This window comes from Hemicordylus capensis, chromosome 2 (assembly GCF_027244095.1).
Source record: "Hemicordylus capensis ecotype Gifberg chromosome 2, rHemCap1.1.pri, whole genome shotgun sequence".
In the NCBI taxonomy this organism is placed as follows: domain Eukaryota; kingdom Metazoa; phylum Chordata; class Lepidosauria; order Squamata; family Cordylidae; genus Hemicordylus; species Hemicordylus capensis.
In genome coordinates this window covers 213,587,471-213,700,906 of record NC_069658.1, presented here as the reverse complement: position 1 = coordinate 213,700,906, position 113,436 = coordinate 213,587,471, and the positions used below count along the sequence as shown (strand labels likewise).

At 49.8% G+C, this 113,436-nt stretch overlaps 4 protein-coding genes across 12 annotated transcripts; 1 reads left to right on the top strand and 3 right to left on the bottom strand.

The window, feature by feature from the left end:
• Nucleotides 1-5,711: 5,711 nt before the first annotated feature.
• Nucleotides 5,712-48,894, bottom strand: ANO8 (anoctamin 8). Of its 5 annotated transcripts, none has more exons than XM_053294037.1 (20): nucleotides 48,592-48,737; nucleotides 47,143-47,264; nucleotides 44,564-45,150; nucleotides 35,717-35,827; nucleotides 32,071-32,203; nucleotides 30,927-31,065; nucleotides 29,545-29,641; nucleotides 29,148-29,264; nucleotides 27,258-27,385; nucleotides 22,526-22,687; nucleotides 19,679-19,831; nucleotides 18,801-18,927; nucleotides 17,505-17,560; nucleotides 16,360-16,434; nucleotides 14,947-15,090; nucleotides 12,446-13,207; nucleotides 12,087-12,278; nucleotides 10,059-10,190; nucleotides 9,304-9,414; nucleotides 5,712-8,199 (listed from the first exon to the last, which is right to left on the bottom strand). In XM_053294037.1, the coding sequence occupies exons 3-20, from the start codon at nucleotides 44,670-44,672 to the stop codon at nucleotides 7,528-7,530; spliced, it is 3,420 nt and encodes a 1,139-aa protein (XP_053150012.1). In that variant the 5' UTR covers nucleotides 44,673-45,150; nucleotides 47,143-47,264; nucleotides 48,592-48,737; the 3' UTR covers nucleotides 5,712-7,527. The 5 variants fall into 5 exon arrangements, with proteins under 5 accessions (XP_053150012.1, XP_053150011.1, XP_053150013.1 ...); XM_053294036.1 differs by lacking the exon at nucleotides 48,592-48,737 and adding an exon at nucleotides 48,070-48,141; XM_053294038.1 differs by lacking the exon at nucleotides 48,592-48,737 and adding an exon at nucleotides 48,079-48,096.
• On the top strand, nucleotides 48,299-66,033 carry GTPBP3 (GTP binding protein 3, mitochondrial). 4 transcript variants are annotated; one of them, XM_053294042.1, is made up of 10 exons: nucleotides 48,299-48,516; nucleotides 54,327-54,553; nucleotides 54,869-54,955; nucleotides 59,967-60,169; nucleotides 60,521-60,593; nucleotides 61,676-61,819; nucleotides 62,482-62,562; nucleotides 62,733-62,898; nucleotides 63,471-63,761; nucleotides 64,035-66,033. In XM_053294042.1, the coding sequence occupies exons 1-10, from the start codon at nucleotides 48,485-48,487 to the stop codon at nucleotides 64,264-64,266; spliced, it is 1,536 nt and encodes a 511-aa protein (XP_053150017.1). In that variant the 5' UTR covers nucleotides 48,299-48,484; the 3' UTR covers nucleotides 64,267-66,033. The 4 variants fall into 4 exon arrangements, with proteins under 4 accessions (XP_053150017.1, XP_053150016.1, XP_053150019.1 ...); XM_053294041.1 differs by lacking the exon at nucleotides 48,299-48,516 and adding an exon at nucleotides 49,215-49,378; XM_053294044.1 differs by lacking the exons at nucleotides 48,299-48,516; nucleotides 54,327-54,553 and adding an exon at nucleotides 49,215-49,378.
• Nucleotides 66,034-72,818: 6,785 nt separating this feature from the next.
• On the bottom strand, nucleotides 72,819-83,313 carry PLVAP (plasmalemma vesicle associated protein). Its single transcript, XM_053302856.1, has 6 exons — nucleotides 82,822-83,313; nucleotides 80,353-80,449; nucleotides 78,054-78,673; nucleotides 76,511-76,817; nucleotides 75,721-75,814; nucleotides 72,819-73,955 (listed from the first exon to the last, which is right to left on the bottom strand). The coding sequence occupies exons 1-6, from the start codon at nucleotides 83,179-83,181 to the stop codon at nucleotides 73,949-73,951; spliced, it is 1,485 nt and encodes a 494-aa protein (XP_053158831.1). The 5' UTR covers nucleotides 83,182-83,313; the 3' UTR covers nucleotides 72,819-73,948.
• An 18,370-nt stretch (nucleotides 83,314-101,683) lies between these two features.
• On the bottom strand, nucleotides 101,684-111,037 carry CCDC194 (coiled-coil domain containing 194). Of its 2 annotated transcripts, none has more exons than XM_053289003.1 (5): nucleotides 110,975-111,037; nucleotides 110,414-110,510; nucleotides 109,047-109,179; nucleotides 105,009-105,138; nucleotides 101,684-101,893 (listed from the first exon to the last, which is right to left on the bottom strand). In XM_053289003.1, exons 2-5 carry the CDS (start codon nucleotides 110,469-110,471, stop codon nucleotides 101,870-101,872), a joined length of 345 nt encoding a protein of 114 aa, XP_053144978.1. In that variant the 5' UTR covers nucleotides 110,472-110,510; nucleotides 110,975-111,037; the 3' UTR covers nucleotides 101,684-101,869. The 2 variants fall into 2 exon arrangements, with proteins under 2 accessions (XP_053144978.1, XP_053144979.1); XM_053289004.1 differs by having other exon boundaries at nucleotides 105,055-105,138.
• Between the last annotated feature and the right edge of the window lie 2,399 nt (nucleotides 111,038-113,436).

The following is a 113,436-nucleotide window of genomic DNA, read 5'->3' as shown; positions in this document are numbered from 1 at the left end:
GGAATCGGAGGCGGGGAGTGCTACAAATCCCACAGGACTGGTTACAGCAGGGTTTCTTAACCTTGGGCCCCCAGATGTTGGCCCCCGGCTGTTGGACTACAGCTCCCAGAATCCCCAGCCACAAAGGCCATGTCTGGGGATTCTGGGAGTTGTAGTCCCACAACACCTGGGGGTCCCAAGGTTAAGAAACCCTGGGTTACAGCAAAGAATCCGGCAGCACCTTAAGGACCAGGAGACTTACTGCAGTTTCAGCATTCGAGAACTGGATGCAGGGTTAGGCAACCTTTGGCATGCCAGCTGTTGCTGAACTACCACTCCCACCATCCATTGTGGCTGGGAATGATGGGAGTTGTAGTTCAGCAACAGCTGGCGTGCCGGAGATTGCTTAACCCTGGACTAGAGCAGCCTCAGATGGGTGCAAAGTTAGGCAGGTCTGAGCCGCAGTTCTGTGCTTCAGGGGTGGGCTGCACAAGGCCGGCTGGGTCCCAGGAGGGCTGCTGCCGTGAGAACTGGACTGGGAGGTTTCCCGAGGGTGGCTTGTGCCCCCCGATCCTTCCTGCTGCGGGCTTGGGGAAACGGCTGGTCCTGGCTTTTGTGTTTCCCGTAGGCTGTACCTCATGGGGCTCACGCCCATTGGACCTCACTGTTGGGCACGTTTCTCCATAGGGGTGTGTCTGACGGATGAAGATATATGCACATACCTGTATGCTGGTCTGTGACCGTAATAAAGATTGATTGATTGCACATACCTGCCAGCTCAGATGAAGGGGCACAAGAGCGTCTGCTGCCGTCAACCCAGGCATCTTTAAAAGGGGCCACAACTGACCCCAAAAGGTGCTAGTTTGCTAGAAACATATTTATCAATTAATTAATTAATTAATTCGATTTCTCTACCGCCCTTCCAAAAATGGCTCAGGGCAGTTTACACAGAGAAACAATAGATAAGATGGATCCCTGTCCCCAAAGGGCTCAAAATCTAAAAAGAAACACAAGATAGACACCAGCAACCGTCACTGGAGGTACTGTGCTGGGGGTGGATAGGGCCAGCTGCTCTCCCCCTGCTAAATAAAAGAGAATCACCACGTTAAAAGGTGCCCCTTTTGCCAAGTTAGCAGGGGTTAAACTTGTGAATCAAGGGGAGATGAGCAGAAGCGGTCTCTGGGGCAGCAGCTCCTTAGACCACGGAGCCTAGCAACATCTGCTCTGACTGGCAGCATCGCAGGCAGAGCTGTGGTCCCTGAGACCTTCTGCATGCTAAGCCCAGGCTGTACCCCTCTGCGAAGTTGGTGGTGTAAGGAGGGAAGCCTTGGGCCGGCAGGTCCTAGTGCTAATCCTTGAATGCAATGGAACGGGCTGTCGCCCCCCAGGTGGGGCCATGGTCAGTAGTGTAAAGGCCTTTAAAAGAATTAGACAAAGGCCTTCAAGAGGAGAAGTCTACCCCTTTCTGTTTGCCATGACAGCTGAGTGGAGACTCCATCTTCAGAGGACATCTGTCCCTGAATAAGAACATAAGCAGCTGCCATATACTGAGTCAGACCATTGGTCCATCTAGCTCAGTATTGTCGGCCCAGACTGGCAGCGGCTTCTCCAAGGTTGCAGGCAGGAGTCTCTCTCAGCCCTATCTGGAGATGCTGCCTGGGAGGGAACTTGGAACCTGATTCACCCAAGCAGGCAGGTGCTCTTCCCAGAGTGGCCCCTATCCCCCCAAGGGGAATATCTTACAGTGCCTGCACAAAACAAACAAATAAATATGCATGCGTGCAACCAGGGTGGACCCTGCTTAGCAAAGGGGACAAGTCATGCTGGCTACCACAAGACCAGCTGCTAGTAGGGATGTGCAAACAGGCTCGCCGTCGAGCTGAACCCCCCTGGTGGTCTGAGGGGTGGCGTTCACGAGCCTTTTGTTAAAAAACAACAACACCTTACTCATGAACATGCCCCCCCCCGGACCAATCCAAACTGGGAGTGGGGGTTCAAGGGTATGCCGGACCGAATTGGCCCAGTTGGATTCGAGGCCAGTCTGGCTTCAAACCGACGTCCGGCTACTGTTGGGAGCTGAGATCCTGGATTCGGAGGACATGGGAAGGGGCCTCCTACCGAGTGAGACCCTTGGTCCATCTATCTCAGTATTGACTATACCAGGGGTTTCCTACCAGTGGAACTCCAGATGTTGCTGAACCACAACTCCACCACCACCCCTGGCCTATACCAACCAGCAGTCACTCTCCAGGGTCTTCCCCAGCCCTACCTGGTGTTGCTGCCGGGGACTGAACCCAGGACCTTCAGCGTGCAAAACACTGGTGCTCTTCCTGAGCGACGTCCCTGTATGGCCCACTGATCTGTCACAGCAGAGCTCTCCTGCTACCTAGCAGGCATCATTAACTTGGGAGTGCCTCAAAGGCTTGCCTTGTCTTGCTACCCTTGACAACATATCCCTCTAAAGACAAACCAACGTGTCATTTGGGGAGGAGGGGGTGTAGCACAGGCCCTCCAGCTAGTTTGTAGGAGAGGCAAGAATTGAATCAGGGCCCGTCTGCTTCACTGCACGGCAGCGGAGGAAGCTGGTGAGGAATCCTTAAACAGCTTGGGCCCCGGGTACCTTAGGGCCTGCCTGCTCCCAGCTGAATCTCCCCACCTGGCTAGATTGGCTGGGAGGGCTGTGTTCTGCGTGCAGACACCTGCCGAGGCCCGTTTGCCAAGCAGATGGGACAGGGCCTTCTTGGTGGTTGCCCCAAGCTGTGGAATTCACTCTTAGCTGAGACCCACATGGCTTCCTCTCTCCCAGTCTTCGGGGGTTGGGGGGTAAAGACTGCCCATTTCATCCTGGCTTCTGGCCAGTGTGCCCTCTCTTGCTCTTTTTAAACTTTTATGGTTTAATTTATTTTATATATAGCCTGATTCTAAAGGCTCTAGGTGGTTCACAGTGTAGCTGTATTTGTTCTGTTTTTGTGTTTTTATTGAATTTTTAAAATCTCATTGTTAACTACCCTGGGGTCTTAAGACGAACGGTGGTGTATAGGTATAAAAATAACTAAATAAATCTGGGCATATGAGCAAAAGCTACCAGATGAGAGCTAGACAGACACAGCAGCAGTGAGCCTCAGATCTCTTGGGTACAAGACACATTTATCAAATGCACAGAGGGGTTTGAGAACACAGGCAGATCTTTTGGTTGGAGAGGCAGGATCGGTTGTGACGCCCTGGCAAGTGTCCATGCCATGGTAAACTCACATCAGGCAGTTTGCTGCTGCCTGATGTGTGAAACGGCAGTTAAAAAGCCATCAAGCACAAACAGAGTGGTTCTCTTCTAAAATGCTTCCCTACGTCAGTCAGTTGTCTTGAGGATCAGAGTCCTAGGGTGAGAAAGGAAGATAACTCTTGCCTACGATGAAGGGGGATTTCATGAGTCATGTATCCCCACAGGCCTTACTGTGGAAGTGCAAGATATTGAGTCTGTTGCCTGAAACATCACTTCTTTCCCCCCCGTTTTGTTGAAATATAATTTTTATTGCATTTCTGCCGGTTTTACAAAAATATGACAAAAATAACTTAAAAAGAGAAATAAAGAGCTTCCCCTTCTCCTCCCCCCTTTATTTATTTATTTTTGTTTTGTTATTCAAGTTTAGGTCAAATAAATAAGTTTGAATGCAGCAAATTAATAAATTAAAAAATAACCAGATTCCCTCCCCCCCCCTTCCTCCCCCCCACCCCACAAACACACCTCTTTTGCACAGAGCAATTGCTCTGAAGAGTAAGACATCAAACAGACCGGTGCTTGTACAAATACTCGTAAGAGAGAGAACCGTGTTTGAGTTCTGCTATGGGTGCTCTGGTGGGGATGGGGCAGAAGGAGATGCGTGTGGCTCTGGGCACAATGGGGCTTCCCCCTCTCCCGTAGCCTTTGTGAGTTCCTGTTGGATTGCGGCGTTTCCTTGAATTTCCTCTGCCGGGTCGCTTATGATTTGGTAGGTGGCGTGGTGAACGTTCAGCGGGTCAGTGTGGAAACGCTTCTTGTGGTAAGGCAATGAAGCAGCAGCAGCCTTGTGAATGAGTATTTAACTTGCATCAACAGTGGGAATGAGCCATGGCACCCAATCCTCTCCGAGGGGTTAAGGGCGGGGGGCCAGCGTTGTGGAGTCATTTCCTTGGGTATCCACACCTGCAAAAAGGACGAGGAGCAGCGTAGTCCACAGGCACGTGAGTCAACCGAGAACCATCCTTTGGCTATGGCGATGGCTCACCACTGGGCCCGTTTCACCAACTGGCAGGGAAGAGCAAGGCCACATCGAAGAGCAGCCCGCAAACCGCTGGGATAGGATCAGCGACCCCGCAGCCTCCTGGCCACACTTCTGTCAGCATATCAAAGAAAAGTCCGCGAGTCGCACACGAGTCGAGACCCTTTCCCGGTGGCCGACGCCACGTTATTGCTGTCGCGAAATGGCTCGGATATGATACAAAAATAAGCATCGGACATGGAAGAACGGTATAAGCAAAAGACATGTGCCACACCAGCCCAGGCCTGGGAGGGACGTCAGCTACAGCAGATCTTTGGAATCGTGTCGGCCCGGGGAGTGGTTCCCGCGGGATGCCGCAGGCACAGCTTTTCCCTTGGAAAATGCAAAGGCCAAAAAAAATGAAGGCTGCTGCAGAGAGGGCCGATGCCGTGTGCACAGCATCCCTCCTGTACACTTTCGTTGCAATGGCTTTTCTGGTGGGGCGGGGGAGAGATGCACCAGTGGTCAGCAGTGCGTCAAGTCCAGGACAACCATGGCTTCCGTGAGCTGGGGCGGGGGGGGGAGACTACAATTTGCAAATGGAGAATGGAGCCATCCTTCCTTGAGAGCAACTTCTTTCCTTCCAGCGGTCCCTGTGGAACGGACACTCCCATTGGACGAGTCAAACAATCCCAAGCCAGGTTTCCCCCCTCAGGATCCATCACAACCTGAGATGGTGCAGTGGCATTGTGCCATATACTTGATCCATGTGGGGGGTCCCACACAGCAGCCCTGGGGAGAAGGGAGAGGGCCCCAACCGCCCCTCCACCGTCTCCTTCCTGCTACAAAACAAAGCATGAGGATCTTGCAAGCCAGAAAGCCGTTTTCTTTTCCTTTTCTTCTTCTTCTTCTTTTTAAAAAAGGAGTCAAGCAGGCCTCATGGCAGAGATGCGAGTTCGAAAAGCTGCTGACGGACCACGGACGACCCTTTTTTGCTCAAGAACCGAAACTGTGAAAACAGGATTGAGGCGATGCGTGCGTGTGGGTTCACACAGACAGCCCCCTGACCCTTTATTAAAGCTCTCCCTATGACTACCCCTCTAGCTACAGTGGCCCAAACCAAATGTCAGGGTCCACCCCAGTCCCTCCCTTCCCACCCACCCACCCAGGATACTTTTGCCTCCAGTCCAAACACTTCCCCTAATCAAGCCAAAAGTCCTGAATTTTATCCCTGATGCACAGAGGCCCTTATTGCAGGGGAGAACCACCCCCACCAAAACATTTTAATGTCCTAGACACAGAGGCCCGTATCCTCCTCTTGGGATGTGTTCGTGTCCCTGCCAGTGGAAATTTAGACGACGACAACAACAGTAAAATCATGGAGTAAGTCTTTGTGTCCAGAACCTTCAGGTCTGCCCTTCCCCAACTGGGTGTGCTTTTGCTGCACCGAAGCAGCGACCGCCACATCCTCAAGCCATCAGGAAGGGCAACAGAAAATCTTGGTTTCAGGTTTAGTGCAAATGTTAACCATGCATGCACATTGGCTCAGAAGCATGTCTCTCTTCTCCACAACACCCGCTGGAAATCCCAACAGCATGCTGCCCCACGGGGCTGTTCTCCAAGCAGAAGGGGGGACCTCGGACAGTTTGCCAGAGCAATTTCACTGGCAGAACGACTCATGGGGCATTTTTATCTCTGGTTCCAGAGTCTGGACCCTCTAGGGAAGGCCCCATGACAGAAGAGTGCCACTCCCAAAGCAGAAGCATCACCACCCACATTTTGCTCAAAGCAAAACTGGGGATGGCTCACCAAGGAGAAATGCTTGAGGAAAAGCAAACAAATTCTCCATGAGGACAAGCGCCGTTCCTCAAGGAGAGGCCGGGTCTGCACATTCCAGACTCAGAGCAGAAAACTCTGAGGTTTGGAAGTTATGAATGTTTGGTTCATTTCAGTCTTAGCTGCCTGGTGCTCTCTGGGGGCTAGCTCAGAAGCACAAATGCAGACAAGAGCAGAAACCATGACATCCATAAATCTGAACCCCCCCAGAGCTGCCAGTTTCAGAATCTGAAGACAACTTTTAGACCACCAACCCTTTCTCATTCTTTTTGCAGTGTGACTTTTGAGGGAGATCCTTCCTCCCCACTTGAACAAGTCTCTTTGACGGTTTTAAGGCAATAGTTGAACAATTATTTTGTTAAATTTAATCATATCTCTATTTTTAATAAATGCCCCAAACTCAACAGTATCCATAATTGGCCACAAGGGTTGGCTGCAGTTGTCTGCCTTTTGATTAGAATATTAATTTAAATATGAGGAAGCAAATCTGAGCTACCATGCTTTTTGCCTCCCAATTCTGTTGGGGTGCTGGGGTCCAAGACAGAGAGAGAGAAGGTGCGGAGCCGGTCAAGCACAGATCTTTGTAACAGCTGCAGACACCTAGACCTTGTCACTCCACAGACTTCTCTTCCTCTTTCTTCCCACAGATGTACCTACAAACTCCTTTGACTTAGCTCATGCCCCATTGATTCCCCCTAACGAGCCCCGGTGGAGGCTTTGGTAGAGGCCTTGAGACACATTCCCCACAGAGATCACTTGGAAGAGCTTCTGCTTCCAAAGACACACGGAGAAAGAGCCCTTCGGACCAAGCCCAGAGGCCCAGCTCTGAGAAAAGACACCCGAGGGGCAGCATGTGCCAGGGACCCCCCCGGGAGAAAGCAGCATGCCACTTGACCCAGCACTAGTAGCCAATGCCAGCCTGCCCCACAACCAGACCTCTGCAAACGCCCCATGGGTGGAACGGCAGCCGGGAATCGACCTTGACTGGTTTCCAAGCTGAAGTTGCAACCTCCATGCCAACCCTCCTTCATTCTTGGAGTCTATTTTCTAGACCAGGGATTCTCAACGTTGGGTCCCCAGATGTTATTGGACTTCAACTCCCATAATCCCCAACCAAAGGCCACTGGGGCAGGGGATTATGGGAGTTGAAGTCCAATAACAGCGGGGGACCCCACGTTGAGAATCCCTGTTCTAGACCTCTCAATCTGGAATCTACCTTTTTGTTTGTTTGGTTGGTTGGTTGGTTGGCAGGCAGGCAGGCAATCTTGAACTTCTCTTTCCCGGTCAGAAGCCTGCAAGACTCTGCCACAAAACCACCCTGAGGGCCACGGATTCTGGAACCCACGGGTACCTCACTCGCACCAACCCCAAGACTCTGAAGTGGGCAGGTGCCCCGTTCTGCTTGAAGAACCAACCGACATCTCCTTTGCCCTCTTGCCACTCCAACCCCACCCCACCCCTCACCCACCACCAGGGGTTAGAGTTTGTGGCTTGCGCCCTCCTCCTCCACCACCGTTCGGATCTCGGCTTCCTCGCCCCCCTCCTCGTCCACCAGCCCGTTGAGGTGCGCTCTGCTAGTGGGAGGCTTCTCGGCGGCATCCGCCAAGGGGCCGGGCCGCAGGGGCTGCGGGGGCGGCGCTCCGTTGCCCCCCTCCGACTTGCTGAAGTTGAACAGTTTGCTCGGGTTGAAAGGCTTCGTGGGGGACTGCAGCTTCTCGGTGCTGGCCTCCCGCTTGGTCTCTGGCGACTTAAGGAACTTGAAGCTGAGGAAGCCGGGGAGTTTGTTATCCGTGCCTGTCGGGGACTGCGGGGAACGGGCCGTCCCGGTCCCGCCTGCCCCGGCTCCCCCGGACAAGAACTTGCCCTGCAGCGGGATGATCTGCTTGAGTTTCATGACGTTGTTGGTGGCCAGGAGGGAGCTGGGCCGCTTGGGCTTCTCAGAGCCGTGGCCCAGCCCCCCGGCCCCTTTCCCTTTGGGCTGGCTCTTCTCGTGGCCCAGGTCCTGCCCGCCGGTGTCGGCCTTGCCTTCCTCCCGGCCGCTCTCCCGCTCCTTCCGGGCGTGGTACTCGGCGTGGCGCTGGCGCTCCTCCTCCTCTCGCTTGCGGCGCTGCTGCTGCTGGAAGTGCTGCTGGGCCTGCCGCTCGTGTTTCTGGAGGGGGAAAATGGCAGGCAGGCGTCACGCAAGGGGGCCGTGGGTGGGGGGGCCGGCTGGTCCAGGGGCAGCGGCTCCCCACTCTCTTTATGACATGGGTGGGGGCAGGAGGTTTATCAGGGCCCTCTGAGGAACCCCTAGGTGGTTTTCAGCAGGGCAGCAAGGGGTCCCAGCATCTAAGGTTTGCGGGGGGGGGGAGAGGGAGAGAGAGAGAGAGAGAGAGAGAGACCCACCCGCCCCGAGATGAAAGCGGAAAGGAAGATAAGAACATGAGCATAGGCCTGCTGGATCAGGCCCAAAGCCTATTCCTAGGCTTTGGAATGCGCTCCCAATTGAAATAAGAGCCTCCCCCATCTCTGACAATTTTTAAAAAGTCTTTAAAGATGCATCTGTTCACCCAGGCTTTTAACTGATCCTGTTTTCATTGTTTTTAATGTTGTTTTATAATATTGTTTTAAATTTTGTAAATGGTTGTGTTTTAAATTTCCTGGTTTTTTTGTTTTTAACTAAGGTTTTAAATGTTGTTTTTATCTTGTCGTAAACTGCCCAGAGACCTAAGTTTTGGGCAGTATAAAAATATGTGAAATAAATAAAATAAATAAAACAAATAAATATCAGGTCCAGCATCCTGTTTCACACAGTGGCCCACCTCTGGGAAGCCCACAGGCAAGAGGTGAGGGCATTCTCTCTCTCTCTCTGCTGCTGCTGCTCCCCTGCATCTGGGATTCGGAGGCATCTTGCCTCTTGGGCAGGAGGCAGCCTATAGCTCTCAGACCACTAGCCATGGCTAGGCCTGTCCTCCATGAATTTATCTAAGCTCTTCTTTAAAGCCACCCAGGCTAGTGGCCATCGCCACCTCTTGTGGCAGAGAATTCCACAGGCTAACTATGCGCCATGTGGAAAAATATTCCCTTGCATCGGTCCAAAGTTTCTTGGCAATCAGGTGAAGGAAGCTTGTGAAAGGAAAAGCAGTTCCTGGGTTCAGGGAAGCTGCAGTGGGACGGTGTTCACCCAGGCAGCATGCTCGGCCTGCCGGTGTCGTTTGACCTGGAGGGCGGGAAGAGGGGCTCCCGAGGAAGACGACGGCGCTCACAGACCTACCTTGAAGGCTTCTCGCCGCTGGTACTCCAGTTTCGCCATCTCCTCGGCCACCCAAGCCGGGATGTCGGGGATTGCCACTTGGATGACGTATTTCAGCAGCAGTGCAAAATGCTGTCAGAGGCGGGAGGGGAGATGAGTGAGGTTGAGGAAGTTGATTGCTAGCAAGTGGGTGCAACTACAAGACACCCCCCCTCAACATCCCCCCCCCCCCCGCAGTCTCTTTTGGTCCGCCAGAGCTGCCGAAAGATCTTTCTGTGTCTGGAACCCTGGAGAGCGGCTGCCAGTCAGAGTTGACAATACCCAGCTAGATGGACCAAGAGCTGGACTCAGCAGGCAGCTACCACCTGCATGCAAAGCAGTGGGCAGAGCCTCTGCTTTGCAGTGCAGAAGATCCCAGGTTCAGTCTCTGACATCTTCAGGAACGGCTGGAGAAGACTCCCCTCCGGTTGCTGAAGAGATGCTGCCAGCCCGTGCAGACCATCCTGAGCTAGGAGGACCAAGGGTCTGACTCGGTCGTTCCTTCCTGAAACTCTGGTGACTCACTGACTGAACAGAGCAATCCTACAGAAGGAAGGCTCCTCTGTATTTTGGTGGACCTTAGGTACGTGCCCATCGGATTGCAGCCTTAGGAAACATGGATGGAACGACACAGCCCTAATGGTCACACACGCTCGGTCCAGAATGCCCAGGCTTAACGGCAGGGGCCCGGGGAAGAGGAGAGAGTTGAGGTGGGGTCTCTCTGATAAGGCCGTTACCTCCAGCACGACCACGGAGATGATGGCCCCCTCAGGGCTGAGCCAGGGGAAGAGGCGTTGCAGCTGCCCGCACTGTCCAATCAGGTAGCAGTTCACCACGATGGCCAGGACCCCCATGGCCTCCATGACCTTCTGCAGAGGGGGAAGGAGGGAGGGAAAGAAAGAATGAAGGAAGGAAACAGAAAACGGAGCCGCTCTCTCCAAAGCAATACACCTGGTGGGGACTGAAGAGGTTTCCTGGTGGCACCAGGGGGGGAAATGGGGGGCAAAAGCCAAGGGCCAAAGGACATTTATGGGTGGGCACGCTGTGCCCCACATTATATGTCATGTGGAATGAGTCCTGTGTGGGGTTGGGGTTATGACATTATGTAAGATGTATTTTATAGAATTTTGTGGCTGTGTATGTTATTGCTTGTAAGCCGCCCTGAGTCCGATGGGAGTAGGGCGACATGTCAATCTAACTAAATAATAATAAATAAATCTATTTTATTTATTTACTTGTTCAATTTCTATACTGCCCTTCCAAAAAGGCTCAGGGCAGTTTACATTAAAACCAAACCATTAAAATCAGTTAACGATTAAAACAGAAAGTATAACACAGTGTAAACAACAATAATTAACAATTAAAACATCACAAGACAGCAATTAAACCATCAGAACAATTAAAAAAAAAGAACACCCCAAAACCAGGTTGCAACATTAAAACGCATCAAAACAATATTAATGAAAAGCCTGGGTGAACGGGTGCGTCTTTAAAGACTTTTTAAAAGCTGTCAGAGATGGGGAGGCTCTTATTTCACTAGGGAGCGCATTCCAAAGCCTTGGGGCAGCCACGGAGAAGGCCCGTCCCTGTGTAGCCACCAGATGAGCTGGTGGCAACTGCAGATGGACCTCTCCTAATCATCTCAATGGGCGGTGGGGTTCGTAACGAAGAAGACGGTCTCTTAAGTATCCAGGGTATTTCTGAAACAGAAAAGGTTGGGGGGCTAACTACTGGTCTAGGGGGGGCGCTTGCCCCATTGCCCCTCCTCTGGAGCTACCCTCAACTGCAGGAGAGATTCCCCTCTGCATTTGTGTCTCAGGAAGAGCTTGCTTCTAGTCCTCATGATGCTGCAAGAGGGGTGGGGTGCCCCTGAGCCGCCCCCCTCCCCAATGATCAAAGGAGAGAGAAAAGGGAAAGGCCAGAGCCAATCTCAGCCTCCACTCCCGGTATTGAACAAAGAGCCGCCATGAGCTGCGATTCTCAGCAGACTGCCGGGATAACAACGCCGCCTTTATAGACAGTCGATGGTGCAGTCACATTGGGAATCCTGTGCACAGTAGCTTAAGTTTTGCCATCCCAAAAAAGGATATCTGGAAATGGTGCCATGAAATGTCGCCCAGATCATCTCAGGGCTGGAGCACCTTCCTTATGGGGAAAAGCTAAAGTGGCCAGAGCTTTCTAGTTTAGAAGGAGAGGACTAGAAACTGAGCATGCCGTCGAAACGCTGGAAGGAGAGACATTTCCCTCTCCCTCCCCACAGAACTAGAATTGGAGGTGATCACTCTGTAAAACCGAAAGGCAGGAGATTCAGGACACACAAAAGAAAAGAAAAAAACTTCTGCACCAAACACCTAATTAACTCACAGAACTCACTGCCACGAGATGTGGTGAGAGCTACTAGCTCAGGTAGCTTTAAAAGGGGATTCAACAAGTTTACTGGAGGAGGAGGAGGAGGACGGATCTATCACGGGCTCTTAGCTGCGATAACTAAATAGAACTTCCATGTTCCGAGGCAGCCTACCTCTGAATAGCTGATGCTGGGGACAGTGAACAGGGGAAGGTCACCATCTTTGTGACCTGTTTGGGGGCTTCCCAGAGCCAGCCAGCCAGTGTTGGAAACAAGAAGCTGGGGCAGACAGAACTTTCCTCTGATCCAGCAGAGTGCCTTTTAACTTCTTCTGTAATGCTAATCGCCCCACGCACACCCTTCTTTCTGCTAGCATCATAAGCTAAACCAACCCTGAAAGCTGGGCCCAGAGGCTGACCTGCCACTGCCCGATGCTTTCCACCCGCTGTCCGAAGGGGCGCTGCAACCCCGTACAGAGCTTGAAGGCATCACTCCGGATCTCAATGATGTTGTTGATCAGGGCACACACAGCAGCCAGCGGGAAGGCGGACGAGAAGAGGACCACGTAGCCAAACTGGATAAACATTTCTTGGTAATCCTGAAAAGTGTCCTGGATCGAGAGGGCAAAGGTCACTGCTCGGATCCGAGACTAACACGGCCAAAACTTACTCCGCCACAGCAAACAGGGAGAGAGCATTATGGGTTGCAATGAAGAGGAGGAAACTGGCACCCTCAACCTCCCTCATGGCGGCGTGCCATGCTCACCCTGCCCCTCACCTCGTATTTCTTCATGCAGCTTTCCACCTCGGCCTGGGCGAGCCGCGTGGTGTAGTTCTCCTCCGGCGGGTCAATCCAGGAGGTCCGCGTAGGCCTGCGATACTCCTCCTCGTCTTCCTCTTCCTGGCCCTCTGAGGGGTTCTTGGCCACCCGCGGTCGCCGCGCCCGCATGACGACCGCCGGCTCCTTGGCCTCGGGCGGACACTTGAGGGGGCTCCCCGAGGCCCCGTCGCTCTCGTCGTCGTCGTCCTCGCACAGCTCAAAAACAGAAGCTGGATCCATCCCCTTCTCCACCATGGTGGGGCTCCCCTCTTCCAAGAAGCTCACCTCCTCTAGGCCGCCCACGTCCCCCGCCTTGCGGTCGGCCTTCTCGATAAAACTCACCTTCTTCAGCTTCAGGCCGCAGTCGAGAATGCTCTCGTCTTCCGAGTCCGACTCCTTATTCTCGTCTTCTTCCTCGGGGACCCCGCACCCGCCGTTGAGACATTTCTTCTCCCCTTTGGGCGCACCCCCCTCCGCTGCGGCCTCCGGCGGCTCTGGTCCATGACCCGCCAGCGGGTTGCCTTGCCGGGGCCGAGGGTTGCCACCTGAAGGTTTGCCCAGCGTGTATTTCTGGGTCAGGAGCCGGAGGAGGGTGTGCGCGACCTCCCGGAAGTTCTGCATGCTGAGGTCGCCGCGCTTGAACTTGCTGTAGAGGTGGGGCTGCGAGACCTCCTTGACGTTTTGCAAGAACTGGCGCGTGATGAGGAGAGTGGCCAGCATCTGCGGGGGGGGGGGGGGGGAAGGTGCGGAACCAAATATCACCGTGAACGTCTGCCAAAGCCTAGCCTTTTTCCTGCTGGCAAGAGCAACACCCCACAAGCTGGAGGTGCCCCTAAACGTAGCCACACAGGGGCTGGGGTCAGGGTGGGCCTCTCCCGGATGGTGTCAGTTTCATTTAGAAAGGAAGCCTCTAGGCCAGGCCTGCTTAACTTTGGCCCTCCTGCAGATGTTGGCCTACAACTCCCATCATCCCTGGCTATTGGCCACTGTGGCTGGGGATTATGGGAGTTGTAGTCTGGAAACAGCTGGGGGGGGGCAAAGTTGAGCAGGCCTGCAAGGGTGAGTGAAAATAACTGCCAGGCTCTCCGTATTATTTATCTATTAATAATAATACGGAGAGCCTGACAGTTATTTTCACTCATTTTTCATAAATTAATAAATTTAATTTACTTAATAATAATTAATAAATTTAATTTAATAATTTAATTTATTAATAAATTAATAAATTTAATTTAATAATTTAATTTATTAATAAATTAATAAATTTAATTTAATAATTTAATTTAATTTATTAATAAATTAATAAATTTAATTTAACATTTTCATAAATTAATAAATTTTCATTAATTAATTAATTTAATTTTTATACCGCCCTTCCAAAGCGGTTCAGGGCTCCATTCACCAGCGACACCCTCGTGTTGCTACCTTCAAGGCTCAGTCAGAATCCAAGGGCCCCTTCCATGCTGAGCCCTCCTCCTGACAGATGGGGCAAGTTTTGCAAGCTCTCGCCCCGAGATCTCGCCAGAGCCACTCCTGTGAAGTGATGCTGTCTGATGGCCAGCGTGAACGCCTCCAGGTGGGCGTGCTGCCGTCTACTTCTTCCCCCACCCGATAGGGTCGTCCCCGCAAGACCCAGGCGGGGAGAAGCCCCGGCACGACGCTTTCCACGTTTACCTGCGGAGAACGGCTCCATTTTGGGGATTCCCTTACAACAACAAATAGGCTATTTTGCTGTTATTCTGGAACAAATCCTGGTTCTCCTAAAATACTAGCATTTGGCTTCGCCCTGACCAAGGCAGCCCCAACCCCTCTTGCCAAAGACGACCCTCCCACTTTTCGTCCCATCCTATCTGTGCCTCTCCATTGTCCCCATGGATTGCAAGCCCTTTGGGGCAGGGGCCTGTCCAGTTTTGCTCATGTTACAGTAAGGAGCAGAACTGGACCAGCCCCTGCCCCAAGGGGCTTGCAATTCATGGGGACAATGGAGAGGCCCAGACGGGAGCACCATGTGCACGCAAGAGACCAGTGCGATGTGCCGAGAGGGCATGGCGCCACCACAATGCCGAAGCTCACGTCCTGATCAGTGCCGGGATGGGAGGCTGGCTGGGAATCTCATGAGTTCCCAGGGACCCCCAATCAGTTCCCATGAGAACCGCCTCGAGTTCCGTAATGGAAGGAAAGTGGGATATGGAGATAAATAAACACACCAAATTAAACAGAACAATGAATTAAAATAAGTTATGGCAGCTACCAGAGTGGCGAAGAGCAACAATGAGAAAAGGCATGTAAGATGGAGAAGGGGGGGTGAATCTGCCCGATGTCTGAAGGCCAGCTTTGCTTTTGCCCCACTTGACTTGACTTTGGATACCCAACGGCCAATTTATCTCCCCCTCCCTGCCCCGCACTTCTGCAACGCCCCCCCGCCCCCCGAACCATTGGCTTGCCCCGTCAGCTCCTACTTTGGTGACTCCCAGCTGCCAGCAAAAGCTCATCAGGCCCTTAAAGAAGATGAGGCAGAGGTGGAGTTGGAGGATGACGGAGGGAAGGATGGCGTCTTTAAGCTGACGCACGAGGCTTTGGAAGAGAGAGAAGATGAGCAGGAGCTGTGGAAGGTGGGACGGACGGACAGACGGAGAGAGAGACACACACACAGACAGGAAAAAAAAACACACCAAAATTCAAACCAACTCAAATGAGAAAAAGGAAACCAGGGTGGCAGCAGAGTCCCAAAGGACTGTTCTCACGGCTGGAGGAGGCACCTTCTAGAGAGGCGGACTTTGGCTTCCGTGGCCTGCCCCTGTCACGGCTGCCTGCGTCCGCACAAGCCCCTTTCCAAGGAATTGCTCTCCTTCGCTGACTCCGCTTTTGCAGAGAATCCAGACGGCGCGGTAGCCAACCGCTGGTCTTGCGCGCTGGTGACTTGGGCATGATCCGCTTACAGTCCTTTGGGGACCCTATTCACTGTCTCCGCCCCCAATGGTAATTGCACTACCAGCCTATCCAGTGCGGGCAAAGCGTGGTAGTGGAGACTTTTCAGGCAACCGAAAAGCTGCCTGTTCTCAACTTTCTGTTTTGATTGCATCAAGTACAGCACAGCAGGAGTGTGTGTGTGTGGGGGGGGGGGTGGGGGCAGAGAAAGGCGCTCCCTGCCAGAGCTTCAATGCACCGCTGGCTGGGGAAACTACAGCGTAGGGTTGAGTGGACCCCGCCCCACTACTGGCCACATGCCCTGTGCCTGATGTTGATGCAGGGGTGTGTGGTTTGGGCATGCTCAAAGTGGGGCTGCTGGCAGGATCTTCTCCCCCAGCTGCTGGCAAGCTCCCTATGCCTGTGTGTGTGTGCATGCCTTCATTCGTCAGCCCCTTTCCCCTTAACAACAAGTTCCTTCGTATTGTTTTTTCCCTTTATAGCAAAAATAGCAACCGTTTGCAATAAGAGAAAGAAAAGGGGGAAATATTAGAGGAAGCCAGCAAATTAAAGCCGCTGCAGGGAACAGCAGGGGAAGTTCCTAACTCACATCGCTAGGGGTCTTTGCTGAACAAAGAGTTGCTGCTAAGAGAATGGAAGAATTCTGGCCACAAGGGCGGGCAGGGCTGGGTTAGCCAGCGCTATACTTTAATTCCGCTGCTAGCCAGTCGTGGAAAAGCAAGGATCCAACAGCGCTGAAGAGCCCCCTGTGGAAGCAAACGTTGCCTTGGGGCAAATTCAACATCTTGGGCCCCCTGGTGGACAGAGCTTGGGCCAATCAGAAGGATAAGGAGCTGGAGACTTTCGCACTCGGGACTCTCCCCCCCCGCCCGATTCAAACCGCACCCTGACATGCTCCCTTTATCTTGGACTACCGTTACCTCTTCCGCTTGCAAGCTTCATACCTCCTTGAGGCGCTCCATGTCCTTGAGGTAGAACCCGATGTAGAAAAGACTTAGGTACGAATTGACAAACTGAAACTGTTGGGAAGCAAGAAGGGAAAATGAGCTCCAATGAGGGGAAACCCACATGCGCCAGGTCCCCAGAATCAGCTGTTCAACGACAGACTGCCTCGGAAACTGGGAGGTTCCATTTAGCTAGGATACGGGCATAGGAGGACGCTTGTGGGACCTTACCAAAGGCGGGCCTATCAAGGATGCTGCAGCCAATTCCTGAACTGAGCTGGGGGTCAGACTAGAAGACCTTTGAGGTCCCCACCCAACTCCAGAATTCTGCGATTCAGATTTTGAATTAATCCCAATATGGTAGTCTAAAAGTGGCTAGCCAGTTCTTTGTCATTCAGAAACTGGTATTCAGAGGTAGACTGCCTCCACACACTGAGGTTCTATTTAGTAAACGTGGCTGAGAGCCTATCCTCCATGCATCTGTCAGGTCTTTTAAAAAGCCATCTTGTGGCCTTGAGTTCCGTAAGATAACAATGGGCTGTCGGGGTGAGAGGGGAGTGTAGGAGTTTGAGCTGGAGTCTTTGGATTTTGTCCCTAGACTGGCACAATGAAATCAACACGAGGCACAGAAAGGCTGTGGGCAAGGGTGCTTACAAGGGTTGGCTTGGGCAGCAGCCCTGCCTCCTAGCTTGGATCAAGGCATACAGAAGAAGTGGCCAGCATCCATGCCGTGACCCACCCTCATGCCATCTCCAATGCATTCTGGAATATTCCATTGCACAAAGGAACAGCTCCTGAAGCTTTTTGCCACTGCTCCATGGGATAGAGGCAGAAAGAGGCCCAACTGTCTCCTTTGCTAAGCAGGGTCCACCCTGGTTTGCAATTGAATGGGAGACTACATGTGTGAGCACAGTGAGATATTCCCCTTAGGTGATGGGGCCACTCTGGGAAGAGCACCTGCATGCTTGTATGCAGAAGGTCCCAGGTTCCCTCCCTGGCAGCATCTCCAAGACAGGACTGAGCATCTCCAAGACAGGACTCCTGCCTGCAACCTTGGAGAAGCTGCTGCCAATCTGAGTAGACAATCCTGAGCTAGATGGACCAAGGGTCTGACTCAGTAGAAGGCAGCTTCCTATGTAACTTACCAAGACTGTTTTAATGATGAGGTGTTTTTCATAGGCACTCTGCAAGCGGTAATTTTCTGCAAGGGGGAAGAGAGGGGGTCAAAGGAAGCACATGGGTAGAGCACTCCGTTCTGGTGGTGCAATATTTACCCTCCCCACCATTGTTTGGTCCCAGAAATTTGTATTCAGTGGTAGACTGCTCCTGTGCACGGAGGAGCCATTTAGCTATCACACTGGTAGACCCAGCCTCCATTGGAACATAGGGGGAGCTTTACTGGGTCAGACCAAGTGAATGGGGGGGTCCATCTGTTTCCAGGAGCAGACAGCCTCCAGGACGCTCACACCCAGGATATGAAGGCATCAGCCCTCCCTCAACGCTTTCCCCTCAAGAACTGGTATTCAGGGGTAGACTGTCTCTGTACATGGAAGTTCAGAATCAGAGCCAGATCTTTATTATGGTCATTGACCAGTACAGCACAATGAAACCCAACACCATCTGTACCAATCTGAAACTAGCAATCAAATAGGAAATAAACTTATATAACCCGTATAACGTAAGCAACTGTTTACTTAACTATCACTATCTGCTGGAAGAGGGGAAGCCTTTACAATGTCTTGACGAACTTTATGTGCAATGGCACAAAATTTAACAATACTTGAGGTTACATGTACATTTTCGCCGGAGAGAAGATGAGAAATGTAAAATTCCTCTGACGGACCTGCACGCGAGATTAAAAAGGGACGTACCCGGAGGTTTTTATTTAGCCAGCATGGCTGATAGAATGAGATAACTCATAAGTGATGCGTTCTCAGACTTGGGTCCCCAGATGTTAGACTACAATTCCCATCATCCCTAGCCACAATGGCCGGAAGCTGAGGATGTTGGGAGTTGTAGTCCAACAACATCTGGGGACTAAAGCTTGAGAAACCCTGCTAACTTGGCAAAGAGGCACCTTTTTAACATGCTGATTCTCTTTATTTAGCAGGGGGAGAGTAACTGGCCCTATCCACCCCCAGCACAGCACCCCTCCAGTGACTGTTGCTGGTGTCTATCTTATGTTTCTTTTTAGATTGTGAGCCCTTTGGGGACAGGGAGCCATCTTACTTATTTAATATTTCTCCGCGTGAACCGCCCTGAGCCATTTTTGGAAGGGCGGTATAGAAATTGAATAAATAATAATAATAATAAAATATTTCGCGCGGGCGAAAATCTGTTTTGCATTCAGAAACCGAGTCCTGTGTGCCGGGTTTTATGCTCGCGGTGACAAAAACCTGACCCAAACTCCCAAACCACATGGCGTATGTGCCAATATTCACCCATGTCGTTGAGCCAATTGGCGATCTTCTTGTAGACCTCATCGCAGGCAGTGACAATGACGGCCAAGAGAATCTTGGGGAGGAAACGCACGATGCGCGGCAACTCCTTGATGCTCAACACAAATTCCTGTGTTGCGGGGAGGAGACAGGGAGAGGCAGAGTAAGGTGTCGAGTGCCCTGCAACGCCCAGAGAGACATTCGGGCCTGCTGCCCCGCGAAACTGCTGCACAGAACGCCAGGGGGTTGCAGTTCCGCTGTGAACCGAACCCTTTTTAAAAAGTGCAATATGCATCAATCAGTAATAAACCGCCTTGGGATTGTTTTAATGAAAGGAGGGATATAAATTTCACAATAAAAAAATAAACAAACCTCTTTCTTGCTAGTGTTCACAAAGCATAAAGCCAGTGTGGTACAGTACGTAGAGTGTTGGACTAAGACTGTGGGAGACCCGAGTTCAAATCTCTATTCAGCCATCCAACTCACTGGGTGACTCTGGGCCAGTCACTCTCTCAGCCTAACCTACCTTGCAGGGTTGTTGTGAGGAGAAACATAACCATGTACACCGCTCTGGGCTCCTTGGAGGAAGAGCAGGATATAAGTGTAACAAACAAACAACTCTTTGCTAATGTTTGTCCCGCAACAGGTGGGGCTTCAAGGTATGCTATTTCTATACATGGAGGTTCTATGTAGCATTTAGCAGGGGTTGAGCACTCCTCCCTGAATCTAAAAAGCCATCTCAGTAGGCAGCTAGCACTGTATCTTGTAGCAGCAAGTTCCGCAAGCTAAGGAGGGGAAAATCTCCCCCGTTTTTGTCCCCAGCTACTTGAGACCGTTTCCCTCTCCCACGAGCCCAGGATGACGGGCAGCCTCCTCCTCACCTGTAGCTCGAAGCAGCCCAACATGGCGAGGAAGACGAAGGAGAGGCAGAAGAGGCAGATGGGGAGGCTGACCAGACCCTGGAAAAGCACCCGCTTCCATGGTGGGTAGTAGAGCTCTTCAGCGTTGGTCACCGGGCTAATGCGCTTCACACCCTGGAAGAGGAGGAAAACGGCAAGGTGTCACGCCGGAGACCTGCCAAGTTGTGCCAGTGGATGATGGGCTTTGTAGTTTGGGGACCACTGCCCTGGGCAAATCAAGGTTGCAGATCTCGCAGCAGCAGGCGAAGAGGTGCGTCTACACCGCAGGCTGAAAACCAAGGAGTGAAAGTACACCTGAACAGGGATGTGCATGAACAGAACGGCGTGGGGGGTGCCTTTAAAAAACAGGTAAGGTGCCCCATTACCTGTTTGGCAGCATTCGATTTTGAAAGGGATGGGCAGGGCTGCAGCCTGCCTTCCTGCAGGCCTGATCAGTGTCGGCATGCCATGATCGGGGCTGCAGAAAGGAACGTATTGCAGCCCCACGTGTCTCTTTCAAAATCGAGCGCCGGCAGGGGGAAAGCGGTGGGAAGGGAGCGAACAGGGGCACCCCTCTCGCCGCCTGTTGAGCTGGCTCCAACGCCGGCATTCGTGTTGGGAATTCTCTCTGGCAAGAGATACCCTTCTATTACAGCAGAGTGCACAGAGGCACAACACAGCGGAGTCTGCACAGGCATGTGTGTGTGCTGAGAGCAAAAGAAACTTGGAGCCAGTTCATTGTTTCAAATCAATATAAGGAGTCTTTATTGGAGAACTCCATTCTAGATAGGACAGTGGAGAGATAGGATCTCTAATCTATCTATCTAGCTGGATGCAGAGGGATGGTTTCTGCATCTCTGCACACATGGTGCAGGGAGAGAGGAGGGTGCGTGTGTGTGGCAAAGGAGAAGAAAAAGGGAAGAGGAAGAGGCAGGTAGGCAGGAGGTCCCTGAGAGTAGCAATCTACATATCAAAGGGATAGTGTCAGAGCAGTAGAGAAGGACTGACCAATGTCTTGACCCCTCTAGCCCCTGACTCACTAATCTGTCCCCCTCCGTCACTGAGGCATGAGCCAGTGCAGAGTCCTTCACTTCCAACAGTTCGAACAGGTTTGGCGCTCCAGAAAAGGAGCACCAAACCTGTTCATGCACATTCCTGACCTGAACCCAACGCCACATCCAAAAACCACTCCAGAAACTTCCTTTTTCCCCACTGAACCGGAACGGAACCTAAGTATTTTTGGAATGGACCTGGAACACCCAATGCGGCTTCTGGTTCCACAGCCAGACCCTCTCGTCAACTGCATGACCAGAGGGACCATTTAAGAGAACGTCTTCTTTGCTATGAACTGCACCGCCCACTGAAATCATCTGGAGAGGTCTGTCTGCAGTTGCCACCGGCTCGTCTGGTGGCTACTCGGAGACGGGCCTTCTCCGTTGCCACCCTGAGACTCTGGAATGCGCTCCCTGCTGAAATCAGAGCCTCCCCATCTCTGACAGCTTCTTAAAAGGGATGCATTTATTCACCCAAGCGTTTTTAACTAGAATTGTGGTAAAAACCGCCCAGAGATGCAAGTCTGGGGAGGTATACAAATACAACAAATACATAAATAAATAAAAAGTCTGGTGGGAACCTTTACAGAATCCAAACATAGTTTAAAGAAATAAGAAATACCCCCACCTCCCGCTGGAGCTAAACTGCTAGCCCTGTCTTCCTTGTTAAGAGAATAACGTGGGAGCCTAAGGGGGCCAACAGTCTGCATGAAATGGATGCAGCCGGCGTCTGAACTGGCTGCCGAACTGCCCTTTAAAATCTGGCATCTGAACCGGAGCTTAAAAATAGTGATGGACCTGGGTTTTTACCAATTGTGCAGCTCCCTGCTGAAAGCCAGTTTGAATCCAGTTAGCCACCTCTAGCAATCATAGTTCAACAAAGGGGACAAAATGGTCAGAAGCAAATCACACAACCCCCCCCCCCAATCTTTTCACCAAGCAACCGTTTCTGGGTAGGGAGCCGGGACAGTTAAACCGGTCTGAAACTGAACTCAGTTCACATGGTAGAGATGGACCCAAGAGCAGCCTGTCTTCCATGGTCTACTAAAAACCCCTGTAGTCTACAGGTATTTCTACCAAGCATGGATCCCTCCACAGCTAAGGCGGCTTTACAAGGTCCTGAATCTGCACTGTGGCTTAAAAGCATAAGGACCGTATGGCCCTGGCCGAATTGGTTCCACTTCCAAGTCAGTCAGGTGCCTCTGGGAAGCCTGCAATCAGGGCACGAAAGAGATGAGACAGTCCTCTGCTGCTTATCTTGCAGAGGTAGACTACTCCTGCACAGGGAGGTTCTATATAGCTCTCATGGCTACTAGGCAACCTCCCAACCCCATATTTCCATTTTTCATGCGTCTGTCTCTCCTGAAGAGGGGTATGGCTGTGTGTTTGTTTGTGTAGAGGGAAGACACAACACAGTGGCAGAGTCCCTGCTTTGCATGAAGAAGGCCCCTGGTTCAGTCTCCAGTTAACAAGATCTCAGGCAGCAGAGCCAGAAAAGATCTGTCTCTACCCAAGACCCCCGGAGAAATGCTGCTAGCCAGAGTAGACAGTCCTGATTTGGAGAGACCAAGGTCAGACTCAGTATGAAGCAGCTTCAAATGTTCATTTCTGGGACAGAAACTGACATGGGTGACTGTTGGGCCAAGAAGCAGCACTTCACAAAGCCGGATTCGGCATACAGGAGGCCAGTGGCTGACCTCCTAGTTTGACCATCAGGGTTTGAGCCCCAAATACACCCCACCACCAAACATGAAGAGCCAGATCCAATGCCACTAACCCGGAACTGAGGCCGTGGTTCCTCGATGGACTCTGCAGGGGTGTCCAAAGTCCCCCACTTGTAGGCAAACTCGGCACCCCGGCGTTTCCACTCTTCTAAGAACAGCGTGGCCCAGATCACGTTGAAGATGGCAAAGATCACACAGCACACATCCCGGCTCGTCTGGTGGGAGAGCAGAGGAGCAGTTAATGGAGAGTCAGCTACGGGAAGGATGCAGGGACCCCGCTTGTGAAGGACGCAAGAACAGCTCTGCTGGATCCGGCCCAAAGCCCATCTAGTCCAGCATCCTGTTTCACACAGTGGCCCACCAGATGCCTCTTGAGAAGCCCCCAGGCAGAGAGTGAGGGTCTGCCCCATCTCCTGCTGTTGCTCCCCTGCAACCAGTATTTAAAAGAATCCTGCCTCTGAGGCTGTTGGTGGCTTATAGCCACCAGACTAGTAGCCACTGATAGACCTGAACATTTGTCTAATGAATTTGTCTAATTCCCTTTCAAAGCCACACATGAACCTCTCCTCTAAGCCCATGACTGTCAAATTTACTCAAGGGCCTTTGGTGGGAAAGTTTGTCAAAAAGCTTTTTGGAAGTCCAAGTATGCTATGTCAACTGGATCACCTTTCTCCACGTGCCTGTTGACACTCAAAGAACTCCAAAAGGTTAAGGAGGCAAGATTTGCTCTTGCAGAAGCCATGCTGGTTCTCCTTCAGCAAGGTCCGTTCTTCTATATGTTTAACAATTTTGTCCTTAAGTATGCTTTCCATCAATTTACCCAACACAGAAGTTCAGATAACTGGTCTGTAGTTTCCCGGAACCCCCTGGATCACTTTTTGAAAATCTGAGTTACCTTAACTACCTTCTAGTCCCCTGGTACATATTTTTGCTAGGAGATCAGCAATTTCACATTTGAGTTCCTTCAGAACTCTTTGGTGGATGCCATCTGGCCTTGGTGATCTGTTAACTTTTATTTTTTTCCAGCCAGTTCAAAACAGTTTAGAACATCCTCTCTCATCAGCTCAAATTGGCCCAGTTCTTCAGCCTCCAAGCTTGAAAAGCTCAGTTCCGGAGCAGGTATATGCTCAGTATCCTCTGCCGTGAAGACAGATGCAATGAACTCATTCAGCTTCTCTGCAATCTCCTTATCCTCCTTAACAACCTCGTTCATGCTCTAATCATCTAAGGGTCCAACCACTTCCCTGACAGGTTTTCTGTTTCTGGTATATTTAAAGAATTTTTTATTATTCCCCTTGACACTTCTAGCTATCTGCTCCTCAAACTCTCTTTTTGCATCCCTTATTGTCTACTTGCATTTCTTTTGCCAGAATTTATCATCATCATCAATTCGATTTCTATACCGCCCTTCCAAAAATGACTCAGGGCCTTCCTTTGGGCCTTCCATTTTCTGAAAAAAGTCTTCTTCCCTTTTATAGCTTCCCTGACTCTACTTCTAGAGCTTCTATTCTTATGGTTTTAAACAAGTTCCATGCTTTCTGGAGTAACTGGACCCTCCTGACTTTCCATTGAGCTTCCTTTTTACCAATCCACTAATTTTTGAGAAGTTTCCTCTTCTGAAGTCCAACGCATCTGTGTTGAACTTCCTTGGCAATTCTCCACTCGCATAGAAGCTGAATTGGATCATACTATGGTCACCAATGGTTCTACAACTCTGACATCTCGCACCAGGTCCTGGGCACCACTCAGGATTAAGTCCAAGGTCACCTTCTCTCTGGTTGGTTCCATGACCATTTGTTCTAAGGCACAGTCATTTAGCACGTCTAGAAATTTGGCCTCTCTGTCAATAGCCACAAATGAATCTGCCCAGTCTATGTGTGGGTAAATGAAGTCACCCACTATTACAGCTCTGTCTCTCTTTGACGCCTCTCTGATTTGCTTCTCCAACTCCAGGTCACTCTCAGCATTTTGATCCAGAGAGGGATAGATAGCATGTCCCTTGTAACACATTTCCTTTCAGTCCTTGTATTGTCACCCATAATGATTCTGTAGAGGACTCTGGTCCTCCTCGATTTTCTAGCCTGTTGGATTCTATCCCTTCTTCAACATACAGTGCTGCTTCACCCCCAATCCGCCCCTCCCTGTCCTTTCTGTAGAGTTTGTATCCAGGAATAACCGTGTCCCACCTGTACTCACCTTTCCATCAGGTTTCCGTTCTGCCCATTATATCTATCTTTTCTTTAGCAACCATGCGCTCCAGCTCGCCCATCTTGGTTCGGGGGCTTCTGGAATTGGTATATAAACACCTATATGCTGAGTCTCTTACCTGGCGTTGGGGTGTGCGAACTCCCTTACTGTCATTTGACCTTTTTCACCAGCTGTCCTGGGTTTTCATCTGCTCTACTCCTGGCTCTATTCTATCCCCTTCTGGTTTATCCGAAACGTTTGCACCCTCACACCTTAGAGGATTTTGCTTGCCGAACCAAATACCGCCCAATTCTCATCAGCAGTCTCCTGGGTGTCCTTTTAAAAGCTGCTCTGCAACCTTTTTTGTTCTAAGCGCCAGCAGTCTGCTTCCATCTTGGTTCAAGTGCAGCTAGTCCCTTTCGTACAGGCTTCGCTCGCCCCAAAATGCATCCCAGTGCCTAACAAATCTAAACCCCTCCTCCCGGCACCACACGTTGAGACCCCTCAGCCCCGCCTGTCTTGCTGTCCCTGTGCATGGAACAGGTAGCACTTCAGAGAACGCAACCCCTGGGGGTCCTGGACTTCAATAGGTTACCTAGCAGCCTAAACTGGGCTTCCAGCAGGACCTCCCGACTGCATTTCCCAATATCATTGGTGCCCATGTGCACCACGACAGCCGATTCCTCCCTAGCACTGCCTAACAAACAGACTACCTAGATGATATGTGACATCTGTAACCTTCATACCAGGCAGGCAGGTCACCATGCGGTTTACACACAGATCACAAACCCATCTCTCTATACCCCTAACGATCGAATCACCCACTACTAGGAGGCCCCTAACCCCCGGAGCAGTATTCTCTGCATGAGAGGATATAGGCGCATCACCCAAGGATGGGGTCTCTTTTAAGGGAGCATTCCTCTCTTCTGATGTCCTCCTTCCCCGAGACCTTCATTCTCCATGACAGCAGAGGAGCTGTCAGCCTGGGAGTGTCATGCCTCTGACACATCCCTGAGGGCCTCATCCACACACCTCCCTGAGCTTCTCCAGGTCAACCACCTTGGCTTCGAGGGAACTAACATGTTCCCTGAGAGCCAGGAGCTCTTTGCACCGGGTGCACACCCAGGACCTCTACCCCTCAGGCAGACAGTCAGCTAATTAAAGGTTTTAAGCTCTGTCTTCCAAGAAAATTACAGAAGTTGGGGAGTACTCACCTTCTTCTCGTGCTGGGTGTCTTCTTTGTGATAAAGGGGGACTGCATATGTGCCTCCCCGCACACATCCCCGCAAAACTCCACGCAAAATTCCTTTGATATCTGTTAGCAAACTCCAGTTCACAAAACTCTGGGTAGCAAAGCTCCCCTGGTCAGAGCCTTGCCTCCTCAAGAGCTGCTTCCAAACTGAGCCACCTCAGAAATGTGGCCCCTCCCACAGGCTGTGTGAATCCCCTGGAACTAATCCCCACCCACCGTCTCTATAGGCACAACTGACACTGAAACTGCCCTGTCAAAAACAAACCTCTTGCCAGCCAGAAATCACAAACTTAGAAAAGACTAGCCCATGGGTGCTTGCTTGCTTTTTTCTTTAGGAAATAAAACAAAAGTTTGCTGCCTCCCCTGGACTGAACCTCTTCTCCTGAAGAGCTGCTTCCAAACTGCGCCACCTCAGAAATCAAGGACGCAGGGACCCCTGGCCCTATATCACTCTTGCTTGAGATATTTGCTCCCCCAGCTCTGCCACATAACATTCTTCTCAATTCCATGACCCCATCCATTCTCCCTTGCTGCCCGCTATTCCTGTAACCACTTCCCAGAGCACACTGCAGTGGAAGGAGGAGAGCTGGTCTTGTGATAGCAAGCATGACTTGTCCCCTTAGCTAAGCAGGGTCAGCCCTGGTTGCTTATGAATGGGAGACTAGAAGTGTGAGCACTGTCAGATATTCCCCTCAGGGGATGGGGACACTCTGGGAAGAGCAGAAGGTTCCAAGTCCCCTCCCTGGCAGCATCTCCAAGACAGGGCTGAGAGAGATTCCTGCCTGCAACCTTGGAGAAGCCGCTGCCAGTCTGTGAAGACAATACTGAGCTAGATAGACCAATGGTCTGACTCAGTATATGGCAGCTTCCTATGTTCCTAACCCATCCATCCCTTGTTATCCACCCCCTCTCTGTGGTTTGTTACCCCTTGAGTTCATTCCCCCTTGTCTCTCCCACTGTCCAACTGTAATCTCTCTGGGGCAGGGAACTTCCGTTTGATTTTTATGACGCGTCAAAAAGCATTACAGCAACACTCTTATGATAGGGCTCTGTCTCTCTTAAAGGGCACCCCCAGCACTGAGAAAAGCAGAGAACTGTGTGGAGATCAGTACAGTGGAAAATGGCTCTTGTATTGAAAGGGGTCCGCCCCCCCCCCTCCGCCGCCAAAGTTGACCCTCACTTTTAAAATAGTGCAGATCCATGCTCTGTGGAGTTACAGTCAGACACACGGCCAGCTTTTAAGGCTTCCCCTCGTGGCTCTGGATGTGCGATTCCACCCGTGCTCCCCCCAGTGGCCAAGGTTCAAGGCTTTCGCCTCCCCGCCACTCTGCACGCCGCGGCCTCACCTGGTCGCTCTCCGTAAAGGTGTAGAGAAGGGAGCCGACGACAGCGGGGTACACCATGGCCGACGTGTAGAAACCCAGCCACGCAAAATACATGGCAATTTTCACCCCAAAATAATCACAGATGTCATCTGCCGGGGAAGGGGGGGGGGGAGGAAAAAGAGGCAGCGTCAGAAGGACAAATGGGCAGAGCGGATAGTGGGGAGAAGGGCCACATGATGTCTTCTGCCTTGTGGGTAAACCTGTTTTGGGTCAGGGCCAGGCGATGGCCAGTCTCAGCCACATGAAAGTTTCATGCTCCCTCCGATGTCTCTGCCCTCCCTCCCTCCCTTATGCCTGGAACCCTTCCAAGAGCCCCACAGATCGTCTGCTCCCTTAAATGACTCTGGTCTCTTTCCCTTGCTGCCCTTTACGCCTGGAACCCATTCCCCGGGCCCCACAGATCTCCTGCTCCCTTAAATGACTCTGGTCTCTTTCCCTTGCTGCCCTTTACGCCTGGAACCCATTCCCCGGGCCCCACAGATCTCCTGCTCCCTTAAATGACTCGGCACCTTCTCCCTTGCTGCCCTTGATACTTGGAGCCCTTCCCAACGTCTCCAAGGTGCCACCTCCCTCCTTTTCTTTCATTTGCTCATCGGGAACGTGCACGTCTGGAGTGACATTCCGGACAATAACTGGGAGACATCTTTTTCGTCTTCTGGCAGGGAAGGCTCACACTGATCTAAGGAGCCATTATCTTGGGGTGCACAACTCAAACGTCCCAGTGGGCCAGAAACAACCATGACGACGTATATGGGGGTGGGGTGACGTCAATTTTCAGTGCATTGATTACCGCACTAAAATTATAAAGAGGAATATGAAAGCAATTACTAATTATTATTATTTCTTGTTTACACAGTCAGACAGGTGTTATTGGCTGGTTTGTTTTATCCAGACATCGAGTCCTTCCCAAGGACCTGGGATGGCTGAATTTTATTGTCAGTTGTTATAGATATCGTCGCAGAATATAGGCTGTTCCCAGTAAAGCTGCTTTTTGTAATTGGCTGATGGTGATTTCTGTGGCCCCGATGGTGTTGAGGTGCTCTTCAAGGTCTTTGGAAACTGCACCCAGGGCGCCAATGACCACTGGGATTATTTTGGTCTTTTTCTGCCATTATTAATTAATAATAATAATAATAATAATAATAATAAGAAGAAGAAGAAGTTGTGGGTCCCCTCCCCACAGGGGCCCACAATTTTAACCAAAGATAGTAGCCAGAAGACAAGCCCTGTCTTTGCGCAGTCAGTGGGCACCCGACTGTTCCAGCCCTACACAAATGCCAAACCTTGGGGCTCCTGCTGTTGCTGGCTACCTGGGCCATCAAAAATGTCCCCGTGGGCCAGATATGGCCCCCGGGCTTTATGCAGGGCTGCTTATGCAGGGTTGCTGATGGAAAGTTGTTTAGTATTCAGCAATGAGGAGATCTTGGTTATGTAAGTATTTTTCACAGAACCATTACCCAGAATCATCATCATCATCGGAGCCAGAAAAGATTTCATTTAAGTGTTCATAAAGGCTTGAAATAATCTCCCTCTCGGCCCGTTTCCCTGCTCCAAAAACCCCTTTCCTCTCTCAATTATCTGGAACAATTCACAGCAATTTCTCAGGCTTCCCCCCCGAGGGCAACATGAGCGCGCTAACTAGACCATTCTCTGCCCGCCCTGTGGCCACGTGCTACATGCGAACTGAGCAAATGCAGGCCAGGCCTGGAGCACATGAAGCAATGCAAAGACAACAGCGCCTCTGAGCATGGGCAGAGAGCCCACCCCCCGCACATCTGGGCCTGAGGGGGGCCGGTTTTTCAGGCTGGAGGGCCTTAGGAGAAGAAAGACGGCGAGGGAGAGGCAGCGTACCCAAGGGCTGTGGCTCGCAAATGGCTTGTACCCAAGATTTCATCAGCCGGTTGAGGATCCGCTGCTCGTGGATGGGGAAGACCTGCTGGAGGATGCCGCGGGCTGCTAACTCGGGGACTGCCAGAAGAAGAGAGAAGAAAGAAGCTGCTGAACAAGTGCCGAATTTCGGCAAAAATGCTGCTTCCCGCACGAGTGCAAGAATGGCCCCCTTCAACCAGTGTTTCCCTCTAACTTCCCAAACTACAACTCCCATCACCCCCAAGCAAAAGCCACTGCAGCTGGGGATTCTGGGAGTTGTAGTCAACAACATCTGGAAATCCCGGTTAGAGGGAACACACGGCATTCAACATGTGCCTTGCAAACCCATCGGAACCTCCCACCCCCTGGCTTCACTCACTGATTGGCTGCCCCTCCAGGAAGTTTATATTGTGCAGCATCTCCCCTTGCTGGGCACGCAGGTTCTCCAGCCAATACCTGATGACATTCTGACGTTCCTGAAAAAAACAGGAGAGGTGAGGAGTGCGCACAGCATGGGACTCCAGCCTCTGGCACTCGAGGTCGTCAGCCAGAATCAAGAGATCAGATCTTGGATCCATCTGGCCTCCTAAAAAACATCAGCCCCCTTAGCACAGAGCACAACGTCCCAACGAGCCGTAGGCAACAACAAACACCCTTAATCTGAGAGGAAGGCTGAGCAGATGAGAGGAATCGTCAGGTAGATTCGCTTCCTCGGTCCCGAAACACACTGCAGACCTTGGAACTCATCACCACAAGATGTGGTGAACAGGAAAATCCATGGGAGGAGGAGGAGGAAGAAGAGGTCCACTATTAGCTTTGAGAGCTAAACAAAAACCCCAGACAGAAGCAGTATTTCACTGAATATCAGCTGGTTCTGTTGAAGACGTGTCTCTGAAGATCAGTTGCGAGAGGGAAGGGGAGGGGACACAAAACATGCCGTGCTTGATGTTTAAACTCCACCCCTCCGGTGCACTGCTGCTCGAGGTGGCTTACAACATTAATGAAATGGGCACAATATAGAACAATTTTTGTATATATTAGAAGATTAAATGACCAGGCTAAAACCACAATTAAAATGACAATTTAAAAAAAAAATTAAAAATGTGAAATGAACAGTTATTAATAAAAGCTAAGCATTAAAAAAAAACCTGCCAGATATCAGCAGTGGATAAAATATTTTTAAGTCCCTCTAAAAAGATTTTAAAAACGTAATTGTTTTTTTTTAAAAAAACACTGAGGGAGGGAGCATGGCGAAGCTCCTTGAGGAGGGCATTCCAAAGCCGAGAGGCCACAACCGAAAAGGCCCTGTCTGTCTCTAGTCCCCGTCAACCACATCTCTGTTAGTGGCGGGGCCATGAGCAGGGCCCGAGATGATGATCAGAGGGCCCTAGCAGATTCATATGGGCGAAGGTGGGGTACCAACAGGTACCCCGGCCCCAAGCCGTGTAGGGCTTCAAAAGTCAAGACCAGCACCTCGAACCTACCCCAGAAGCGAGCCTCCATGTTCAGAGGCAGCCTAGCTCAGCATATTAAGTGCTGAGGGACAGAGAACTGCTTGCACGCTTCTTGGAAGCGTTCGGTTGGCCACCTTCCAGGATGCTGGAGCAGATGGGCCTGCCTCGGTTGGATCCGGCAAGCCTCTTTTTACGCCCTGCGTCAGAAGAGCCCATTAGGAAATTGATTTTTGCTGCAAAGCGTGCTTTGACTGGGGACCAGTCGGAAGGGAGGAGGCACGGCCTCACACCTTGCACAGAAGCTCACCTGAGAAGTGAAAAAATATAGCTCGTTCTCGATGTTCTCATAGATATAATCCTCCTCACAGGAGAAGCTCCGTGTGCCTCCCCCAAACTCAGCCTTCACGGGTTTCCTCAGCCCAATTTCATCGGCTCCTCGGAGCAAGCTGTCAAGAGAAGAAGGAAAGAGAGAAAGTCCCAAGGAGACCAGAAATAAAACCTCAGCTTATCTCACCGCCTTGCATGAATCTCTGGCTTGAGGGAACCCGGCGAAATAGGTTTGTGCTGACCTTCTAATATCCACCCCTACCTGAAATGCTGGAGAGCTGCTGCCAGTTAGTGCAGACAATACTGAGCCAGCTAGACCAAGGCTCTGACACAGCAGACGGCAGCTTCTTCTGAGGGGTCGTAGTTCACCTTGTTTTCCAGGCGGAAAACAAGCACTTTTCCAGCACTTGTTTTCCAGGTGGAAGGGCCCAGGCTCAACCCCTGGTATCTCCAAACAAGGTTCGGAAAGGCCTGCTCGGAGGGTTCCTGCCTTGAAGAGTTTCTGCCAGTCAGTGAAGAGAATACTGAACCTGGCAGACTAATGGTCTGACTCAGTAGAAAGAGTTTCCTATCAGTGTTCTCTCAAACAGGGAATCCCAGGGGTTGTTGACTACAACTCCCATAATTCCCAGCCAAAGGCCATCGCAGCTGGGGATGCTGGAAGATGTAGTCAACAACCTCTCTTTGAGGGAATGCTGCTTCCTATGGACATGGGGAGCATCAATAGCTCCATGGCACAGCCCCTGATTTGCACAACCCCTGATTTGCACTTGGAAGGTCCCAGCTTCAATCCAAGTAGAGATCTCCAGCAAACCCAAGAGAGATGCTGCCAGCCAGTGTAGGCAATACTGAGCTAGACAGACCAAGGGTCTGACTCAGTCTCCAGCAGGGATTCTCAACGTTGGGTCCCCAGAGGTTATTGGACTTCAACTCCCATAATCCCCAACCAAAAGCCACTGGGGCTAGGGATCATGGGAGTTGAAGTCCAATAATATCTGGGGACCCCACGTTGAGAATCCCTGGTCCACAGCATCTTTGCATTCCCCCTCTGAAGCGTATCCCACCGATCTGCAGTTAAAGGCTCATCCTCCCACACTCCCCACTGCCCTCCGGATGAGACCTGCCTCTCGTAGGTAGCCGTGACGAAGAGAGCGTAGACACGGGTGTGTTTGTGGTGCCGGATCTGGATGATGAGCTCCGGGATACCCAGCCGCATGTGGTTGAGCAGCCAGAGGAGCGTGTGGTCGTCGGTTGTGTCTGGCGGACAAGAATTTGGAAGGGGGGGGTCAGGTGGTGAGAGACAGGAGGCACGTTTTCCCATGCTGCCACGGTTAACTTTTACAAAAACACACAACCACCACCAAGTACTGGAAAAAGATTGGGAGGGCACCATCTTCGAGGAAGAGGTACTCCGCGTCTTCTTTCTCACTCAAGAGAGAAGGCCTCTTCCAGGACAGCAACCACAGTGACTCACACACGCAGAGTGCGGGAAGAGATTGCTGGTCTTGAGCGAGCAAGCTTGAATTGTCCCCTCTGCGAAGCAGGGTCTGCCCTGGCTTGCATTTGAATGGGAGACTACATGCGAGCGCTGTCAGGTATTTTATTTATTGTTAAATTTATATACCGCCTTTCATTAAAACAATCCCAAGGCGGGATTCCCTTAGGACAGTGATTCTCAAACTTGGGTCCTCAGGTGTTATTGGACTTCAACTCCCATAATCCCCAGCCTCAGTGGCCTTTGGTTGGGGATCATGGGAGTTGAAGTCCAATAACACCTGAGGACCCAAGTTTGAGAATCACTGCCTTAGGGGATAGGGCTGCTCTGGGGGAAACACCTGCTTTGCGTGCAGAAGGTTCTGCGTTCCCTTCCCGGGCAGCATCTCCAGGTAGGGCTGAGAGAGACTCCCGTCTGCCACCTTGGAGAAGCCGCTGCCAGTCTGTGTAGATAATACTGAGCTAGATGGACCGATGGCCTGACTCAGTATATGGCAGCTTCCTGTGTTCCACCACCAGTGGACAACAAATGCCAGTTTAGAAGGGTGCGTGCTTCTCACCCACAGCTTCAGAACCTTACTTTTTCACAACATGCAGATGGACACAAATTTCACCCACGAGTGAAACAGATTCAGGCCCATCCAGTGCATTGATTTCGGCTTTCTAGAACGGAACGGCTGTCCTCTTAACTCCGACGCACACTCCTTCACAATCACACAAGCGCTCCTGCAGACATTCCTGGCCAGCAGTGTAGCTGCAAATTCAGAAGGAAAGGTGCTCCCCCCCCCACGACAGCCCCCATGGCCACGCCCCCCCACAACAGTGCCCCACCCTAGGTCCACGACACTATAAATATGCAATTATAATTATTGCTTTTAAATTTTAAATTGTTTTAAGGGGTGTTTTGTTTTGTTTTTAAAGTGTGGTTTTATTGTAGACCGCCCAGAGTTGTGAGTTTGGGGTGGTAGATAAAATAGTTAAAGAAATAAAAAACAAATATTTATATACTACTTTTCAAACAGAAGGTTCTCAACGCAGTTTGCATAGAATAAGAATCGGCCACAGGGCTCACAGCCTAAAAAGAAATTCAAGGTAGACACCAGCAGCAGCAGCCACTGGAGGGAGGCTGTCCTGGGGCTGGAGAGTGCCAGTCGCTCTCCCCCTGCTAAAGACAAAAGAATTGCCACTTTAAAGAGATGCCTCTTTGCTCATTTATTTATTTATCATAGTAGTTAGATTTATTATATCAGTCATCAGTCATATGCAATGATTTGTGTGTGTGAGGGTGGGGTTATATTATGAGATGTGAAGGATCGTTTCCTAATCCTACATCCAGAAGAGCCGTCTGGATGGTCAGCTGCAAAGGGTGGAGGATACTCCATGTAGCAGAAGACCGCAAGAATGACCATAAAAATCAAGTTGCCATCCGATTTTCAAATATGTAACAAACTGTTGGAAGAGCAAGAGCAGCAAATGATTTCCATTTGGAAAGCCAAGTGCTTTGCGTCCCTGCTGAGACCCTGGCGGGGGCGGGGGGGGGGGAAATACCGGGAATGCATCCCTTCCCACCCCTGCAGCACTTATGCCTCTGCTCCTGGCCACATTATATGCCACATTTCCCGCAATACAACTTCATTCGGGGTGTGCTTTGCAGTGCCTTTTAAACTTCCAGGAATCCTCCCAGGTCCAAGGTATCTTTTAAAATTGTGCTAATTTCACCTCTGGTGGGGGTCAGGGGCGCCATGGAAGGTTCTTGCGCACACAGCAGGGGGTTGGGCTAGATGACCTTCCCAGGTCCCTTCTCACTCTGCGATTCTACATATGAACAGTTCAATCCTACAACCTCCTGTGTGAGGCGTTCTTTAAAGAAAGGGGAGCTCTCCTCTCGTTAATCGCACTTAGCAGACATTTCGATGGCACTGTGGACCGATAGAAGATCTTTCTGGAGGGCGTCCATATGTGCCTCCTCCCAACAAGGCACAAGGGCGGGGGGATCCAACAGAGGCAAGTTTGCCAGCCCCCTTCTTCATCTTGCATTACACTCTGGCTCTTGGCCCAGGCTGGTGTCTCCTTGCAAGCATCTAACCTCAACCCCCACTCGCCTCTCTCCTCCTCTGGCTGCCAGGAAGGAAAAAACCCAGCCATCCACACTGCAAGAACGGTGTCTTGGACACGCCAAATGGATCTGGAAGCCCTGCAGCTGGCAAGGGGCTCGCCTCTACGGGAGGAGGCCGAAAGTGCTGCAGTGCTGTACAGACAGGTCCAGGGCCGCAGGACTCTTGGGTTCCTCTCTCAGGCAGACAGCCCCTGAACATGGAGGCTCTCTTCTTAGCTATCACTGGGATACAGATGTTGCTCTGTCATCAGGAGTTCTCGAACATGGGTCCCCAGATGCTGTTGGACTACAACTCCCATCTTCCCCAGCCAGAGGCCATTATAGCTAGGGTTGATGGGAGTTATTATTATTATTATTATTACATATATATCCCGCTCTTCCTCCAAGGAGCCCAGAGCGGTGTACTACATACTTGAGTTTCTCTTCCACAACAACCCTGTGAAGTAGGTTAGGCTGAGAGAGAAGTGACTGGCCCAGAGTCACCCAGCTAGTTTCATGGCTGAATGGGGATTTGAACTCGGGTCTCCCCGCTCCTAGTCCAGCACTCTAACCACTACACCACGCTGGCTATTCCAACATCTGGGGACTCAGGTTCGAGAACCCCTGCTGTAGATTAATGCATCGACATTTGTTTTACATGTTTGTTCTGCAAGGCCTCTGAACTTTGGGGGGCTTATCAGTTAAATAGCTGCTTGTTTTCTGCCGAGTTTAGTATCACTTTCAAATAGTTTATTTTATTTTATTTTGGGATATGTTACTGCACATATGCAATTTGGTTCTTTATCTGTCATTACCTGCTTTGTGCTACATTTATGGCAAACATGGAATAAAAGAATCATATCCTCTTCGGCTGCTCTTTGCACCCAGACACACAATTTATTTTGCAAAATCGTTTTTAACCCCCCTCCCCTGCCCAGTAGGGCTTCCACACGGACCATTAACAGCAGCCTAACAAGCATAAGTTCAGCCAATGAAACTCTGGCCTGGCCTGTTGATGAAGGGACAGGGAAAACCTTGCCTGTTTGATTTATACCTGTCCAGCTGCTGCTAAAAGGCAAAGGACAATGTTTGTTTGTTTGTAAAATAAATTGGCAACCCTAATTTTTGTTTTGACAGAATGACAGCCCATACTCCACCCCAGAAGCAGCTGCAACACGCACCTGGCAGGGTCATCAGCACATCGCAGTTCTCTGTGGGCACCGTTTTCATCCACGATTTGTGGGACATGATGTAACGCCCAGCCTGCAGAAGCCGCTTCCCGAAGAGTTTATCTGTGAGGAGAGGAAAAGCAAGAGGGGGCCTTAGCAGTGTTGCAAGACACCTCTCCCATTCCCATGAGGTTGCCAACTTTTTTTGCTGGCCCTGCTCCTGGTTCTTTAACAAAACACTAGAACCAGAGGGTCATCCCATGAAACCAATAGCCAAGAGATTTAGGACTGACAAAAGGAAGTACTTTTTCACACTATGCGTAATTAATCTATGGAATTCTCTGCCACAAGATTTAGTGACAGCCAACAACCTGGACGATTTTAAGCGGGTCTTGGACAAATTAATGGAGGAGGGGTCTATCAATGGCTACTAGTGGGAGGGTTATAGGCCATCTCCAGCCTCAGAGGAAGTATGCCTCTAAATACCAGTTGCAGGGGAGCAACAGCAAGAGAGAAGGCATGCCTTCACCTCTTGCCTGTGGGCTTCCAGCGGCATCTGGTGGGCCACTGGGTGAAACAGCATGCTGGACTAGATAGGCCTTAGGCCTGATTCCACAGGGCTGTTCTTATGTAAAATCCAGCATGCAGAAATGTTGCAGGCAAAAGCTGTTCCCATGCTATCAGCATTTAGGCAACACTCTGTGTGCATGATTTCTCAGTGTGAGGCTGCTGTTAAAAGAGCACAGGAGCAGGGCTTGTGAAAAAAGTTGGAAACTCTGATACCAGAGGGGTACCTCCAGATATGCTAGTAGGATGGTCCTTCGATGCTAACAGGTCTGCTGCAAGATGCCATTCTCTGCCGCCTCATTCAGACCCATCTAGTCTAGCATCCAGTTTCCAACAGGGGACAGCCAACGGTTCCAGAAAGCACCCAGGCAGGGCATGAAGGGAAGTCTCCCTCCCTTGGTTTTGGCCTCAGAATCTTGAACTCCGAGGGAGATTGCCCCCGAACATGGAGGTTTCATTTTAGCTATGGGGCAAACATCTCTCAGTAGCCTGAAAGTCAGCACCCCATCTTGCGCAAGTGAGTTCCAGAGTCAGCGACACATCACATGAAGGAGGAGATCCAGAACCCGTTGCCTGACTAGCTGTGTGCACTTTCTCCATCACAAAATGGTCATATGGGCATGAGAAAAGCCCTGCTGGTTCAAGAACCCTTGTGTTGACCTGGCAGGGCTATCTGCCACGGAAGTGAAACAGAACCTCCATGTTCAGATGCAGCCTACCTTCAGCTACTCGACATCGGGGAACAGCCGTAGAGGATTTGTTACCTTCATGTCCTGCTCATGGGCTTCCCAAAAGCATCCAGCAGCCCCATATCAGACGCAGGACTAGATGCACCTTTCGTCCGACCTGTCTTTTTACGACATCGGGTTCTGAATGAATGATTCAAAGTCTTTGAATCGCCTTTGCAGAGCTACCCTCCCAACGACGCCCTGTGTGTGTGGACCCGACCAGGAAGAGACCAGCAAAAAAGCCTTCAATTCCCTCTCTTGCTTTTCACCTGCCCTTTAAAAAAGAAAAAAAAAAGAAAAAGGCGTTTGGGCAAGTGCTGGAGCAAACTCCAAATTTTGATCCGGTTGAAACCTGATCACCAGCCACGTTTTGAGAGGTCAGCTGGAGGAGCTGGGCTTTAAATGCCCAACGGGAGTTCTCGCTTTCTCGCATCGCTGGAAATGATCCTCCAAAGTTTTGGTTAGCAGTGGAGGAATGTCCCAACACGAGACCAGAGCCTGATGCAAGAGGTGCAATGATGACTCAGCAAAATCGAGCAGGAGCACCCTGGACCAAAGCAAAATTAAAATCATACCCTCCCCTCCGCAACATGCATCGCTACTGGCCCAGATCCTAGAACTCCTCAAGAGGGTTGCTACATCCTTCCCTAAGCCGTGCTCCTGTGCTTAAAACCCCCCAAATAAATTAAAATTTCAGAGTAACACAGAAGCAAACGCTATTACATCTGCAGAGGAAAAGGAGGAAAATGAATGCTTCAAACCATTACAAAGGACAAAGTCATACCAAACGGCTCATCAAATAATTCATATGCCCCATAATTACCAGGAACAAGAAACACCAATAATTCTCAGCAACGTGTCCCTTTCAATATTCCAAAGATGACAGTTTTGAGCAAAATGGCCTTTTCCTCTCTTGAAGCCTCACAAAACCCGCACGCTTCATGTAAGACAGGGTCTTCTGCGTGTTAATCAGAAATCCGGCAGAAAATCAGCTCCTTCAGAAGCAGGGAAGATGGAGAGAGAAACGGCAGTGCCGCGGGGGGGGGGGCGTTTAAAAGCGAGTCGTCTCCATGGCAACCTCTTCCAGGAAGGGACCGGTAATGAATTTCCCATTGGGTTCGGTTCGGTGGCATGCATTGCTGAGTCAGATTCACCGATTCGCCACTTGGGCAACTTCCTTTTGCTCACTTCATCTCCCCTTTCTTTCGTGAGGAAAAAGTCCAAACGGTCGAGGCAGAACTTCATGGCGAGCAGGACTCACAGAAATGCGTCCGCTGGCAGGCACTCCTGAAGCCCTTCAAGCCTACTACTACTACTACTACTACAACGGATATTTATCACTTTTCAACAGAAGTTCCCAAAGCTGTTTACAGAGAGAGAGAGAGAGAAGTAAAATGGCTCTCTGTCCCCAAGGGGCTCACAATCTTAAAAGAAACATAAAGATAGATTCCAGATGCAACAGCCACTGGACGAATGCTGTGCTGGGGATGGATAGGGCCAGTTGCTCCCCCCGCCGCCCAGCTCAATAAAAAAAATAATCGCCACTTTAACAAGGTACCTCTTTGCTCAGTTAGCATGGATAGCTACTCATGCGTGACTGTCATGCGGGTTTTGTGCTGGGTGTCCACATGGGCATGTTCTAGAGAGCACAAGATGATGTGCAGTTAGACATGATGAGTCTAACTGGCCAAAGTTAGACATGACATAGATCCACATGCAGATGGAACACACAGCCCTAGATGGCTAGGGATCATTAGGAAGGAGATTGAAAATAAAGCGGCTAATATTATAATGCCCTTTATACAAAACTATGGTGCGGCCACACCAGGAGTACTGCGTACAATACTGGTCACCACATCTAAAAAGGACATTGTTGAACTGGGAAAGGTGCAGAGAAGAGGGCAACCAAGATGATGAGGGGCCTAGAGCACCTTCCTCATGAGGCAAGGCTCCAACACCTGAGGCTATTTAGTTTAGAAAAAAGACGGCTGCGGGGAGACATGATTGAGGTCTATAAAATCATGCATGGAGTGGAGAAAGTGGATAGAGAGACATTCTTCTCCCTCTCACATAACACTAGAACTAGGGGTCATCCCATGAAATTGATTGCTGGTAAATCTAGGACCAACAAACGGAAGTACTTTTTCATGCAACACATAATCCACTTGTGGGATTCTCTGCCACAAGATGTGGTGACAGCCAACAACCTGGATGGCTTGAAGAGGGGTTTGGATCACTTCATGGAGGGCTAAAGGCCACCTCCAGCCTCCAAGGCAGGATTCCTTTGAGTACCAGTTGCAGGGGAGTAACAGCAGGAGAGAGGGCATGCCCCAACTCCAGCTTGTGGCTTCCAGCGGCATCTGGTGGGCCACTGTGTGAAACAGGATGCTGGACTAGATGGGCCTTGGGCCCGATCCAGCAGGGCTGTTCTTCTGTTCTTACACACTGCTCTATGTATGGGTTTCTAGTACCGCTATTCTTGAATATAAATGTTTCTAACCTGCCTCTTTTCCGATGGCACTCAAGGCAGCAAACAGAAGGGAAAACATCCACGTGAACCACACGCTTAAACAATGTTTAAGTATTCTTGTTGTTGAATTTATACAAGGCAAGAGAGCAAGTCACTCGAACCAGGGGTCATCCCATGAAATGGATTGCCAAGACATTTAGGACTGACAAAAGGAGGTCCTTTTTCACACAGTGCATAATTAATCTATGGGATTCTCTGCCATGGGACGTGGCGACGGCCACCAGCTTGGATGGTTTTAAGAGGGGCTTGGATCACTTCATGGAGGAGAGGTCTATCAACGGCTACTAGTTGGAGGACTACAGGCCACCTCCAGCCTCCAAGGCAGGATGCCTCTGAGTACCAGTTGCAGGGGAGTCACAGCAGGAGAGAGGGCATGCCCTCAACTCCTGCCTGTGGCTTCCAGCGGCATCTGGTGGGCCACTGAGCGAAACAGGATGCTGGACTAGATGGGCTTCCTTGGGCCTGATCCAGCAGGGCTGTTCTTAGGTTCAAGTCATGAAGCCCATGCGTGAATTGCATCGTTAAAGCGCCTCTTGTATGGATATGCAGAGCTCTGAAGTGGTCCCAGGCCCGTTCAGCAGTGAACCTGGATACAAGGGTACATTCACACCACGGACGTATCAGTTGTATCAGTTTTAGACCTACAGCTGTCATTGCTTCCCTCCCAGCAAAGCATCCTGGGAACTGTAGTTTGGTAAAGATAATGGGAATTCTCCATTAAACACCCATCACTCAGAGGACTAAAATCCCCAAAACTCCCTGGGAAGAAGGAACAAGATTAAAGCTGTTTAACACAGCTTCACCACTCAGTCTGGGCTCCTTCACTGCAGACTGTCGCTCACTTAGACTTCTAACTCAGGATGATCTGCTCTGACTGGCAGCAGCTCTTCAGGGTCTTGGGCAGAGAAGGAGAAAGGGCCACCTTTCTTGTCGCCTGGAGATGAGGACGACTGACCTTCTGCAAGCAAAGCAGATGTCCTGCCTCTGGGTTGTGGCTTCATTTCTACAAGCTGCCTCCTACTGAGTGACCTTTGGTCCAAATAGCCCAGTACCGCCTACTCTGACCGGCAGCAGCTCTCCAAGTTCCGTCTCAGCCCCGATACTGGAGTTCTTTTTGACTGGGAGGTGCTTGCACCTGGGAGGACCTTCTGCATGCCAAGTGTGCTCTGTTACCCCTGGACAGTCTGAAAGATCCCCTCCAGGTCTCCCAGGCATCGCCAGGGATGGAATCCCATCTTTGAACAGTCTGGGACAATCCAGGAATGAGGTCTAGCTTACATCACAAAAATCCAGTCAGACTGGAATGGAGAGCAAACAGGAAATGGGTGTGAACGCAGCAGAGGCTGATCCAAAGCCAAAGGGGTGCACACCGCTCGGAACTTGTCCCAAAATATAACCACCTTAAGCAGGTTCCTGGGAGAATGAAGGAGGATGGGAACTCTCCAAAGGTGGGGCTGTGCCATTCTGGGCAGCTCCTGGCCAATCCAATTTGTCAAACCCTCTTTCTGCTTCCTTTTTTGTCACTGCAGTGGTTCTGTCCTGCTCCTCTGCTAAGAGCCATGCTGGATCAGAGCGAAGTTCCGTCTAGCCTAGCATCCTGTTTCCAACAGGGGGCAGCCGGCCTGGATGCCTCCCCGAAGTCCACCAGCAGGGCTTGGAGGTAAAAGCTCTTCCCTGTTGCATGTCCGCCAGCATTTGACATTTAGAAGTAGACTGCTTCTGGATGTGGAGGCTCCATTGTTCGCTATTACAGAAGGCAACCGCTAGCATTTAGAACTGACCTCCTGGATCAGACTGAAGGATCCATACCACTGCCAACAGGGGACAGCTGGATCCCTCTGGGAAGGTCTACTGCCTTCATATCCGACTCATGAGCTTTGGTCCAATTCAAGAAAGCAACTGTTATTTTTGCTCGCTCAAAGGCTATCATCCATAATAGAACCTTCATATTCAGGAGAAGTCTACCTCTGAATAGAAGCTGCTGGGGGACAGACCACTGGCAAAGCTGTGTGTTCTTGGGAGGAGGAGGAGCGTGGTGCCATTTTTTCCTTTTCTTCTGGGTGCTTCCATCCTGCTTGGCCCAGAGTATATATTCCCCCTTGCAAGATTTCATGACTCCCAACGTTCTTCCGGGACATAGACCTGAATTCACCCCACATGCAGGATTTCAATGACGACTGCCCCTACTTGCCGGGGAGATTCCAGGTTTGGTGGGGGGAGGAGAGGAAACGCACAAGGCGAAGGAGCTGCCCCCTTCAGCGGGCATCGGGAATGGCGACAAAGGAGGCCTCTTTCGGCCTGTGGCTGGCAGCTGGCTTCTGCTGGGATGGGAATAAAGGCCGTTTCTCTCTGAGCAAGGAAGGAAACAGGCCCAGCATTGTGGGCGCCCAAGGGTTCCTTGGCACAGCCGCAGCATGGGAAGAGGCGGGCATCTCCGAAAGAGGCTGTGCATCTTGCAGGGCGGGCAGGCAGAAGCTTCCCTTGACGGAGAATGCTGGGCCCAGTGAGAATGGAAGCAGAGGATAGAACAAGAACTTGGCACGCTAGCTGTCCACCGGCAGAGAAATGGACACAACGGACCACTCAGATTCCCTCTGGCCATCTGCCTGAAGCTAGGAGGTCCAGTGGCATTGACACTGCATACAGAATACATCTTTATGCCCTAATTTTAAGAAATCTGGATTAAAAAACAAAAACAAAACATTCCTTCGCATGGAATCCTCAAAATATCTGCAGAGTATAATCTGCGTTAATCCACTTTGCTTAATTAACTCGCAAAGCAGACAAGCTCTTGGAAGGACTGCTGCTTCAGTCTAGCAGCTCCACTCTAGCAAAGCTAGTTAGTTGAGCAGCTCAGCTCTTGCAAAGCTTAATTTTGTTATCCAGATGACCAGTTATAACTGAGTTCACGTAATCCCCAACAGATTTGCAAAGCTGACCCTGCTATTTTGTAAAATTAACTTAACTAACATACTGCCTGATCCTAGGCAAGTTTACTCAGAAGCAATTGAAACACAGGGAATTTGCTCTCAAGTAAGCACGTGTAGGAATGAAATATTCATTAACCTTCGGAGTAGATCATATTGCAAGGAGGTCTGTGTTGGCCTAACAGCAGAGCTTTTGCAAAGCCTTTTGGTTTAGCAACTGAGCTCCTGCAAAGCTTAGCTTCCTCCTGCCAATGGCTAAACCAAACTGCTTAGGAACATCTATGTGAAGAAATAAAACAGTTTGAATTATTTTAAAGATGAAAATCAGGAAAACAACGCTGGTGCAGCTGGTGTCATATCTCCCTGTTGTTCCTACTCCGGAACATTTCCTGTTGACATCTCTGAATTTTCAACAGCAAAAGACAGCAAAATCCAACACGCCGTCCCCAAGATGACTCGGGTCCAAATCTACCCCATGCAAGGGTAATCCACAGAACCTGGGTCAGATTCAAGGAGCAATAAACAAGTATCAAATTCTCCCAAACTCACTTCTGGGTTCTCTTTCTTGTTTCCAAGAGAGGCCCTCTCTGGAGACCAGAAGCAGGTGGTGGGTTGGGGGTACTATTACAGGTGGCTGAGACGAGAGAGACAGAGACATCCAGAGCTGACTTATGGGTCTGACTGCACTGGGACGGTCTCCTTGCAACCCTCACGGAAATAAACACACACCATGTTACTTAGCAGAAGGGAGTGACCGGGATTTTCTGTCCGACATCTGTGTTGTCCTGCACTCTTCCGCCCAAATTTGCACCAATTCCACTCCAGATTTCCTAACCTTGGAGACGCCAAGATAAGGTCACTTTTGCTGCAGAAGTAGGGGGCTGCTGCTTGCCTGGGCTGCACCTCCAGATTCCAGGAGAAGAGAACCCCATTGAGCGTCACCATCCAAGCAAAAATCTACCCCCATGGCGCCCACAGCCCTTACACCTGTGCCAACTGACCCCAAAGACCACCGGTTAAACCTTGCCATCTCCCAAGGAAGCCAGATCAGGGCCTTCCAGAAGATCTCGGTCGGCTCATTTCAGCCCCTGCAGCCGCCTCTCCCCCCCAGATCCCACCCAAACCAGACGGGAACAATGACAGCACTGCAGAGCAAGAGAGACAATGAAACGGTACAAAGGAAAGACCCACCACTTGGATTCTAATCTGAATTACCAGAGGGAGGAGGGCAAGAAGAATGGTGGGGGGACGGGCGGCCCTCATTATGTGGTTCACAGGCCTTGGATTTCATGATCTCGGTCGCCCCCCGACAACAAAGCCAAGGGGTCCCCCTTTCCCCTTTCAAGCCACACGGGCTCTGGCGTCCCCTCTCGGACAAAAGCACGCCACCCTGCTGTGGTCCCCAGAGATGATGGCTGGGGTGGCATGCTCTGCAGTGGACTGCAGGACTGGCGCTCCTGGCCTCTTGCTGCTGCCCGCGTTGGCAGTGTTCTGGCGTCCTCCGCGCCAACATACAGTGTCGAAAATTCTCAATGGGCCAAACATGTTTGTTCCCCCTTACGCTCGCTTGTGTTGTAAAAGGATGACATCAGGGAGAGAGACGAGGAGGCGCTCTGGGGCCAGGAGCGTGTAAAATGCCACAATGCCCGCAGGAGAGAGACCCAGAATACATTAGGAGACACCCCACCCCCCCATCCAAGGGGGATGCAATTTGTCCAGAGCCACTCCAAAACCAGGGGCATTCGGCGTCTGGGCAACAATACCGGAAGGGGGATAACGGGTTCGAGACAATAGCCGAGCACTCGAAGAGATGCGCCGAGCGCCTTCTTGGGGTCGTCATGCCCCGCCGACCATTTGACACCCCTCCTCGCGACGGGGTCACCCCAATTTCCCGTCACCTGGCCCATCACCCTGCAGGGAACCCCGGCCACCCCAAACTCCCTCAAAGTCCAAAGAGCAAGCTTGACAGCTCGGAATTCAGTCTCGAGTGAGAGGCGGATGTGGCTGCAGCCCCCTCCCACCTGCACCAGCCTTCAACCGCCATACCGCCCCCCCCCCACTGCTCCACAAGGCAGTGGGCGACACGGGGCTGGGGCGCCCGACTTACCCAGGACCCCGGACGAAGCCGGCGCGGTCTCTCCATCGGCCGTGCCCCGCTTGTGCCGTTCACTGCTCTCCTGGGAGCCCGACGCCGGCGCGGCTCCGGGCTCTGACATCGCGGCGGGGCTCAAGGTTGAAGGCTGGACCACAAAGACAGCATTGCAGCAAGCCGAGAGGCAGGCGCGTCCTAGCCCGGAGAGCCAGGGCTGGTCTCACAAGCGCCCGCAGGACGGCGGAGCGGGAGGCACCGGGCGGCAGCAACGCTGGGACAGCTGTAGGGCCATCCGGGCTGGGCTGGGGGAGCCTCTGTGCCAGGTGCAGAAGGGGGTCTCCGTCCCGGAGCAGGTGAGCACCTGCCTATCGCATCCAGCGCCCGGAGCAGCCTCCACGCAAACAGACAGGCAGGAGGAGGAGGAGGGGACAAAGGGGAGGCTGGAAAAAAGGCCAAGTGAAGAGCAAGGCGCTTTTAATAGTCTGGTTGGCCTGCGTCTCCCCAGCGCCATCTGCCAGCTGTGTCTTGCCTGCCCGCAGCCCGGGCTTTCATTCTTCTTGCGGGGTGATGAACTGGATCATAAGGAAACTAGAGCAGGAACACTGTGTAGAAAGAAAGAAAGAAAATCTGAAGCAAGGTCTCCTCATATGGTTAAATAAACAGAAATACATGTTTTAAATTACACACACACACACACACACACACACACACTTATTCATTTATTTATTTGATACACACACATTTATTTAAAAACATAAAAATTCAAGCCAGACTTTTTGGGGCTTAGGAGTGGTGTGTGTGTGTGTATTATTATTATTATTATTACATTTATATCCCGCTCTTCCTCCAAGGAGCCCAGAGCGGTGTACTACATACTTAAGTTTCTCTTTCACAACAGCCCTGTGAGGTATGTTTGGCTGAGAGATGCATGATTGGCCCAGAGTCACCCAGCTAGTATCATGGCTGAATGGGGATTTGAACTCAGGTCTCCCCGGTCCTAGTCCAGCACTCTAGCCACTATACCACACTGGCTACACCGTGTGTGTGTGTGTGTAATCGATTATATATATATAATAAAAACACAACACTCCTAAGCCCCCAAAAGTCTGGCTTGAATTTTTGTTTTTAAATATATCTCATATAAATAAATAAATAAATGTGTGTGTATGTGTGTATATAGCAATAGCAATAGCAATAACATTTATATACCGCTCTATAGCTGGAAGCTCTCTAAGAGGTTTACAATGATTTAGCATATTGCCCCCAACATTCTGGGTACTCATATATATACAAATTCTGGGTATATCTCATATATATACAAATTCAAGCCAGACCTTTTGTTTTCCTGCCCCAATGATGTATGTATGTTGAATGTTCAGCATAAATACCTGCAGACATTCACAAGGAGGGCTTCAAAGGGGTGGAGGTGGTCTCCAATAGCTGGTACTCAAAGGCAGACTGCCTGAACACAGGCCCATCTTTGTGAATCTACCATTACTTAATATTACTTTTGTACCTTTTAAAAATAACAGCCACCCCAAGTCCTTTAAAAGGTGGAGAGGTCTGTCAGTGATGGCTAAATGGAACCTCCAGGCCCATAAGCAGTCTACCACTGCTGAAGAACAAGTGTGGGAGAAGACTGCCGCCCTCGTGCCTTGCTTGTGGGCCTTTGGGGGCTGCCCACTGTTTGAAACAGACTTTATGCTGGCCTCATTAGTTTGATCCAGGAGGACTCTTCGTAAATCCTTGGTGGCCACTCACATCTTGTTACAGAGAATTCTACATGCTAAATTTGTGGTGTTGTTTGCAAAGCGCTTTGCTTTCTGGCTCCTACACCTGCTGCTCCACCCTTTCCCCAAAGGTCATCCTGCCCCCTGTCCCGCCTTTGCATTTAACAGACGTTGCTTGTTTCATTTGCAAGAACACCAACTCTTTGGAAATAGGCTACTGACCAATTTGAAAACTTCCCCATACACCCAGTTCTTTCCCCGTACCCTGGTTTGCTCCCCTTCTCCAAATCTTCCTGAGCGGCGGTCTCCCCTGGCCTTGTTTTCCCATCTTGACCTGAAATTGCTTCTTGGCCCCAAAGGTCAAGCTGTTATTTCTAGAGACTACCCGGGGAACGGCAGCAAGAATAACAGTAAGGTAACCTGACCTGGAGCAGAGACCGTCTCTGTGCTTACACTTCTCGCAAGACGCTCAGGCATTGGGGTGGGGTTGGGATCCCCTACTGGGGTTCACTCCTTTTGCAAGCTACTAGTCCTCTTGGAAGCAGAGTGTATTTGTGGGGGTGGGGGAGAAGGCAAGCTGGAACGCCACTTCTGGCACGGATTTCAACCCCTGCTAACTGGGCAAAGAGGCACCTTTTAACGTGGTGATTCTCTTTATTTAGCAGGGGGAGAGTAACTGGCCCTCTCCACCCCCAGCACAGGACCTCCAGTGGCTGTTGCTGGTTTCGGTCTTATATTCCTTTTTAGATTGTGAGCCTTTTGGGGACAGGGAGCCATCTTACTTATTTATTATTTCTCTGTGTAAACCGCCCTGAGCCATTTTTGGAAGGGCGGTATAGAAATCGAATGAATGAATGAAAATACCAGACTGTCAATTTCTCAGCTCTGCATTATGTAGTCCTTTTCAAACTGGGGGTGCTGAGGGGTCAGGATACAACCCGGCTGGCATTCTGGTCCGGATCAATTTGCAACTTCAACTCTCTCCCCTGCGAAAAATACAAAGTGTTTAATGTTTTTAACAAATGATCCACTGATCATGCGCAGAGTGCTAAAGAGCCCCCATGAGTCTATCCAGAACTCAGATCAGTGGGAAAGGAAACAGTTAGGTATCACGACTTCTCCTCTGACCTGTCAGGAATCTGGGGAGGAAGGAAGGAAGGAGGGAGGGGAGAAATTGGATGAGTGGAGGGAGAATCTTCAGATCGTATATCTTCACTCTGCCCCAAACTTACTGTGTGGCCTATCTGACAGAGATGTTGCAAGGATGATCAAAAAGACACATAGAGCTTCAAAAGACTACTGAGAGCTATATTAATGTCTTGGAGTCAGGATATTGCTCATAAATGCATTGAAGAATCAATGAGAATATTCAAACACACATTCATTCATTCAGTAAAACAGGAAATGAATGTATAAGCTGCCTGCCGTTTACCCTCCCCTTCCCCTGTGCTGATATGTATGCAGATTGCAGGCCCCCTGGGGCAGAGACCTCTCCTCCACTCTGTTCAATCATATCCACTTTACTCAAGGCGTGCACTCGGTATCCCACCCTGCAACTGGTAAGCCCCTCAAGCCATGAAACCCTCAAGCCAACAGGAAGTGCGGGGAGAGGTGGTGCAACTCTAGCTGTTCTAGGTATTTTTCAGAGAAGACCTCTACAAAGACCTGAGAAGACCTCTACAAAGACCAATCTATTTGCCGTTTTTTTTTAAAAAAATGGAACCCCCAGGCTAGCCACCTCCCCGGACCTACGACTCCCCCACAAGATCCCACTACAGGAGATGCACCCACCCTACATACGGGAGGAGAACCCAGGCGCCCTGGGCTACCTCCGCCTCGACTCCCCCCTACCCGGCAACAGCCGCCGTTCCTTTTCTGCACAGCAGAGAGGGAATCCAAATAAATTGTGTGTGTCGCGGACAGTCTTGCGGCGCGGGAGGGTGGCTTTTTTGTTTCCTTTTCAGTTTTGATCCTCCCCGTCTTGCAACAAAAGGGTAGCGCGCGTGGGTTGCTTTACTTGAAAGGAAACACCAGCCTGGGCACGAAGCCAGACCATAATGTAGTACCAAGGAGAAGCGTGTGTGTGTGTGTGTGTGTGTGGAGAAATGTACCAAGCAAGACAAAAACATTGCTGGCTGCTTCTTAATAAGCCTCGTTCAGAGCCGGCTTTTTAATTGCTCGCCGGCCGCTGACAGCCCTCAAAACGATGCAGGGCTGCAACACCATCTCCAGATTCCGGTGAGTACCCGCACGCTAACCTGGCCTCAAGGCTTCCTATGTGTCCCAAGCCTTCATCGAGACTGCAGTGTGCACCTGAGCATATGCAGAGTGCTTCTCCGTCCGCCCAGAGCAGTAACCACACTGGGGCTGGCTCGAGTTCAATCAGATGCCTGTGGAACTACGTGCCACTAGATAATTGCTGCTTATAGTCTTGAATTAAGAAACCCCGCTTCTCCACACCAGCCATAAGGCGTTGGAAACAGAACCTCGCACACTCCCTTTCTCTCTCCTCACCCCTCAAACAATCTCGTCTTCTCAAGACGCTCGAAGGCACACGTGGAAACGTGAAAGACTGTGTTGCTTGCAACTATTATTTGCAGAGGAAACCCGAAACAAAACAACACTACACAGTCAAGGAGGGGCTTAAAAAAATAACAACCTCTTTTAATAAATAAATAAATCCCCCCGCCCCCGCGATGAAATAACAAAAAACAAACCCAACATTCCTAGACCGGTTGCGCTAAACACCTGGAGAACGGCTAGACTCCGCCCTTCTCTAAACACTCGACCAATCACCTTGCAGAAGAGCACGTTGCCCACAGTTGAAGCCGAAAGCGTGCGTGACGTAGCGCTGGCAAAGGATAGGAAGCGGGTCTCGTCTTTTGCTGGTTTGCAAAAGAAGGTTGCAGGCGTTTCAGTGGGCGCAAAGTAGGCTGGGGCTCGGGAAGGGGGCCCTGCCTCTGGGAGGCTGATGGGGCGTGGGGGCGGATGAAAAGCGGGCGGGGCCTGGTCTCCGTTGCCTCCTCGGGGCTATGTGGCCTGCCTTGCGGGGAGGGCGGCTTGTGGCCAGAAATCCGGCTGTTTCCAGGGTCTGTTGCAGGTGCGTAGAGATTCAGCCCGGGGCGGGGGACTTCTCTGCTAGGCTGCTCCCACCCTTGCACGTATCAGCCCTCCCCAAAAGCTTGCTCTGTGCCTTTAACAGTTGCACGGCAGGCAGAAATCCAACAGGTGGGCTCTTTACGGCACGTTAGCAAATCGTCCCCTGTTCACTTCTCCCTTGTGGCCAGCTTGGAAGTGGAATAAAGGCTTCCCTAAAGGCACAGGGCAGCCACCGAATGGCGCAGCGGAGAAGTAACTTGCCTAGGGAGCAAGAGGTTGCTCGATGTGTAACTATCCAGCAGGGCTGTTCTTATGGGCGCCCCAGGTCCTGAGAGCCCCCCAGCGCCACCCAGAGGCGTAACTAGGGAAAACGGCGCCCAGGGCAAGCACTGAAATTGCGCCCCCCCCCCCACTCTCCTTCCCCCCGGCTGCCCCCGGAAATATGGAAATGTGTCACAGTCATAGTCAAATGTGGGTTGTGGGCTGCATCCCTGCAAGTATACTGGGACAGGAAAAAGGAAACATGAGGCTACAAGGCTCTTTAGAAATATATATTTTAAAGAAATGTCTTGCATACTAACAGCCTAAGTTTGCAGTCCTCATGGCCAGAAAATAAATGCTTTTAAACATAGTAATAGGTTTTGTGTCCCAAAATGGAAAAGACAAGACAGGTATTCTAGTCTTTTCCATCATAGATGTTCTAGTCTATTCAAGATTTATGCTTATATTATAATAGAGACTTAAATTATAATAGACATATATTCTAGTCTATCATAGATATTCTATGTTTATTAATTCTATAATAATGTCTATTTGTAGCACACTTTACGTTGGTTGTATTCCTGGGAAACTCAATGGCCACATTCAGCCACCATTATTTGAGCCATGATCTCCTCCTCTTTCTGCTTCCCTCTCATACACAGTCTTAATAAATAACCTCCTGGTTTAATTAAATCACCGTTTGCCTATGCACCTGAACAGCAAAACTGAGGTTTGGGCACTTCATATACCAGAATTGCAAACCACACTGTGTGATCCTAGTTTGGAGGGCTTACGCAGCAGTTTATTGGATGTAAGCTGTGAATGTGAATGCATCCAATTGGACTGAACGTAAGGGCAAGTTATGGTTTGATTATGTAGGAAGCTGTCTACAAAGTCAGATATTGGTCCACCTAGCTCACTATTGCCCACACTGACTGGCAGCAGCTCTCCAAGGTTTCAGGCAGGAGTTTCTCCCAGCCCTACCTGGAGGTAGGGATTGAACCTGGGATCTTCTGCATGTTATTTGCAATTACACCTGACTTGCTTGAAATTACACAGGCAAATCAAAAAGATCATGAATAAGTAGGGGTGAGATTTTTATTTGTTTTAAAAAAGCCTTCCCAATTTCCTCTTATTTTTAAAACTCCCTCAAAGGAAAATATAAGTTTAATATGTAAAACAAAATACACATTGAATGAAAAACCGTGATTAACTTTTTAAAAACTATTAAGTATGTAATTAGAAGAATTCCATTACATTAAGATACCAATTTCTTTAAAGCCAGAAATAATACCTACTGAAACTTTAATTATTTAAACAAGGAGAGAAAAAGGCATGTTATCTTCCCTAACAAAGATTAAAATCAATTTAATTGGTTCTCCACTGCCTTGACATGATTCTCTCTGTGAGTCAAGCAACCAAAAAGGGAAATTAATATCGCAGCTGTTAATCAAGTGATATTTGTGCACTCTATCTTATTAAAGCTACAGGGGCAGAAAGAAAAACTTCCCATTGCTACTTTTTGGACCAATTTGTTCACACTGTATTAAATGGGATTTCCCCCCCTTCAAAAATATAGATGCTGTACTTATGTTTTGGAGACAGAACATCTACAATATGCACCAAATGAACAAGGCTGAAAATGTTGTAGACTGTATGTTGCTAATAAAAATCTGCTATAAAGAATAAACCTAGTATTAATCCAGACAGACTGAACATTATTCAAAAATTATATTAATGAGTTCCAAATTAAATTGCCACCCCACCCCCATGCTAAGGGATGATCCAGAAGTTGTAATTACTAGCAGAGCTGCAAAGATCTTGTGTACTAGTACTACTAGTTTCCTTTTGCAATCCCACCTCTGCAAAAGGAAACTCATGCATGCAAGCCAGGAGAGTGACTTGTGGCTCCACTTGCATTGCATGAGTTTCCTTTTGCAGAGGTGGGATTGCAAAAAGAAACTCGGGCAATGCAAGTGGAGCCACAAGTCGCTCTCCTGGCTTGCATTGCGTGAGTTTCCTTTTGCAATCCCACCGGGACTCACACATTGCAAGCCAGAAACACATTGCAAACCAGAAACACATTGCAAACCAGAAATGCAAGCCAGGAGAGCGCCACTGGCTCCACTTGCAGGCAGCTACCCTCGGTTTAGGGGGGGGGGGTGAAGCCTGCTATGCAAAGCACAGAAGAGCTAAAAGGAGGACGTTCACTGGATTTCTAGATGTTGTTCACTACAACTCCCAGAATCCCCAGCTGCAGTGGCCTTTGGCTGGGAATTATGGGAGTTGTAGTCAACATCTGGGAATCCCCGTTGGAGGGAATACTGAACCCCTGCTGTATTCTACCAAAGACAACCACAGGGCTTTGTGGTCGACACTGACTTGATGGCACAACTTTAAAGGCACAGGAGCACTGCTGGGGGGAACAGTTGGCAAACGTTGCTTGTACAGCATTTAGGAGTGTGTATCTGTGTTGTTGTTGATTAGTTGCTCTGTGGCTCTCCTCCATGGTGCTCAAGCCTGAATGCATGGTTGTATCTGCACAACAACCTTGTGAGGCAGGCTAGAGAGAATGTGGCCACCCTCAGTTTCCCCACTGAAGGATGTCAAGGCTGTACCTGGTATCACTAGACCTAGGAGATGGGTGTGTGTGTGTGTGGTCAGGTTTAATCCACAAATTGGATTTACTTCATAGAGCCCTTTTGCATAATAGAGCAGAAGATTTTTTTTTAAAAAAAAGACGAAGTTTTTCTTAAATATAGCCACCAAACAAGGCAAAAACCCAAAGGCGAGGGCATCTCTGCAATGTTGGGGTGAGGTATAATAGGTCCTGGCCGATCCCCAGAACGGGACTCCATCACAACCTCCAAAGTGTACCTAGGGTACAAACGGGCCTGGGAATTGGGTGGGGATTCTGTTTTGCATTATTGCTGCGGATCGCAGCTTGCTCACAATTCATGTGCTTGTCATTGCATTAATAACTACCAAAAACCCCAAACTGTGTCTAGAAACGGCAGATGGCTGTGTACCTTTGGGCAGGAGGAATTCGTAAGAACAGCCTCCATCTCTTGTAACATAAGAACAGCCCTGCTGGATCAGGCTCAAGGCCCATCTAGTCCAGCATCCTGTTTCACACAGTTGCCCCCGAGAAGCCCACAGGCGGTGAAGGCATGCCTACTCACCTGCTGTTGCTCTCTCACAACTGGTATTTAGTGGCATCTTGCCTCTGAGGTTGGAGGTAGCCTATAGCCTCCAGATTAGTAGCCATTGATGGACCTGTCCTCCGTGACTTTGTCTAAGCCCCTTTTAAAGCCATCCAACTTAGTGGCCATTACCACATCCTGTGACAGAAAATTCCATAAGTTAATTATGCGCTGTGTGAAAAAGTACTTCCTCTTGTCGGTCCTAAATTTCCTGACCTTCAGTTTCATGGGAGGACCTCTGGTTCTAGTGTTATGAGAGAGGGAGAAAATTTTCTCTCTGTCCTCTCTATCGTAGCAGGGAGTCGAAGGAAACCTGAACCTGGGCCCCAAATTTGTTTGAGAAGTTTTTCCAGTGAACCAGAATGGAATCTGAATCTAAAAACTCTGGGTTGTCTTGAAGCTAAACCCAAATGATAGTCTAAGTCTTCTAAGAGCTGATCTTCTAGCAAACATGGATTGGCCCCAGTGCTAAGCAGGATGTACCCTGGTTTGCATTTGAATGGGAGACTAAATGTGCGAGCACTGTAAGATATCCCCCTTAGGAGACGGGGCCGCTCTGGGAAGAGCATCTGCCTGCTTGCATGCAGAAGGTTCCAAGTTCCCTCCTTGGCATCTCCAAGATAGGGCTGAGAGAGACTCCTGCCTGCAGCCTTGGAGAAGCTGCTGCCAGTCTGGGTAGACAATCCTGAGCTTGATGGACCAATGGTCTGACTTGGTAGAATGCAGCTTCCTGTGTTCCTGTGACATCATTTATCCCCAGAGTTCCATTCAGCACTCTGCTTTCTGTGGCAAGATTAATATTTTAATCAATGTTTCCTCTAACAGGGATTCAGCATCTAGGCTCCACGTTCCTTCCCTGGCATCTCCAAGATAGGGCTGAGAGAGACTCCTGCCTGCAACCTTGGAGAAGCCGCTGCCAGTCTGTGTAGACAATACTGAGTGAGATGGACCTATGGTCTGACTCAGTATATGGCAGCTTCCTATGTTCCAATGTTCCCAGATGTTGTTGACTACAACTCCCAGAATCCCCAAGCAAAAGTCTTTGCAGCTGGGGATTCTGGGAATTGTAGTCAACAACATCTGGGAATCCCTGTTAAAGGGAACATTGGTTTTAATGGCCCCTGCTAACTGTGCAAAAAGGCGGCTGTTGCTGGTGTCTATCTTATGTATCTTTTTTAAAGATTGTGAGCCCTTTGGAGACAGGGAGCCATTTTATTTATTGATTGTATATCTTTGTGAACTGCCTTGGGAACTTTTGTTGAAAAGCGGTATGTAAGGTTGACTCAGCCTTCCGACGTCGGTAAAATGATTACCCAGAATGTTGGGGGCAATATGCTAAAATCATTGTAAACCGCTTAGAGAGCTCCGGCTATAGAGCGGTATATAAATGTAAGTGCTATTGCTATTGCTATAAATGTTCATTGTGGTTTTATCTTCCTGGCTCCAATCACCAGTGTCTTGCCGCTTATTTTGCGTCTCCTGCAGGCTGTATTGTGAAACTGCTGAGAGGGACACCATCTTTGCCTTGTCTTCTGGCCAAGGAAAATGCGGTGTGGCTGTGATCCGGACCAGCGGTCCGGCTAGCCGCTTGGCTTTGCTGCGCCTTACAGGAGCAAAGGAACTCCCACCTCCAAGGACTGCCGCTTTGCGCAGGATCCGTGGCCCACAGTCTGCTGAAACCCTGGATCATAGCCTTGTCATCTGGTTTCCAGGTCAGAACATGGTAAAACTGGGTTGCTGCTTCCCAACACTTAAAAGGAGCTTGAATAGAACCTCATGCACAGCAGCAGTCTACCTGGGATTCTCAGTAACTGGGGGGTGGGGAGGCAGTGGGGTAGGTCTGTTGCCTTCGTGCCCTGCACATGGGCTTCCGAAAGGCATGTGGCTGGCCAACATTGGAAACAGAATGTTGGGCTGATGTGAAGGTTTCTAAATGGAGTCTCCAATTCTTAGTTATGCAGAGTCCAAATTGGTGGTTCTTACATGGCGAGAAGCAATTACAGGTGTTGTGACTTCTTCCCCTCCAGGGCCAGGGAGTTTCACGGGTGAGGACAGTGCCGAATTCCATGTCCACGGGGGACCAGCAGTGATAACCGGTGTCTTGCATGCTTTGGGTAGGTCTGTCTTTCTGCACTTTGGGCAGCTTTTGGGGGAGTCAGAATTCTTTTTTTGTTTTTTTAGCGAACGGTTTGAAATGATCTAGAAGTTGGGATCAGCAGCGAAGTGGCCAGATTTGCAGATGACACTAAATGGTTTAGGGTAGGGAAATCCAAAACAGATTGTGAGGAGCCCCAAAAGGATCTCTCCAAACTGGGAGAGTGGGTGACAGAATGGCAAATGCAGTTCAGTGTAAGCAAGTGTAACGTAATGCTTATGGGTGCAAAAAACCCCAAATTCACATATACACTGGTGGGGTCTGAGCTGTCTGTGACTGACCAGGAGAGGGATCTTGGGGGCATGGTGGGCAGCTTGTTGAAAGTGTCAGTGTGCGGCAATTGTGAAAAAGGCAAATTCCATGCTTGGGATCATTAAGAAGGGGATTGGAAATAAAAATGCTAATATTATAATGCCCTTATACAAATCTATGGTGCAGCCACATTTAGAGTACTGCATATGTCAAAGACCGAAATAAAGACTATGCTATGCATAGAGTTCTGGTCATCGTATCTTAAGAAGGACATTGTAGAACTGGAAAAGGTGCAGAAGAGGGCAACCAAGATGATCAGAAGCCTGGAGCACCTTCCTTATGAGGCTAGGCTACAGCATCTGGGGCTTTTTAGTTTGGAAACGAGGCAACTTGAGGGAGACATGATTGAGGTGTATCAAATTATGCATGAAGTAGAGAGAGTGGACAGAGAGATTTTTCTCCCTCTTACAACACTAGAACCAGGGGGACATCCTATTTATTTATTTTATTTTATTTTATTTTATTTTAAATTTTCCTTATATACAGCCTCCTTCAAAGACTCTGGGCGGTGAATACAAAACCAATAACAATGAAAATAACAACAACAATAATAATAATTAAAGGGAAAATGTCTGGCGAAACAAGTGGGTCTTAAGTAGGGCCTAAAAAGCAGCCAGGGAGGGGGCTGAATGAATCTGGGGGGAGGGAGTATTCCAAAGAAGAGGGGTAGCCACAGAGAAGGCCCTCCTATGGGCCCAGGCACCACGCACCACACCAGGGCCTGGGACACTAAGGAGGGCCGGCTGAGAAGACCTCACAGGCCGGGATACAACTGGCCGAGAGAGGCAATCCCGGAGATAATACAGGTGCTAAGCCCATAAGGGTTTTGTAGGTGGGTACAAGCACTTTGAATTGGACCTGGAAGTGAACAGCCAACCAGTGGAGCGACCGTAAAAGGGGTGTAACATTATCAAACCTACGGCCACCCATGAGGAGGTGGGCCGCTGCGTTCTGGACTAGTTGGAGCTTCCGAAAGGCATGAGTCGCTGTTGCCAGGGTCCGTCGGTCGAGAAAAGGCCATAACTGGCGAACCAGCCGAAGCTGGGCAAAGGCACCCCTGGCCACGGCCTCCACCTGCTGTTCAAGCAGGAGCTGTGAGTCTAGAACAGGGATTCTCAATGTTGGGTCCCCAGATGTTACTAGACTTCAACTCCCATAATCCCCAACCAAAGGCCACTGGGGCTGGGGATTATGGGAGTTGAAGTCCAATAACATCTGGGGGCCCAACGTTGAGAACCCTTGGTCTAGAAGGACCCCCAGATCACGAACCGTCTCTCTCAAAGGAAGCGCAACCCCGTCAAGAGATCAACTCGCACACGGCAATTGGCCAGATCGCAGACTGAACAAGAGCCACTCGGTCTTGGAGGGACTTTGTCTGAGCTTGTTTTGGCCCATCCAGGTCCTGACAGCCTCTAGGCACTGAGCCGGCACCCCCTGTTTGGCCAGGGGTAGAGAGAGAAAGCCCAGTATCACCAGCATATTGATGAAAACTTACCTCAAACCGATGGATGACCAAGCCCAGCGGCTTCATGTAGAAGTTAAGGAGAATGGGAGCAAGGACTGAGCCCTGTGGAGCCCCATGAGAAAGGGGCCAGGGTGCAGAACACTCACCCTCAATTGACACCGACTGGAATTGCGCAGTGAGATAGGACCAGAACCGGGAATAACGCAAGGAGTGTTTTCTACAACTGATTTAACATTCTTTATGTACGCTACCACGGCGGCCAGAATAATATATGCACAGAAATGGCCTCAAAAGAAGATTGGCTGATAAAAATTTTGGAATATGCGGAGATGGCAAAACTTACAGTACTGATAAGAGACCAAAATTTAGAATGCTTTAAAGAAGATTGGAAACCATTCTTATTATATTTAAAGAACTATTTTCCTAATACTGATTTTACAACAGGGTTTGAAATCTAGTAATATTAGCAGGTTGGGTAGATCAAAATCGTGTTTGTAAGGTTTAGATTTATGTTTTGAATTATTATTATAGCAAGGGTTAATTCTATAGTTGATGATTCACGAGGAGGTGTGAGCGGGAAGTCCGTATTTGTTCAATATGTTGTGAATGTTAAGATATTGTTAAAATTAATAAAAATTTAATTTTAAAAAAAGAGAGAGATAGGACCAGAACCACCGAAGAACAGTCCCCGCAATGTCCAGCCCACTTAAGCACTCCAGAACGATAGCATGGTGTAGAAGGCTGCTGAGAGATCAAGAAGAACCAAGAGAGGTGCGCTTCCCACATCAAGGTTACGATACAGGTAATTCAGCAGGGCGACCGGTGCCGTTTCCGTGCTGTGCTGCGGCCTAAAACCTGACTGGCAAGGACTGAGGAAATCCGTTTCCTCCAGGACTCTCATCAACTGAACAAAACCACCCTCTCCTCCTCCTAAATCTTAGCAAGAAAAGGAAGGTTGGAGATCGGACAATAGTTATCCAGTTTATCAGGGTCGAGAGGCTTTTTCAGAAGAGAGTAGACCACCACCTCTTTAAGGGCTGATGGAACAAACCTCTCCCAAAGAGAGGAATTAACCGTCTCCCGAAGCCAGGACAGAACATTCCCCTCTCGCAGCCCTAACGAGCCCGGAAGGACAAGGGTCCAGGCTAGAGGTCGCTGTGCCCACGTTGGCAATAATCCTGTCCACATCATCAGCCTCAACAAGCTCAAAGGTATCCCAGATAGTATCGCAAGACTCGGCCACCATCACCTCAACGGATACTGAGCAATTGGAATCCAACTCTGACCGACGGTGAGCAACTTCATCAGCGAAAAACCTAGCAGGCATGTCGCAGCGGCCAGATGGAAGGTCACCAGAATCAACGCATTCCAGCAAAGAACGGGTGATTCAGAAAAGGGCCGCCGGACGGGAATCCGCTGATACAATAAGTGCGGAGAAATGAGTGGCTTTCACCACCCGTATTGCCACTGTATACTCCCGAACACAGGCAAGCAACTGTGCTCAGTCGGCTTCTGTCTCAGTATCCCCCCCCCCCCCCCCCCCGCGGCTCTCTAGACATTTTTTGACTTGCTTCATCTCTCGAAGTCAAGCACCCTTGTAGCCCCAGTGTTCCAGGCCTCAATGCATAGCGCTGGCTGTCACGCCCTCAATCTCAGACAGCGAGGAGGAAGGGGAAGCTGTCAACTTTCCAGCCGATGCAGGAGTGTCTGAGGGGCAGAGCCCGGCTGTCAGTGTTCATGAAACTGCTGTGGTAGATCCAGCTAATGATTCAGAGCAGGAACAACAACCTGAGACAGCAGAAATCGTGAAGGACCAATCCGAAGAGGAGCTATGCAATCAAACCCCCACTGACTCCACAACAGCGGCGTCTTACGAGACGCAGGACTCAATTAAAGACTATTAGGAGGAGCAAATGCCTCTTGCAGAGGGCTGATAAGCCTTGAATTCCTGCCAGCTGGGAGCTCTCGGCTTGCACTATAAATTACGTCACCAGCCTTCTACTCCCTGCTGAAAAGCAACATTTGTCAACCTCCGTGTCGACAGCATGCAGCCAAGTCTGGTCAAGACGAACTTTCCGAGCCGTGTCCTGTTGCAGCAGCTCCGTTTTGTCCCGTGATCTTCCCTGGCAGTTGGCCAGACCCTGACACTGGCAAGTTGACTACCAGATTGCTGGGAAACTGCCCAAGCGCCCTCTGAAAACCATCAGGATCCGTAAGGCACCTGGAGCGGACCATCCTGCAAAGGGAACTATTGGCAGCGATCCTCAAACAAATTAGGGAGTGATCAGAGCACGGCAAGGGACAGATGGATAAGTCCCCCACTTTAAGATCACGTCGCCACTGCTCCGAGACACAAACCAGGCCCAAAGTGTGACCGCCAACGTGAGTCGGGCCAGAAATAATTTGCGAAAAGCCCATGGCTGCCAGGGAAGCCATGAAATCCCGGGCCATCAGCGGACTCTCACCCAGGGTCGACAGGTTGAAATCCCCCAGAATCACAAATCTGGGGTCTGTAACCAGTAGGCCTGCAGTAAGGTCAAGAAGTTCAGGAAGGGCTGAGGGTGGGCAGAGCTGCGGCCGGTACACAAGCAACAGCCCAAGCTTATTGTGAAGACCCAGCCTCACGAAAAGGCACTCACAACCTGCTGCCTCCAGGGCCGGGCCGATGAAACTGAAAGCCCAGAAATTTAGGACCAACAAAAGGAAGTACTTTTTCACACCGCACATAACTGAACTATGGAATTCTCTACCACGGGATGTGTTGATGGCCACTAGCTTGGATGGCTTTAAAAGAGGCTTGGACAAATTCGTGGAGGACAGGTATATCAACGGCTACTAGTCCGAGGGCTATAGGCCACTTCCAGCCTCGGAGGCAGGATGCCTCTGAATCCCAGTTGCAGGGGAGCAACAGCAGGGGAGAGGGCATGCCCTCACCTCTTGTCTGTGGGATTCTCAAAGGCATCTGGTGGACCGCTGTGGGAAACAGGTTGTTGGACTAGAGGGGCCTTGGGCCTGATCCACCAGGGCTGTTCTTATATTCTGAATGCAGCCTCCGTTTTGTAGAGGCAGCCTACTTGTGAATATCTGTTTCTGGCAGGGACAGACCCTGGGATATGTATACCCCTACATACTTCGAACATCTCATGGGGGTGTGATGGATCCCATCTGGAGTGCTGCTTCCTTCTCGTTGCAGGGGCTCTTCCTCGCCTGCGTTTTGCCGAGCCTGGGGAGTTTACTAGACGGGCCTTCCAGAACGGCAAGCTGGACCTCACGGCAGCAGAAGGCCTGGGGGACCTAATCCACGCAGAAACCGAAGGGCAGCGTCGGCAGGCCCTGCGCCAGATGGACGGGGACCTGGGGCGGCTTTATCAGCGCTGGAGTGACACCCTCACGAAGGTGAGGAGCGGGTGCAGCAGGTTGGGTGGGCTGTAGGCGTGGCGTGACCCTGGGATCCAAGATCACTCCATACCAGGGGTTCTCATGGTGCAATGAGGAAGACGGGCAGGCAGAATTATTCTTAGTACTGCATGGAGAAGGGAGGGAGAGGAGCTTTCCCTCCCTCTCCTCTCTCCTGTCATGCTGGGACACCCAATGGAAGATTCAGGCAGAGCGGAGAAAAGAACTTCTTCACACTGCGTGTGGAACTCACTGCCACAAGCTGTGCTCTGAAAGGGCATTTGGCCGGATCCAGGAGGGCCCATCTGATGTTCTTTTGAAAAGCGGTGGTTAACACTTTCTTCCATGCAGACCCTTGCCCATGTGGAGGCTTACATTGACTTCAGTGAAGATGACAACATCGAGGAGGGGGTCCTTTCCCAAGGTGAGGACCCTCCTCTTCTTTCCTTGGCCTTCCTCTATTTCCACCCTGCCCCCTGCTCTTTCTCTCCCCCATTGTCTCCCTGGCACAGACCAACCCCGCTCCTCCTTTCTTCTTTACCCCAATTTCCGTTTTGGTGTGGCTGTGAAGATAGTGGCATCATAATACTGGAAATGTGATCTTGCCTTTTAAAAATGTAAAAGCACAAGGTTCTAGTTCTCAAGATTTTATTAAAAATCAAATGTTAATTATGAACACAAAGGGGTGGGTGGGTCTCAATTTCCATGCAGTATTTGTGACTCGAACAATCCAGAAAGACTAATATAATACCTACAACTGAAAACTTTTACAGATATATTTGTATTTATCATTTCCTATAGCAAGCTAGAGGTTGCCGGTTTGAATCCCCGCTGGTATGTTTCGCAGACTATAGGAAATGCCTATATCGGGCAGCAAGATGAAAGGTGTCATCTCGTACTGCGTGGGAGATGGCAATGGTCAACCCCTCCTGTATTCTACCAGAGACAACCACAGGGTTGTGTTCTTATGTAGGGCTTTGTGGCTGCCAGGAGTCGATACTGACTCGACAGTGCACTTTACCTTTTTATAAACAATCTGCAACTCCTCAAAATGGTTATCCATCAAATTACTCAAGCCTCCTATCCTGCAGCAATTCCTTAAGAATCCCAACACGTACAAAATCTCAGCTCTTGAAGTAGTTAAGCGAGTTAATAAATAGGTGACCTACTGTTAACAACAGCATGTCTATATGTTTTCTTCTGCCTTTTTGTATGTCCATAATTAACATTCAAGAATTTATTTATTTATTTAAATAATGAGGACTGGAACTTTGTCCTTTTAGATTTTGAAAAGGCGAGATCACATCTCCAAGATCGTGCAGTTCACTGGAACATTCCATTATTCGTTAAATACATGCGACTGTTGCTGATCTCATGCAATACATTCTAGTCCTCATGAGGTGGAGGAAAAGATTCGAAGGGCGGGGAAGGAGAGCATGCATGCCTTCCCGGTGGCTGTGGTGGTGGGAAGAGTTGTAATCTCAAAGAGGCTTCATTTCCCCACAGCGGAAGATGCCGTGGAGATCTTGGAGAAGGAGCTGCGTGCCCACCTGCAAGACAGCCGGCGTGGCGAAAGGCTGCGAGAGGGAGTCCATGTTGTGATTGCAGGACCCACCAACGCTGGGAAGAGCAGCCTTCTCAACCACTTGTGTGAGTAGCAAGCGGCACCCAGGGGTCTGGAGGAGGCTAGGCTGTCAGGTGGACAGACTATTCAGTACAGGTGTGGCCCTCGCTACTCGTTCTCTCCTATAACCGTGAGTATGGAAACCGCAAATAAAGGAACCTTGACCCTATGGGAATCTAGGGGTTAGGTTCCTACACATACAAAAATGCCCCCAAAAGTGGTAAGGGGGGGGGATAAGAGTAGCAACTAACAGTACCTTGCTCTCCAGAGCTCCAGAAATGCCCCCGAAAACCCCCCAAGTTGGCTTAATTTATGGCAAATCTTCGCCAAAAAAGTGTTTAACAGGAAGAGCTTCAAAATGGCACTGTGTTTTAAAATGGCGGCCGGAAGTGACACCGAAGGTCATTTCTAGCCACTCAGCAACCACAAATAGGCAGATTTTAGCCTCTTTTTGTGCCGTGGATAAAGAAACTGGGTCTCTGAGACTTGTGGGTGGATATGTGAAACCGGGGGTGCTGGTGGGACCACAGGTTAATGAAGGCCATATGTTCCACTCTTCTGGACACTGTCAATAATACAGATGGCCACTAGGTGGCACCACCTGATGCACACATTAGCATGCTTACAAACTGCCCGGATTGGTTGTTGGTCTGTCTAGCCCAGTCTTGTCTACTCTGATTGGCAGCAGCTCTCCAAGGACTTGGGCAGAGAAAGGCTTGGCTCGAGATCCTTTCACTGGAGATACTGGATGTTTTGCATGCGCTTTGGGGTAGGGATCTGTCTCTCTTCCCCCAATCCTTGCACGACAAACTGTCATGCCATGAATGACTCTGAATAAATAAGTCTTAATTAAAGCTTGTGTGTATTTGGCCTGCTTTAGTATATTTCTTCGCTGGCAGGGGTCCCGGGGGCTGAATTCACTCTTTCCCCCCACTGCAGGCCAGAAGCCAGCAGCCATTGTTTCCCCTGTGGCAGGGACCACGCGGGACGTGGTAGAGGCAGCGCTGGACATTGGCGGCTTCCCCGTGGTGCTGAGCGATACGGCAGGGCTGCGGGACACCAGTGATATCGTGGAGATGGAAGGAGTGACCCGGGCCCGCCAGAGGTGAGCTTGTGCCGGGGCCAGAACGAGGATCCACTTTTTAAATTATCATTTTTATTTACGTTTATATCCTGTTCTTCCTCGGGGGCAGGGGGGGCGTGTGGAGGGGGTGAACACAACCCTGCGAGGCATGATAGGCTGAGAGAGGGTATCAGCCCAAAGTCACCCAGCGTGTTTTGTGACCGAACGGAATTTGAACCTGGGTCTCTGTCAGTGTTGCCCTCTAATTTTCTTTTCAGCTGTGTGTGGAATGAGTTTTTTGTTCTGGGTGGAAGCATCAAGGCAGTGTGCACGCACGTGCATTCAGAGTGTGGCCTTCCTGATTCAAACTGAGCAGGATCTAAAATTAACTGAACGGTCATTTTAAAAAAAACAAAAAACCCCACCCTTGTGAGCATGTGCATGCCTTAGAGGGAACACTGGTCTCCGGCGTTGGTCCCAACACTGGTCTCCGGCGTTGGTCCCAACACTAACCACTATGCTACACTGTTTTTTCCTTCTCTCATGGTATGGACTGCGAATCTCGGAGAAAGGGAACGGAGTCCTTAATCATCCTGCGCTCTCTGTCCCTGCAGGGTGCGTGGCGCTGACCTTGTCCTGGTTGTCCTGGATGCGGCCGAATTGGCCCGGCAACCCAGCCGACTGACCCTCGCCTTGCTGGATATCCTGCCGCCTGACGAGCCAGAGGGCTCCCGCCTGTGTCTTCTGGTGCTGAACAAGTCTGACCTCCTCGGGGAACAGGGCCGAGCAGATCTCCTGGGCGTCTGTGCCAAACCGGGGCTCCCTCCTGCCTGCTTACTCTCCTGTAGAACAGGCGAAGGGATCCCAGCCTTCCTGAGCGTGCTGAGGGGGCAGCTCTCCCACATGTGAGAATGCATGCAAAATAAAAGGGTGGTGAAGGGTGAGGGGAGGGTTGGGCAAGCAGTTAAGCAACGGGGAGCATTCTTGGAATCCGACAGCGTGTGCCGTTCACGCAAATATTTTTGCTGGAGGGGTTGAATCTGGACCTTTCTATTAATAGCGTCGGCCCTGATTGGCAGCATCTCTCCATGGCTGCAGAAGATGCTGCCTGCCTGGGCTTGAACCTGAGACCTTCTGCATGTAAGCTCTGAATTAAGGAAATCTGTCTCTTCCTCCAGGTGCGGTGACCCCCTGACAGGCTCCCCCACCCCCACACAGGCCCGTCACCGGCTCAGCCTGACCAAATGCCTGGAGGCCCTGGGACGCTTTGGCCAGTATCGGGACGAGGATCTGGCCCTGGCGGCTGAAGAGCTGAGACAGGCCCGGCGGCAGCTCGGGCAGCTCACAGGGCAGGTGGGTGCCGAAGAGATCCTGGAGCTCATTTTCAGGGACTTCTGCATTGGAAAGTGAGCCGAGGCAAGAGCGGCCAGGTGGTGGCTGAGTGTGGCTCTGAAGCTGTCGTCTTTGGGGCCATTGGGTGGACTTCCCAGTTTTCTGGAGCACCCAGGCAAGAGAATACAGAACTCTACTTGTTGGGGGATGGGATGCTGCCCGCACGGGAAGGGTTTTGTAGAAGGCCAGCAGAAATATTAGGTTAGTCACACACACACACGCACACGCGCGTGCACGCACACACGGAAAACAGTCCCCTGCCCAGCCAATATCACAAACTTAGCTACAACAAACTGATGTCCAGACAGTAACTTTTCAAGCTCAAGTTGTGTAGAGAAAATTGGAAGAACCCTGATTGGCTCTCCAAAAGAGCAGGCCTTGGTTTCATGATCTGAACAATAAAGAAGCATGGGCAACCGGATCGCGGCGAAAATGTGTTTGCTTCGGGTTGCAAACGAAGTGGGGCCTTTGACGAGAAGCAGGAAACGGTGGAGAAAAGGGCGTCCCAAGTGCTCCTAAGGGTTTGGAGAAACCTCTCTTACAATCAGAGGCAAAAAATATTTGGAGTTTTTAGTTTAGACTAAAAGGCTGCTGAAAATAAGGCCTGGCTTGCTGGTATATTTTTGTAAAAATTGTTTTGTTTTAGTGTAGTAATTTTCCTTGTTCTTGGAAAACAAAAACCTGTGTTAATACATTTTGTGTTTTGTTTTTAAAAGTGAAGGAAAGGAGGCAGGGAGTCCCCCCCCCCCCCATGACACAAGAACTTAGGCAAAAGTTTTGCACTGGCCGGCATGTAGATTCAGAATTGGTCTACCTCCAAATACCAGCTCTTGGGAACAGTTCTTAGGCGAGGGCTGCTTAGGGGCTTCCCGGAGGCTTCTGGCCCAAACAAGATTCTGTGCTAAATGGCCCTGATCTATCAGAGCTCCTCTGCTGTTAGCTACATCCCCTCCTATTGTGGCATTATAGGAAGTGGGGAGAGAGTGTGGAGTCCTCCGGGGCTTTCCGCAGTGATTTCAGAGCTGCCTTGTCCACTGATTCCCACCTCGCCAGTCTGGGAGGCCCCAGACAGATTCCCCCTCCTTTATTTTTCCTCCACAGCCTGTCTGTGCAACAGATCCCAGCTTGCAATAGGAGCAAACAAAGCATTTCCTGGACCCCAGGAGCCAAGGGGGAAATTGAGGCAGGAAGTGTGTCTCTGGAGCTTTGCAGGCGGCTCTGGGCCCATCCAGCAGCTCAAAGACTGAGCAGAGAAGCTGGCACTCCCTTGGGTGGGGCCGGAAAAGACCTCCAGAAGCAGCAGAGGCTAGGCTGCCTGTCCTGGTCCTCCCAAACCGACGGCCTTCCCTGTTAAGGCAGGATTCATAAGGACTTGGGTCTCCTTTTCTCAGAGGGGTCATTTCATAGTCATATTCTCATAGCAGGAATCTCGTGAGGCAGGATGAAGTGACAGGTTTCAGAATACCAGTAAAATCTTAATAAATTTAGTGTGTCTCTTTTTTAAAAAAAACACAGATTGGAGGGGGAGCATTTTAATTCACCACGTAATTACATTATTGGCAAGCCACTTCTCAAATTTTAAAGGACAAAGCAGTTTGAAGTGTTAAAAAGACAGCCCTCCAACTTTTACATGGTCATTTTCTAGCCCCCTTCCCCCAAAATACCCAAGTCGTCTTTCTCTCTCAATTTCTCCCTCCCTCCATACTTAATAATATTTGTGTACTGATGTTTTTCTGATCGTGCATACTACTACAATAAATATTTCTATTCCGCTTTTCACCAAAAGTTCCCAAAGTGGTTTACATAGATAGATTTAAATACATAAAATGGCTCTTTGTCTCCAAAGGGCTTACAATCTAAAAAAAGAAACATAAGACACCAGCAACCACCACTGGAGGGATGCTGTGCTGGGGATGGATAGGGCCAGTTGCTCTCCCCCTGCTAAACTTAAGAAAATAGCCACTCTTTAAAAAGTGCCTCTTTGCTCAGTTAGCAGGGGTTTTGCATAGTTCATGCACAAAGTCCGGTGTATGATGTTATCTTGGTTATTTCTTGGTATTATATCTTGGTATTTGCCTGAATAGGACCCTGAATTTAAGACCCACTTAAAAACAGAGGTTGAACACAGGTTACATTTGTATTTACCCAAAAGGAACACTCTGAATGTAAGACACACACACTCTTACCGATTTCTAACAGCAAGAACTTTTTAAAAAACCCTAGTCTTGGTTTCAGGGACATAGGAAGTTGCCTTCTACTGAGTCAGACCATAGGTCCATCTAGCTCAGTATTGGCTTCACAGACTGGCAGCAGCTTCTCCAAGGTTGCAGGCAGGAATCTCTCTCAGCCCTATCTTGGAGATGCTGCCAGGGAGGGAACTGGGAACCTTCTGCTCTTCTCAGAGCAGCCCCATCCCCTGAGGGGAATATCTTAAGAGTGTAGTCACCCATTCAAATGCAAGCCAGGGCAGACCCTACTTAGCAAAGGAGAGAATTCATGCTTGCTACCACAAGATCAGATCTCCTCCAGTACTTACAGCAGCCTTGTATGGTAGACCAATGCTTTCCCCCCGAAATTACAGATTTAGGGAGGGGAGATGGTCCACCACCCATTCTGTGGCTATGCTGAGGTTCAAGCTACGGCCTTGTCTCTCTCTGAGCACTGTGCTAGTCCTCATGAAAGACTGACGTGGAAAGGGAAGGGGTGAGATCCGAACAGTAGACCCTGTAGCTCTTTGGTGATTTGCACCGTACTAGCCCTCATGAAGGCTGTGGGTTTCTGCCTTGCCCTCCCCAATCCCACTCAAGCATCCCTGTGGGGCGAGAGGCTTAGCCGCATTTATTATCCTCCCCCACCCACACCGGCCATCAGCATTTTCCTTTTGTAGCACGTCAGTCTGGGGCAAGTGTGGGATCGAAAGGGAGGGGACCGTTTCCGCCCCTGTTCCTTCTAACTTCTGTTCAGGAAACAAAAACACTCGTAAAAGAAAAAAAGCCACTTATAGTGGCTGCGAAGGAAATCTGCCAGGAGGGAGCCCCATCCTCTTAAAAGGCCCCCCCTTCTTGGGGAGGGTGTGTGTGTGTGTGTGTTTGTACCCCATAAAAGACTTCCCGGCCTTTCCTTCTGTTTGGAGGAGGAGAGAGCTGCGGCCAGAAGGGAAGGTCTTAAAATGCGGTTGTTAATTGGGACAGAAAAGGCGGCATGGGGGGGGGGCATCCTGCCCCAATGGAGAATGTCCCAAGAAATGATTTAAATCATTTTAAAAAATGATTTTATGTGCAAATCGCAAGCAACCTTGGAATGGCACAGCTGATGACCAAAAACGGGAAAAGACAAAGGGGGAAAGGTCCCCCGGCGAACAGGGGAGCTTTGCCGTTTTAAAATGACTTGTGAAGGGGGTTCCAGCCTTGGTTTGGCTTGTAAACAGGACACAGAGGAAGGCCGTTCCACAGCAGCCAAAATAGCCCAGCCGGCCATCAAACTACTGCGTAGCTTTTTACTCCTGAGTCGCTGGACGGAGCGCCACTTGAATGTTCTCTCCTGGGTTGCTTGAAGGACACAAGCAAACCTGTAGGGTCAGCCCCCAGTTCTGTCTGGACCACAATCCTGTTTCCTGCAGTGGCCCACTTGGTGGTGCCAGGAAGCCTGGGCACGGGGCTGCGTTGGTCTGTGGTACTCACTGCCACCAGATCGCTGGCTTTGATGGCATGAAAAAAGGGATTAGAGCACTCCAAGGAGGCAGAGAGGTCTTGGAGGCTGTCAGCCGTGATGGCAGTGTGGAACATCCATCTTCAGAGGTCGCCTATCTAGCTCAGAAATGTCTTCACAGACTGGCAGCGGCTTCTCCAAGGTTGCAGGCAGGAATCTCTCTCAGCCCTCTTTTGGAGATGCTGCCTGGGAGGGAACTTGGGACCTAGATGCTCTTCGCAGAGCGGCTCCATCCCCAGAGGGGAATCTCTTCCAGTGCTCACACTTCTAGTCTCCCTTTCATATGCAACCAGGGCAGACCCTGCTTAGCTAAGGGGACAAGTCATGCCTGCTACCACAAGACCGGCTGTCCTCTTCTAGGTTTGTAAGATGTGGTGACAGCCATCAGCCTGGATGGCTTTAAGAAGGATTTAGATAAATTCGTTGAGGACAGCTCTCTCCGTGGCTAGGCTACTAGTCTGAAGGTTATGGGCTACCTCCAGCCACAGAGGCAGGATGCCTCTCAATACCAGTTGCAGTGTATTGAGCAGGAGAAAGGGCATGCCCTCACCTCTTGCCTGTGGGCTTCTCAGGTATCTGGTGGGCCACTGCGTGAGGCAGCATGCTGGACTGGATAGGCCTTCTTGGCTTAGGGTTGTTCTTATGCATCAGTAGTCAGTATCACCATGCTTAGCTCTTGTTTCCGAGGTGACTCCAAATTGCCCCTCCCTTTAAAACTCCTAGGAACATAGGAAGCTGCCATATACTGAGTCAGACCATTGGTCCATCTAGCTCAGTGTTGTCTACACAGACTGGCAGCGGCTTCTCCAAGGTTGCAGATAGGAGTCCCTCCTGGCCCTACCTGGAGATGCTGCCAGGGAGGGAACTTGGAACCTTCTGCCTGAAAGCACCTAGATGCTCTTCCACTGAGCTCTAGCCCCATCCCCTAAGGGGGATATCTTACAGTGCTCACACAGGAAGTCTCCCATCCCAATGCAAACCAAGGAAGGCACTGCTTAGCAAAGGGGACAATTCATGCTCGCTGCCACAAGACCAGCTCTCCTGCCCTTCGACCACCAAGAGGCTTCCTGTCCCATGAGCTCTATTATGTTTGCTGCTTCAAGTGCTTTTGGCAAGTGGGGGAAAGTGGGAGAAAAAATATTTCCAGAAGGAGCTGGAAAGAAGAACCAGGCTGCATACGCCGCCTCTTCCAGGATAGGAAGCTGCCGTCTACTGAGTCAGACCATTGGTCCATCTCGCTCAGTATTGTCTACACAGACTGGCAGCGGCTTCTTCTCCAAGGTTGCAGGCAGGAATCTCTCTCAGCCCTCTCTTGGAGATGCTGCCAGGGATTGAACTGGGAATCTTCTGCTCTTCCCAGAGCGGCTCCATCCCCTGAGGGGAATCTCTTACAGTGCTCGCACATCAAGTCTCCCATTCATGTGCAACCAGGGCAGACCCTGCTTAGCTAAGAGGACAAGTCATGCTTGCCGCCACAAGACCAGGATCTTCTCCAGGATCAGGGGAGTCCCGGAGGGGGCCATTAGCTACGGAATAGCTACGGAATTTGGGGAGGGGGCCCACAGCAACAGCCAAATCTGCTTTAAGTACCTCGCCTCTATCATATCTTCTCTGCCCTCCCCACACCACCAAAAAAAAGGAATAAATTAGATTTTGACTAAGCACAGAGAACTTATTTCAAAGGTTGTTTGGGTAGCTCCAAGACCATCCATCACCAGCTTCAAGAAGACCGGTGGAGGGGGTGTTGACGGCAGGCAGGGGAAGGTTGCTTTATCAGCCTACGGCACCAGATCCCCACTTAAAGGGAGAACAATAAAGGTCAGAGACCGAGAGAGACCCTTTCCTGCTCTGTTGCTGGGAACAACTGTTCCTAGTGGGCATGACCTCACCACTGCTTAAGTGGGTTTTAAATGGTGGGAGAGGAAGGCGGTGGGGAAAAGGGTGGGGGTGTTTGGGGGGGGATTTTTCTCCTTAACGCTGCCAGCAAGGCTCAAGTAGCAAGTGACGCTGATCAGATTTTTTTTTTCCCTGTTGTGATTTAAACAAATGATTTGACCGTAGCCTTCACTTCTGGGAAAATTAAGCTGGCAAAGATTCACCTGTTTACTCAAACGCTTCCTATTCAACTGATGGACATTTAAGAATCTGCCCTGTGTCTCCTTGAAGTTTGCATGCTGTTCTGTGAGCTGAGGCGACCACCTAGTCCTAAAACCTGTGAAAACGGGCCTTGATCTTCACTATGTGTGGGGTGGGGGGTGGGAGGAGGAGGAGAAAACTGGAGACCGGAATGAATGGATTTTCCCAGCATGCCTTTCCTTTATTGGCTCTTCCTTAATTACACTGTGCCTAAGAGAAGCTAGTTCTGGAACTGGAGTGTGTGTGTGTGGTTTGCTGCAGATTGAAGTTAATTGGCTTCTTTCTCCCCAGCTCTGTGACCGGCGTGCATATTTCGCTGTGGACGTGCTCCCAAAACAGCAGCCCGGGTGTGACTGTGTGCATGGTGACATTCAGATCCCCTTCTGGGCAGCAGTTTCTTGATGGGTCCGTGTACTTCTCAGCCATGCGAAGGCACCTTGCAGAGAGAATCCTGATGTGGCCACACTAGCGATGTTAAGCCCTGGGAAAAACTTGGAAAATGAACCCAGTTCCCCGCCAGGAAAAAAATGAAGACACTTTCTGTGTCACCCTCTCTCCAGTTTTTTTCCAGGCTCTCTCTCTCTCTGTGTTGTGCTTGATCAAAGATCAGGAGTGCATCACTAATGTAGAGAAAGGGAAGAGAAATAAACAAACTGAAGAAGCCATGGACTGAGGCGTTCTTATCCCTGGACTTCCGGGCTGAAGTCCAGGACCTCCACATCCCCTGGGCCCCCCCCAAATCCTTCTTAGTCTGTCCCAGGTGGTGTGGTTATGTTAGAAATGTGTTTAAAAGGTCCAGGCTCCAAAAGTACATAGGTGCACCTCTGGCCATGCATGTACAGTACACTATACAAAATTCAGAAGCAAAGAACAGAACTGCTCTGTGTGTGTGTGTGTGTGTGTGTGTGTGTGTTCGTTCATGTTCATTGATTGGTTCTACTCTGGAAATCAGAGCAGGGAGTCTGAGAGCTGGTCTTGTGGTAGCAAGCATGACTTGTCCCCTTAGCTAAGCAGGGTCCACCCTGGTTGCATATGAATGAGAGACTACATGTGTGAGCACTGTAAAATATTCCCCTCAGGGGATGGAGCATCTAGGTTCCAAGTTCCTTCCCTGGCAGCATCTCCAAGCTAGGGCTGAGAGAGATTCCTGCCTGCAACCTTGGAGAAGCTGCTGCCAGTCTGTGCAGATAATACTGAGCTAGATAGACCAAGGGTCTGACTCGGTAGAAGGCAGCTTCCTATGAACTCCAAAATGCCGGGATAAATTTGGAGGCGAATTTCACCAGCATCCTCACGAGCACTGGTGCAGTGTTCCTGGCGGGAGAATCTTGCTGCTGGCACATCTGTGAGCTGGAAATCAAATCAATTAATCAACCAATCAATTAAATTAAAACAGTGGCAGGCCAGGGCGTAATCTACAACAGCCTGCCTTTGGGTACATTCATGTTTTTAAAATTGCAGCGAAGCAGCAGTGTGTTCCAAGAATGTGTGCCAGGGCTACTCAAAAAATAAGCCCTCCTAATAGAGAAAAACAGTGAGGGCCCTGCAAGGTAATTAGATGTAGTTTGGAACACGGTTTCCCCATCTCGGGACAGAGCGGGAAATGCGTTTGCATACAGTAGTCTTGGCCAGGGAGCTCAGGGACACGCACACAGAGCATCCGCTCGTTAATAAGCTCAGGAAACAGGCTGGCCATGGGCTGGAGACCGGAGCTGAATAACTTCCCAAAAATGCGTACAATTATGACTGTGCCTCCCCCTCACCTGCCCCTGAACTCCAACTCTGTTTGCATCTTGGCTTGGGAAAGCCAAGTATATGAATATTCGTCATATTCGTAAAGGGCCGTTTTCTTTCCTTGATTCTTCCACGGGGATCTGCCCTGCTCTCCTCTGCTCTCTGGCCCATGCGGTGCCGAGGTGCACCGAGGTAATTATCCCCTGCCCAACTCACACACACGCAGTATTTTTAACCCGTGGCTTCTTGATAGCACAAACAATAACTCCCACGGATTTCAGACTATATAACAGCTATATTTGTGCGAATGCAATATGCATTAGCAGAAACATTTCAACACGCAGCCGAACATATTCCCATCCCACCTCTTTCTTTCCCCACGCTCTGCCTCTGCCTCTGCAGCAGAAGTCATGCTCCCTGCAGTGCGGGCCAGCCTGGGACAGACACCACCTGGGACAGACCAAAGATGATTTGGAGGCCTTGCCTAGGGAGCAAGAGGTTGCTGTTTCGGATCCCTGCTGGTATGTTCCCCAGACTATGGGAAACACCTATATCGGGCAGCAGCGATCTAGGAAGATGCTGAAAGGCATCATCTCATACTGAGCGGGAGGAGGCAATGGTCAACCCCTCCTGTGTTCTACCAAAGAAAAACTACAGGGCTCTGTGGGTGCCAGGAGTCGACACAGACTCGACGGTGCAACTTTACCTTTGGTTTAGGGGGTGTGGAGGCCCTGGACTTCAGCCCAGAAGTCCATGGGTTTTGGGTACTGGCCGTGCCACTTCTGGTCTTGGTCTTCCTCATGGATTCTCTGTTGTGTCTCTCCAGTCACCCCAAAAGAGAAATCCAAAGATCCCCCAACTTGCCTGGGGCGGGCCTTAGCCAGAACAGCAAGTGGCAAAACATCCCTCCTTGTCCAAGACGTGTTTTTTTAAAAGTGTGCCTCTGAGACGGAGTGAATGGAAGCCACCCAACCCAAAAACCAGTCCAGGGATTTGATTTTTAATATGTTTATTAGGTCTGTTGGCTTTCACGCCACACATATCCTTGCTCTTAATCTGCTGTACAGAGTACATGTTTGCAAGTAATTACATTTCCACAGGTGGATACATCATAATCCCATCGAGAGCTGCATAAGAAAAGCAATAGCCGCACCCAGCGAGCACCCTGTTTCTAACAGGGAGCCTCTGGAAAGTCCAGAAGTGGAGAAAAAATGTACATCGGACAGAAGCTGCCGTCTGCTGAGTCTGACCATAAGCTCAGGACTTCTGACTCTGACCAACAGCAACTTTAGGGCCAAAAGGGACCTCTCCCAGCAACGTGGTCTAAAACCCTTTATACCCAGAGGTGCTGGGGATTAATTTGGGACTGCATGCATACCACGAAGCTATTGGCGTCCCCCACCCCATTTGATTATCATTCATGAATGAATTACCAGACAAACAAGAGGAGAAACAAAGCTATACTGCCTCTGAACATGGAGTCTCTCACACTCTACTACCACGGGCAACAAGTGATCTTGTTGTTGGCTAATTAGATCTGTCAGGGAAAACTTCCAAGCCTTCTGCCCCTGCTCTTGTCTCTATAAAAATGTGTACACAAAAGATGCTCGTATAAACATGCTACAACTTGAGTTATTTATAAAGCCAAGCTGGGTCCAGCCATTGGCTTTGCAACGGAGGCTTTGGCATCTTTGCTCTTTTGGAGGGCAATATTTTAAATACTAACAATATTTAAATAGGTCATGGGGGGTTGGGGTGGGGTTAAATCCTATGTTATCTTCACAACCAAGTAGGGAAAGGTGACTGGTCCTGCGAGATCACCCCAGGCCCTTCGTGCCTGCCGCTGGTGACGCGGGGATACGAAGCCTTAACCCGGGCAGACACGATGAAAAAGACATAATAATCTGGAGGGAGAAAAGATAAATGCACATAAATGGCATCACAGCCAGGGGCCAGCCGAGCAAAGAGACCAGCGGCCGGTCACTGCCTCCTCTTCTCTCTGGCCTGCTTAAGGACTTCCAGGTGTGGACGGCGTCTTCCAGTTCTGGACTCTCCTGCCCAGCTTGACAATCCAGCCCGCTTCTCAGGCGAGGCGGGCCTGGCTGCTTTGCTGCTGCTCCGGTTAGCCACTGGGAGCGGAAGAAGCCAAAGTGTGGAGCAAAGAGAGAGAACATAAGAACATCAGAACAGCCCTGCGGGATCAGGCCCAAGAAGGCCCATCTAGTCCAGCATCCCGTTTCGCACAGTGGCCCACCAGATGCTGCCGGAAGCCACAGGCAGGAGTTGAGGGCATGCCCCCTCTCCTGCTGTGACTCCCCTGCAACTGGTACTCGGAGGCATCCTGCCTTGGAGGCTAGAGGTGGCCTATAGCCCTCCGACTAGTAGCCACTGATAGACCCCTTCTCCATGAAATGATCCAAACCCCTCTAAAAGCCATCCAGGTGGTTGGATGTCACCACGTCTTGTGCCAGAGAATTCCACAAGTTGATGATACCTTGTGTGAAATGGCACTTCAATTTGTTGGTCCTAGATTTCCTGGCAATCAGTTTCATGGGATGTCCCCTGGTTCTAGTGTGATGTGAGAGGGAGAAGAATCTCTCTCTCTCCACTTTCTCCATACCATGCATGATTTTATAGACCGCTATCATGTCTCCCCGCAGTCGTCATGATCGAGATCATGAAAACCGATCAAGCCAAAAGAGAAACATGAGCAACATTCCACCCCCCCTCCCCGGGAGGTACCTCCTGCAACAAGGAAAATTGAATTCTACAAACCATCGGTCTCGGCTGCGAGCCCGGTGGGTCTTGAGCGGGTAACCTGCTCAAGTAGCCTGCCCCTTAAACCGGGTTTGCAGAGCGAGCACTCTGCAAACCTGATTTTTGGGATCGTGAGTAGCTGTGGTGCAGCTCCGGGCTGCTGCTACTCACGAGTAGGCCCCCGGCAGGAGGCTGAAAAGCAGCCTCCTGGCTCGGGGGTCTCCCCACCCTGCTTGCGCAGGGCATTCTGGAGCTTCTGGGGGGCCACATGGCCCCCGTACTCCCCAGCCCCTGCCAGCTCCGCCACAGAGTTGGAAGGCATGTGGGCGGCTGATCCAGCCGCCCAGGTTTCCCGCCCTGCTCGTTTGCGGACTTAGCCTGCTTTCCCTGCAAACCTGGACAAACTGGATCTCACTGATCATGAGACCTGGCTCTACAACTTGGGTAAAGGATGCAGGTTAAGTCAACTGCATAGGTAAGCTCTTTGCATTTTGCACATTTTATTCCATAGGATGAAACACTTGATCCTGTACGTGTGGACTCAGCAGCTCCACTGAGTTCACACAGCTTGCTCTCTCAGGTAAGCGTATGCAGGCCTGCGGCTTTAATATCAGACCAAAGGTCCATTTAGGCCAGCATCCCCTTTCTGCATGACCCTGGGAAGCCCACAAGTTGGGCAGGAAATCAAGAGTCTCCCCTGCTGTTTATTATCCAGCAACTGGTACCCAGAGATAGATTGCATCTAAGCATGGAAGTTCCACGAAGCCATTATTACTCATCGCCTTGGGTAGTCCTCTCCTCCTCCCCCATTAGTTGATGCAATTTTCTTTTAATGCCATCGAGTCACAACCACACATTGTGGCAATGAGTTCCATGGTTCTAGTGTTGTCAGCTGGCAGGCTTATATTTTTGCCTCATCTTTGGCACGCACCTTGGGTTTAATAAGTCAGGGAGCTAAGTGTGTGTGTGTACTAGACTCTCCCCCTCCCTTCTCCCTCTCCATATATAAATTAATTAACCGGACACCCAGACCCAACTGGCTGTACCCCGATGCACCAGATCCTGCTCCCACCTCCCGACCCAACCTGCCTCTGCCCACTGACCCAACCTTTTAAAAAGTCACACAGGCCAACACACCTGGGTTGTCCCACTGGTTTCACCGTGGGCTGGTTCTGCCGCCTGTTGCTCTCTGCTGCAGCCTCCGTCTTCTTCTCCGGTAGTCTGGTTTGGTCTAAGAGGGCGAGAGGCACACTTTTGAGGGTTCTGCTGGAAGGATTTGGGGTCAAGGTCAACATTTGGCTTCCCCCACTGGGCATAAAACTCCAGGCTAGTGGGCCCCCTGGTGTCAAATCAGGCAGAGCCTCCTTGATGTGAAATGTGGAGTGGATTCTCTGATGTGAAATCACATTTTGACTCTCTTTTTCCCCAGAATCTTTTTGTCAGTCTGAGAAACCTCCTACATCCTCAGTAGCGTGGGAATCCTTTGATAATAGACCCCAGTACGGCTCTGATATCACCTTAAGTGGCGCAGTGGGGAAAGGCTTGACTAACAAGCAGAAGGTTGCCAGTTCGAATCCCCGCTGGGACTATATCGGGCAGCAGCGATATAGGAAGATGCTGAAAGGCATCATCTCATACTGCGCGGGAGGCAGCAATGGTCAACCCCTCCTGTATTCTACTAAAGAAAACAACAGGGCTCTGTGGGCACGAGGAGTCGAAATTGACTCGATGGCACACTTTACCTTTTCCTTACGGCTCTGACACTTTCCTCTCCTAGGCCAGAGTCTGCCGGGACTCAAATGGGCCTTGATCCTGTAAAGGGTGGTCCTGAGCCACATGCCACGAGGCAGGGCTATGGAGTCCTTTAGTGGCACCCCTGGGAGGGAACTCTGTGCCATTTCCGCCCACCGGAAGCAAATTCACTCACCAGCTTTGCTCGGCATTCCCTGACCTCCAGCAACAGCCAACGGTGGAGAAGGCCGGTGAACACCAGTGTTTGTGAATGCCCCAATGCCGCCCCGATTGTCCGGCAGGGCGGGCTGCCCACTTCTCCCCCAGTTCGGGCTGCTGTAGGGATGGGATGGGACCCCCGCAGCGGCTGCTCCACTCCGAGGTCCTACATTTTGCACACTGCCCGCATTCCAGGGAAGACTAGCAGCCGGGTTCAGGACGCCAGATGACCCAAAGCCGAATGGAGGCCTCATGGGGGTACTGCCGGCGGGGGCGGCTGGGTCCTGTGGAATGAAAACGGGACATCCTGACTCTGGAAATGCAGCCTTCTCTTAGCGAGAGAAAGAACGAAGAACGTGACCAACAGAAATAAAAGAAGAAATCAGAAAAGGGTTCTGCTGAGAGAGAGAAGCACCGCTGAAACTTTGTGTGTGTGTCTGTATATTCTCAAGCCCACTCTCGCTTTCTTGCAAAATTGAAGAGCGTCAGAAGCCAAGGGTGGACCTTCCCTCTGGGAATTTGTCCTATTAAGTCAGTGGCCGTCCCCACATCTTGTGGCAGGAAGTTCCCTATGTTCTAAGCTGTGTGGAAGCACTGAGAAAAGCTAAGCCCTGGACTCGATACTGCATTGTGGTCACGGTGAGGGCGGGAGTCACCCGGCAAATTTGCAGAATTTGGCAAATGGATAGTTCGTCTGTGTTTTAAGGCAACACATTTTTAAAAAAGAGCATTCTTCATAACGAAATTTCAAAAGCAATGTCTGGACATGTTGAGCATGCCAAAAAGGTTGCGTTTCGATTTCTGGAATGCTGCCAATCCAGATTGTGTGACTCCAAGATACTCTGGGAAGCCCACAAGCTGGGCAGGGAATTGAGAGCTCTCCCCTGCTGTTTATTATCCAGCAACTGGTACCCAGAGCTAGACTGCTTCTGAACATGGAAGTTCCACATCATGACTCTCATCGCCATGGATAGTCCTCCCATGTTAAGGGCTGGAGCACAGAAAACCAGGGGGCGGGGCACAGTAGGCTAGGGGTGGGGCCTAATACTGCCTCCAGGCAGGGGGTGGAGCTAGTGGATAAAGCTCTCCTCTTCCCTTGATGGATAAAGCCCTCATCCCGCTTAGCATCCCCCACCCACAACCATTGAGTCTACAAAACTGCCTTAATCCAGAGTCAGACCATTATGGGATGGCTGGCAGCAGCTACTCCGAGGCCTCAGGCCAAGACAGGCCTCTGAGGACTGAACCGGGAACCTCCGGCATGCAAAGCAGGGTCTCCGCTCCACCCTTGAGCTGTGCGCCCATCCCTGTAAGCTGCTGCCTACTGAGCCTGACGGTCGGTCCGTCTAGCCTTAACTCCAACTACTCTGACCGGCAGTATGCACCCCAGCTCTGCTACCCGAGATCTTTAAAACCGGATGTTGAAGCAGGGGCTTCCTGCAAGCAAAGCAGTGTGCTCCACCGAGGCACTAGCCCACCCCACCCCACCCCACCGCCCCGCCAATCCCTGACAGAGTCACCTTCCTGCAGGGCTGCCTCGTGGCCTGCTCCAGCTGCCGCTGCAAGCCCTCCTTCTCCGTGAGCAACTTCTGCCGCTCGTCGTAGGCTTTCCGGACGTCTTCGTCGTATTTGGACTTGCAGACCTCCAGCTCCCAGCTGGCCAGCTGGTCCTGGGCCTTGCGCTTGCCCTCGCACTCCTGCAGCTGCAGGCCGCAGTCGTCCTTGGCGCGCTGCAGCCGGGCCACCTCCTGGGCCACGCCGTTGGCGGTGCGGGCGATCTCGCGCGCGGAGCGGTCCAGCTCGGCTTGCAGGTGGCCGGGCAGCTCGCGGCAGAGCCGTTTCGCCTCGGCGAAGTCAGACTGGTAGCACGTCAGGGTGTCGACGGGCAGGGCCCGGCTCACGGTGGACAGCAGGTGCTGGCGGGCAGGAGCCATCTCGGCCAGCACCTTGGTCTCCAAGTCGCGGAGGGTCCGAGCCTCCGCCTCCACCTGGGCCTTCTCGAGCTGGCAACTGGTCTTCTCCCTCTCGGCCTTCTCCGCTTTCTCCTGCAAGGCGCGGAGGTCCCGGGAGTAACTTTCCCGCTCCAGCTGACACCTTGCCAGCTGGGCTTTCAGCTGGGCTTCCAGAGTCTGGATAGTAGCTGTGGAACAGAGAGAGACTGTCCTCAAGGGCCGGCCGGCAGCAGAGGGGTGTCTCCACGTGCGGGAGGAGAGAGGAGAGGAGAGAAGGGGCCCTTCTCGCCCCCATGGGATTCTACCCTTCCTAAAAACCCTTCATTTAACATTGAATTTACTGCCTGGTTTTGGATAGATACACATAGGAACATAGGCAGCTGCCATATACTGAGTCAGACCATTGGTCTATCTAGCTCAGTATTGTCTTCACAGACTGGCAGCGGCTTCTCCAAGGTCGCAGGCAGGAAGCTCTCTCAGCCCTATCTTGGAGATGCTGCCTGGGAGGGAACTTGTAACCTAGATGCTCTTCCCAGAGCGGCTTCATCCCCTGAGGGGAATATCTTCCAGTGGTCACACATCAAGTCTCCCATTCATATGCAACCAGGGCAGACCCTGCTTAGCTATGGGGACAAGTCATGCTTGCTACCACAAGACCAGCTCTCCTCTCCACCCCAAAATCCACCCAAAAATATGTGCAGCCTCAGGTGTGATATGTTTCACAGCCAAAGTAGAGAACAGAGGCGTAACTATAGGGGGGGCAGGGGGGGCACATGCCCCGGGCGCCATCTTTTCTGGTCACGTGGGGGGCGCCGCCATGACCAAATTTTTTTTATTTTTTTTTTAATTTTTTGTTAATACAAATGTTTCCTGCTCAGTGCAGCAGCGCTGCAGCAGTCAAGGGAGCGCGTCGGTGCCCCCTTCCCCACGAGCGGTCCCTTCCGCGCCGCCTGAGCCCCCCCATTGCTTTGCTGGCGCCTGGCGGCCAGTCGGTGGCCTGGCTTGGTGGCGGCGGCGGCGGGCGCTTGTGAGGAAAAACCTAAGTATAATGTAGTATGTTGGGGGGGCGGCGGGGGGGGCGGGGGGGGCGCCATTTCAGTGCTTGCCCCGGGCGCCGTTTTCCCTAGTTACGCCTCTGGTAGAGAAGTACATTATCTATCTATCTATCATATTTCTATACCGCCTGATCTGTATATCTCTAGGCGGTGTACATTACAGCTACAATGAATATTTATACACCGCTTTCCCACAAAAAGTCCCCAAAGCGGTTTACATAGACATAAATAGATGGAGAGTGACACCGTGCAAAAATGGCATGAAATGCAGTCTGGTGAGATGGTTTGAATGTGGTTTGATCTCTGTTTTAGACCTCTGTGGGTTTCAGATCACAAGGCTAGGAAGGCCTCTGTGTGTGTGTTCGTTTTCCATCCAGGCTTTGGACTGTAGGATGATTGGGGAAGGGGCCTGCTATTTTAGTCCTTTTGCTTATTATTGAAACTAATGATTCTCAAAAATATTAAAGGACTGTCTTCTCCCTTATGAGCCTGTCCAAGATCTTCTGGAGGGTTCCTGCCTGGGTTCCACCACCACCACCAGAAATGCAGTTCGTCAGGACTCAGTTTGGGCCATTTTGGTAGTGGCATGTGGGCTGCGGAACTCCCTCCCACTGGACGCCAACAGGCTCCCTCACTAGCCATCTCCCACCAGCTTTTAAAGACACATTTGTTCAGACTAGGGTTGCTAACTGGCTGAAACCGTTCCTGGAGATCCCACTCCCAACCGCCACTAGACAAGTCCTCCATCCTGAAAGTGGCAGGTCCAGCTGGGAGGCATGTACAACATGCGACCAAAGCATGGGGTTTCTTACCGCTAAGAGTAAAGTTGAGGTAGTAGAAGTCATTGGCGCATCTATCCAATGCTTGCTGATTCCTGATGTTACTTTGCAGTGTTTCTTTACACCTTGTCTGGAGGAAGATTGTGAGATGGTTAGGATTTCACCGTGGATGAGCTGGGTTGGTAGAAGAGGAGGGAGCCCTGATGCTCTGCTATGGGTCATAGCCGAGGATGATCAGGCCACTGCATCTCTAGGAGATGCAAACGTTAATTTTTAAAAACCTTCCCCCATCCAATCTTTGGGCTGCAAGATAACAATTTTCAAATTTAAGGATCACCTTGGGGGTCAGATCAGGGTACGCCTGTCAAATCCAGCCTCTTGTTTCCAGCACTGATGCCTCCAGGAAGCCACAAGTAGGGCAGGGAAGGCAAGAAGGCTTCTCTGTTGCGTGGGTCAGATACCCTGCCTTTGAACATGGATGTTCTGTTTAAATGTCATGGCTAGGAGCAATCAGTAGACCTCTTCCTCCATTGATTTGCCAAATCCCCTGGAACAGCCATCAGGCTTCGGAATGCCACAAGATGAGGGGGTATGTGTGTGCCAGGGGCTACCCCCTTATCTGGTGGCTGTGAGTTCCATCAGTTCATTCTGCAATGAGTCTACAATCCCTCTAGGTAACAGGGTGACCCTGAGTGTGAGGGTAATCAGAAAGAGGAGAGAAAGCGCCACCCCCTTCTCCACACTCCGCATATTTTTTGCAATCAAAAATACTCCCTGCAACTCACTTCTACCCTAAGTTGCCTTTTTTCTAAGCTCAGATGCCCTGCCGGTTTGGTGGTGCGCCAACCTGGCTCTCGCATTGTTTTAGTTTCCACCTTCCGGCACCTTTTCTGGTGGTTGTTTTTTAGATGAGAGGGCCAGAACTCGCTTTCCGGATTACACGCTACAACAGGGATAAGATGCTCCGGCTTGGCAGGGTCGTATTGAAAACAACCCCACCAGAATCTCAAACTCTACGACGGGAAAATACAGCTATTTTTCTGCAACGGATTTGCAACGCTGTAGCGCTAAATCGCAAAGATAAAATCCCAAAGAAGGGATCGGAAAGGTGAATGGCACCTTGCTGTCGGCACAGGGACAGGCAGTGTCACAACACAGGAAGTGTGGAAGCACACTTAGCAGATCCATAGTGACACTGTTGTAGGGTTTAATCTGGAAAGCACCCAGGAGCTTTTTCACACAGAGCTTTTAGTTCGCTTCGCCTCCAGAATGTAGGGTGTAAGTTCACATATCAGCCAGATTTACCCTGAAGTCCCTGCGAGCTATTGGGGGAGCGCTTCACACACGATTCGGGTTTTGCATTGTGCGTTAGAATGTAGCCCGATTTATATCTGGGGTAAAAGCATCCACTTTCTGTGTTGGTTTTTTGGGGGGGCAACTTCGAACTCACAGTAAACTCGAGGTAAAGCCTGCTGTCTGAAAATGCTCCAGCTGATTGCCCTGATTTTATGCTGTAGGCTGCTTTGAGGTACAATACAGTATCAAAACAGCAGAATAAATAAATAAGAATCATATAAGGACCTTCAGATTGAAATTGAGCAGCTCTGGAAAAGAAAACAATAGTGGTGCCAATAGTTGTGGGTGCCCTTGGTGCAATACCAAAAGAACTGGAACACCATCTCGACACCTTGGGCATCGATAAAATTACAACCCATCAACTACAGAAGGCCACCCTACTCGGGACAGCATGAATACGATGAAGATATCTTTAATTCTTCTTTAGTTATCCTAGACCCTTGAAAAGGGCTCAATAATTAAAGTACCAAATCCAGTCAACAACATCTGGCAGACTGTGTGTAAATAGCATATTGTTGTTGTTGTTGTGCTTGTTTGTTATTATAGATATCGTCGCAGAATATAGGCTGTTCCCAGTAAAGTTGCTTTTTGTAACTGGCTGGTGGTGATTCCCATAGGGGCCACAGAAATCACCACCAGCCAATTACAAAAAACAACTTTATTGGGAACAGCCTATATTCTGCGACGATATTTAGAATAACAACAGCAACAACATTGATAGTAAAATTCAGCCATCCCAGGTTCTTGGGAAGGACTAAAGGATAAAACAAACCAGTCCATAACACCTGTCTGACTGTGTAAACAACAGCAACAACAACAACATAATAATAATCAATAACAACAACAATATTGATAATAAAATTCAGCCATCCCAGGTCCTTGGGAAGGACTCGATGTCTGGATAAAACAAACGAGTCCATAACACCTGTCGGACTGTGTAAACAAGAAATAATAATAAATAATCCATAATTAATAATTCATAAATTCACAACTAAAAGCATTTGGAGGGAGCTGCTTTCCCCGCCAAGGAAAAGTTCACCTCTCTTGCCACCTGTGAGAAGCCCTCTCCGGGACTGGGCATGCTTCTACCCCGGAGTCTCTGCTGCACTGACCATTTCTCATACAGCCCTGCCCTCCGAGGCGTACCTTTTCGTCATTGCAGACTTTCAAGGAGATGTTCAGCTTCTGCGCCAGGCCCCGCTGGAGTCGGCTGTCGTTGGCGCTCGCCTTGAGTTGGTGCTGCAAGGCCTTTTGCCCTTCTTTGAGGGTCTTGACCTCAGCACTGGACTGGTTCAGGTGGGCCCTCAGCTCCTGCACGTGCTTCTCCGTCCCCGCCTGGGTGTTGCCGTAAACCATGAAGAGGACCAGTCCCAAAATGATGAGGAACTGGATGAGCGAGAGGAAGAGGAAGAAATATTTCACGTAGAAGCCACAGTCCCGCTTTGAGCCCAGGTCGCCTCTGGCCTCCAAGCCCAGCTTGGCCATGGTGTAAGGGTTCTTCTCCATCACTGTGCCGTCTGCCTCACCGCCTTCAGTCTGCCTTGGCCACCGCCGGGTTCGGGGTTGGGGTTGCTTGGGCGGGGCTGTGCATTCTGATGTGTTGATGTTTGCTGATTACGGTTTCCTCTCGCCGGGCTCCTTCCCGGGTTAGCACGGACAGGGCCTGGCGTGGCTGCACAGGAGTCCCATTGTTATCACTGGGGCCTGCTTCCCTTTCTCTGTTTGTTTTCCTCTGGCCAGCCAATGGTCCTTGTCAAAGCAGGGCCAAAAGAGCCTCCCTTTTGCCAGCCTGGTGGCAGGAGGCCTGTGGAAAGACGTCAGCGGAAGAGGCAGCTGAAGCCTTCTTGGCAAGGGCCATGGAGAGAGACCCCAGTGATGACGGTTTAGCCAAAGGGCATGCAGATTTCAGTTGGCCAAGCAGGGCTTAGAAAACATCTCCCATATGCCTCCCCACCTACAAAAAAAACACACACACAACCTAGACACACTTGAAGGAGAGAGTCAATGCTGCCAAGTGGTTAGAGTACTGGAGCCATGAACATTAAGAGCTCAAGCCCAGCATCCTGTTTCCAACTGAGGACAGCCGGAGTTCTCCAGGGAGCCCACAAACAACAGCCTCCTGCAGCTGCTGTTCCTGTATTCAGTGGTAGATCACTTCAGAACATGGAGGCTCCATTTAGCTATAATTAAGACCATCGGGGCTGTGCTGGATGAGGCCACACGTCCATCCAATTCAGCATCTTTTCTGCTATAGGGGACAGCAGGGTGGCCCCAGGGAGCCCACCACCAAGGCAGCAGCCCACCTTCAATCTGTGAAAGTCCCGGGCACTAGAAATTGAGAAGTGAGCGGCTACTGGATGTGGGGGCCACATCCAGAACACACATACCCAGCCAGCAACTGGTATTTCAAGGCATACTGCCTCTGAACATGGAGGCTCAGTCTAACTATCATGTCTGATAGACCTCTCTTCCTCCTCCATGAATTGCCCAGTCTCCTTTTAAAGCCATCCAAGCCAGTAGCCACGGTCACATCTAAAGAACATAAGAACAGCCCTGCTGGATCAGGCCCAAGGCCCATCTAGTCCAGCCTCCTGTTTTGCACAGTGGCCCACCAGATGCCGCTGGAAGCCACAGGCAGGAGTTGAGGGCGTGTCCTCTCTCCTGCTGTTACTCCCCTGCAACTGGTACTCAGAGGGATCCTGCCTTTGAGGCTGGAGGTGGCCTATAGCCCTCCAACTAGTAGCCTGCTGGATCAGGCCCAAGGCCCTTTTAGTCCAGCATCCTGTTTCACACAGTGGCCCACCAGATGCCTCCGAGAAGGCCACAGGCAAGAAACGAAGATGTGCCCTCTCTCCTTCTGTTGCTTCTCCTGCAACTGGAATTGTGGCATGGAGTTCCATCAGTCAGCCCTGTGTTGTGTGAGAGACTCCTTTCCCCATCCTAGATCTCCTGTCAATCTGCTCCATTTAATGACTCCAGGGGTCTGGTGTTAACGGGAGAAGGAGAAAAACCACTTTCCTCACCCTGGACGTCCTTTCCTACGCCTCAGTTACGCCCCTGCTGGGCTGCCTCTTTTCTAAACCATCAAGGCCCAATGGATGTTGCCTTTCGTCGGGTACTCCAGTCGGCCGTTCCTTGGGGTTTCTCTCTTTTTCCAGACCAGTGCCGGCATCCTCCACGCTGTCTGCTCCCTTTGTTGCTGGTGGACAGATAGGTTCCGTTCCCAGCTACCGTGGCTTCCTTTTCCAAGGCTTGAAATAGCTGCAGCCGCCTCCCTCTTGGACAGTTCTTAATTCCCTGATGCTGGGTTTTCAGAGAGTGACTGCTGGCCCTCGTCCTCCAATGCCACAGATGGGCATAGAATAGAGTCCATTGTCTCCCAAGGTGCACCAGCGGCAATTGGATCAAAGCTAGCCTTCCCTCCCTGTTCTCTGTTTCTTTCTTTTCCCTCCATGGTAGCCTTGTCTCCATGTCCCCCAGAATTTAGGGTAGCCCCCGTATTTTGGCTCCCCACCTGGCTGCTAAATTCCACCCGGGTTTACACGGATTTCGACTGCGCTGCCTGGATCGCCCGGATTTTACTCTGGATCTGATCACATGGGAGGGCAGAGAAGGAGGGGGAAGTATACGAATCTGCCAAACAAACAAACAAAATGCAAATTAATGCAAATTATTTGCCATGTAATTTGCATAAATATGCAATTTTGTGCAATTTATGATATGCAGATTAGGCCGCCCGGATTTGGGAACCTTGAATACGGCAGCCGCACTCCATGGCTGCCTCTGTCACTGATGACACTGCTTTTAAGCTCCTTGGGGCAGAGTCTTCAGTCTTATGTTATTCTGTAAAGCATCCAGTACAGAAGTTAAACAAGAATTCATACCAACAGGACAAATTTTCTGAGTCCTATGATGAATTAATTTAGCCTTTAATGATGGCAAACTGAAAAAAGCCTTTTATCTTAACTACAGAAATGCTATATTTTATTTATTTATTTATTTATTTTATTTATTGATTTTTACATTTTTATACCGCCTTTCGTTAAAAGAAAACCCCAAGGCGGTTTACAAAAATTAAAAACATACAGTAAAAAACAGTAAAAACATCAAGCTAAAAACAGGCATAAAAACAAGACAACAGATAAAAACACACAAGAACAGCAGTAAAAGACAATTATGTAAAAGCCTGGGTAAAAAGCCAAGTCTTTAAAAGCTTTCTAAAAGCTGTGATGGAGTCTGAGGAACGAATGGCCACCGGGAGAGCATTCCAGAGTCTAGGGGCAGCAACAGAGAAGGCCCTATCTCGAGTGCACGACAGCCGGGCCTCCCTCATTGTCGGCACCCGGAGCAGGGCCCCCCCAGATGTCCTAGTCAAGCGGGCAGCAACCCTTGGGAGCAGGCGGTCCCTCAAATACCCCGGGCCCAAACCGTTTAGGGCTTTAAAGGTCAAAACCAGCACCTTGAATTGGACCCGGAAACGAACCGGCAGCCAGTGCAGCTCTTTCAAAACGGGGGTGATATGTTCCCAACGGGCAGCTCCGGATAGAACCCTCGCTGCCGCGTTTTGCACTAGCTGTAGTTTCCGGATATTCTTCAAGGGCAGCCCCACGTAGAGCGCGTTACAGTAATCCAGCCGTGACGTGACTAAGGCGTGGGTAACCGTGGCCAGATCTGCCTTCTCGAGAAAGGGACGCAACTGGCGCACCAGCCGACACACACACCCGCCCAGCTTGGGCATGCTCCTTCCTCTTCCTCGGGCTACAGTTGAGCCTCCATGTACATTGGCAGCCTATCCTGGACTCTATATTTTACAATTGACATCCTGACTTTCCTGGCTTTTCCCACCATGAAGGGTGGGCATGGGCAGGGTTAGGGAGGCCAGAACGTCTTGCCGTTGGAAAAGGAAGCATACACTAAAGGGCTGAAAAATCACCCCAGACTCGGCAGGCCCTGGGATTCCTCAACTGAAGCCAGCCACAAAATGGAGGCTTAGCGGCAAAATGGCTGCCAAGGAGGAAAGGAAGCATTTGTCCCTCAGCATTTGCACAGCAGCTGAGGAAGCAGGTCTGCCTCCGTGTCCTCCCTCAGGAGGGGAAAGTTCAGGGTGGACATTTTGGTGCCTGCTCTGATATGGTCAGACAGCCAAGGTGGTGTGTGGCAGCAGGAGGGGAACCCAGGTTCAAACCGCCCTTGCAGCCATGCAGTTCCATGCAGAGGAGGAGCAGGTGCGCTTGGGCCAGTCACCCTCTCTCTCTACCTCACAGGGTTGTTGTGAGGGAAGCAAATGATGCTTGCATGCCACCTTGAGCTTGTTGGAGGATGAGCAAATAGGCCTGCCACCTGTTCCCTCTTCCAAGAAACTGTTCCTTGATTAAGGTTCAAAGGTTCCTTCTCAAGTGAAAAAGGGATATGCCGTTTGCTCCTTGCCTTGGCCTTGGGCCTGACTGCTCTGGCAGGAGGATGACCTCACACTGCAGGCCTCTAGAAAGCAGCCTTCAACCTTGGGATGTGCACGAGACGGATTTTGTATTGCGTTCTGAGCTTGGAATGGAATGCTAAAAGCATGGGAAATTCTGTCGGAACGACCGGTTGAGCCAGTTGTTCGGATGGGATGACCCCCGTTCCGACTCGGAATCCTAAATGGTGCTCGGAACACTTGGAGTGTTCCAACTTGAAACGGGCTGTTCCGTTGCGAACTCGGAACAGGACCTTCATTTGAAGGGCATTCTGTTCCGAGCTTGGAACACTCAGAACAGCCCGTTTCGAGTCGGAACGTTCCGAGCGCGGAAAGTTCTGCACATCCCTTCTTCAGCCCTGTGGGGGCCAGGGAGCAGGCAGCCCTGTGGTGGGAACTACAACTCCCCCATGAAACTCTGGAGTCAAAACTTCACCCGGCCCATGCAGTTTCCCGGGGCTGTGCTTTTCTCAGTGCTGGGAGGGCCCTTTCAGAGAGATGGTGTGTGTTCATATTGGCCAGATTTACCCCGAAGTCCGTGCGGTATTTCAGAGAGCACTTCACACACAATTTGAGTTTCCCCCTCCATATTGGAACCAAACCCGTTTTATGTTCAGGGTAAAAAAAAAAAAAACCCTCATTTTGCGTTATGCCCTGAACTCGCAGTAAAGCCTCGTGGCAAACCCATGGTAAAGCTTGCTGTTGGCTTTTCCCACAGGGCTTTTGTTGTGAATGCACTCATGATTCTGGGGTTTAGCTATCATTGAGCGGATGGATTCAGAGAACCCAGGCCCCCAAAGTCCCTGAGGGGCCCCCAGCGCCACCCCTCCCTATTTTCTTCATTATCTCCCTCACTCCGAGGGGCCGCCAGAGAGAGGGGTGAACACAGGCCCCTTCTCCCCTAGCTATGTCCCGTCCTGATTGGCAGTCCACATATTCGCTGGATCTAACCCAACCTCCCTGCGGGCTATCAGGGACCATCGACAGACAGGACTTTGATTTCCCCCGAATGGAGGCTGCAAATTCTGGCTTAGCCCAAAGTATGTCCGGTTTTAAAAAATCCTCTATTAACGGCAACTTAAAAATAAAAAATAAAACCTCCAAGGCTTCAAGTATGCCCTGGTGCTTTTCTGTGATGTTTGGATTGCAGAGAATTTGGCTTCACCGATCTAAAAGGGCTGCCTCCCTAGCAGGTCCCCCCCCCACTGACAACCGTCTTTCCCCATCCCTGCCTCAACCCTTCTGCCTCTTCCCACCGGCTGCTCGGGCTCTTCTGAAGGAGGAAATCGTCTCCCTCCGAGGGTCCCCTCCGCTGCTGCTGACCCCACGAAGCGGGGTGGGTGGGAGCGGATGCAACTGGGGATCTTGGGCGGCGATGGGGAAGGGGGTGGGCAGCAGCAGCCCAGGGAATATAAACTGGAGTGTGTGTTAGGCAGTGGGGAAGTGGGGGGGGGGCAATCAGAAGGGACTACCAAGTCTAGAAACAATTGGAAGATAAAGAGCAACTCCCCTTAGTCCATTCCCAATCCTAAAGACAACTCAAAATAATCTCCAGCCTTTAAAGCCCTTACTCCTCTGTGTTGGAAGTTAAAGGACTTTGCGCTGTCTCTTGTCTCAGACAATGGGGGACAGACTAGTGAGTCAGAGGGCTAGAGGGTCAAGACATTGGTCATCCCTTCTCTACTGCTCTGACACTATCCCTTTGGATATGTAGATTGCTAATCTCAGGGACTACCTTCCAGCCACTTCCTCCTCTCTCTCTCTCTCCCCTACCTGAGCTTCTACCTTGCAACATGGCACGCTCCTTTCCCTGCACCATGTGTGCAGAGAAGATGCAGAATCCCTCTGCATCCAGCTAGATAGATAGATTAGAGATCCTAACTCCTCACTTTCCTATCTAGAATGGAGTTCCTTAATAAATGCCTTATATATTGATTTGAAACTATGAATTGGCTCCAAGTTACTTTACTCTCAGCATACATGCCTGCCTAACTAAATTCCGCTGTGTTGTGCCTCTGTGCTCTCTGCTATAATGAGAAAGGGATTCTCTTACCACAGAGAATTTCCAACACTCTGCGTAGCCCTATATCTGATTTGTGTGGTGAAAATTGCTTCTATCCCAAATGGGACGCCACAAGAGCCAGCGTGGTGTAGTGGTTTGAGTGCTTGACTGGGACTAGGACGGGGAGACCCAAGTTCAAATCCCCATTCAACCATGAGACTTGCTGGATGACTCTGGGCCAGTCACTTCTCTCTCAGCCTAGCCTACTCCACAGGGTTGTTGTGAGGAGAAACTTAAGTATGTAGTACCACCGCTCTGGGCTCCTTGGAGGAAGAGCGGGATATAAAATGTAAAAAATAAATAATAAAATTAAAGGTGAAGGGTTCTGCCTCGCTCACCAAAAATAGGGTGCTGATACCACAACTGTGGCATGACACAACAATTTGCTACTCGTTAGAGAGGACAGATTTCTCAAACAGGGGTGGGGGGTGGGGGTGTCCATATAAATTACAGATTCTATAAACATGACTCAATGCACTTTATAATCTTGTTCGTGGCATCTATGGGTCTAGCCAGACATGCTTTTACTCAGATTAAAAGTATCACTCCAGTAACTGTTTGTGGAAGTATTGCCTTGTTTTTATTACACTTTGTAATAAAATAGAGTAGAATTGTAAAATACACTTCTTTTTCCTTCCATATTCATGGTGCATATTTATGGTGCTTAGTAATGAATAACTAGTTTCAGTGTTCATTAATAAACTGCAGAAGAAGAGAGGTGGAGGAGGGGAGATTTAAAAAGTGTTTCTTTACATGTGTGTGAGAGAGATAAAGAGAGAGTGATGTGTGCACACTGCCTTGAAACTGCCGCCCAGAACAAAACTGTTTCCATCCATTGATGATAAAAATTAGAGGGAACACTGGAGCTAATATTCTTTGAGGGGCCTGCTTGAAAAAACCCGGAGCAAACAGTGGGAACTCACAAAGGAGAAAGATTGCAGGGAATGCGGGGAGTAGCCGACGGCTATGTGAATGGTCCGTCTAATACGGCTATGTGAATGGTCCGTCTAATACCCAGAATTAAAATGCCTCGAATCTACTGCGAGGTAGATTCGCTCTTCAAATACCCCAAGGCATAATGCCATGTGTGAAGAACCTCCTGGCGTTCAGGGGCATGTCCCCTCTGATTCTGAAGACAGCACTGGAGAGGGCTACATAGGAAGCAACATAGGAAGCTGCCATATACTGAGTCAGACCATTGGTCCATCTCGCTCAGTATTGTCTACAGAGACTGGCAGCGGCTTCTCCAAGGTTGCAGGCAGGAATCTCTCTCAGCCCTATCTTGGAGATGCCAGGGAAGGAACTTGGAGCCTAGATGCTCTCCCCAGAGTGGCTCCAACCCCTAAGGGGAATATCTTACAGTGCTTACACTTCTAGTCTCCCTTTCATATGCAACCAGGGCAGATCCTGCTTAGCTTAAGGGGACAAGTCATGCTTGCTACCATGAGACCAGCTCTCTTCCCAGCACTCCATGCACGCCTTCCAAGATGGCGCCGGGGCTCAAGAGAGCTCTGCTTCCCTTAAAGGAGCCCCCACCCCAGCACTGGACAAAGCTCAGCACGGCTCAGTGGGAACGGTCCTCTCTGCATGAACATAAGAACAGCCCTGCTGGATCAGGCCCAAGGCCTATCTAGTCTAGTGATGTGCACGGAACCGCGGAGCTGCAGTCCGGCACTGGGGTGGGGGTTCCTTTAAGGGCGGGGGGAGGGTGTACTTACCACTCCCGCTGCTTTCCCCCCTCTGGCGCGCCTTTTTTAGTTAGCAATTGGGGCACCCGCTCAGCTGCAAAAGGCTTCAGGAAACCTTTTGCACGTGCGCACGCCACGCACACGCGCAAAAGGCTTCCTGAAGCCTTTTGCAGCCAAGCGGGGGAAGGAGCGGCAGGGAGGTATCCTGCCGTCCCAATTGCTAACTAAAAAAGGTGCGCCGGAGGGGGAAAAGCGGCGGGAGGGGTAAGTACACCCTCCCCCCGCCCTTAAAGGAACCCCCACCCCAGTCCGCCCGAACCCCGAACCGCCCATGTCCGGACTGGTCCGGAGGCCTGTAGAATGGCCTCCGGACCGGTCCGTGCACATTACTAATCTAGTCCAGCATCCTGTTTCCCACAATGGCCCACCAGATGGCTTTGAGAAGCCCACAGGCAAGAGCTGAGGGCATGCCCTCTTTCCTGCTGTTGCTCCCCTGCAACTGGGATTTGGTGGCACTGTGCCTCTGAGCCTGGGGGTGGCTTAGAGCCACCAGACTAGTAGCCGTTGTCAGTAGCCATGGTGCCAGGACTTGCAGATGCAATACGGACAGAAAAGCATCACTTCTTTGCTGCATGTATTGCCTGAGCATAGGTCTTCAAATGTGCTCTACGTTACAATCTGTTGGATTGGAGCCGAGTCTTTCTCCACTTGCGCTACAGCCATCTACCTTGCCGCTTCAGCCCCCGTAGTTCTTCCGTAAACCAAGGGGCCAGTTTTGAAGCGGGTCAGAGAAGATGCTTAGGAGCAATCATGTCTACTGCCCTGGTGAGTTTGCTGTTCCAGTTCCCCACCAGGGCATCAACAGGATCGCTGGCAGAGCCAACACTAAATCCCTCCAAGGCTTCTTGAAATCCTATTGGATCCAATAACCTTCTCAGGCGGACCATCCTAATCGGTCCCTCGTCCCTGCGAAGGTGGGAAGTGATTGTGAGTCCAACCTTAACCAGATGGTGGTCTGTCCATGACAATGGGGAAATCTCAGGAGTCCCCACCCACAGAACACCACCCTGATCAGAGTGAAAGACCAGAGCAAGCGTGTGACCAGCAATATGTGTCGGTCCCAAGACCACTTGAGATAGGCCCATAGTTGTCATGGCTGCTATGAACTCCTGAGCTGCCCCGGACAAATTGGTCCCAAAATGAACATTGAAGTCCCCCAGCACCACAAGCCTTGGGGACTCCAACATCAAGCCCGAGACCAAGTCCATCAGCTCAGTTAGGGACTCAGTTGAGCAGCGGCATGATCGATACACCAGCAGAAGTCCCAGTCTATCTCTGGTCCCCAGACTTAAGTACACACATTCAATATGGCCCGACACTCTAACAGGTATCCTGGTAAGGGAGAGGTTATTCTTATCAACCACAGCCACTCCAGCTCCCTGTCCCCGGTCCCTCACCTGCTCCTCCACAGAGTACCCTGGAGGGAGAAGCTGGGACCACACTGGGCCCCCAGCCTCCCCCAACCAGGTCTCTGTAATACAAACCAGGTCAGCACCTTCATCCAGAATCAAATCATGGATGGTTTCTGATTTGTTCTGGACAAACCTGGCATTACAGAGGAGCAAGGTGAGGTTCCAAGGGTGGTCGGCACGGCTCCCCAAGGTCAAAGAGCTGGCAGGAAAGCCGGAAGGGGAAACAGCTATTAGGTTTCCAAGTCCCCTTCAAATGGCCCGCTGACCTGCCAACATTACTTCTTCTGTTCCCCACCACCACCAGAATTGCCGCCCCATGATCAGTGGATACTCCCCCCCCCGCGCCGTCTCTCCTGTAGGCAGGCATTCAACAGCAGCAGCAGCAGCAGCAACAGACAGCCAACACCAGTCTCTCACCCTGGGGGCTGTCTGGGAAGCAGGTGGTCTCTCCCTCTGCCGAAGGGCTTCATGCCTTTTTAAAAAGCTGATTTAAAAATATCACCACTACAACCAACACCGCCCCCCTCTCACACACTCAGAGTTGCTGAAATAACACTCAGCACGCATCCCTCTGAGAGGGCCTGCATATGTGCATGAAGAATGCGCCCTATGCAATCCCGTCCTTCTCTCCCTCTCTATAACCAACACATCTACTGTGTTTAGATCTGGTGGTCCAGGAAGTCCAATCATATGCCCATGACCATTTAAAAAGTGTGTGTGTGTGTGTGTGTGTGTGTGTAAACTCAAACTCAAAACAGCAAGCAAAGTTACGGGCAAGCACAGGCCCACTATCTGACAGATAGTCAAGAAGCAAAAACGGCTAAAAGAAATTTAAGCCCTCTGACTTCAATAGAGGACATGCCATGTTAAAGTCATCACGTCATGTTATTATTATTATTATTTATTATTATTTTTACATTTATATCTTGCTGTTCCTCCGAGGAGCCCAGAGCGGTGTACTACATACTTGAGTTTCTCTTTTGAATGAATGAGATTTTGAATGAATACGTGCCCAAAATGGACGATTGTGCTAAGTGCTTCCCGCTGCTAAGTGAGCAAAGAGACTGAGTGAGCAAAGAGACAATGGCCACTAGTCTGATGACCAGTTTGCCCCTGCTAACTGGGCAAAGAGGCACCTTTTACTGTGGTGATTCTCTTTATTTAGCAGGGGGAGAGTAACTGGCCCTATCCACACCCAGCACAGTACTTCCAGTGACTGTTGCTGGTGTGTGTCTTATGTTTCGTTTTAGAATGTGAGCCCTTTGGGGACAGGGAGCCATCTTATTTGTTTGTTATCTCTCTTTGTAACCTGCCCTGAGCCATTTTTGGAAGGGCGGTATAGAAATTGAAATAATAATAATAATAATAATAATAATAATAATAATAATAATAATAATATAGGCTACTTCTAAGTACCAGTCGCAGGGGGAGCAACCACAGGGGAGAGGGCGTGCCTTCATTTTTTGCCTCTGGGCTTCCCAGAGGCAAGTGGTGGGCCATTGTGAGAAAGGCTGTTGGGCTAGATGAGCCTGATCCAGAAGGGCTGTTCTTATGTTCTTAAGGCAGCCATCCACTCAAACCTCCCGGCATCCCAGTTGTCACCCTTCCAAAGGAAAGCCTTCTCCTCATACTCACCAGCCCATAACCACTGAATGGTAGGAGCGACTAGAGCAGAACAAGCAAGGCTGACCCCTGCTGGCTCTCTGAGGACCTGCATGGATGCAAGGAAATACATAGGAAGCTGCCATATACTGAGTCAGACCCTTGGTCCATCTAGCTCAGTATTGTCTACACAGACTGGCAGCGGCTTCTCTCAAGGTTGCAGGCAGGAATCTCTCTCAGCCCTATCTTGGAGATGCTGCCAGGGAGGAAACTTGAAACCTTTTGCTCTTCCCAGAGCGGCTCCATCCCCTAAAGGGAATATCTTGCAGTGCTCACACTTCTAGTCTCCCATTCAAATGCAACCAGGGTGGACCCTGCTTAGCTAAGGGGACAAGTCATGCTTGCTACCACAAGACCAGCTCTCCTCCCTTAGCATCTTGAGTTTAGCATCTTAGAAAAGCAAGCACTCTGCAATAATTTCACTAAGTAAAGTAAAGTGTGCCATCAAGTTGATTTCGACTCCTGGCGCCTACAGAGCCCTGTGGCTTTCTTTTGGTAGAATACAGAAGGGGTTGACCATTGCCTCCTCCCGCACAGTAGGAGATGATACCTTTCAGCATCTTCCCAATATAGTACCAGCAGAGATCCAAACCGGCAACCTTCTGCTTGTTAGTCAAACATGTCACTACCCCTACAGAAATCCCGTGAGACTGGCTATTCCCATTGTACAGGTAGGGATATGAAATGTCGAGAGGGGGAAACGTTTTGGGGAAAATTCCACAGGCAGACTGGGAATCTGGATCTCCTTGGTATGACTACAGCTGCCGCACTCACAATTCCACAGGGGTGTTATTCTGACAGATTAGACACCTTTTCAAATAAAAGGAAAGAACGGACTTTGAAAGGAAAAGGAAAAGAAAGGAAAGATGGAGGACTCTGATGAGCAAAGACAGCCTGAACCCAAACCTGTTTCCTGTGTCAATTATGAGGAGTGGCTTCAGCTGTCAAAACTGGGGGGCGATTCAGGAGGCTTTTGATCTCATTGCCTTTATTGCAGTAGATTAAGCAACAGAAGGCTGAACTTCCTCTCCCTTGAACTCCCCCCCCCATTTTGTGGGGTGCCTTTCCATAAGGGCACACAATAGTCACCTTGCTGAAGTTAAGCAGGATTTGGTGTGGTCATAAGAACATAAGAACAGCCCTGCTGGATCAGGCCCAAGGCCCATCTAGACCAGCATCTTGTTTCACACAGTGGCCCACCAGATGCTGCTGGAAGCCTACAGGCAGGAGTTGAGGGCATGCCCTCTCTCCTGCTGTTACTCCCCTGCAACTGGTACTCAGAGGCATCCTGCCTTTGAGGCTGGAGGTGGCCTATAGCCCTCCGACTAGTAGCCGATGATAGACCTCTCCTCCATGAAGTCATCCAAACCCCTCTTAAAGCCATCCAGGTGGTTGGCTGTCACCACATCTTGTGGCAGGGAATTCCACAAGTGGGTTATGCGTTGTGTGAAAAAGTACTTCTGTTTGTTGGCCCTAGATTTCCTGGCAATCAATTTCATGGGATGACCCCTGGTTCTAGTGTTATGGGAGAGGGAGAAGAATTTCTCTCTATCCACTTTCTCCATACCATGCATGATTTTATAGACCTCGATCATGTCTCCCTGCAGTCGTCTTTTTACTAAACTAAATAGCCCCAGGTGTTGTAGCCTTGCCTCATAAGGAAGGTGCTCTAGGCCCTTGATCGTCTGGGTTGCCCTCTTCTGCACCTTTTCCAGTTCTACAATGTCCTTTCTTAGATGTGGTGACCAGAATTGTACGGAAAACTCCAGGTGTGGCTTCACCATAGTTTTGTATAAGGGCATTATAATATTAGCTGTTTTATTTTCAATCCCCTTCCTAATGATCCCTAGCATGGAACTGGCCTTTTCCACAGCTGCTGCACATTGAGTGGACCCTTTCAACAAGCTGACCACCATGACCCCAAGATCCCTCTCCTGGTCAGTCACCGACAGCTCAGACCCCATCAGCGTATACTTGAAGTTGGGGTTCTTTGTTGCAATGTGCATCACTTTACACTTGCCAACAATGAACCACATTTGCCACTTTGTCGCCCACTCCCCCAGTTTGGAGAGATCCTTTTGGAGCTGCTCACAATCCGTTTTGGATTTCACTACCCGAAAGAGTTTGTTATCATCTGCTAATATGGCCACCTCACTGCAAATTTGGCCACCTCTGTTTGGACACCTCTGCAAATTTGGCCACCTCAATTCCTGGATGGGAGTGTGTGTGCTTGGGGATTGTGGGGAGCATTTATTATTATTATTATTATTACATTTATATTACATTTATATCCTGGGTGACTCTGGGCCAGAAGTGACTGGCCCAGAGTCACCCAGCTAGTTTCATGGCTGAATGGGGATTTGAACTCGGGTCTCCCCGGTCCTAGTCCAGCACTCTAACCACTACACCATGCTGGCTCAGTGGTATTGCCCCTGCTTTGCATGCAGAAGGTCTCTGGGTCAATCCCTGGCGGCATCTCCACATAGGATTGGGAGAGATAGATTGATTGAAACTATGGAGAGCTCTTGTCAGTCTGTGCAGAGCAAGCTGGAGTCATTACAAGTTATGACTCAGCATAAAGTAACTCGAGTTAGAACATTGTTATTTTATAAATGCAGGCATGACCACATCTGGACAGAATGTGCTTTGACATTTCATATGTAAACGGCATCCGGGGTCAAGAAATGTTGGCTCAGTTCACCAGCCAGACAAAATATTTTACTCGTCAGATGGTTCCCCGAGCTATGTTGGTACATTAGTCATTAGGATGCTTTTTCACTCATCATGGAAAAGTAGAGTAGTGGATTTCCTGAGTCCTGGGCATAGAAACATAGGAAGCGGCCATATTCTGAGTCAGACCATAGGTCCACGTCCAGCTAGCTCAGCATTGTCTTCACAGACTGGCAGCAGCTTCTCCAAGGGTGCGGGCAGGAATCTCTCTCAGCCCTATCTTGGAGATGCTGCCAGGGAGGGAACTTGGAACCTTCTGATCTTCCCAGAGCGGCTCCATCCCCTGAGGGGAATATCTTACAGTGCTCACACGTAGTCTCCCATTCAGATGCAACCAGGGTGGACAATGCTTCTGGATTGTATCTTTCCGTTCTATAGGTAAAAACTTGACCTCTTAGCAATCCTGACCCTAGCCTCTCAGGTAAATCCATTTTTTCTAGGAACAGACACATTTTGCCTTGGGATATACTAAACAGAAGTTCAAGCCCCATTCCTTTTAATGGAAAACTGCCCAAATGGGTACTCAGCGTAGTGTAGTGTTGCTGCTTACAGAGTTTCCTGCAGTACAACAGATCCCAGCAGTCTGTGCAGCAGAGATAGGAAGTACCAGTATAAACAGAGTCTCAGAGCCAGAGACAGGTAGGAAACAAAAGGTTTAGTAAAGACATTTAAGACGTTAATATAATTTACAACTTGGAGCTATTTTTTAACAGCCTCTGTGTGGGGCTGCCTTTGTACGTAGTCCGGAAACTGCAGTTAGTCCAGAATGCGGCAGCCAGGTTGGTCTCAGGGTCATCTTGGAGAGACCATATCACTCCCATCTTAAAAGATTTACACTGGCTGCCGATAGGTTTCTGGGCAGAGTACAAGGTTTTGGTTATAACCTATAAAGCCCTAAACAGCTTGGGCCCTGGGTTTTTAAGAGAACGCCTTCTTTGCTATGAACCACACTGCCCATTGAGATCATCTGGAGAGGTCCGTCTGCAGTTGCCACTGACCTGTCTGGTGGCTACTCAGGGATGGGACTTCTCCATAGCTGCCACGAGACTTTGGAACACACTTCCTGCTGAAATAAGAGCCTCCCCATCTCTGACAACTTCTAAAAAGGCAGTCAAGACACATTTGTTCACCCAGGCTTTTAATTAGACATTGTTTTAATTGTGTTTTAATTGTGTTTTAATAGTTTTAACGTTTTAAATGGTAATTGTTGAAATGTGTTAATCTTTTTATTGGTTGTTTTTATTGTCTTGTAAACTTGCGTTTGGGGTGGTATAAAATGTGATACATAATAAATAAATAAGCAAGAGAATACACAATTGGCAACTAAAGCAAACAATCACATCAGCACATCACTCTGGTTGGCAGCCACACAGCCTCTGAATATTAATACAGATGATCTGCACAATGAATGCAAATGATGGATGGACTGTACATTCTATGAAATTGTTATCAAATTGGATAAGGAAGATGATGCTATTAGATGAGCAAAATTGCTGCATTGTTTGGGAGCTCCAGTACATATCCCACCCCCCCACCCCAACTGCCAATGGGGAAAGCTACCATTTCCAAACTAAAGCTGCCTTAGAGAAGTGTTTCACTCCATACAGAAATGTTCTGATGGAATGGTTTAAGTTTAAACCTAGAATAAAAGCAACTGGTGAATCTGCAGATGCATATGTTAATGCATTTAGAAAATTATCTAAAGCCTGTGAATATAGAAGCCGATATGATCTGGCATCAAGTAGTGAGGAAATGCACATACAAAGGCTTATGAGACAAATATTTGCAGAAAGATGATCTGACATTAGAAAAAGCCATTAAAATTGTCCAGCTGTTTGAAAATTTGGTCTCTGGGTCATCTAGGAGAGACCATATTACTCCTGTGTTGAAAGAACTACACTGGCTGCCGATACGTTTCCAGGCAAAATACAAGGTGCTGGTTATTACCTATAAAGCCCTAAACAGCTTAGGCCCTGGGTATTTAAGAGAACGTCTTCTTTGCCATGAGCCCCACCGCCTGTTGAGATCATCTGGAGAGGTTTGTCTGCAGCTGCCGCCAGCTTGTTTGGCAGCTACTTGAGAACAGGCCTTCTCCGTTGCAGCTCCTGGACTTTGGAATGTGCTCCCCATTGAAATAAGAGCCTCCCCATCTCTGGCAGCTTTTAAAAAGGTACTGAAGATACATTTATTCACCCAGGTTTTTAATAAGATTTATAGTTTAAACATTGTTAATACTGGGTTTTAAATTTTTAAAATGATTTTAATCGTTAATTGTTTTGATGTTTTAAATGATTTTCATTGTAAACTGTCCAGAGATGCAGGTTTTGGGCAGCACAGAAATATTTTAAAATAAATAAATGCATAAAATGCACAAGAAGAATGCCACTTAATGTCTGCACTAAATAGTGAGTCTGCAGACACTTCTGTTAACCGTGACACTCATCAAGTAAAGACCAAATGATTTGTTAGAACTTCCAGGGATGCAGCATTCCATGATAACATTCTTCGGAGCAAATCAGATTCTTCCTTTGAACTTGTCAGCACTCAAGAGGGCAGTGTTTTGATTAGAAATGTCAAACATCTGAGAAAAGTTCCATCATCGCAACCAAATTGTGATGATTTAGCACTCCTGGGTTGAAAGAACTACACTGGCTGCCGGTACGTTTCCAGGCAAAATACAAGGTGCTGGTTATTACCTATAAAGCCCTAAACAGCTTAGGCCCTGGGTATTTAAGAGAGCGTCTTAAACTCAGGTGTGAACACTCCTGGGATGCAGGCCACTGAGGAACTTTCCGAGAACAGTGAAAGCAGAACAGCTGATGAAACTGATACTCTGCATGTGGAACCTACAGCCTGAGGTTTCAAACTTGAGTTTGGGAAGGGAAGCCTCGGGTCGCTTTTCTGATGGGACTGGTGTTTCACAAATTCGGACGTACAGGAGAGACAACCTCAAGCTCCTTTAACTCTAGTTTCCCGTTATGTGCGAATGAGTCCAATGACTGGTCAGAAACAAAAGGCTTAGGAAATCTGTTAAGTTAAATGTTGTTATTTAAGACTTTAATATAATTTACAACTCTGGAGCTATTCGTCAAAGATGGAACAAGACAGTACACCACACCCAGGTACCCCTTCTCCATATGCAGCGTTCTTGATGCTGGCAACACTGTTGAACCAACCTTTTTCTGTGTTGCAATAAGACGGTTATAATCCTACGCCTCACTAGATGGCAGCATCTTGACTCCTCTAGCTGTCTTGCAGTCTTCTGAACTCCCAAGTCACTTGCTAGCTCACTACAAATCCCAGCATGCTGTCAGAAGAGCACGAAGCTGTCTCCTAGGGCAAAGCTGCACAACTTCAGCCCTCCAGCGGTTTCTGGACTACAGCTCCCATCACCCCTTGCCACAGTGGCCAATAGTCAGAGATGATAGGAGTTGTAGTCCAACATCTGCAGGAGGGCCGAAGTTGTGCAGCTCTCTATGCTAGGGTCTCCAAGCCTTGGCTGCTGAACTTCTGAGGTAGGTTCTTTTGCTCCGTTCTCAGTTTTTCCGAATCACCTCCAAAACACAATTAGGAGAGAACTGTAGTAGGACTGTAGTTTGCAAGCATGATCACTGGCTCTAGGGGTGTGCACAGAACTGGTTTGGGTGGTTCGGTCTGAATTCGAACCGAATTTGAACCGAATCGCCAGTCAGAGAGCTGGTTTGGTCGAACCTGCTGACAACCCAGTCCGGTCGGTCGAACTGGGTTGAACCTCTGTGTCCCAGTTTGAGGGGCTCTATTTGTAAAGGGGAAGCCAGCAAGGGAAGGGGAATCCTGCCTCTAAAAGGTTTCTAAGGGCGGCCTGGGGGGCGGGGGAGAAGAGCACCTTTTCAGTGGTGGCTCCTCTAAACCCTGCTGGCACTCGCTCCCAGCAGCAACTCTCCCTGTTCCGGCCTCTGCATCAGAATAGCCCAAGCACCACAGATCCCCGCTTCGGCGGGTGGGGGGGGGAGCACTCGTGGGATTTAAAGGAGTCACTGCCGAAAAGGTGCTCCCCCCGCCCCCCGGCCACCCTTAGAACCTTTGCAGAGGCAAGATTCCCCTTCACAAGCAGAGCCCCTCAAACTGGGTCAAACCAGTCCCAGTCTGGTTTGAACTCGGACAGCTGCCTTTTTTTTTTTTTTAAAGCTCAGTCTGGTCTGAGTTTGAACCTGATTTGGCACTCCCCTAACTGGCTACATGTGTGCAGTTTTGTGCCTTCAATATGCAGAAGCTGTTTGGAAGCATCTCAAGACTATCGGTTTTTGTTATGTGAGCCATAAAGGAGCCAAAGCAAATCTCTTAGGGGAAAAACCCCAATCACTTGTTTCTGCATCAGGCCAGCCCATCTCCACACACTGGATATATCTTAGATCGGGCTTTATGCACAGAACTTCCACATGTAGAACGTGCATGCTGGATCGGTATCCTGTCTGAGGGGTACAGATCCTTCTGAGAGCATCTTATCAACACTGAGCGTAAGATCCTTCAGAGACCCTCAATGGGGTTTGCACAGCACCCTATTACTCACTACACCAGTAGCAGCTGGTGGGCACTGGGGCTGGAGCGGTGGGGTGGGGTGGGAGAGAGCCCAGTCGCCAAAGCAGGGACCTCCCCCTGTACTTTTAAGGGGTGATTCGATTTCAAATCACTCAAATTCAAGTCAGAATGTGAATCGATTTGCACATCCCTACTTTGAATGTTGAGCCAGAGGCCTTTTGCTGTGTGCTGTTCTTCTGATTACCTCTTGAAGAAAGGTGTGTACATAATATTAACTCCAGTCAAGGTGCTGACAATGTTTGGGCACCTTGAGGTTAAATTTGCAATGTATGTCTTCTAGCACAGTTGAGGAGGACATTTCAAGGGGGGAATAAAAAGAAACCTGGGTGACTGGGTGACAAATCCACATTTTTATTCAGCATGAAATTACAGCCTAACATATCTGATTCTTTCCTCATGAGCCGTTTCCCTCAGAGGCCCTTGTTTTCCCCCAAAGCACAAGAGAGTCTAGTGTGTGTTTAAATCGGTAGTTCCAGTTTTGGACGGAAAAAAGAGGTGATAAAACTGCCTTTCAATTCCTCCTCTTCAAAGGCTCTGATAAATTCCTCTAGAGGAAGATTTTCAGCCCTTCCTGAAATGGAGAAAGAGAGCTATTTAACACAACACAATACAACACACTGTGTGTAGGCAAACAAGAATGACCCAGAAGCTTAAAACATTAACTCCTGCCTAATTTATTGTAACTCATTTTATAAATTTGAATATTCCAGATTCTAAAAGACTAAAGAGCTTTTCTAAACCCAGGTGGGAAGGAACCTTGTAGGAAGCAAGCAAACTGTTGCAGGGTCGTTTTTATGGAGCAAGCAAACTGTTGCAGGGTAGACTGAAGGATTTGGGTGCGAATTTGACCTCTGCTATGAACATAAGAACAGCCCTGCTGGATCAGGCCCAAGGAAGCCCATCTAGTCCAGCATCCTGTTTCACACAGTGGCCCACCAGATGCCATTGGGAGCCTACAGTCAGGAGTTGAGGGCATGCTCTCTCACCTGCCATTACTCACCTGCAACTGGTACTCAGAGGCACCCTGCCCTTGAGGCAGGAGGTGGCCTACAGCCCTCCGACTAGTAGCCATTGATAGACCTCTGCTCCATGAAGTCATCCAAACCCCTCTTAAAGCCATCCAGGTTGTTGGCTGTCACCACATCCTGAGGCAGAGCGTTCCACAAGTGGATCACGCGTTGTGTGAAAAAGTACTTCCGTTTGTTGGTCCTAGACCTTCTGGCAATCACTTTCATGGAGTGACCCCTGGTTCTAGTGTTGTGTGAGAGGGAAAAGAATCTCTCTCTCTCCACTTTCTCCACACCATGCATGATTTCATAGACCTCTATCATGTCTCCAGAGTGGGCAACTCTTACATTGCAAGAAAAGGCGTCATGGCACCATGCTTTTTGTCTCAGGCTGAAAAACTTCAAGATTGATTGATTGGATTTCTATACTGCCCTTCCAAAAATGACTCAGGGCGGTTTACACAGAGAAATAATAAATAAAAAAGATGGTTCCCTGTCCCCAAAGGGTTCACAATCTAAAAAGAAACATAAGATAAACACCAGCAACAGTCACTGGAGGTACTGTGCTGGGGGTGGATAGGGCCAGTCTTGCTTTCTCTTCACACAGAGCTGGTCAATTCTCTCTAATTATAGAACAACTTTCACTTCCAAGTTGGTTGTTTTGGGATTAAAATAGGAAAAATCCTATTTTTCCTCACTCTTATGCTTGTAGTGTCCAGCTATAACTACAGGTGAAACTCGGAAAATTAGAATATCGTGCAAAAGTCCATTCATTTCAGTAATGCAAATTAAAAGGTGAAACTGATATATGAGACAGATGCATTACATGCAAAGCGAGATAAGTCAAGCCTTAATTTGTTATAATTGTGATGATCATGGCGTACAGCTCATGAAAACCCCAAATCCACAATCCCAGAAAATTAGAATATTACATGGAACCAAGAAGACAAGGATTGAAGAATAGAACAATATCGGACCTCTGAAAAGTATAAGCATGCATATGTATTCAGTACTTGGTTTGCGCCCCTTTTGCAGCAATTACTGCCTCAATGCGGCGTGGCATGGATGCTATCAGCCTGTGGCACTGATGAGGTATTATGGAAGACCAGGATGCTTCATTAGTGGCCTTCAGCAATTTTGCATTGTTTGGTCTCATGTCTCTCATCCTTCTCTTGGCAATGCCCCATAGATTCTCTTATGGGGTCAGGTCAGGCGAGTTTGCTGGCCAGTCAAGCACAGTACACTGTATACTTTTCAGAGGTCCGATATTGTTCTATTCTACAATCCTTGTCTTCTTGGTTCCATGTAATATTCTAATTTTCTGGGATTGTGGATTTGGGGTTTTCATGAGCTGTATGCCATGATCATCACAATTATAACAAATTAAGGCTTGACTTATCTCGTTTTGCATGTAATGCGTCTGTCTCATATATCAGTTTCACCTTTTAATTTGCATTACTGAAATTAATGGACTTTGGCACGATATTCTAATTTTCCGAGTTTCACCTGTAGTTTATAACCTAAAATGAACAGGTGAAGAACATAGGAAGCTGCCTTCTACTGCGTCAGACCGTTGGTCCATCTGGCTCAGTATTGTCCACACAGACTGGCAGCGGCTTCTCCAAGGTTCCAGGCAGGAGTCTCTCTCAGCCCTGTATGGAGATGCCAGGGAGGGAACTTGGGACCTTCTGCATGCAAGCATTCGGGTGCTTTCCCAGAGCGGCCCCATACCCTCAGGCGAAGATCTTCCAGTGCTCACACATGTAGTCTCCCATCCCGATGTAGACCAGGGAAGACCCAGCTTAGCAAAGGGGACAATTCATGCTTGCTACTACAAGACCAGCTCTCCTTCCAGTTCTTTAAATTTCATTGCAATATAGATTTTCCTTCTTTGTCTTTTCCAATTTTTAAAAAATGCAACTTAAAAAATAATTTAAAATAAAGAAACCTATTTGAATGTCAGCACCCGCTCTAGGAACACCCCTGTGGTTGTCTGAGCATGTACAGAGTCCCCATTGCTCCTTCCTATAAGCAACTTCTGTTTCGGCACACACTGACCGTTAGGGGAAGGGGTCTTTTTGGAGCGCAAGAGGCAGTCACTGCCCTAACAGGTCTCCTTTCTCATCATAACCTCTTTCTCTCGGTAGGTTTCTCTCAGCTCTCTTTTCATGGTAGTGGTGTGTTGTTGAGTCAATCAGTTAATTGATTCCACACATAACTTTGTTAGACGCCAGGTAAAGACCTTTTTTGTTCACCCAGGCCTTTTAAATTCTGATTTTCAGATCTGATCTGATTGTATTTTTAACTAAATTCTAAAATGAGTTTTTAAACTGTTTTGTATTATATTTTCTTTTCTCCCTTTTTGTCTGTTAGATTGTGAGCCCTTTGGGGACAGGGATCCAACTTATTGATTTATTATTTCTCTGTGTAAACCGCCCTGAGCCATTTTTGGAAGGGCGGTATAGAAATTGAATGAATTAATTAATTAATGTTATCATTGAATGTATTATGTGTTGTTATTGCATGTTTTACTCCCAGGTTGTGAGCTGCCCAGAGAACAATTTGTTATGGGGCGGCTAAACAAATAACGTTTATTATTATGTATTAATTGAATCTATTACGGCCACAGACCAGCAAACCCCCCCCCCCCCCCCGAACCTGCGTCTCTCCAAAACTTACAAGCACGAACATAACGCAAAAGCTCGCCAGACCCCACAATAAGTACCGGAACGGATGGCACCTGCGGCGGGTGGAGGAGCGGGCTCCAAGCTGGCGCCGGAGGGAGGCGATCTCAGCCAAGTAGCTCTGCCTGAGGAGAGAGGGGCAGGAGAGAGGACTCAGTAAAAGGGAAAAGCACACCCTCAAAGCCCAAGGAAGGAACTTGCAGACTGTGCCGGGAAGAACCTTCCAATCTCTTGGAGGGAAAGCCATTCCGAAAGAATAGAGTCGGCTTCAGTTATGGGCTACATTGGCTCAATGGACCCTCCATGTCCAGAGGCAGTCTACCGGGGGAGGTTCTTCCTTTGCTAGGTCTGCATAAACCTGCCCTCTACAAAGCCAGGCCCTTAGTCCATCTAGTTGAGTATTGTCTGCAGCTTAAGTGGCGCAGCAGGGAAATGCTTGACTAACAAGCAGAAGGTTGCTGGTTCGAATTCCCGCTGGTACTATATCGGGCAGTAGCGATAGAGGAAGATGCTGAAAGGCATCATGTCATACTGCGTGGGGGGAGGCAATGGTCAACCCCTCCTGTATTCTACCAAAGAAAACCACAGGGCTCTGTGGGCACCAGGAGTCGAAATCGACTTGATGGCACACTTTTACGTTTACAGCTCTCCAGGGTTTCAGACTCTGATCTTTTCCAGCCCTACTTGGAGATGCTGCTAGAGACTGAACCTGGGACCTCATGCATGCAAAGCAGATGCTTTTCTACTGAGCGACCGTCTCTCCCCTGTCTACAGTTACCATCTAGGATAGTTAGGAATGGAACCTCCATGTTCAGGGGCAGTGTAGCTGACAGTCAGCTGTGGGCGGTAGGCAACAAGGGAGGTGGGTCACTGCCATTATTCTGCTCGTGGGCTTCCCAGAGGCCTCTGCTTGGCCACAGTGGGGAAGAATACATATGCGATGAATATTTATATCCCGCTTTTCAAGAGGTATATAAATACATAAAGAGGGTGCTGGGATAGAGGGACACTTTTAACAAGGGCTCTTTTGCACAGCTCTACGAAAAATAAACTGTACAGGCCTGCTGCTTGTTCCCAAGGAGTCCAAATCTGTCAAAGCCTGGTGTAAAACACCACAAACTGAAACAAAACCAACACATTCAAACAATTTGAAATTGAAAAACCATGTTAAATTCTCCAAGTCTAATTAAAAGCCTTCAATGAACAAGTGGGTCTTAACAGCCTTTTTCAAAACGCTCAGAGATGGGGAGGCCCTTCTTTCAGCAGGGAGTGCATTCCAAGGGCTCCAGGAGGCAACGGAGAAAGCCCCTCCCTGAGTCGCCACCAGGCAAGCTGGTGGCAACTGCTGATGGACCTCCCCAGATTATCTCAATAGGCGGCGGGGCTCAGAACGAAGAAGGCGTTCTCTTAAATACCCAGGATCTAAGCGGGTTGGGGTTTTATAGGTTATAACTAGGGATGTGCACGAACCTGTTCGGAAGCCCTTTTACGGGCCTCTGTACTGGTTCGAACTCTGGGTGGTTTGAAGGTGGAGGGATTACTTTTAGTGTGGGGGAGGGTGTGCACTTACTCCACCCCCCTGTGCGCATTTTCCCTGCCAGCACTCACTTAGAAACAGGTCCATCATGGCAGCAGCATACCTCCCTGCAACCCTGTCCTCTTCTCGGACTGGAAGTCAGCGGAAGTAGACCGCGCGTGTGTGCATGTCAGGTGTGTGCCCGCACACGTTGGGTTTGCGCACACGCCAATGTGCACATGCATACGGGCTATTTATTTATTTATTTATTTATCTATTTATTTGAAACATTTGAAATACCGCCCACTCCGAAGACTCTGGGCGGTGTACAAAAACAAGCAAAACAAGACAGCATTAAAATTACATTCTAAATAAAACTAAGGTAACTAACGGGGCGGGGGCGGATAGATAAACTGCAGGGTAAAAGCCGGGCGAAAGAGAAAAGTCTTCAATAAAGATTTAAAATCCGCTTACTTCTGGTCCGAGGAGAGGATGGTGTGGCAGGGAAGCATGCGGCCGCACCGGTTTCCGAGTGAGTGCCGGCGAGGGAAACGTGGCGGGGGGAAACGTAGCAGCAGGGGTGGGGAGTGAACCCTCCCCCTCCTTCGAACCGGCCCCCTCCAGTTCTATGCACATCCCTAGTTATAACCAGCACTTTGTATTTTGCCCAGAAATATGCTGGTAGCCAGTATTGTTCTTTTCATATAGGTGTAATGTGGTCTCTTTGAGATTATTAATTATTATATTATTATTATGAACTGTTTCTATTACTATTATTTCTACGAACTGTTATTAATTATTATTATTATTTCTTGTTTACACAGTCAGACAGGTGTTATTGACTGGTTTGTTTTATCCAGACATTGAGTCCTTCCCAAGGACCTGGGATGCCAGAATTTTATTGTCAGTTGTTATAGATATCGTCGCAGAATATAGGCTGTTCCCAGTAAAGCTGCTTTTTGTAATTGGCTGATGGTGATTTCTGTGGCCCCTATGGTGTTGAGGTCTCTTCAAGGTCTTTTGGAACTGCACCCAGGGTGCCAATTACCACTGGGATTATTTGGGTCTTCTTCTGCCACAGCCTTTCAATTTCAATTTGTAGTTCTTTGTATTTGGTGGTTTTTTCTATTTCTTTTTCTTCTATTCTGCTATCCCCTGGTATTGCAATGTCGATTATTTTCACTTGTTTTTCTTTCTTCTCGACTACAGTTATATCTGCTGTATTGTGTGGCAGATGTTCGTCCATTTGTAGTCGGAAGTCCCAAAATATTTTTACATCTTCATTTTCTACAACCTTTTCAATTTTATGGTCCCACCAATTTTTGGCTACAGGTAGCTTGTATTTTTTGCAGATGTTCCAGTGTATCATCCCTGCTACCTTGTTATGCCTTTGTTTGTAGTCAGTCTATGCAGTCTTTTTACAACAGCTGATTAGGTGGTCCACTGTTTCATCTGCTTCTTTACAAAGGCGGCACTTGCTGTTTGTGGTTGATTTTTTGACTTTTGCTCTTATTTTATTTATTTATTTGATTTATATACCGCCCTTCCGAAATGGCTCAGGGTGGTTTACAATTAAAACAGAAAACATTAAAAACAATTAAAACAGAGATACAAATATAAATGCCAATTTAAAACAACTTAAAAAACAATTAAACTATCAAAACAATTAAAACCCTGAAAACCAGGTATTAAAACAATTTAAACTGATTAAAAACCCTGAAAGGCCAGGCCAAACAGATAGGTTTTAAGGGCTCTCTTGAAGGACAGTAAAGAGTCAAGATTACGAATTTCCGCCGGGAGTGCATTCCACAGTCCAGGAGCAGCTACAGAGAAGGCCCGCCTCTGAGTCGTCACCAAACGAACCGGTGACAACCGGAGACGGACCTCCCCAGATGACCTTAACATGCGGTGGGGATCATGTAAAAGAAGGCGCTCTCTAAGATATCTCGGACCCAAGCTGTTCAGGGCTTTAAAGGTAATAACCAGCACTTTGTATTTGGCCCGGAAACTTATTGCATTTGTTCTTAGTGCCTGTTCTTGTGCAGCCAGTATTAAACCCTCTGTTTCTTTAAAGTTGCCATTCTTAAGCCGTCTACAGTTGTTATTATTATTATTATTATTAATTCGATTTCTATACCGCCCTTCCCAAATTGACTCAGGGCGGTTTACAGAGACAAATAATAAATAAATAAGAGGGATCCCTGTCTCCAAAGGGCTCACAATCTAGCCAAGAGACAGAAAATAGACACCAGCCACAGTCACTGGAGGTCCTGTGCTGGGGCTGGATAGGGCCGGTTACTCTCCCCCTGCTCAATAAAGAGAACCACCACTTTAAAAGGTGCCTCTTTGCCAAGTGAGCAGAGATGCCCCAGAGACCAACCTGGCTGCCGCATTTTGCACCAGCTGCAGTTCCTGGATGACCTACAGAGGCCGCCCCGCATAGAGCGCATTGCAGCAGCAGTGGAACCCACACAGAGCACATGTCACCCTTTCCCCTTGGACGGGGCCTCTACTCACACGCTCTCCTGGAGGGCACCTTGCTGGGCCTGGCAGTGCTGCTTCTCTGCCTTGGCAGCCTCCTGCTCTCCTTGGGCGGCCTCCAACCGCTGCTGAAGCCCGGCCACCTCTTCTTGCCACTGGGCCATCTCCGCTGCAAGGGCGCGAGGAAGAACAGAGGACATGCTTAGAAAGGTCAAACGTTCTCTCCTTCGACACTTCCCCCTGGGGTTGGGGGGTTCCAGGTTTCTTGGGGCTCTTTCTGAAGGGGAATGGATGGATTAAGAACTCCCCCCTGCCCTGTTCCACTTTTCATTTCCAAATTTTGGGAAATGTCCTGGGCATGTAGTGTTTGACGCTCTTATCATTTCCTGATTTCAATGCTCAGGAGCACATGTGCACCCATGAAAAGGCCATGCATAGAGAATTTGGCTGGAATCACAGACACCACCGCATTCATATGTGTCTGTCTGTCTCTGCAGGATTAGACCCACACCCATGTGCACTGGAAATGTCATGGGGCAAAGAGATGTCAGTAAGCCTTTACTGATTCAGCAGGAGTGGTGAGATGCCTATTTAATTCCTTAGTATGTTTAAACCTCTTAGGATTTGCTCAATTAACCTATTTCTAATGTAGATCAAATAAAATGTTGACTTGATTTCGTGTGTGTGTGTGTGTGTGTGTGTGTGTGTGTGTGTGGTTCACTTTCTGGGCAGGGGGCAAACAGCAGGTCAGGACCCAATAAACCCATAGCTAAAAGCTGGCCACAAGGGATGTGTGAGCCAGCTTGGAATCAAGACAGCTCACGTTTGAACTGGTTTGAAGGCTCAACCTTGAACCGAACCAGCTTCAGACAGTTCGGATTGGCTCGAAGACCTGCTGGTAAAGTGGAATCCAGTGAGGATTTCCCATTACTGATAAAGGGGCAGGGGGGCTTCCCTAAGTGTATAGGGGAGTGAAAAATACTTGCATGTCAAGTTGGTGGCCATGGGGCGGGGGCATGGCAGCTCCCCTCACCCCTGCCAGCCTCCCTGCTGAGTGTCCAGGGCTGGCTGCAGCGCCCTGTGTGCAGGCATGGAGGCCATTTTAGTGACCTCTGTGCATGCACACAGGCCCTTTGCATGACCAAGGGCCATTCCCACCCCCCCACACACTGGATCCCCCTTTATATGTAGTCCTTCGAGCCAATCGGAACCGGTTCGTTTCGAGCTTGAACCGGGAACCGATTCAGAGGGGGCAAAACCAAGCTGATTCAGTTCGGTTCAAATCCGGTTCGGATTCAAACAGAACCAAGGAACCCAGTTTTGTGCACATCCCTCCTGGCTACTGGGGAAAACCAGGAATTAAAAATCCCAACACTGAAACCCACTTTGTCCGTCAGTCTCACCCTGCAAGATGCCGTTGCGGCTGCCTATCTCTGTGCCTTCAGCCTGCAAGGCCCACATCTCGTGGCGAAGGGTTGACAAGCTGGCATCCAAGCGGGTCTGCAAGAGAGGAGGGCGTGCACAGTGTCAAGGGCAGGGGGAAAGGTCTCAAGCAAGTGCTTTCAGGTCATGCTCTCATTAAATAGGGTCCTTATAATTTGATATCAGTTAATTTCAGTATTAGATGGTCTGCATCATTAATGCAGAGGCAAGAAAGAACCAAATACTGCTGTGAATGGCCCACACACAGCCCTCGGTATGAAAGCCGGGTAGAGTTGCCATCCCTCCTGAAATTCTGGGTTTTACTCGGATTTTAAGCATCTCACCCAGATTGCTTAGCCCACCCAGATTTGCCCAGCTTTCAGCTTTCATTTTTTTTAAAAAAAGTTAAGCTCCAGCCCTTGTAGAAGCGGAGCTATGGAGCAAAACATGCAGTCACTATTCTGCTCCGAAATTATTTTCAAAGCCAATTTGCATAATATGCAAATTAGCCACTCAGATTTGGAGAGCCAGAACATGCCAACCCTTAAGCTGGGAAACGAGGCGTTCAGAACCAGGGAGGATTCTTTTCCTCAGCAAAGAAGGCCAGAACTCTAGTCCCCAGAATCCAGAAGGGCACACCTTCATCTCTTCATCTCTTGCCTGCAGGGGCGGAGCCACCATTGGGTGAATGGGTTCAAAGAACCCAGGCCACCACCAATCAGGGGCCGCGAGTGTGGCCGCAGACATGCCCCGCCCCCATGACTGACGTCAGACACCGTTTGTGTGTGTGTGCATGATTTTGGTCCCAAACTAGTCCCGTTTGGAGCCGAAATCAGCCCGTGCTGCCCTGGCAGTGTGGCCGGAGTGACTCTCCCTGCCTTAAAGGCAGGGAGAGCTGCTGCTGGTCTCGCTGCCAATGCAGCAGGGCTGATCGATCTCCCTCCCAAATGGAGCCACACAGCAGGGAGCGTTGCTCTGGCTCACGATGCCCAATGAGCGCAGGCCGATCTTCCTTACAAATGGGGCTGCACGGCCTCGTTTGGGAGGGAGACCACGTCTCCCACATCTGACGTCAGATGTAGGGGCGTGGCTAGCCGGGCCCCTGTGTCTGACATCAGATGCAGGGGGTGGGGCCAGAGGGCCACGGCGGCAGCCTCACACAGGCCGCCACCAGCCTCTCTACGCTCCTGCTTGCCTATGAGCTTTCCAGAGGCATCTGGTGGGCTGCTGTGGGAAACAGGATGCTGGACTAGATAGGCTACCTTGGGCCTGATCCCGCAGGGCTGTTCTTATGTCCTTAAGGAGGATAATTTTTTAAGCAGTGGTGAAAGCAATGCACTCTGCAGCTGCTCAGAGGCCCCCTCCACGTCCCCAAGCCCGCTCTACTCCTCTGCCTTCTACTGCCTCCTCCAGCTGCAGAGGAAGCTCCTTGAGAGGACAATGGCTGGCGGTGATTGAATTTCCAGACTTTCCCTAGTTGCCCGTCTTGTTTTTCTCTCTCCAGGAAACGCTTTAATTACACCCATCTACATTCCTCCGAGTGGCCTCAAGGTCTTCCTGCCAGGGTTGCCAGCTCTGCTTGAAGCTGTTTTCAGAGGTTCCCCACTCTCCATTCTAGAGTTGCCATGCCCCCTAGAATTTTGGGTTTCACCCGGATTGTAAGCATCTTACCCAGATTCACCGGGATTTCTGCTTTCATTTTTTAAAAAGGCAAAACCCCCCCCCAAAAAACAAAAACCCAAATAAAAAGGGAAAGGAAAGGAAAGGGAGAAAGAAAAAAAAAGCTACGCTCTATTCCTTCTAGAAGCAGAGTTGTGGAGCAAAATGTTGCAGCCACTATTCTGCTCAAAAAACATGTTCAAGCCAATTTACATAATATGCAAATTAGGCACCCATCAATAAAAAGTATGTGTAAAAAAAACAAATTAGGCACCCGGATTGGGAGAGCCAGAATATGGCAACCCTACCCCATTCCACCTGCCACCCCCCAATATTTTTCACAATATGAAGCCATTCCGATCTCAAATAGTTTCCCGGAGATGGATGCAGGTACCTGGAGACGCCAGGCCAGTCCTACCAGCAGCTTTTTTTTTTTTTTTTTTAAAGTCTAGAGATGGATGTCCAACTCTAAAAGGCTATCCGGAGGCGGCTAAATTATACATGCCGTGTGCTTGAATAAGGCTCTCTGGAGGACGGGTGTGTCCTGGGTCTAAGTATAAGGCATCCTCTCTGGGCCTGCTTTGCTGTCTCACCTACCAAAAATCTTTTTAAAAAATAAGGTTTCTAACAAAAAGGATTGTTTTCAGAGCATTTGCAACACTGCCGTTTCTACAGGAGAAGTCAACATCCCAGCAGGAAACCAGTTTACATGTATACAGTGGAGACAGAAACACCTGAGTTCTTACTGCGGGCAAAAGTGGTGGAGAATCACAATTAGGAATGTGGGGTGCAGTTTAGAAGACTGCATCCAGTCTTGGTCTCTGCAGCTCAGAAAGAATATTAACGTTGTGCTGTCAAGTCGGTTTCGACTCCTGGAGCCCACAGAGGCCTGTGGTTGTCTTTGGTAGAATACAGGAAGGATTTGCCATTGCCTCCTCCCGCACAGTGTGAGATGTTGCCTTTCAGCATCTTCCTATATCGCTGCTGCCTGAAATAGGCGTTTCCCATAGTCTGGGAAATGTACCAGCAGGGATTTGAACCGGCAATCTCTTGCTCCCTAGGCAAGTTGCTTCCCTGCTGTGCCAGTAGGTAGCTCAGAAAGAATATTAGAGAGCTGGAAAGGTTCAAAAGAGGGTGACCAAAATGAATGGGGCCGGGGTGGGGGTGAGTGGAGAACTTTTCCTACAAAGAAAGGCAAATGCATCTGCAGCTTTTTTTTGGTGGAGGGGAGGAAATTAAAGGGAGATGCGAGAGAGGTTTATAAAAGAATGCATAGGAAAGAGAGAAGTCCCTCCCCCATAATCCTAGAATTTGGGGTGTCTTCCGGTTCTACAGGAACAGATCT

Coding starts and splice junctions, on each gene's coding strand:
- ANO8 (XM_053294037.1), bottom strand. CDS start 44,672: ATGTCAGAGCCCGGAGCCGCGCCGGCGTCGGGCTCCCAGGAGAGCAGT. Junction 29,642..30,926: donor TATATTTTTTCACTTCTCAG/GTGAGCTTCTGT, acceptor TGTTTTTTTCAG/GAACGTCAGAATGTCATCAG. Junction 27,386..29,147: donor TTGCGAGCCACAGCCCTTGG/GTACGCTGCCTC, acceptor CTTCCCCGGCAG/ATGACATCTGTGATTATTTT.
- GTPBP3 (XM_053294041.1), top strand. CDS start 49,311: ATGTGGCCTGCCTTGCGGGGAGGGCGGCTTGTGGCCAGAAATCCGGCT. Junction 60,170..60,520: donor GGAGTGACACCCTCACGAAG/GTGAGGAGCGGG, acceptor TCTTCCATGCAG/ACCCTTGCCCATGTGGAGGC. Junction 62,563..62,732: donor TGTTTTGCATGCGCTTTGGG/GTAGGGATCTGT, acceptor CCCCCACTGCAG/GCCAGAAGCCAGCAGCCATT.
- PLVAP (XM_053302856.1), bottom strand. CDS start 83,181: ATGGAGAAGAACCCTTACACCATGGCCAAGCTGGGCTTGGAGGCCAGA. Junction 80,450..82,821: donor AAGTCTGCAATGACGAAAAG/GTACGCCTCGGA, acceptor ATCTTCCTCCAG/ACAAGGTGTAAAGAAACACT. Junction 78,674..80,352: donor CCTCAACTTTACTCTTAGCG/GTAAGAAACCCC, acceptor TCTGTTCCACAG/CTACTATCCAGACTCTGGAA.
- CCDC194 (XM_053289003.1), bottom strand. CDS start 110,471: ATGTGGGCCTTGCAGGCTGAAGGCACAGAGATAGGCAGCCGCAACGGC. Junction 105,139..109,046: donor GGTGCCCTCCAGGAGAGCGT/GTGAGTAGAGGC, acceptor CTCTCTCCTCAG/GCAGAGCTACTTGGCTGAGA. Junction 101,894..105,008: donor TTTGCGTTATGTTCGTGCTT/GTAAGTTTTGGA, acceptor TCTCCATTTCAG/GAAGGGCTGAAAATCTTCCT.